Here is a 144179-nt window from a genome sequence, read left to right on the forward strand (position 1 = left end):
CCGGGAGAGAGCGCAGGACAGGAAGGCCTGGCGTGCTATGGTCCATGGGGTCATGAAGAGTCGGGCACGACTGAACAACAAATATAAATTGCAGGCATTGGGGATGGGGGTCCAGATTAGGACAGCAATGGGGGGGAGGATTAAAGGCCCACTCCACACTAGGGTCCCAATCTGGATTGTGTCTCTGTGCTTACTCTAGAGTAAAACAGAAAAAAAAAGACTTGGCTGCTCGCTAAACCTTTAAAGTAATGTTGGCAGTGTGGGAGTACCATAGAATTATACAATGGGTGGCATTATGATATTTGCTATTTTATTTTTCACCCATTTAACTAAAAATGCTTAACACTGAATTTGTCTTTCTCACTGCTGTATCAAAACAAAGCACACATTTTTCATAAGTTTCCTACTGTGTTTTAAAAGATTTATTTCCTGAGAGGTTGAAGCCAGATTAGACCTCATTAGCATATATGTAAAGCTGCTGGGGGTTTTTTTGTTTGTTTTTTTATCCCAGGGTATATAATTTTGCTCTTGCTCATACTGAATCCCATTATACATTATTTTGCCCAGTCACCCTCTTTGGAAAGTTCTTTTAGGCTGCAATCAGCCTAAAATTGTGTAAAATTCTATTGTGAATTTTTACAAAACAAACTGAAAATATTACAAAACCAAAAAAAATAAAAATACAACAATATGTTCAAAATCCTCAGTTTCTAACATTACAATATTCGAGGGGAGGAAAAAGAAAAGAGGGGGGAAGGGTTACACATAAACTTCAGTGAAAGCAGACCAAATATCCGCATATAAGTCCATTTGCAAGTTACGCCTATATACCACTCTTTCAAATGTTGCTAGCATTGTTAAGTCTTCAGTCCATTGCATTATGGGCGGTGAGCTTTTATCCTTCCAGTATTGTAGTATCAGTCTTTTAGCAATCAAAAGGGTGTGAAAAATCCATTTACGCTGACCATGGGTTATGTTCCAAGAAGCAGGTAAGTAATTTAAAAGAACATTTACATCAGTAAATATTAAAGAGCTTTCCAATACAAAATTTATCTGTACAATAACTTTCTTCCAAAAGGAGGTGGACATTGGGCATTTCCAAAATATATGAATAAAAGAAGCATTGACTGCATTACACCTCCAACAATTAGCCGAATATGACAACCCGTTACTAAAAAGACATTGTGGCATCCAATAGACCTGACACAAGAGCTTTTGCTGAATAAGGCATAACCAAAGATCCATTAAAATGTCAAAATGGTAGTCCATTGATTAAGCAAAATAGGACGTTCCAATTCCCTGTTCCATCCCTGCTGTAAACCACTTGTGTCATATTTATTAATTGATAATAAATGTTTATAAACATGAATCGTAGGTCAATATATCTGATTAGCTTCAATAAGTATTTCCCATAGCAAAGGAAACTCTGAGGCAGTAAAAGCATCATGACTGAATCTTTGTTGTTCAGTCATTCAGTCGTGTCCGACTCTTCATGACCCCATGGACCACAGCACGCCAGGCCTTCCTGTCCTGCGCTCTCTCCCGGAGTATGCTCAAGTCCATATTCATTGCATCGGTGATGCTATCTAGCCATCTCATCCTCTGTGGTCCCCTTCTCCTTTTGCCTCCAATCTTTCCCAGCATCATTTAAGTACATGCAATCCTTACTAACCCTGCACAGCCTCCTAAATTCCCCTGAAGTACTACCTCTCTGAAAGGATCCACTTGGCTTAGGGAATTCTCTTTACAGTCTGCACCCTCCCCCCCACATTTCCAATCACCGTTCTTCTTCTTCCCTCCCCTATCCTGCTCTTTCTTTCTCTTCTTTATTCCACCCAGAGCATATCTTGGGGGATTCTTAAAGGGAATTCTCTTCGGTGGGCAAGAGAAGTTCTGAACTGTATTTGACTTTATACAAACAGACAAGACGGTTGGTTTTTCTCCTTCTCCTCTCTCAGGTCTTTGAGAAGAGTGGGTTCACATGGTTGCAGAGAAACAAATCTGGGGCTGTTTTGTCAGTTGCCATTATCCAGCAACAGGAAGGGCTGCAGCTCAGTGGCAGAGCACAGGCTTGGCAGGCAGAAGGTCCCAGGTTCAATCCCCAGCATCTCCAGGCAGGGCTAGGAAAGAATCCTGCCTGAAACCATGGAGAGCTACTGCTGCCGGTCAATGTCGACAGTACTGGGCTAGATGGACCCAGGGTCTGACTCAGTATTAGGCAGCTTCCTGTGTTCCTCTGAACAGAAAGCTTTAATAAAAATAGGAGTTTTTGGTTTGTTTTTTAAGCTGAGGGGAGATAAATACTGCTCATTTATACAGTCTTATGTATGCCTACTCAGAAGCCCCATTATGTTTAACGAGACTTCCCCTCAGGAAAGTGTGCATAGGATTCCAGCACAAGTTACTTTTGCAGGGAGGTTTGCACCTTAATGTTCTGCATGTTTACTCAGAAATAAGTCCTGAGTTGTGAGCATGGTACTGCAGGCTTAAGAACATAGGAAGAGCCATGCTGGATCAGACCAAGGGTCCATCTAGTCCAGCATTCTGGCTTAATACAGTGCCTATCTGATTCCAGTCTAATGAACTGACTACCCTTTCAGCTCAGTCCTATGCATGTTTTGTCATTTGTGTGTTTGTTTTTTCATTTTGCATGAACTCTGGCTTCAGTGGTGAGGGAAAGGCACTTAGTACATGCTCAGGTTTTCTCTATAACTTAGCCCTAGTTTTGAAATCCCCCTTCATGGATCACTGCCTTGTTGTGGCGAAGGGGCTTGCGTAACTCAGTGAAGCCATAAGCTATGCCGTGCAGGGCCACCCAAGACGGACAGGTCATGGCAGAGAGTTCTGACAAAATGTGGTCCACTGGAGAAGGAAATGGCAACCCACTCCAGTATTCTTGCCAAGAAAACCCCATGGAAAGTATCACAAGGCTAAAAGAGATGACGCCGGAAGATGAGCCCCTCAGGTCGGAAGGTGTCCAATATGCTACTGGGGAAGAGCGGAGGGTATCTCCAAGTAGCGCCAGAAAGAGTGAAGCGGCTGGGCCAAACCCGAAAGGACACTCAGCTGTGGATGTGTCTGGTGGTGAAAAGAAAATCCGATGCTGTATAGAACAATATTGTTTAGGAACCTGGAATGTCAGATCAATGAATCAAGGTAAGCTGGAGGTGGTCAAACATGAGATGGCAAGATTGAACATCGACATCTTGGGAATCAGCGAACTAAAATGGACAGGCATGGGCAAATTTAATTCAGGTGACCATCATATCTACTATTGTGGGCAAGAATCCCTTAGAAGAAATGGAGTAGCACTCATAGTCAACAAAAGGGTGGGAAAAGCAGTATTGGGGTACAATCTTAAAAACGATAGAATGATCTCAGTACGAATCCAAGGCAAACCATTCAACATCACAGTAATTCAAGTCTATGCCCCAACCACTGAGGCCGAAGAAGCTGAGGTTGATCGGTTCTATGAAGACCTACAACACCTACTAGAACTAACACCAAAAAAAGATGTCCTCTTCATCATAGGGGATTGGAATGCTAAAGTAGGAAGTCAAGAAATCACCGGGATAACAGGCAGGCATGGCCTTGGTGTACAAAATGAAGCGGGACAAAAGCTAATAGAGTTTTGCCAAGAGAACATGCTGATCATAGCAAACACTCTTTTCCAACAGCACAAGAGGCGACTCTACACATGGACGTCACCAGATGGTCAATATCAAAATCAGATTGATTATGTCCTTTGCAGCCAAAGATGGAGAAGCTCCATACAGTCAGTAAAAACAAGACCTGGAGCTGACTGTGGCTCAGATCATGAGCTGCTTCTTGCAAAATTTCGGCTTAAATTGAAGAACGTCGGGAAAACCACTAAACCGTTCAGGTATGACCTAAATCATATCCCTGATGAATATACAGTGGAGGTGAGGAATAGATTTCAGGGATTAGACCTGATAGACAGAGTGCCTGAGGAACTATGGACGGAGGTCCGTAACATTGTTCAGGAGGCAGCAACTCAAGCCATCCCAAAGAAAAAGAAATGCAAGAAAGCCAAGTGGCTGTCTGATGAGGCTTTACAAGTAGCTCACGAAAGAAGGGAAGCGAAAAGCAAGGGAGAAAGGGGAAGATATAGCCAACTGAATGCAGAGTTCCAGAGAATAGCAAGGAGAGACAAGAAGGCCTTCTTAAATGAACAATGCAAAGAAATCGAGGAAAACAACAGAATGGGAAAGACTAGAGATCTCTTCAAGAAAATTGGAGATCTCAAGGGAACATTTTGTGCAAAGACGGGCATGATCAAGGACAAAGAAGGCAGGGACCTAACAGAAGCAGATGAGATTAAGAAGAGGTGGCAAGAATACACAGAAGAACTAGACAGGAAAGATCTGAATGTCCCTGATAGCCATGATAGTGCGGTCACTGAACTTGAGCCGGACATCCTCGAGAGTGAAGTCAAGTGGGCCTTAGGAAGCATTAGTAACAACAAAGCTAGCGGAGATGACAGTATACCAGCCGAGCTATTTAAAATCCTAAAAGATGATGCTGTTAAAGTGCTGCATTCAATATGCCAACAAATCTGGAACACTCAACAGTGGCCACAAGACTGGAAAAGGTCAGTTTACATTCCAATTCCAAAGAAGGGCAACGCCAAAGAGTGTTCAAATTAACGCACAATTGCGCTCATTTCACATGCCAGCAAGGTGATGCTCAAAATCCTACAAGCTAGGCTTCAGCAGTATGTGAACCGAGAACTACCGGAAGTGCAAGCTGGGTTTAGAAGAGGCAGAGGAACTAGAGATCAAATCGCCAACATTCGCTGCATCATGGAGAAAGCAAGAGAATTCCAGAAAAACGTCTATTTCTGCTTCATTGACTACGCTAAAGCCTTTGATTGTGTGGATCACAACAAACTGTGTCAAATTCTGAAAGTGATGGGAGTACCAGACCACCTTACCTGTCTCCTGAGAAACCTGTACGAGGGTCAAGAAGCAACAGTCAGAACCGGACATGGAACAACCGATTGGTTCAAAATTGGGAAAGGAGTACGACAAGGCTGCATATTGTCACCCTGCTTATTTAACTTATATGCAGAGTACATCATGAGAAATGCCGGGTTGGATGAATCAGAGGTTGGAATTAAGATTGCTGGGAGAATTATCAACAACCTCCGATATGCAGACGATACCACCCTAATGGCAGAAAGCGAAGAGGATCTAAAGAGCCTCTTGTTGAGGGTGAAAGAGGAGAGTGCAAAAGCTGGTTTGAAACTCAACATTAAAAAAACTAAGATCATGGCATCTGGCCCCATCACTTCCTGGCATATAGAAGGGGAAGAAATGGAAGCAGTGACAGATTTTACTTTCTTGGGCTCCAAGATCACCGCAGACGGTGACTGTAGCCATGAAATTAAAAGACGCTTGCTCCTTGGGAGGAAAGCTATGGCAAACCTAGACAGCATAGTAAGAAGCAGAGACATCACCTTGCCGACAAAGGTCCGTCTAATCAAAGCTATGGTTTTCCCAGTAGTAATGTATGGCTGTGAGAGCTGGACTATAAGGAAGGCTGAGCGCCGAAGAATTGATGCTTTCGAACTGTGGTGCTGGAGAAGACTCTTACGAGTCCCCTGGACTGCAAGGAGGTCAAATCAGTCCATCCTAAAGGAAATCAACCCTGAGTGCTCATTGGAAGGACAGATAATGAAGCTGAAGCTCCAATATTTTGGCCACCTAATGCGAAGAGAAAACTCTCTGGAAAAGACCCTGATGCTGGGAAAGACTGAAGGCAAAAGGAGAAGGGGACGGCAGAGGATGAGATGGCTAGATAGCATCACGGATGCAATGAATATGAACTTGAGCACACTCCGGGAGAGAGCGCAGGACAGGAAGGCCTGGCGTGCTATGGTCCATGGTGTCACGAAGAGTCGGACACGACTGAACGACTGAACAACAACAAGTTTTGAAATCAGACTCATTGGCTGAATCCTGGTGAAGTCTTGGCAGAAATGAAGTTATGGGGAGGAAGATACAATGAGACCTTGTGTGTAACAAGGAGGAGGTAGAGAAGAGTAGCACAAAACAAGGGAGCTGTTTTTATGAAGAGTTCCTGGAGGATGGTAGGATGAGGAGGGATGGTTGCATGGAGGGGAATAGAATTCATAGGGGGAGACTGTAAGTGTTCAGTGGTGAAAGAAAAGCATTCTGCATATGCTGAGAGGCACTCTACATTTAAGAGCACAAGAAGAGCCATGCTGCATCAGACGAAGGTCCATCTAGTCCAGCATTCTGTTCACACAGTGGCCAACTAGATGCCCACGGGAAACCAGCAAGCAGGACATGAGTGCAAAAGCACCTTCACACCCATGTTCCCCTGTTGCTAACATTGGCAAAATGTAAATAAACTCTAGTCATTCTAACTTTGCATGCATGTATATCCTTCAGAAACTTTGCCAGTTTCTTGCCTGGGGGACACCTCTAATGACCTGTGCATTTTCATATAAATGTACCCAAAAACTATTGGGGAAGGGGTGAATGGAAGGGAAAGCAAATCACTCCCTCCCCCAAATTGGAGAACTCCCCTTCCACATGAACTGCTGCACCAATCCTTCTGAAACTTTGCTGGTTTCTTACTTAGGGACAACTGTAGGCTGTCTGTAATTTTCAGAACAATGGTCTGCAAGGAACATAGGGAGATAAGTATGCCCTTTTTTGGAGGCCTCAAAATGTCAAGGCAACTCTTGCACAAAAACCCCTGTGGCTACCATTCTGAAATTTGGCAGACATGATCTCCTCTGAAGGAGCAATGAATCCTGAAAGTTTTATCCAATTCTTCCAAGGAATAACAATGTTATTGGCAGTTCCCTTTAAAAGAAAATCAAAATATAAACCCTGCACCTATTTTTCTGACATTGGGCAGGTGTAATCCCCTTCTAGGGGGCTACTATGCCTGAAATTATCATCCAGTTCTGACCAAGAGAAAAGAGTCACAGTTTTTCTTCTAATTTCCCATGGTAGTCAACAGGAAGCATAAAGACTCATTTTTCCAAACCTTGACTCAAGTTTGGTGCTGAGCTGAAGTGGCCTGACTACAAATTGGCCTGAGCAGAGGCAGGATGTTTTCCAAAATGCTGAATCCCGATTGGAGTTAAAGTGGGGCTGGGAGTCAGTGCACACTTTGTATGTATGTATGTATGTATGTATATGTATGTATGTAATCAATACACATGCAAGCACACCACACACACACACCACATGCACAGCGCACACAGACACACACACATATTAGAGGTACACCTAGACTCAGACATATATATATGCACATGCAAACGTGTGTTATGAGCCTGTGCCCCAGATCTTTGCAGAACCTAGCAACCCCCCTGCCTGTAATCACCCCAATTTGTCTTTTTTCCTTCCTTTTCCCTATCCCTCTTTTCCTTTTCTGAGAATCCCACTAGCTATAAAGAAGAAGATTAATGGAACTAATGAGCCTAGGATGGAAATGGAGCTTATCAAGGCAAACATCAGGTATTGCTGCCGCCCCATCCACCATCCTCACTCTCTTCAGCTGTTGAGAGCTGCAGAGATTAGAGCTTTATTTTCATTCATTCATTCCCCCCCTTTTTGCAATGGAAGACAAAATTGTAAAAAAACCCTGCAAAATTAACAATTTTGAGCTCCACCAGTTAGCAAAAGAGGACAACATGGATCAGAGTGACAAAGCTGCATGTCTCTTCTGTTCATCTTGCTGAAACCAGTTCTTATGTGCTCTGATGTTCTGTTCCATTAGCAAAATAATGGGTGCAAAGATCTGTTTTATACTAATTCAGATCAGATCCAGCTAGAAGAGGGCAACACCACAGTGTACAAACTGGCAAAAGACTTCAGTGGCTGTACACACGTTTATTTAGTCCAGATACCCAACATACCTTGAACTAAAGGAAGTTCTTCAGCAGAAAAGCAATTTAGGGTGCTGAGTGGCCCATCCGCCTCCAAACTCAGAGGCTGACAGGCATCCTATGCAGAGAGGGGGAGCGTGGAGGCGATCTTCGCCGTTGCACTCCTCCTGCTCTGCATCTTTGCTACATGGGCTTTTTCACCCATATAGCTGGGGCTCTGTGGAGCCAGAGGGAAGGAGGCTGGGGAGAATTCTTCATAAGCCAGCCTCCCCAGTCCCCTCCCCTCTCCACTCACTGGCATGCCCCCTTTCCCTCTTCTCCAAGGTCACCTTGGTGACCTCAGAGAGGCAGCCAGAACAGTCTCTCCACACTGGCTGAGAGGGGTAGGGAGGTTGGATTCCTAAGTCCTCCAACCTCGGATCCAGGAATCCGAACAATCCTATGCCCCCCCTGGCATTGCTTAGGGGCCATAGGATTGGTCTCCCCACATGAAAAAGCTCTTTGAACATGTTCCTTTCTAAAAGTTCTGAAATATTTGACTAGTTTACAACGTTGGGTGGATTTGGAGAAGAAATGGGATGAGTGAACCCATCAGATCTTTGAACATTGGCCTTTGGAAATGAACCCAAAACCTTGTCCAGCCCTTGCCTTTGTGTCCCAGTCTTTATTCTAACATCCTCGACTTAAGAAACATAACTGAAAATCTCAGAAGCGAGACCTCCTGCAAGCAGCACTTAGACTGTACCCAACACACTTCGGAGTAGGTCCCTTCAAGTATAATGGGATTTATGTCTGAGTTAACATGTATAAGATTGCACGACATGGCTGTGTTATGTAACTGTAGGCCTGCTGCTCCCTCATAGAGGATTCTATGCTCTATGCACTTATGCACTCTCTAGGATGTCCGGCTCAAGTTCAGTGACCGCACTATGATGGCTATCAGGGACATTAAGATCTTGCCTGTATAGTTCTTCTGTGTATTCTTTCCACCTCTTCTTAATCTCATCTGCTTCTGTTAGGTCCCTGCTTTCTTTGTCTGTTATCATGCCCGTCTTTGCACAAAACGTTCCCTTGAGATCTCCGATTTTCTGACACACATCCGCATGTGTGGTCAACTCTGAGACCTTTGCCAATGGAAGGCTTTCCTACATTTCTCATATGGTTGGATGGCTGTCTGTAGTCGCAATCCATGGCTGATGATGATGAGAGGAGAATAGGGTGGCTGCTTACGCATTGCTGAAAAAAGAGGACAAAAGAGGACACCAATTTGCATAAAAGTAATGCCAATTAATATGTATTGATAAAAATTTAGCAATAATTGCTATAATCAAAATAGAAATGCAGCACATCTCACCACAGTCAAGAAGTCTGTGACCAGGTGACGTGTGGGCCTGCTCAGTCGCCTGTCCAGGTGCTAACAACTGTGGCTGGGCAACTTCAAGGCCTCTGCTCTCCCTTTACACTTCTTTGTGTTCAAACTGGACTTGGACTGGCTAGTCCTTCAAAGAGAGGACACCTTCCAACAGAGGACTGTCCTCTGACAACATGTCAAATAGAGGACTATCCTCTGCAAAATAAGGCACTGTAAAGTTGGATGGCTTTAAAAGGGGGTTAGAAAGATTCCTGGAGAAAGCTATCAATGGCTACTGGTCCTGATGGCTGTACGCAACCTCCAGTATCAGAGGCAGTATGCCTATGTACACCAGTTGCTGGGGAGCATGGGGGGGTGCTCTTTCACTCATGTCCTGCTTGTGGGTTTCCTGTGGGCAGCTGGCTGGCCACTGGGTGAACAGAATGCCGGACTAGATGGACCCTTGGTCTGATCCAGCAGGGCTCTTATGTTTTTATGTTCCCATGACACATGGCCACCCTAGAAGGTATTTCACCAGACTACAGAATTTCATAGCTAGAGCCTTGTCTTAAGAAAAGGGTTGTTTTCTGTGCTTTTCCTCCATGGATTTCAGATGTCACAAGTCCAGTAATTGTTTAGATACTTAGAAAGATTTGCAGTTTCTATGAGTATTGTTTTAAAAAAAACATTCATTTGTCTTATATTTGTGATTTGAAAACACTTGTACTGTGATATGTCTGAAGTCGTGCTTGTTGTGATGAAGGGGTGCATGTGTATATGATTCATTTTTATTTTGATGTGTAAAACTTGTGTGTGGGGTGGTGGTGGTGGAGTGCACACAGGGAAACAACATAACACTGTATTTTTTTAAAAAAAAAAAAACCCCACAGGAAAATGCATTTACTTCCACATTTGGAAAATGATGCAAATACCATTATAAGTAAACAGTGGAAACAGAATCAACTATTTACTTCTGCAAACAAAGAACCAGGAAGTAGAGATAAATGCTGCAGCAATGGATGGGGGCATAAGTAAAATTAACATCTTCATCCCATAGCAACAGACCAAGTTGGTAACTAGGAGTGAAGCAAGAGCAACCATGGAAAACTGCAGAACCAGCCACAATTATACATGGTGCTTCAATTTAGCACACGTTTAAGAAGTGGGCACGCTGATTGTCCACACAGTTAACTGGTTGTCTATATTCATGAAATGTTGGTTTGAAATTGGTTCCACATGCTATCCAGACAGCTTTTGTTCAAATTTGCACTGATTAAAATGGTTACTATGCAAATGAGGAGAGACTACTGCTTTTTCCTCCTCTGTGAAAGGTGGTGACTCTAACAACATGAGATGCTTTGAGTTCAAAATGTTGAACAACCTAAACCTCGTCTGCCGCCCCCAGAATATGAAAATGAATGGAAACCAAACAATGTGAAATAGCAAGAGATGGAATATGATCATGTTTATTGTCCCGGTGCACTAATCACTGAGCTTTCAGAGTGCAGGTCTTACATTTTTATGGATTCCTTAATGCTTGCAAAACAGGAATAAGCCAGGGTAGATATAGAAGGTTGGGGATGTGGGCAAAAAAGACACATGAGTGCAGTTTTATATGCAAGCAGGGGAAGGGAAACACAGAAGCAGGGGAAATTGGCTAAAAGAATGAACATGCTTGAAGACAGTGCACCTGTGACTGATACTGAATGCATTTCTTTTGTGTGGTGTGTATGCATGAATAAGAACTGTGTTCCTTTGGAGAAGATGAAATATATTAATAAAATAGCCCCACTCAGGCAGCATTGCTTGCAAGGGCTGCCGCCTTCGTCAGCTTCACAAGGCTCTTTAACAAAGCCACATAAAGTAACTTTACATGTTCCCATCAAGGCCATTTAACTGCAATAATTCACATTTGCACATCTAACCATGAAAGGATGGAGCTGGGGTTTTTACAGCAGCTGTATGCTTAAGTAAGAACAAGAGCTACAACAATTTCCAGGTTTTATAGAGAGAGGGGAGGTTTTGGATTTCTGACCTTTGGGAACCATAGGGAAATATTTAAAGAGACAGCAAAGTATCAGGGGAGATTAGATAATTTTGGTTTTGGAAAACAGAACTCAAGCATTTGCTCTTTTGCTCTATCATTCCAAAACCTGATAGCGGCATCAAAGCTCTTTAAACTTAGAACCCCAAGCCAAGTGGAGAGGTACTACCCCTGTTCAGGCATTCTGCTTTAGGATAGAATGAATGCAGGAGGTGGGAGAAGGAGGATGCCAGCACCGCCCGCCTCTGCTGCTGTCCTCTGCTGTTGAGGGTGAACTTCTGCAGCCTTTTTATCCCTGTGGACTCCCCATGCGATTTAGAAGCCTGGGGCAGTATCCAACTGTGTCATTCCATTAGCACAAATGATGTGGTGCGAGCAGAAACTAGGTTCTGAACTATTTTGTTCTGAACATTTGTGCAAATATGGTTGCACATTATGCTTCTGCAACCCATTGTACAACCAGTTGCGCATCATTCTCGTCCAGCCCTTTGCACAACCTGTTGTGCAACCCATTGCACATTCCGTTTGTGCAACCTGTTGTGTAGCCAGTTGCACGATGACTCACACAAGCAGTTGCGCAAGCATGATGGGCAACTGCTTGCGTGATGGTAAGATTCCTCCACTAGTTTTATTTGAGTTTGCAGAATGACACCATGGATACTGCCCCTGGCTCCCCACTGTAGAAGTTCGCCCTCAATATCTGGAGGGCAATGGAGGGGGGCAGAGCTGGCAGGCTGCTCCTTGCTTCCCTCCACCTTGTATATTCACACTAACTTGAAGTATAATGCCAAACTCCTGAATAGTATGGTGACAAACACGCATGGCATTAATCCTTGTCCATGCCTGTGTCAACTGCTGACAGAATTTCCTCAGAGACTATTTATCTGGCAGAGCGGCCTCTGTGTTTAGACTTAACGAAGCTACATGGATCCCATTTTTTTTCTAGACCGCTTTGAAAACTTCATGTGCAGAAGAAAGGGCTGTAATTACAGCAGGAAATTAAGGCCCCTGCTATGCTATGTTCTAAATAGTGAAGGATGAACTCCCACAGGCTTGATTCGAAGTGGGATCAGCAATTACAAGTGAAAGCAGAGGATGTTCAGGAAAAAGATCTCTCTCTCCCCAACCCCCAGAGTTCAAAATTGACTCAAAATTTCCAGCCCAAATCCTTAACCCCCTCAACTCCCTTCCTCATGAGCCCTTAGTTGCCTCAACTGGTGTTTGTGGCCTCCCTTGTTTTTGTTGGTGGCTCTCTCTCCCCGTACCCCCTTCTCACTGAAATCAGGAACCCTGGGAAAATCATATATCACAGGGCTCCTATGCCTGTGATGTCTCATTTAGCAGTGTTAAAGATTTCAGCAAGGCAGGCAAAGAGAAGGACCTCAGCCTTTGTCCTTCGATCTTGAATGTGACAGGGAGGGACAGGTGATCCAAGGGACTGAGCTTTATGAGTTCCATAGCATGTAAAGTACAAAAAGGTATAACTATGTCTCTCTGTGTTCTGATCTATATGGCTAGATGAGAGGATTCTGCTCTTTAGTTTTATTTCCCCTGCCCAGCCTTCCAATTTCTTTCTTTCTTTTTTGAAAATACTTTTTATTTTATTTTTGTCTTTATAAATGAAATCAACAGTACCAACAACCTAATTGGCAACTACAGTTTCCCAACAATACAATATTCTTAGGAGGACACAGCAATAACAAAAAGCAGAAGAAAAGAAAAGGTTTTTTTTAAAGGATTAAATTTAAACTCCAATACACACGGGCTTCAGATCCCATTCTACTTAAAAATTATACCTAAAAATTATACATAAAAATTATACCTAAAATTATACCTGCCTTTCAATTTCTGATTTCTAAGTTAATTCCAGAATTGGAGCATGCATTGGAGTTTGTGGTAGCATCCAGATCCTGCTGTTCATTTGGGGATTAGACAAATGCATGGAAGATTAGGCTATCAGTGTCTACCAGTCATGATGGCTATATGTAGTACTTCCAGTATTAGAGGCAATATGCCTCTGTATAGCAATTGCTGGGGAACTCGACTGGGAGGGTGCTGTTGTGCTCACATCCTACTTGTGGGCTTCCCATAGGCATCCAGTGACCACTGTGAGAAACAGGGTGCTGGACTAGAAAGGCCTTTGGTCTCATGTAGCAGGGATCTTCTTATGATCATAAAGATCTGGGGATAAATTTGGATGAGAAGTTTGGGTCTGTGGGCTGGTTCCCCAAGAGAGCACGAAGGCTACACCATTCATCTTTCTCCTGTAGCTGTGTGGTTAGGAAGTTGCTCTGTGAAATGGGAAGTATGGGTTCTAGTCCTGCTTCCCCTGTCTTTTTTGCATCTGATATCATAGTTTCTGGCCAGGCAGCAAAAATATGTGTTTTTAATCAGTTAATTGTTTCTCCGTGGTGAGGCTCGCTCCATTTCCCATAGTAGTTTTCTTTCCCACTGAGCTGGAGGGCAGCTTCTGATCCTGGTCACTGTGACCTGGTTTGCACATAATGCTAATCCATGGTTTGGGTTGTTGAATTCTGGGTTGTCATGATTTATGAATGCAGCTGTGGTAACAAGCCATGGTTTGTTAACTGCGAACAACCAAGAAAGAGAACCTATGGTTTGTTGTTGGGTTGTGAACTCTGTGTCAGGAGCACCCTGGCAGCCTCTTTCAGTAGTCTCCAATAGCCAACTCAAGACAAGGATGAAAGGATTCTTTTCAAAGCTTTAATCCTTTTACAACTTAATGACTCTTTCGGATGCTAATCACCAGCGACTAAAACAAGGAACAGCAGAGTGGCCTATGAGCCAAGTAGGCAGTTGATCCCCGTTTGAAGGAGAGTCACTTGAAGACCCTGAACTTATGGGCTAGGGAGAGATCCTCCCTCTCTCCCTTGGGTCCATAGGAGGCGGCCGTTGCTTGCGCGCCAAATGGGCTCTACGCCTCCTTTCTGCGCCCTCCATTGCTTGTCGCTCTCTGCGTCGAGCATCTAGCAAGCCTCGTTCCTGCACTTTCTCACTGCTAGGATCACTATCTCAGGAATGCCGGCAGGAGGAATCTCTGCCAGCTGCTGTGCCTGTGAGGGATAAGCTGCCTCCTCTCCCACGGATTGCTGTTCCTCCTCAGAATCAGAACTGCTCTGGGGCTCTATGGGCTCAGTTTCTACCCTGACACTCTGGATTCTTTAAACCATGGGTTGTTGTTATGTGTGAAACTAGAACCATGGATTGTTCATAGGTTGCTTTGCTAGGCTACAGTGGTAGTAGGCAAGAGTGGTCAGAAAACCAGCCACTCTACATGCCAGTACTGCAGTGCCATTTGGAATATAGGGAGGGATCAATAAAGTAGGAGGGAAACAAAGAACCCAGGGATTGAGAAAACAAACCATGGTTTGTTTGATTGTCTGCAAGACAAACCCTGGGGAGAGCAACAAATCATGGATTAAATAAACCATGGGTTAGTGTTATGTTTGAACCAGGCCTGTGAGTTGCCTGTTTTGGTTTCTTCTTTTCCTTGTGCATCCAACTCCCTCCTTTGCAAAAGCCTATTTCCTACACAGAGGCAACAATATGACAGCAGTGTGTGGAGCATTTGGGATGAATGTCTTTGGGACTTTTTCCTGGCATGTTTCATGGGTTCTCCATGGATTCATCTTTCCACCTGAGCTATGGAGTGAAGCAGGTGTTATGATAGGACTGGCGCTCTTTCCTCACCTGTGTGGCTCTATGTGTTTGCCTGACAAAAGTGGGTGTTTGTGCTACAATGAGATTTAAGATCTTGTCTGCAGGGAATCCATGGCTATGGATGGGCACAGCTCTCTGGACAACTGTGGTTGCTGTGCCACAATGCTCTGTACTGGGGTGTGTGCTCTGATGTCTTTGTGGCTGCCCTTCTGTATTTTGTATGTGTGTTAGACAAAGTGGCATCATGGGATCATTTAGCCATCACTGCAGTGCTCAATTCCTTCTGCACATGGCTAACGTGGGGGCGTTGTCAGTGCACAATTTTGATGCATAATGCCAAGATTGGTGGGCGGTAGAAGTGATGTAATGGAAACTGGGGGAGTGTCTGTCAGCGCTGCTGTTTTATCTCTTCTTTAAAGTAGTATCATGATGCGTCTACTTTGTTCTTCGAATGAACAGGTTCACAAGGTTATGCTGGTGTTAGTGGCCAGCATGGGGATTGCGCTGCCCAAATTTGAGCTGCTGGCTGACACTGGCTCTGGAAACGTTATTCACATGTCACATTTTGCAAATGTCAAGCAACCCATGTGACTGTGACTCCCATGGCATGGATTTCACAGTGCTGGCAAACTGGGCAGCTGTTCTAGCATCATCTCCACCAGTGTTCTTGAAGAAGTAATGCAGCTGATGAAGCCATGTAGCCACATCCAAATTACACAACTACATCATATTGCAGATTTAAACCAGTCAATGGCCCCAAAGTTCTCTGGCCTGGCTCCTAAACCTAGCAGGACGGGAGTGAGGAGGTTCTCCCTTGGGAGGAAGTCCCCCAGTGTTGTTGCTACCACAACGAAGGACTTGCCATGCCTTCTGGCATAGACTACATGGCAAGGACACACAGAGCAAGGCCTCCAAAGATTCACAGGGGCAAAGGTCACCCTTGAGATATAATGTCCTTAAGAATAACCTTGCTTTAGGTAAACAGCAGCGCCAGCTGAAGTAAGCTTTAAGTAGACGGACAATGGACCCTGTGAACAGATGGAAACCCCAGTTTAACCATGTGAGTGATTTTCAGGGAGGGAATAACTGAATTAGTTCAGGTCAGGGAGAGAAAGGTGTGTGTTGTATTTTAAAACTGATGTGGCTACATAAGGGATCTACAGAACCTTGGCATGGCAGGGATAGATCCAGCTGCATCAGGGGCCCTTGGCAACTGGCATTACCATCTCTAGAGAACTGTTGGTGTCCTAAATCAATAATCTCTGAATAAGCATTTCTGGTTTATCACATAGGCAGCTTGTTAGAGGCCAGAGCACTTGAGCTGATACGCTTAATGGGGAGTTCTGTGCTGAAAGTGTATGTGCGAGCTGCTTTTCCTCACCCCAAATAATTTCTCTTGACAGGCATAAAATGTGCCATTCATTCTATGTCGCACACACACCCCTTCTGAATTTTGTGATATATATGGCCACTGTTTTTTTAGATTAGTAGCCATTGTTGAAAAGCAGAAAATCTATCCACAAAATTCCTTTTATTATCTGCAACAATCAGCAGACTGATTTCATGCTTTCTTTTGTCATGTATGCTCAACTTAATACACACCTTAAAACTTTTTTTTGCGGGGGGTGGGGGTGGTTAAGGTCAGCCCTATGAAAGACCTTTTTAAACTTCTGCTATTTTAAATTTCTGCTATTGCATTCAAATAATTTGACCGGAAGCTGGAACATGAATTTATTATTGAACCCTATTAATGAAACCAATGGCCATGCTTGCTGGGGATGATGGGAGCTGTATTCCAACACATCTGGAGGGAACTTGGTTGGAGAAAGTGGCTCTAGAGAGGATTATATTGTCTTGTTGTTCAGTCATATTGTCTCCATAAAACAGATACTAAGGGCCAAGCTAGATATGATGTGAGAGTGAGAGAGATCCATTAAACAAGATCTCCTGGTGTTTTGTTTTTCTAAATTTAAAATTAGCCACAGGTGTGTGCACACAATTTGAATCAGGACTGCAGCACCAGGGAAAGTGGGGTTACCCTTTCCTGTGTGCCACGTGGCTAATTTAAACCCCACCCATCTATCCTGGAAGCTGCTGTTTACCTTGTAATAGAAAACATATTTACTTGTCGAGTAGCAGATTCAAAGATGGTAATTGATACTCGGGAAGTGATTCACCCATCCCACTGCCCAGCACCATAGTCCCAATTCAAATCACCCTCTGCAGCCACTTTTAATTTAAAAAAGAGGAAACCCTGTTTACTAGGGTGGCCATGTGTCTCTTTTACAGAGAAACATCCTCTACTGGAAGGCGTCCTCTGCTTGAAGGGCTGTCCACTCCAGTTCCAGTTTAAAGATAATGAATGAACCATAGGAACTGTTGCCCATCATCAGATAGCCCTCGGACAGCAGACTGAACAGGCAGGCACACAGGCCACCTGGTCACAGTCTTCTGCACTACGGTAAGCTTGACTCTGTTTCTATTTAAATTATAACACTTCTTTCTAAATTTGTATCGATACCTCTAAAGTAGCATATACACATTTTATGCAAATCACTATCCTCTTTTGTCCTCTCTTTTGGTGATGCATTTCCTCCTTACTGGCGATTCATAAGTGGCCACTCTACCATTCGCAGATGTTTTGTGTCATGCCTAGTTTGTTTGTAGCGGATAATGGTCAGGTGCCAGTGTAGCCAATGAAGATGTTTGTTTACAACACTAATTCATAACTGACTTGCGTCATATGCCAGCAAGCCACAGTGGAGAGCCTCCACTGGAGAAATATGCATAAACACCATGACCGTACTGAAGCTCGCCTGGTTTATATCCACAAAGGCTCTAGGCCTGCTGACTGTACACAATGAGGGTATGCAGCGGACTGCTCCGCTTAAATCATATTTGTTTTTCATCCTACACTTGGCATCGCTGGGAAAGCAGCAGGGAGTGGGAATGCATAGCAGAAGAACGCTGGCTGGCAGTGTATCCATAGGTTCGCCTTTGTACACTTTTCTGGATCTACACAGGAAATGGCACACTGTAAGACCTGATGTTCCTCTACAGATATTGGACACTGTCATATAGCGGATTCAGTTTTATTTTGGTGGAGCCACTGGCCCATTGCTCCATGAGATTTTGTCACCCTCTCCCCTTCAGAAAGGAAGGCTAAGAAGCTAGAAAAAGAAACTCTGCAATCTCTTCTTACATCATCATCCAATAAATAAATAAATACATGTCACAACTATAGAGCAGCACAGGTGGAAGCCCAACGTGTCTCTGTTTCACAGCAAATATATCCTGCAGAGTCCTGAATCCCTTCCTCTCCTGCCCTCCCCGCTCCACTGCCACCAGTATGATACTTTAGGATCCAGGAGCTCAAAGCGGTCTGATGGGCAGAGGCTCATGCTTGCACACAGTCCGTGAGAGCGATACAATCATTTGTCATCTGAAATGGCAAGGCCACCAGCTTCTCTGCTGACGGATAGCTTTCTGGCTGTTTGCAGCACAGGGTTTGCCTTCTCTTTAGCCATACACAGTGAAGGATGAAAGGTCTTTTAAGTCTAGGCAATACTGAACTCCAGACAGAAGGGAAAAGATGCTACATACATAGACAGAAGCCTTCATAATTCATGGGAGAGTTCCAGGCGTCCGTTAAGTCACATGGGACAAAACCTTTAACATAATACTAAAAACGAAGAGCCTTTTCTTCTCCATTTTAAAGCTGATACCTTTCAGGCTGAATAAGGTTACACTTGAAAGGATTTTTTGTATACCTCAGAACTCTTTAATGCACAAGGAATGGAACTTTGTTCTAAAAACCACAACGCTGAACCTTCACCCCCATCCTGAAGTTGCCCTGTCACCCATTTTCCACTCCAACTCCTCATGTAAGCTTCTCCCCAGCACTCAGCTGTCCCTCCCAGGCACTCAGTATGGGCTCTTTCCCCTTCCTACAAAGATTTGGAATGGCCAAATTCTCTTCTAACAAATGAACAAAGGGTATATTATTCAACAGCAGCACTTGGAGCAAGTTCAGTAGACGTGTCCAGACCTCTTAATGTTCCAAAGGAAGAATTCAGGCACCCTACAATAGCTGTAGGCTCATGCAAGAACATATACTTCAGGAAATGTACACGAGGGGTGTTTGGTTGCTTAAAAGTTTAAAGAAAGAAAGAGAGAGAAGCTGCCTTCCAATCCTGACCTTTTGCAGTCCTCACTTAAATGAAATTACACAGCAGTCAGTATCCGTGAGAATTGTCTCTAAAAAGTTGAGTTGATAAAAGTTGAGTAAACATTGATAAAAAAAAAAAAAAAAACAGTTGTAAAAGTTAAGCAGTGCTTTTCAATCTTATCTCAGGGCGATGGTTCACTTCCGTCTGTTTGGTACCACGTCACTCTGGGGGTCTTTGCTTTGAAGAAGTTGGCTGAAGATGTGCAGGAACAGAAACCAGTTTCAAAAAGGCATTGTAAACTAATTTAGTTTTGATAATGCTTCTCTGTTGATTACTTCCAGAGTTCTTTTCATATTCACATAGGCTGCACTGAGATCCCGTCCCAATCTTAGCAATCTGTTGGCTTCACCAGGAAACCTGCTGTTTGGTGTCTCTTCCACATGTGGGGTCAGAATAAGATGTGGAAATGTATTCCCAAAGCTTTTCAGGTCCTTGAGGATATGTAACTCTTCCCCTGCCTCTGGAAACTCATGATGTTTGGCTCCAAGAAAGCATTTCATTATTGCACTGCGTAGGCTCCACCAACTCAGTCTCAAATAAGAGCTTCACAGAATGGATGTGGTTTCTCACAGCTGGGTCCCCCAAATGGGTCATTCAATGCAGATTTCTGCCATTTCAGTCTGGAGTCTTGGCTTACTAGCTGCCCTTTCCTTTATCCCTCTACGAAGGAATGTGTAGTTCTCTCATTCTGACGGAAGCATGGCTGAACTTGGATTTGTCTCTTCACAAGCTTCTGTGAGCTGCAAATGGCGATGAAGAAGCCCATTCAACTTTCAACCATTCCAGGACACCCAGGGATATCTGTGAGGCAGAGAAATACAGTTTGGTCAGCTTGGTGTATGGTAACTCCCAAAGATGATGTGTAACAGTTATATTTGTGCTGTCACCCAAAAATGCAACTCTGATTTTGCTGGGATCAAGCAAGAATTTCTAGTCTTTCCAACACAAAAGTGGGCAGGGCTGGCCCAAGACATTTCGCTGCCTGATGCAAAGGACAAGATAGCGCCCCTGCCCCCTTTCCATGTACAGAAGCTCACCAAGCAGCAACTGAATCTTACTTCAACAGTGGTGATGGGACAGTGATGTCCTCCACAGCGAGCAGCAGGCTAGCTTAGTGGCTTGGGGCAAGACACATGACACATTCTGCCTCCTATCAGCTCACCACCACTCCCTGTCCCCAACATTTGCAGCTATTCCACTCTGCTTCATGGTTTCAGGGCTGGCCCTGAAAGGGGGCCTGCAATATAGGCGAAGCCAAAATTCAATGCAACGAGAAACCAAACTCAGTTAAAATCAAAACCTCACATGCAGGAATTGTTCAGTCAGTCAAATTCTACCTCATTGCCTTTGCTCAGTCAGAGTGTGTGGGCTGTACTTGCCAAAAAGCCAATGAATGAGGCTATAAAGCAGGGGTGCTTCAGGGGGAGGGAAGTGAGGGGGAACAACTGCATGGACTGTGATGGAGAACTGATGCAAGGCTTTGGGGAGTAATGGCATTGGTAGGTGAATAGTAGCACAGGAGTCTTGGGGTTTTTCTACACCAGGCTGTTAATCTGCTGTATCTGCTTTCAGTTTCATCACAGAATTGAGATCCGAGCACTACACAGTGTTTCCTTTCCTGGTTTCCCACTACATAACCTGTAGATGGCACTGTGGTATAGCAGAATAGCACAAATAAACAAGTGAAAGGAACTTTTACTTTTACCATTAAGTACCACATTTTCCCTGCTCTAAAAACACCATGTCCAAAGTGCTCTTTAGAAACAGAACTGAAACTGGAGGGTCACAACATTGTCTAAAGAACCCATGAACAACCGTAAGTAGGGAATGATGAGTGCACAGTACATGCCTTGTGTAGAAAAGCCCTTGGTGGCAGGTTAGATTAAAAAACAACAACTGGAACTATGAACACTCCTCATTGCTTTCATAATGATTATCAATGTCCTGGGATTAAAAACAGTCATATGTCATCACTGAAAGGCCAGCAAAGACATAATGGATTATTTTGCATTATACATATTTAGCCTTGCATTTCCTGCTTCATAGGGGTCTGGTAAAATTTTACTGGAAAAGAACATAAGAAGAGCCCTGCTGGGTCACAACAAGGGTCCATCTAGTCCAGCATTCTGTTCACACAGTGGCCAACCAGCTGTTGACCAGGAAACCACAAGCAGGACACAAGTGCAACAGCACCCCACTGCCCATGTTCCCCAGCAACTGGTGTACATAGGCTTACTGTCTCTTATACTGGAGGTAGCACATAGTCCTCAAGCCTAATAGCCATTGATAGACTTTTCCTCCAGGAATTTGTCTAACCCCCTTTTAAAGCCATCCAAGTTGGTGGCCATCACTACATCTTGTGGTAGTGAATTCCATGGTTTAACTATGCGCTGTGTGAAGAAGTACGTCCTTTTATCTGCCCTGAATCTCCCACCAATGAGCTTCATAGGATGACCCCGGGTTCTAGCTTTATGGGAGAAGGAGAAAAAAGTCTCCCTATCCACATTCTCCACACCATGCATAATTTTGTACACCTCTATCATGTCTCCTCTTACCCTCCTTCTTTCCAAGCTAATCAATCCCAGCTGTTGTAACCATCCCTCATAGGGGAGATGCTCCAGCCCCTTGATCATTTTAGTTGTCCTTTTCTGCACTTTTTCCAGCTCTACAATATCCTTTTTGAGTTGTGGTGACCAGAACTGTACATAGTATTCCAAGTGTGGTCGCACCATAGATTTGTATAGGGGCAGTATGATATTGGCAGTTTTATTCTCAGTTCTTTTCTAATTATGCCTAACATGGAGTTTGCCTTTTTTACAGACAGCTTCGGCTATTGGGCAGTATAAATGAAATCAATCAATTGATCAATACATTGGGTTGACATTTTCATTGAGCTGTCCACCGCAACCCCAAGATCTCTTTTTTTTTTTTTTTGGTGGTCATTGCTAGCTCAGATCTGATCAAGTTATACTTGAAGTTGGGATTTTTTGCCCCAACGTGCATCATTTTACACTTGCTTACATTGAACTGCATTTGCCATTTCGATGCCCATTCTTCCAGTTTGGAGAGATCCCTTTGGATCTCTTCACAATCCCTTTTTTGTTTTTAATTACCCTAAATAATTTGGTGTCATCCGCAAACTTGGCCACATCACTGCTCACTCCTAATTCCAGATCATTTATGAACAAGGTGAAAAGCATGATATTAAGAAAGCCTAACCACCTGACTGGTCAAGACTGTGCAGGCATGAACAAGAAAGGATGGGGCTCCTCAGGTAAAAATTTATCTCTTGCATTTGGGGTTAACAGGTCAAGCAAGATGGTGGCCCCACTACCATGTTAATTCTGCTACAAGATTTATGCAAATTACGAGATGCATTTGTTAACTATACAGAGATAATTAAGGTATTAAATTCCCCTGCAGCTGTACATTGACTTCAGAGTTTAAGTTTTATCTCTTTGTACATTTTAATCAAACACATTTCTACTTTAATATATTCAAGCAATAGCATGTTACAATCTTGAGTCACATAATGCAACTGCTATCTATAATTCTTCAGTATATTGTTTTCTTTTCTTGCCTTTTAATAATTGGATCCAGTCTCATTTTCAGTCTAATAAATTCTTGTCTCAGCATGCTCCCTTCTTTTATTAGCATTTATAAAGCCATTTTAAGTTATTATGGTAACTATGGTCCAAATCTATGAAAGCATTTCATGTCTCTCAGGGGGGAAAACATATGATCACTTTTCTCTTCTAGTCCTCAGGTGTTGATATCTTAGAAGACCAACATGGTCTCTCTTCAGAAGGTCTCACAAGCTTTCTCTCACTGCGAGAAGATCATATGCAACCCTTCACATCCATGCACTGCAAAGTCTCTTGAGCTTGTGATTTGGCCATTAATTTTCTCACTGGTTTGACTGTGGCAAAGACTGCTTTATCATGGGCTGATGACCCCAAATTATTCAGGGTGGTAAAAATAAAAAAGGGATTGTGAAGTGCTCTATGACGATCTCTCCAGATGGAGTGAATGGGCAATAAAAGGGCAAGTGTGGTTCAATGTAAGCAAGTGTAAAGTGATGCCCTTTGGGACAAAAAGTCCTAATGTCATGTATACATTGAAGGGGTCTGAACTGGTAGTGACTGATCAGGAAAGGGATCCTGAAGTTGAGGTGGACAATTTGATGAAAACCTTGGCCCTGTGTGCAGCAACTGCTTACAAATATCTTAATGTCAATACCAATCTCAGATGCAACCGCACTTGGAATGTTGTGTACAGTTCTGGTTACCACATCTCAAAACAGATATTGTAGAGAAGGAAAAGGTGTAGAAAAGGGCAACCAAAATTATCAGGTGGATGGAGCAACTCCCTTATGAGGAAAGTTGGCAATGTCTGGGGCTTCCTAGTTTACAAAAATGGTGAGTAAGGGAGTCTTATTAGAGGCTTATAAAATTATGCATGGTGTAGGAAAATGGATAAAGAGAATCCCCCCGCTGCCGCCGCCACCCCCCACGTCAGAATACTAGAACCCAGGGTCATCCAATGAAGCTGACTAGTGGTAGATCCAGGACAGACAAAGGGAATTCTTTCTTCACACAGTGAAACTTAAACTATGGAATTTGTTACCACAAGATGTGGTAATGGCCACCAAATTAGATGGCATTAAAAAGGGATTGAACAAATTCATGGAGGATAAGGCTATCAAGAACAGACCATGGAACAAAGGACTGGTTTAAGATTGGGAAAGGAGTACGGCAGGGTTGTATACTCTCACCCTACCTATTCAACCTGTACGCAGAATACATCATGCGATGTGCTGGGCTTGATGAATCCAAGGCTGGAGTTAAAAGTGCTGGAAGAAACATTAACAATCTCAGATATGCAGATGATACCACTTTGATGGCTGAAAGTGAGAAGGAGCTGAGGAACCTTATGACGAAGGTGAAAGAAAAAAGTCCAAAAGCTGGGTTGCAGTTAAACCTCCAAAAAACCAAGGTTATGGCAACCAGCTTGATTGATAACTGGCAAATAGAGGGAGAAAATGTGGAGGCAGTGTCAGACTTTGTCTTTCTAGGCGCAAAGATTACTGCAGACGCTGACTGCAGCCAAGAAATCAGAAGACGTTTACTTCTTGGGAGGACAGCAATGACAAATATTGATAAAATAGTTAAGAGCAGAGACATCACACTGACAACAAAGGTCCGCATAGTTAAAGCAATGGTATTCCCCTTCATGGATCACTGCCCCTTCATGGATCACTGCCTTGTTGTGACAAAGGGGCTTGCGTAACTCAGTGAAGCCATGAGCTATGCCGTGCAGGGCCACCCAAGACGGACAGGTCATGGCAGAGAGTTCTGACAAAATGTGGTCCACTGGACAAGAAAATGGCAACCCACTCCAGTATTCTTGCCAAGAAAACCCCATGGAACGTATCACAAGGCTAAAAGAAATGACACTGGAAGATGAGCCCCTCAGGTAGGAAGGTGTCCAATATACTACTGGGGAAGAGCAGAGGGAATTTCCAAGTAGTGCCAGAAAGAGTGAAGTGGCTGGGCCAAAGCCGAAAGGATACTCAGCTGTGGATGTGTCTGGTGGTGAAAAGAAAGTCTGATGCTGTAAAGAACAATATTGTTGAGGAACCTGGAATGTAAGATCAATGAATCAAGGTAAGCTGGAGGTGGTCAAACATGAGATGGCAAGATTGAACATCAACATCTTGGGAATCAGTAAACTAAAATGGACAGGCATGGGTGAATTTAATTCAGGTGACCATTATATCTACAACTGTGGGCAAGAATCCCTTAGAAGAAATGGAGTAGCACTCATAGTCAACAAAAGGGTGGGAAAAGCAATACTGGGGTACAATCTCAAAAACGATAGAATGATCTCAGTACGAATCCAAGGCAAACCATGCAACATCACAGTAATTCAAGTCTATGCCCCAACCACTGAGGCCGAAGAAGCTGAGGTTGATCGGTTCTATGAAGACCTACAACACCTTCTAGAACTAACACCAAACAAAGATGTCCTCTTCGTCATAGGGGATTGGAATGCTAAAGTAGGAAGTCAAGAAATCATCGGGATAACAGGCAAGCATGGCCTTGGGGTACAAAATGAAGCAGGACAAAGGCTAATAGAGTTTTGCCAAGAGAACATGCTGATCATAGCAAACACTCTTTTCCAACAGCACAAGAGGCGACTCTACACATGGACATCACCAGATGGTCAATATCGAAATCAGATTGATTATGTCCTTTGCAGCCAAAGATGGAGAAGCTCTATACAGTCAGTCAAAACAAGACCTGGAGCTGACTGTGGCTCAGAACATGAGCTGCTTCTTGCAAAATTTCGGCTTAAATTGAAGAACGTAGAGAAAACCACTAAACCATTCAGGTATGACCTCAGTCATATCCCTTATGAATATACAGTGGAGGTGAGGAATAGATTTAAGGGATTAGACCTGGTAGACTCAGTGCCTGAGGAACTATGGACGGAGGTCCGTAACACTGTTCAGGAGGCAGCAACGAAATCCATCCCAAAGAAAAAGAAATGCAAGAAAGCAAAGTGGCTGTCTGATGAGGCTTTACAAGTAGCTGAGGAAAGAAGGGAAGAGAAAAGCAAGGGAGAAAGGGGAAGATATATCCAACTGAATGCAGAGTTCCAGAGAATAGCAAGGAGAGACAAGAAGGCCTTCTTAAATGAACAATGCAAAGAAATCGAGGAAAACAATAGAATGGGAAAGACTAGAGATCTCTTCCAGAAAATCGGAGATATCAAGGGAATGTTTTGTGCAAAAACGGGCATGATAAAGGACAAAGATGGCAGGGAACTAACAGGAGCAGATGAGATTAAGAAGAGGTGGAAGGAATACACAGAAGAACTGTACAGGAAAGATCTGAATGTCCCTGATAGCCATGATAGTGCGGTCACTGAACTTGAACTGGAGAATGAAGTCAAGTGGGCCTTAGGAAGCGTTAATAACAACAAAGCTAGCAGAGATGATAGTATTCCAGCTGAGCTATTTAAGATCCTAAAAGATGATGCTGTTGAAGTGCTGCACTCAATATGCCAACACATTTGGAACACTCAACAATGGCCACAAGACTGGAAAAGGTCAGTTTACATTCCAATTCCAAAGAAGGGCAATGCCAAAGAGTGTTCGAACTAATGTACAATTGCGCTCATTTCACATGCCAGCAAGGTTATGCTCAAAATCCTACAAGCTAGGCTTCAGCAATATGTGAACCGAGAACTACCAGAAGTACAAGCTGGGTTCCGAAGAGGCAGAGGAACTAGAGATCAAATCGCCAACATTCGCTGGATCATGGAGAAAGCAAGAGAATTCCAGAAAAATGTCTATTTCTGCTTCATTGACTACGCTAAAGCCTTTGATTGTGTGGATCACAACAAACTGTGGCAAATTCCTAAAGAGATGGGAGTACCAGACCACCTTACCTGTCTCCTGAGAAACCTGTACGAGGGACAAGAAGCAACAGTAAGAACCAGACATGGAACAACCGATTGGTTCAAAATTGGGAAAGGAGTACGACAAGGCTGTATATTGTCGCCCTGCTTATTTGATTTATATGCAGAGTACATCATGAGTAATGCCGGGTTGGATGAATCACAGGTCAGAATTAAGATTGCTGGGAGAATTATCAACAACCTCAGATACGCAGACGATACTACCCTAATGGCAGAAAGCGAAGAGGATCTAAAGAGCCTCTTGTTGAGGGTGAAAGAGGAGAGTGCAAAAGCTGGTTTGAAACTCAACATTAAAAAAACGAAGATCATGGCATCTGGCCCCATCACTTCCTGGCATATAGAAGGGGAAGAAATGGAAGCAGTGACAGATTTTATTTTCTTGGGCTCCAAGATCACCGCAGACGGTGACTGTAGCCATGAAATTAAAAGATGCTTGCTCCTTGGCAGGAAAGCTATGGCCAACCTAGACAGCATAGTAAGAAGCAGAGACATCACCTTGCCGACAAAGGTTTGTATAATCAAAGCTATGGTTTTCCCAGTAGTAATGTATGGCTGTGAGAGCTGGACTATAAGGAAGGCTGAGCACCGAAGAATTGATGCTTTCGAACTGTGGTGCTGGAGAAGACTCTTACGAGTCCCCTGGACTGCAAGGAGGTCAAATCAGTCAATCCTAAAGGAAATCAACCCTGACTGCTCATTGGAAGGACAGATACTGAAACTGAAGCTCAAATATTTTGGCCACCTAATGCGAAGAGAAAACTCCCTGGAAAAGACCCTGATGCTGGGAAAGATTGAAGGCAAAAGGAGAAGGGGACGGCAGAGGATGAGATGGCTAGATAGCATCACCGATGCAATGAATATTGACTTGACCACACTCTGGGAGACAGCACAGGACAGGAAGGCCTGGCGTGCTATGGTCCATGGGGTCACGAATAGTCGGACACGACTTAACGACTGAACAACAAATTCCTGTAGTAACCTATGGCTGCAATAGCTGGACCATAAGGAAGGCTGAGTGAAGGAAGATAGAGGCTTTTGAACTGTGGTGCTGGAGGAAAATTCTGAGAGTGCCTTGGATTGCAAGAAGATCAAACCACTCCATGCTCCAGGAAATAAAGCCAGACTGTTCACTTGAGGGAATGATATTAAAGGCAAAACTGAAGTACTTTGGCCACATAATGAGAAGACAGGACACCCCAGAGAAGATGTTGATGCTAGGGAAAGTGGAAGGCAAAAGGAAGAGGGGCCAACCAAGGGCAAGATGGATGGATGATATTCTGGAGGTGACGGACTCGACCTTGGGGGAGCTGGGGGTGGCGACGGCCAACAGGAAGCTCTGGCATGGGCTGGTCCATGAAGTCACGAAGAGTCGGAAGCAACTGAGCGAATGAACAGCAACAAGGCTATCAATGGCTACTAGTCCTGATGGCTGTATGCTGCCTCCAGCTGAGATATTAAGCTGAAATACGATTGTCTGAACTGGGCCACTGTATTTCTTTCTGGATAACCCAGAAATTGTTTGGGACAACCAGTGACCCAAAGCTATGCAACACTTCTGGAACACTGCATGAAGCTACTTCCTTTAGCTCTCAGCATATTCAGCTGCAGCCCAAAGGAGCTTTCTCTGAGTGGCCTACTGCCATGCATAAAGCACTCTTAAGCTTGATGATTTCTGTGCAAATTCCCCCACCCCCTCAATACCTTTCATTAGTGATTTTCAAGTCACCCTCTTCATATGTTCTTCTCCATTAACAAACTCTTGTGTTAGAATGTTCACAGAAAATGAGGCCATTACATAAAAAAGAGGTCAGGATGCCATGTGGCAGTGGTCCGGCACTGATAGTTTCTTCTTTAAACACTCAACTTTTAGCATTTTCTTTCATATCCCACTCAGAAACAGTTTATTTTTCTGAGACTGCTGAAGCTGAAGAATTTATGAACAATTTGTCTAGGGGGTGGAGAGAGGCTGTGTAAATGAGATAAGTGCCTCATTATGTACACTGACCCAAATGCCGTTTATTGTCCCATTCAGATTGCTCACCTAGTCCCAAAAGGATTGCAGGGGCAAGAAGCACATAATGGCCATGTTCGGACAGCATGCTAAACCATTTTTAGCATGATGAGAACAAGTCACTGCAAGTGTTGGGCTCACACACTACCTATTCCCTCCCACCCCCGGGGAGAGGACTTCAGAGGTTTTTACTTCCAATTTTAATTGACCACAGTTTAGTGTGCTGTCCAAACCCTACAACTGTGGTTTATGTTAATTATGGTTTATTGATACAAGCCTGATTCATAATACTTGCTTTGAAGTTTACTTGTTTCAAACAAAGCATAGTGTACATTAAACAGAGATTGACAGGTTTGAACGACATGACTGTTGGTTTGGCCCTGCTAGGCCCAAGGGACCACTGGATTCTGCAGGTTCTAGAGCAGCCATGATGGATTAAGATGGAGGCCCACGATGGAAAAATCCAGCTCTGCATATGCTGCTTGGAGTTTTGCTAAATCTTACATGTCAGCTGAAGTTGATAGTACAGTCCTGATAATTCACTTAAATAAATAATAGTCTTAACAGGCACCACAATGGTTTCACAGAGAATGTAGAATCATCTATGAATTACTGGAATGTTTAGAAGAATGTGCATACGTGCTGGTGTCAAACTGACCCATGCAAAACTCTACAGAAAAACAAGGTTCTACTTACACTTCCCCCATGTCTTGTGTAAGTTCATGCAAATGAGGAAATAGACATAAAACATGGGGCCGGGGATCTGCTCCTCTCTCTAGTCAATATAAAAAGATGTTCTAGGCACATACAATGGCTACTTCTGCTGCTTCTCCTGCCACAACTTCTCCCTTCTTTTCTGGGATACTTTTCGGATATTTTCCACTTCCTCTTCCCCTGATATGGCTCGACTGGAGATAATTGGAACCTTTGCTTTACTGCACTGACTGACTTTGGTGGAGACAGAAGGATCCATGATACACTGCCACTGGATTGGAAGATAAGAATTTTACTTTTCTTACTGGAATAGTTTAAAGCAGACAGGGAACTTATGAGCTAGAGGGAGTCTCAGGGGGGAGATGCAGGTCTAGGATTCCTATTCAAGTTGCTCTGATTGCTTTGTCAACAGATTTCTAATGCCATTCCTATGCCATTCTTAAACCAGATGAAGCTGTGGTTAAGCAAAACAGAAGTGAATGCTTCCGGACTCCTCTTGCAGCTGTGCTGGAGGAAGAAGGGGAGCGAGTGAATCCAAGGCTCACTGGGACTCATTCTAATCATGCTAAACGATGGCTTAGTGTGGCATCCGAACCAGGTCAACATCTTCAGTTTGCCACAATCACTGTATGACACAGGGAATGGGCCCTGCTGTTTTGTGAAGGGCTGTTCTATGAGAACGCCAAAGCCTAAAGGCCAGGTTGAAAACCGAACACTGGATTTTTGCAGGCGAATCCTTTATTGAGCAATAGCCCTGCATCTAGGGATGGCGGAGAATTTCTCCCCGAAAATTCGGGGGGCCGAGCGCCAACGTGTTCGGCCCCCCGAACAAGTTTCGGGGAGAAATTCTCCGCCCCCCGCCCCCCCCCCCCGGGACGGGACTTACCTTTGGCGAATGTCCCTCCCAGCGGCGGGTCCGGTCGGCGGTTCGGCGGGTGTTCGTCCGGGGCGGGAGCGGCAGCTATTTGCGTTGCCCTTATTTTCGCCGTAGTCTACATAAATCTTTATGTAGACTACAGCGACCAAATAAGGAACGCGAATGGCGGCTCCCTATGGGGGCCGCCATTTGCGTACGCGTTTTTTTTTTTTTAAGTCACCTGTGATAGGCTACGTGACGATTAACGTAGCCTATCATGGCTGACTTTGCAGATCTAGCCGTGATAGGCTACGTTAATCGTCACGTAGCCTATCACGGGGGCGTTTTATTTTTTTTAAAAAAACTTTTGAGTTCGCGGCCGGGCGAGGTGAGGCGCCTCCTCCCCGGCCTGAATTTCAGCTGGGCGAGGCGGGAAGCCTCCCCCCCCGGCCTGAATTTCGGCCGGGCGAGGCGGGAAGCCTCCCCCCCCGGCCTGAATTTCGGCCGGGTGAGGCAGGAAGCCTCCCCCCCCGGCCTGAACTTCGTGGGGGGGGGCAGCGAAGCGCCTCCCCCCCACCGCGAAAAGCTTCGAGGTCAGGTAAGTGACTTTCGTCCACCCCTACCTGCATCACTCATGGATTTACATTGTGGGTCCAGACGTCATTTGCAGTTGGCAACCTCCCATGTTTTCCCACTGCTTCTTCTGTCTTTTTTCTTTCCAGAAAAAAATCAGTTAAGGAGGAACAGACTGAAGAGCCACATGGTGCCTTTTGATCGGTAGCGCTAGGAGCCCTCCATCTGGAAGCACTCATTTAGGGCATATCTCCACCCAGACAAACTGGTTCAATTGCCATTCCTTCCCTCAAGGGAAACGTAATTCTAACAGGAGGATTGTTGGTGTTGTTGTTTATTCGGTCAGTCACTTCTGACTCTTCGTGACTTCATGGACCAGCCCACGCCAGAGCTCCCTGTCGGCCGTTGCCACCCCCAGCTCCCCCAAGGTCAAGTCTGTCACAGAATATCATCCATCCATCTTGCCCTTGGTTGGCCCCTCTTCCTTTTGCCTTCCACTTTCCCTAGCATCAGCATCTTCTCCAGGGTTCTCCAACGGGAGGATTAGGATTCTCTAAAGAATAATTATTGGCACCCTCAACAAAATATAATTCCTAAGATTATGGATGAGGGGGGGATAAGGCTTAAACTGATATAAAAGCCAATATAAGTTTGTAGTGGAGATCTGCACTTACGAATCTCTACTACAAACTTACAGAAGCCTAGTTCTCTCTGTAATGCAGACATTCACGACCACACACTATTTTATAGTAATAGGTCAGGAGCAGTCTTTCCCTAGTGTTACACCATTTGCACCTTATCTTCACCTTATAAAGGATGAATAAAGAATAATCCCCCCCTTTCCCCCCCTCAGTGAACTTAAAAAGGTAAAAGGTGTCCCCAACCAGTCGTGTCCGACTCTAGGGTGCGGTGCTCATCCCCGTTTCTAAGCCGAAGAGCCAGCGCTGTCCGAAGACGCTTCCGTGGTCATGTGGCCGGCATGACTGAGCACTGAGGTGCATGGAATGCTGTTACCTTTCCTGCCGAGGCGGTACCTATTTATCTACTTGCAATTTCTTGCTTTCGAACTGCTAGGTTGGCAGAGGCTGGGACTGAAGACGGGAGCTCACTCCGTCACGCGGCACTCGGGTCTCGAACCGCTGACCTGCCGACCTTCCAGTCTGCAGTTCAGCGTCTTAACCACTAAGCCACCGCGGTCCCCATCACTGATGAACTTATTTGCTGCAGCATAAGTTCATCAGTGAACTTATGCTGCAGCAAAACCACAACAAATTATGTAAGAATTCCATTCATCATGTTGTTCAGATTGCAATGGAAATCTGAATGGAATGGAAACGGAGCTATTAAGTGTTTTACAACCTACTGCTATCCACAAAAGACGAATGAGGAGAAGAGATGCATTAAAAAAAAAAAAACATTTTTAAGAGCAGCAGACTTTTTCCTAAACATCTGTCCATGAAGTCAAAAATCAGATGTCGGGCTGGAATTCCAGCTATCTGCTGCTTTGGGTAACCCAGTGAGAGATTTAGCTTTCATCACCTCTCACGGCCATCCTTCTGACCCATGAATAAAACATGGCCAAATTCATTAACTGAGTCAGACACTCCAAAACAAAAGCCAGCAGAAAGAAACTCTCACACGCGGTCTGCCTCTAGTTCACCACTGGCTGCCCTAATGCAAGCCTGCACTTGTCCTAGTGTCATACGATTGATTGCCCTTCATTCCAGAAAGCAATGGGCATGACTTGTACAACTGAGCATAAGCACGCCACTCATTGTCTCCTCTTTGCTCTTCCTGACTCTTGGTCCCTGCCTTTGCCTGTGTACACATATGGCTGCTGATAGCACACAGTCACTTCTGTCTTTAAGATTAGTGCTTTCCACAGGGGTGGGATTGTTGTTGTTGTTTTGCCCCTCCTTTTTTCAGCTCTCTGCCTTCTCTGCTCTTTTCTCCCTCAGGTTTCTCTTTTTCACCCCACTGCCTAATTTATCCCACTGTCTTCAGCCTCAGCCTCTGCCGCCTTCTGAAGTGCAGTGCCCAAACTTGGGGCCTGTTTCCACGAATGATTTACTCTGAACTGGCTGCATATGGAGGTCGTTAGGGATACATGATGTCGTGGCCATCCAGTAGCCACCCCGGTGCTTATCAGGGAAAAACCGGATTTCCTGAGACTGCTTCAAGTCCGATTCTTTTCCTCAAGTCAGGCTCTCCCCAGTATAGTTGCTGTGTGCCCCAAGCCCCACATTGACCTTGAGTATGCTAGCTCTGCCCAGGGGTGTGCCTTTCACCCTGACCCCGGTCAAGGGGTGTTTCCTGTGTGTTTCCCATCCCCACACAAACCAATTAGTGTCTCCTCAGAAGTAACTCCCATTATGCTGAATGAGGCTTGCCCTCCGAATGCCCATATCAGAACTTACAGAGATCCCCCTCAATTGACATGACACAGTTTAAAGCCCAGTTCCCTAAGTGCAGTAAAGCACAATCTCGAGGCTCCGATTCTCCTTTGTTTTGGTTTATTGCCTTAGGAAGAAACTACTTCAACCCTTCATTATAGAGATTCTGTGGGTTAAAATGGGGGCTGGGTTCCCATCTTTGTGTTCTCCCCCCCCCTTCCCCAGAACAAGCATAGGTGTGTCTACTTGGAAGTAACTCCCATTGTGCTCAATGAGGCTTGCTCCTGAAATGCAGGTGCATCTGGAGTTTCAGGAGAAAGGAGAAAGGGGGGGAAGCCTCTCTTATTGGTTGAGCAGCCCCTGCCAGCCAGATGACGTTCACTCCACTCCCACCCCCCACCAGAAAGTAAGTTCCGTGAAGCAATTATTACTGGTGGGGAGAACCTGCTCATGAAGCCCTGCATGGACCAAAGTGCAGCAAAGCCAATTCCTTAAAAAAAATAATACTCCGGTACTCGTCCATTAGCTTTTCCTTCCGTTGTCATGGAAACATGGCCCTGGTCAGATGAGTCTGACCAGTGCAGAATAATGTGAAACCATAGTGCAGATATGATGAAAAAAGAACATTTTTAATGCACCAGTAAACCAGCACCCGCCATTCATACCCTGTCTATTGCCAAAGTAGTTTCTACATGTGTCCATAAAAGAAGAATGCAAAAATGAAATTATAAATAAATAATCGATTAACTGCTTTTTTTCATAATGGATGAGTCGAATTATTGTTGTCATATTGTGAAGTGAGGATGAGCAGCAATTCTATAAAACAGCTACAGAACGAAGTTCGTAGTACATCCTCTCCCTTTGGCCACAATGGAAAGGGAGTGGTGCCCTTCTGAGGTGCCCCTGCTGTGTGTACACCGAGCAGGGACATTGCTTCAGTGTGGTGCAATCCAGTGCTGCAGGGCTGCATCTGGGAATAACCACATAAGCTAATTTCATGGGAAAGACATGCTGAAGTGCCTCCCATACTGCTGATCCTTATGTAGCCAAAATGGCACCCCCTACATACAAGAGTGAGGTCTCCGCAGGCTCAGTGGAACACCGAGGTTTGCATAAGTACACAAATCTTTAGGGAAAAAAGGACTCGAAAACAGCCCAGGGAGGACTGAGCATGCTCAGTGGGCACAGAATGCTGCCTATCTATTGAAGGGGGGGGGGTAGAAAACTGGGGGTGGGGAGAATGGAATGGAAAACCCTGGAAGAGGGTATGGCTGGCAGGCTGGAACCTTGAACAGGAGTTCTCCAAACACTGCAACATTTTGTTGCAGGTCTCACTTTTCTTCTCTAATAAGTAATCAAAGCTACTCAGTCTAGAATGAAACTTTAAAGGCGCAATCCTAAGCATGTTTAGCTAGGGAATACCGGGAGTTGTAGGACTTTTTTCTGTCTAAACATGCATAGACTTGCGCTCCAGGGCTATAATTCTAAGCTCAATGACCTGACAGTAAGTCTCTTTGAACTCACTGGGCCTTGCACTGTAAGAGAGTCATTATGTCAGGATGATTATGGTGGCTTGCTAGACAGTACAGCAATGGCAATAGTGAGAATCGGTTCTTGAATCCACCCGTTTCAAATAAAAAGGGTCTCGGCAGGATGGAACACTAACTTTCGTCTTCTGTTCAGTGCTCCAAATGGATACTGCCCTATTGAAGACACAGGGGACACCCTGATCGGTACTATTTTGGACTCTAGCTCCAGTGGTTCTCAAGTCAATGAAGCTCAACAAGTAGGAGAAAAGTTCAAGCCTCTACAGTTATAACAGGAGTTCAGTTTGCAGTCTGTTTCCTCTACTTGCCAGGAGCCATGGCCTGTCCTCTTAAGCCACAAGCAAATCTACAAATTGCCCAGGGAATCATTTGTGTGAACCTCATGGTTCACAGATGGTATTTGTTTTCTACAGTACATAAACACCTACTAAGGAAGGTATGGACGAGTCTCTGTATCTCAGCTTGAGGGAGCAGACATTGGCTTGCTCTATAAAATTCTTGTTTATTGACTCTGTTTTACATGTGGAGTCACTTCAATAGCTCTAGCAGAGAAAAAGGAAGATCTTATGCACCCTCTGCTCTGCTCCCTTTGTTAAGCTGGCCTCATATTATGAGAGCTGTGCATTAAGGAGTCATTTCTTTACATTTTTCTATTCACTTGGAGCGAATTACACAGCAGATTAGACATCACCACTTGGTGGTGCCAATATGCCAGGAAAAACCAACACAACCTTCTACACGGTTCCAAGGTGGGTGGAAGAGCTTGCTTCTTTATTGTTTCAGGACATAATATCTCCCTTGAACTTTTAGAGGTAAGGATTTTTCTCTCCCCCCAACCCCAACAATGCACAATTCTTCACCTTTTCCGGAATGTGGAACAGATGCAGGACAGCAGGAACTGACAAAAGTTAACATATTTCTCCTCCTTTGTCCTGGCAAAAATACAAATGACTCTTGTAACACCGTAAAGATGAACAGATTTATTGTGGCATACACTGATGAAGTGGGTTCTAGTCCACAACAGCTTATGCTACAATAAAACTGTTAGTCTTTAAGGTATCACAACACTCGTTTCTTCTTCTTCTTGCTATAACAGAATAATATGGCTGTCTCTCTGGAATTTGTCCCTGCAGGAATTTGTACCTATAAATAAATATGAGTGCAACAGTTATGAAAAACTAGGACTCTCTACATGTGTGAAATTGTAGTGAGTGTCCCAGCTATCAGAGACTGCATGCCCCCAGTCATATGTTAGCCTTTGCATAATAGCTTACCTGCAAGTCTTCTTTCAAAGGCAATGTGTTGGATCCAGACTTATTCAGAGTAGACCCATTGAATCAATGGGACTTAAGTTGCTGTGGCTAATTTTAACTTACATCCTATTGATTTTGATGGGCTACTGTAAGTATAACTAAATCTGGATCCTACCTGGATCCTAATAGCATGATACACACAGTCTTCATGAAATGCAGGGATGGACTACTTGTGGCCTTCCACATGTTTAGGCCTACAACTCTCATCCGCCCTAGCCAGTACAGCCAAGGTGAAAGGGCTGGATGTGCCCGACCTTGTCTGATGTCGGAAGCTAAGCAGGGTTAGCCCTGGTTAGTACTTGGATGGGAGACTGCCTGGGAATCAGGCTTCCCGCACTGAGCAGAGGGTTGGAATCAATGGTCTTGTAGGCCCCTTCCAACCCTATGATTCTATGATTCTATGATGGGAGTTGTAGGCCAAAACATCTGGAGAGCCACAAGTTGCCCACCTCTGATGTAATGGAGCCAGGCAGTCTTTGCTGTGAGGAGGGAGCTATATTGCTCAGTGCTTCAAGCAAAAATTCACAGGAGCTCATCTTTTTCAATGGCCCACAAAAATGGAAAATGGAGGGAGAATGGCAGTTCCACTGGAATTTGCCACCTATGGCGATTGTTCCAAGTTGCTTTGTAGCAAGGCCAAGTCTAGTACTACTATTTGCCCCCTTTTTCTTAAAGAGGAAAACAAAGCAGGGTAGATGTGCACACCAGAGCTACAGTGGGGGCACTGCCTAACGTGACTACATAACATAAAAGCCAATGAATCATAAGATGATCATAGTGTTGTTGTTGTTGTTGTTGTTGTTGTTCAGTCGTTCAGTCGTGTCCGACTCTATGGTGGTGTTGGCAGTGGTGATAATATTGCCATTGTTCTCCACACTTTTTTAAAGAAAAGGTTACATGAGCGCTCTCTGACTCTGTCACTACCAGAATGGCACAGCGAGAAAGTGATCAGCATATGTTTTTAAAGTCACAAAATGGCCTGAGAAGTGGGTGGTAGAGTTGCATTACTTGTCCCCATTTACATTACAGGCAATAGCAGACGTTGGTACACTATGACAGCCATATTCTAAACAGCAAGTGCAATGAAATTGGTTCCCCACCACCACCTCACCTGTAGTTGCCTGAACAAAGTATTAGTGCTCGTACATAAATGTAGATTTAAAGGGTGGTTGTTAATCATCTTATTTCTATATGCTAAAAAGTTCCCACTGCATTGTTGTGCCTCTGTAGAAGTGAAGAACTGGGAGAAAAATAAAAACAATAATTTCTCCAAACTGCTCATTAAAATAATGGGTGGACTCTGCCTAGGAAAAGCTCAGGAAATAAAACGTTCCTTTCTTTGACATTTAATCAATCTGGATTCCTGCCTCTTTGAAAATGCTAGCTCACCTCCCACCTCCCATTCTGTCCACAATGCAATGAGATCTATACCTGAGGGGCTGGGTGGGGGGGATGCAAAGTAATTGACTAAAACAGTAATGTCAGGGGGGATTAAACACAGCCCTTTCTACAGCTGATAAGCACTGAGCTCTGAATATTGTACTTCACTGCTTGTGGCTCAAATACAGGAGGCTAATTGTTTTCATCTCCTCCTGCCAGCCATTAAGTGTCAATTGTCACATTTAATTTCCTTGCAAAATGCTTCCTCTTTCATTACTGCTACTAACCCTTTGCCATCTCATCTCCAGGCAGGCATCCACCTCCTAGCCCCATACTAATAAAACATCACAGCGCTCTTGAAGTTGGCTGGCAGTGATCACCACGGAACAGAAGCCACAGAGGTGCCTGAATGGAAATCTCAGCCAAGGACACCTGTGGTTATTAGTCAGCTCTATCGGCACAAACCTTTAGCTGGTGCCACTCTGAGTGGAGTGGGATCATACATGCAACACTTCATAGTTACCGTCCTCTTGTTTAAACTGCAAGTCTGCAATACTAATTTCCTTCGAAGATCATAGAATCATGGAGTTAGGCTTGGAGGTTATCCCCTCCAATCCTCCCCTCTGTGCAGATGCCGCTACAATATGCCTGGCAGGTGGTCATCCAGCCCCTGCTTGCATACCTACAGTGGAGAGCCCACCACCTCCCGAGGCCGTCAATTCCACGTCTAAACAGCTCTCACAGTTAGGAAATGTCTCCTATGGTGCTTCCAGACAAGGCTTTTATGGTGCCATCACCCTGCCTTATTGGTGGAATTTTAGGGGGGGGGGGTCCAGACATCGTCATCTTCAACTCATACCGTTTCTTGTTTTCTCACTACTTCTTCCATATTTTCTCTTACTTACCACAGAAAATCCCTTAAGAAAGAAAAGACAGCATAGCGGCACAATGCCTTTGGATTATTAGCGATAGGAGCCCTCTGTCTGGAAGGGCCAAAATCTAATATTTCGCCAAATTCTGTTTTCCTGAAATTTCTGCCAGTTGGTTCCAATCTTGCCCTCTGGACTAGATGCTTCTGAATGTCTAAATTTTCCTGTCTGAATTTTCTTTATTATTATGTGAATATATTTATGGCCACATATGCCCCAAAGCTAGTACGAACTTACTGCAGATGCATAGTTCTATATATCATTGCATACCAAATACATAAACCCATGGCTCTGATGTGGAAAACATTCATGTTCAATAAACAAGAATTTGGCTATGTGTGTGTTTGTGCTGTTCAAATCCCCAGGCCTTGTGTTTAAACTGTGACTAAGGGCCACTTCACACATTATAGGAGACAAATGTATGCTTTCAAAGACAAGTTCACAGAGGCCTTATCCACTTTTCACCTTTCTTAAATATCACAGGCTTTATAAGCATGGGGTAAGGACAATGCAACCACACCAGAAACTACTGATATAGCAGGGAGTGCTGACCAGAGTACACTTCTTCAAACAGAGGTTTGTCTTCTGTAATATCTGAACCAGGACTAATAAGCTATCTGAAATTATGCACTGATGGTATTTTAAAAATAAAATAAAACTACTTTAAAATTAGGCATGCACAAAGTTATGGTCCCAGGAAATAGTCAAGACAATCAGGCGTGGAGAGATAGTATGGTGACAGCAAGTTACCAAACCTCACAGGACTCTCTCACTACTAATGCAACTATGCCTACTAAACATGTGTTTATTACCCACTATGTGATCGCACTGTGAACAAAATAGAGATTATATACACCCTGCTGAAAATGTGTCATATTTGGGTTAGATGGCCCAAAGGAGGGTTCTGTGCTATTAAATCTCAAAAGTGCTCCTATTCTCATCAGCAGAAACTAGTCCAATTAAAAAAAACACCACTGTGTTTTAACATAAATCTATTTTGAATTAGCCTGGCTTCTGGAGGAGTTTGGGCCTGATCTAATGTGGATATATGAATGGCAGTGTGGGGAGCTGGGGGTTGGGAGACTACCAAATCTGGTTTCTAAAACCTCCATTTTCAGTTTATTCCATTTATTTCAATGCCATTTTCATACAAATCTATGCCATATAGAAGTATAGGACACCTTATCCTTGATGCTGAGGTTCAACATGTTACCAATCCAGTGATCCACACAACAAAACTTTTTTTCACAACAAAACCCAGACATGGAGTACTAATTGGTTCTATCTGAGATGCAGTTCATATTGCACCAGCAGTTCTGAGACACATCCCAGTGGAAAAGCTGAAGCAAAACCGTAACGCTCAGGACAGACCAGGCTTCCCCAACCTGATGCCCTTCAGATGTCTTAGACTACAGCTCCCAGCATCCCCAGTCATGGCTGGGGATGCTGGGAGTTGTAGTCCAAGACACCTGAAGGGCGCCAGGTTGGGGAAAGTGGGGGCTAGACAATTACAGGGGAACTGCCCCCCTACAAAATATGTTCTACGAAATATTGGGTGTCTCTTCAGTGGGTGGCAACTGGGGGGCACTTTGAAGGAAGATATTTTGAGTGGATAGCTATGAACAACTCTTTAATTTTTTGAATAAGGAATCCAACACAACTAAAATCAAGAATTCTTTTTGGACATTTAGAACAGTCCAATGGCTTACCTTATTTTGAACATGATGCAAAGAGTAAGGGCAATGAAAGTGGATGAGGTGAGAGATCAAAGGTTACAAAACAGGGTCACGCAAGGGCTTTCCTTGCTGGCATGTGAACGTTTTAATGTTTGCAATAAATTACTTTCAAATGTTTCAGATTAAAATGGATTCAGACTCTTAATGAGGAAACCTTTGTGGACACTTGGCTCCATGTGATGGAAATATTTCTCCAGATGTAAGGCAATTGTTTGTGGAATTTGAAAGAGCCGTGATTCCCAGCAGCTAGCTAGAGCTGCTCTAACTATTGCTGGGAAATGTTACTTCCTCGTGATCAAACTCCTGGGTTTCTTTAAGATGACATGTTTATGAGATGCTGACAACCACCAGGACGTCTATGTAAGGTCTTTACAACATAATACTGTTCTCTGACATCACTTGTTCTATGGTACGTCTCCTAGAGTCATGATAACTATCAGTGCATGTATGCCTGCATAGGCTTGCACCACAACTACCCTTCCCATTTGCACACACACACACACACACACACCCGCCGCCCTGGGCTACTCTAGAAATATTTAGGCCTGCCAAGGTATGTACCAATTTCTCAACTTTTCTCCAGAGGAATGCGGAATGCACTTCGGGTCATTACCCAAGGATTCATGTACAGCAGGGATAGGCAACATTTGGGGCCCTTGGCTACATCTGGAATTTTGGGAACAGGTGGGTACAACCATAAAGTGGCTGCCCTGGGTGGGCATGGCCTAGTTAGAAGGGATAAGTAACCTGCCCAAAGGCATTCATGGGAAATTAACATGGCAGCAGCTAGAAGCCCCCACTTCAGTTCAAAGCAAGTCCAGCTAAAAGTAAGAAAATATAAAAATATTTTAAAATAAGAATTGGGACGAGTAAGTGGGCACCAAGGAAGGGGACACATTGGCTGCATTCACACGTCACACTAGCCCATGGTGAGTGACTAGCCACACAGGGTGGGTTGTGTAGCAAACAACCTGCCCTGGGTAGTTCGTGCACCCACCACACAATCAGGCAAACTACGCAACATGGGTGGGTTGTTTGCCTGATCATCCCCCTCCCTCCCCCTCAGTCCTCCACTCCGCATCCCAGGGGGCCTGTGGAAGACCCATCTTGTCTGCCACTAAGTCCCCCTTCCTGACTTTGATTGTGATCAGAGTTCAGTCCCTTTTTAAAAAGTGTTCCTGGTCCTGTTTTTAAGCAAAAACAGGACCAGGAAACTGTTTCGCTTGGATTTGCCCCCTCCTCTCTGATTTTTGGCTTTTACAATTTTTTCTCAACCCCTTTTATTGCAAGTGGGCCAGGAAAATAAAAAAAAGATGAAGATCGCTGGGAAGGGGGGATCTGAAGCTGAGAAGGGGGATCGGAGGGGGCAAAAGGGTTGCCTGTGACAGCCCCATCATGTGCCATTTGGGTACCATTGGAAGGTCAGCTGCCACAGGCCAGGGGAAAGGGCACCGGCAGTGGCTTGGGCAAGAGCAGCAGGGATTTCTGCTGCTCTTGCTGAGTGGCTTGCTGCCTGGTGCTCTTTACCCATGATGGGTTGGCAGACGACATGCCAACCCATCATGAGTGAAACAGCCCATTCTGCAGACCATGGGTTCTCAGAGCGGGTTGTTTGGGAAAACAACCCACTCTGAGAAGCACAGACTGGGTCTGCATGACATGCTAACCAACAATGGTTTGTGCGGGAAAACAAACCATTGTTGGTTGGCGTGTCATGTGAACCCAGTCATTGTGTCTGGGGGAAAATTGGTGCTTGCAGGCTCCATGCTGCCTTCCCCTGATGTACAGGTATACACCATCAAGAGCACGGGGAAATAATATTTTAACAACAACTGCAAACAAATGGAAAGCATCAGTGGATTACCATGACATAATTTATCACAGCATTATCATAAACAAAACTTTGAGCACAACCTTGAAGAAACCCTTTGCTGTGCTGCTGCCCCACTATGTTATAATTAGCAAAGGGCCCCCTCATTAGGTCAGGCCATGTATGAGGTCTTGCAGTCCTTTTCTCCTTCTCTGCTTCAGGTCTCTCTGATTGTCCCAGATTCCTGGTGACCACTTATGGGTGCAGATCAGTTGGAAATGGAGAAGCAACACTTGGTGCTTATAAGGTAGGATGAAAATAGCAGGACAGAGCCAATGGTGAGCTTAATTTATGAAGGTTAAGCATTGCTGGCATCCAATTAATTAACAGAGCTGTTGACATGCAAGGTCAGTGCACAATCTATAGCATATTGTGCTAACTCTATTTCTACCACTTGGGAAATCGTTGCTCCTCTACATGATGACACACTATGGGAAGGAAATAAGCTGTGAAAATATCTGTGAAAGGGAGACAGTATGATCTAAGTGATTGGATACCAGGATTCTGTTGCTATAGAGATGACTTGGGACACATCATACCCTCCTGGGAGGACAAGGAGCACTAAAAGAGGACAAGGAGATTGTGGAGAAGCTGAATGAATTCTTTTCATCGGTCTTCACTGCAGAAGATATAGGACAGATACCTCTGCCTGAACTGATGTTTTCAGGAAGGGAGTCTGAGGAACTGAGGCAGATAGTGGTGACAAAAGATGAAGTTCTCAACCTTATTCATAAATGGAAAGCAAATAAATCACCAGGCCCAGATGGTATCCATCCTAGAGTTCTCAAAGAACTCAAATATGAATTTGCTGATTCTCTAACCAAAATATGCAACATGTCCCTAAGATCAGCCTCTGTACCACAGGACTGAAAGATGGCCAATGTAACACCAATTTTAAAAAAGAGGTCCAGGGGGGATCCAGGAAATTACAGGCCAATCAGCTTAACATCTGTTCTAGATAAATTGGTTGAAAGTATTATTAAAGATAAAATTAGTAAGCATATAGAAGGACATGCCCTGCTGAAAAGAATCAATATGGTTTCTGCAAAGGTAAGTCCTGTCTCACTAACCTTTTAGAGTTCTTTGAGAGTGTCAATAGACATGTAGATAGGAGTGATCTGGTAGTCATTGTTTACTTGGACTTCCAAAAGGCTTTTGACAAAGTCCCTCACCAAAGACTCCTGAGCAAACTTAGCAGTCATAGAATAAGAGGAGAGGTCCTCTTATGGATCAGTAACTGGTTAAAAAACAGAAAGCAGAGAGTAGGAAAAAATGATAAATTCTCCCAATGGAGGGAAGTAAATAGCGGGGTCCCGCAGGGATCTGTACTAGACCAATGCTTTTCAGCCTGTACATAAACGATCTGGAATTAGGAGTGAGCAGTGAAGTGGCCAAGTTTGCGGATGACACCAAATTATTTAGGGTGATTAAAACAAAAAGGGATTTTGAAGAGGTCCAAAAGAATCTCTCCAAACTGGGAGAATGGGCATCGAAATGGCAAATGAGGTTCAACGTAAGCAAGTGTAAAGTGATGCATGTTGGGGCAAAAAATCCCAACTTCAGGTATAACCCGATGGGATCTGAGCTGGCGGTGACCAACCAAGAAAGAGATCTTGGGGTTGTAGTGGACAGCTGATGATCACCCCAGTGTGCGGCTGCTGTAAAAAAGGCAAACTCCATGTTAGGCATAATTAGAAAAGGAATTTAGGGGAATTTAATACCTTAATTATCTCTGTATATTTGACAAGTGCATCTCATAATTTGCATAGATCTTGTAGCAGAATTAACATAGTAGTGGGGCCACCATCTTGCTTGATCTGTTAACCCCAAATGCAAGAGATAAATTATTGCCTGAAGAGCCCCATCCTTTCTTGTTCATGCCTGCACAGTCTTGACCAGTCAGGTGGTTAGGCTTTCTTAATATCATGCTTTTCACCTTGTTGGTAAATGATCTGGAATTAGGAGTGAACAGTGACGTGGCCAAGTTTGTAGATGACACCAAATTATTTAGGATAGTTAAAAACAAAAAAGGGATTGTGAAGAGATCCAAAAGGATCTCTCCAAACTGGGAGAATGGGCATCGAAATGGCAAATGCAGTTCAATGTAAGCAAGTGTAAAATTATGCACGTTGGGGCAAAAAATCCCAACTTCAAGTATAACCTGATCAGATCTGAACTAGCAATGACCATTAAAAAAAAAGAGAGAGATCTTGGGGTTGCGGTGGACAGCTCAATGAAAATGTCAACCCAATATATTGATTGATTGATTGATTGATTAATTTCATTTATACTGCCCAATAGCCAAAGCTGTCTGTAAAAAAGGCAAACTCCATGTTAGGCATAATTAGAAAAGGAACTGAGAATAAAACTGCCAATATCATACTGCCCCTATACAAATCTATGGTGCGACCACACTAGGAATACTGTGTACAGTTCTGGTCACCACACCTCAAAAAGGATATTGTAGAGCTGGAAAAAGTGCAGAAAAGGACAACTAAAATGATCAAGGGGCTGGAGCATCTCCCCTATGAGGGACGGTTAGAACAGCTGGGATTGTTTAGCTTGGAAAAAAGGAGGGTAAGAGGAGACTTGATAGAGGTGTACAAAATTATGCATGGTGTGGAGAATGTGGATAGGGAGACTTTTTTCTCCCTCTCCCATAATTTATTTATTTATTTATTTATTTATTTCATTTCTATACCGCCCAATAGCCGAAGCTCTCTTGCTTCATTGCCCTCAGCTCAGGTGTATACCAAGGAGCTGGCCGGGCTCTGGTCAGAGGGAGAGGGCGCTTGGGCGCGATCGTGTCAACCGCCTGAGTCATCTCTGCATTCCACAGAGCGACCTGGGCTTCGACAGGAGCACCAGCCATACCAGCAGGAAAATCCCCCAGAGCCCTCTGGAATCCATCGGAATCCATTAATCTCCGGGGGCAGACCATTTTAATAGGCCCCCCACCCTTGCAGAGGGGGAAGGCCGCCAGGAGTCTAAACCTCAGCAGGAAGTGATCTGACCATGACAAAGGGACAGATGTTAATTCCTCCACTTTCAGATCACCATCCTCCTGCCCAGTCAAGAAAACCAGATCAAGCGTGTGTCCTTTTATATGCGTTGGGCCGATGACATGTTTGGACAGCCCCATGGTTGTCATGTGGCCGTGAAGTCCTGAGCCGCCCCGGATACAGCGGCCTCGGCTTGGAAGTTGAGATCCCCCAGGACCATCATCCTAGGGGCCCTCAACACCAAGTCCGAGACCATAAAGCTAGAACCCGGGGTCATCCTATGAAGCTCATTGGTGGGAGATTCAGGGCAGATAAAAGGAAGTACTTCTTCACAAAGTGCATAGTTAAACCATGGAATTCACTACCACAAGATGTAGTGATGGCCACCAACTTGGATGGCTTTAAAAGGGGGTTAGACAAATTCCTGGAGGAAAAATCTATCTATGGCTACTAGGCTTGAGGGCTATGTGCTACTTCCAGTTCCAGAGGTGATATCCCTATGTACAGTACACCAGTTGCTGGGGTGCATGGGCGGGAGGGTTGCACTCATGTTACACTTTTGTCCTGCTTGGGGTTTCCTGATTGACAGCTGGTTGGCCGCTGTTTAATCAGAATGCTGGACTAGATGGACCCCAGATCCAGCAGGGCCCTTCTTATGTTCTCCTCTCTGTGCATTAATGCCTTTCAAAACTGTTTGAGGATGCACGGAGGTTGAAATATCTTTATAATATAAAATATAATATAGACTGGTGCTGTCTAAGGAGTTGAGCTTAATTTGAACAGTTAAAAACAAAATTAAATTGAACACATGTCCGAGCAAATATAATATCAAAGCAGCTCAGTATATTGTAGGCGAAGGCCACTTGTCCCAACTGGGCTGTTTTCTGAACAGATCATACCAAGAAAATTACAAGAATTCCATGACACACAAGGGCCACTACAATAGCAAAAATGCATTTAAATTAGAACAACATCTGTAAGCCCATCTGAAAATGTGTCCATTACCCTTCATTTCAGGGTTGCCCTGTATCTGTCCCTGAATAAATACATATAAACCTTCAGGAAAGGTAAGGCCTTAATACATATAAGGCCTTCAGTAAGCCTCAAAATTATAGTTTCCTACTGGTGGGAAACAAACACTGACCTTGTTTGCATGTCATGACAGCCCACCATGGCTTAATTTACCCAAGGGGGCTGTCACATTGTCCTGGATGCCCAGGGGCCATTTTTTTATAGCACCTTCTGATGCCCAGCTTGCTGTGGCTTATCATATCATGCAAACTCAGGTGGCAGGGTTTGTTTGAGGGTTAGACACCCCTCAAATAACCCTAAAACAAGTCATGGGTTATTTGAGGGTTACCTAACCCTCAAGCAACCGCTGCCACTTGGGTTCACACAACATGGCAAGCCACAGTAAACCAGCCGCCCATGAGTGCCATGCAGAAATGGTGCCTGTGGGTGCCTGACACAACGCAACAGCCCACATGAGTAAATTAAGCCACGGTGGGCTGTCGTGTTGTGTGAATCAAGTCACTGTCTGCAGAACACACTACTATGACAGGAATCCTGACTTGGATTCCTGCATTGAGCAGGGGGTTGGACTTGATGGCCTTGTAGGCCCCTTCCAACCCTACTATTCTATGATTCTATGATTCCATAACGGTGTAATCCTATGCAAGTTTAGACAGAAAAATGTCCTACAACTCCCAGCATGCCCCAACTAGCCATAGCTGGGTGGGACTAATGTATAGAAGTAGTTGCAAAGATTCAGATTTTGAATTGTAGGTACAGTAGAGCAGGTTGAGCGAATTATGTTTCTAACCCTTGTAGCTGTGCCTCAAGTATCAGAGGGAGAAGCTCCATATACTGTCCTAGAACCATGAACCCTAACCTCAAATTGTACTATATCGATGTGTAGAAGGGTGGAGCAGATACATACTCTCAAAAATCAGCCAATGAAACTATGCTGTTTCTACAACAGCCCTCACCCTTTTCTTCCAGCAAGTTGGAAGCTTAACTGCGTACCCGGCATTGACAATGTTTGAGCAGAAGATGTTAGCACAAATTCTGTATGGTGCAGAAATTTGGGGGCTGGGTTAAATAGACTATCTGGAGGTTATACAAAATAAATTTCTAAGAGGCATTCTAGCCCTTCCTCCAAGCACCCCAGGTGCTCTTCTTTGTGCTGAAGTGTGGCTACCACCAATGTCAGAGTGAATACGGCCATTTTCTTTTAGCTGAAAAGATTGATTAACATGTTTGGCCACCATTTGGCCAAACTTTGCTATCTAGATCAGAAGAACAGGTGTGGCTGGACTTCTTGTTTTGAAAAACTGGCCCATTTTTCTTTTTCATTGGCATCCTTTCATCTAAGTGAGTCGAAGGTTAAAATTATTCTCACGGGATGCTAACAAAGACGTTGGAACCATTCAGCAAACAGGATTTAGCAGGTGGTAAATCTTTACAAGGGTGAGTGATCTTTCTCTAATTATCTTAATTCCTTGACACTCAGAGCTAAGAAAGGCATTTATGGAATTACACTTCCAGACTATTCTTTCCGCATATCTGGATGGGAGGTACATAAATGTTCCTACCTTTGCTGGCAGGAATGTCTGATAGAACTTTGGCTGAGCAGATGTGTAAACTACTTGTAGATACAGATCCTTATGTCACTAATCAAGTAGCCTTATTTGCACTGGCTGCTAAAAAGATTAGAGCAAAGGTCCTAAAAAGGTTGCTGTAGATTGTGCACATGACGAAATGCTTTGAATGCTTCGTTCACCCTTTTTTTTCTGTGACTCTCTTTTTTTGTTCTGGCAAAATTGTAAGAACCTATGGTTATATGCAGTCAGATCAACTGACTGATGGAATGACTGACTGACTATATCAATGTATTACATATGGTACTTGGAGAGAACAATGCTATGGCGGCTAGACAGTGTCTAAACAGCCATGGGATTTTTCAGTTCCCAGAAACTGTGTTCCCCACCCCCGCCTCCTCATAGGCAGCTTGGTTCTTCCCCATCTCCACGTGCGTAACTACAGCATGGAGTGGGTGAAAAGGGGGCATTCCTGGGGGAGGAGAGGGGAGGGGAGGAGACTGTGGAAGCATCATTATGACACTTCCTCTGTGTCATTTGGCCTCCCCTCCTCTCTGATGCGACCTGGCTAGACAGCCAAAATCAGATGCCTAGCCGCAAATGCGGGGCAGCCGGAGTGCAGAGAGGAGGATCAATCCCCTCCATGCTCTGCCCATCCTGTATTGGATAGTTGTCCACCTCCAAGTTCAGAGGCAGCCGACTATCCCCTCAGGATTGCTCCCGACACTATAAACATGGGCAGGAGCATTATGTACACACATCCACTCACACTTTGTCAGGGATATACTTGGTTGGCTGAAGTTTTTGCCTTTGCTGTAAAGCTGGTGAAAATGTGTGTTGTTATGCTGGCTATTATTGGTAAAGAAGCTGCTGCTGCTGACATCTTTGCTGGTCATTTGACCTATATTAACTTCACTCTGAAGATAAAGGAGTTGTTTCTGCCTTTTGGTTGCATGACTCCTTGAGCTGAAAGGGCTGCTCTGATAGAGGGTCCTCTGCCTCATCACCTTTACTGAGATCAAATGCTGAACAGGGTGGCTAATCAACAGAGCAACAGGTCATGGCTGAGCAGCAAGCCATGTGTACCAATCCAGAGTCATCTTGCCAAGAGCAATGTTCTTAACTTGACGGTCACCCTAGAAGTGGAATGTGAGGGGCGATCGGTAGCAGCTGTAGGAGAACTGTGAGCAGAATTCACAAGATGTAGGTTTTCAGCTTGATATCTAGACTTTGGGCAAACCTTCCTTGGATTTGCGGTGTCGCATAAAATCATATAATGGCCCCTTTATTCGGTGAAATGGTTCCAGGGGTCTGAATAAAAGGAAGTTACCAGAAGAAATGTGCAGTAAAGGTAGAGGAATGAGGACAAATAAAGTGTGTGTACATGTAAAGCTGACTGGAAAACATAAACAATAGGGCGCATGCAAGTTTGGGGGAGAAAAAACACACGCTGAACTAAAAGACTTCCAAAATAAGCCCCAAACCCGAGGCAAAAGGCATATAATTCTGGAATGTTGCCAGCAGGTGAGGTGGTGGCCAAGGTTCCTAAAGAAAAGGTGATCCCCTTTAGCATCAGACAGCTGAGTTTCCAGATCTCTGTTTCCAGTCATGACCAGGACACATAGTCAACAGGAATGTTTTTCCACATCGTGCAATGACTTGGTAGAAAACATATTTAAGATACCCCCAAATCAGCAGAACTCTGAGAAAGATCAGCACACCAAAGAAGCAGTTGCTCGCAGCACACCTCCTGCTTCTATATGCTGGCGGGAGCTCTGTTGCTCCAACATGGGTGATGGAATGTAGAAAGTGTGAATACGTTGAATGGAATTGAACTGCATTCTAAATGAAAGTGTGCTAAAAATTGCATTTGGGTTTTAAGTCTCAGTATGTATCTCACCCTATAATCCCAGCTACATATTCCTAACAGTGGGATACTATTGCTTATGCTTTTTATGCCTCCCCCAACCCACCCCGAGAGGGATTCATATTTGGCTGCTCTGTCAGCCATTTCCAGGCTGGGATGATTTTGTCTGAGACTTGTTGTGGTTCAGGGATTGAGGGTTTGTGACAAACAATCCCCTATATTGATGTAGCTCAACAGCGCTCCTCAGAGCTTCCAGTAAATTGGCACTCTCCTGAGCAAGCTGAATATGTTATCTCATCTCTTTCTTTCCTGATCCACATTCAAAAGTTTAAGCTCTTTTTTAGAAGAGGCTAACTGAATGAAACTGGCTTGGTGTTTTAAGATGTAAGTTGAGAGTTGTTAGAAAGGTGAGTCCAGCCACTAAGTAATTTTCTGGTTTGCTGTGTAGACAATTGACATCAGAAGGAGGCTATTGAATAATTGGACAAAACAACATTCAGTCTCTGCTAAGTGGGTGGCTTTTACTGAACTCAGATTCCCATAAGAGTTTGCTCACTCCTCCTGAAGACTATACCATATAACTGGAGGTCAAGATACTCTCCCTCAGACTACCTTCTCTGCAATGAACTCTGCATATGCTCTGGGACCCAAGATTTACTCAAGTAGGTAACATGTAACTAGCTAAGTTAGATTGTCTTTTTAATTTTATTTAGATCTCTCTCTCTCTCTCTCTCTCTCTCTCTCTCTCTCTCTGTATGTGATTGTTGCCTTCCCTTGTCTCCCCCACATCCCTCCGCCTGAATAAGCTCTTTAAAATATATTTGTACATGTAGCTGCATTGTTCTGAAGGGGAATTCTCACCAAACTCTTCCCCATGTGAAGGAGCGCAGAGTTGCAGAACTGCCATTTGTGTTTTAGGATTCTCATGAGATTTCTCCGGGGGCCTGTGTTTCTGGGCTTGGGGCAAGGCAGCCCCAAGCACCATGCTGTGTATTTGTTCCTGGGGCTGGGCTGAGGGGAGGGGTCCTTGGCCACAGAGCTCAGAAACTCCCCAAGCAGGAGGTTCATCCTGACTGTTGGCAGCCTACCACGAATCCTTTTGGGGGGAACCTTTGTAAAGAAGGGGCCCACCAGGAGGAAAAGTCATTCCCTCCTTAGTCCATAACAGGTTCATACTAAAAGACATAGCTCAGGGGTCTCCAATATTGTGCCCGTGGGCATCTGAATTTTTTTATTGTTGAAAAATGTTTTAAAATCCATTTTTAAAAATATACATACATGGATTTGTGTGAAATGCATACAACTTCCTAGCAATTATACATAGGTTTCAATAAAAGTGGACCAAATAGCCAAATAAATATCCATTTGAAGGCGGCATCTATATGTCAGCCATTCAAATACTGAAAGCATTGTAAGGTCCTCAATCCATGGCATTTTGGAGGTGAGTGTTTATCCTTCCAATGTTGTAATATCAGTCTTTTAGCTGTCAAGAGGGCGCAGATAATCCATTTACGCTGACCATTTGTTAATTCCCATGAAGTAGGTAAATAATTTTTAAAAGCATGTACATCAGTGAATATTAAAGAGTATGAGTTGTTGGACTTTTTTCTGTCTAAACGTGCATAGGATTGCACCTTAAAGTGCTTTAGGGTGCAATCCTATCGGGATAGTCGGCTGCCCCCGAACTCAGAGGAGGCTGACTGTCTACTGCAGGCGGGCGGGCGGAACGTGGAGGGGATCCTCTCCTCTGCGCTCTGTCCACCCTGCACTTGTGGCTAGACAGCCAATTTTGTCTGTCTAACTGGGGACGTCGGAGCAGGAGGGGGGGAGGCCAGACGGTGCATAGGAAGTGTCATAATGGGCACTTCTGCAGTCTCCTCCCCTCCCCGCCCCCGGGAACGCCCCCTTTTCACCCACTCCACACTGCAGTTACGAGTGCGGAGATGGGGGAGAACCACACTGCCTATGAGGCGGCGGAGCAGGGGGCGGGGCCGGGGAGTGCGGTTTCTGGGAACCGAGCTTTGAATCCTGGCTCCCAGAAACCAGAAAATTCTATGGCCATCTAGACACTGTGTAGCAGCCATGGGATTGCTCTCCCCAAGAATTAAGCAGTTTACTGCCATCAGCATCCACACATACTATTTTTAAAACAACTCTGAGGCTATTTGAAGCACTCAAGACTACTTCCTGAACACATCTAGCTGGAGCTATCACTGCTTCAATGGGTACCTTTGAAATATTTTCTGGACTCCTGTAGAGAAAGCATTTCAGCCCTAAATCTAATTGTTTAAAACACTTTCAAAAACCCAGTGTGATGCTAATGGACTAGATATCTGGATGAAAGGAACCTTCATAGGTTTACAGTGACCTGGAAATGAATGGAGGATATTTTATATAGTGCCTTGAGATGAAAACACTCAACAAATGACGCTCCTGTTCCATTTTGAGGGAGCAATGAAAATAGACACTTTTACCCTCTCTTCTTCTAGTCAGCTTGCTCTTTGCAGAACCACAGATAATGATTTTGTATAATTTGAATCTGTAACTCACAAATCTCGTTGCCTTGCTGATGAAAAGATACAATTAAACTAAACACTGCTGAGCCAAACAACCATCGTGCCACAAAGGAGTTTCTCAGCTCTTGCTCTCTTGCTCTCGCTCGCTCTCATTCTAATCTTCAGTACATTCTCCTTCTTTTTACCTCCTTTCTGTTAAGGAGATCAGGATTGTGGGAAAATTATGACATCAGACTTTAATGCACCCTCCCCTAACTTGGCGTCCTCCAGTTGTGCTGGACTACAACTCCCATCATCCCCAGTCATCATGATGCTCTGAAGGGCAGCAGGTTGGGGAAGGGTGCTTTCTTGAGATGAGTTACTTATCATGTCCTTTGAATTTTATTTTGGGCCTCAAGAAAAGTCAATGTTTCTGGTCCCCCCTTACCCCCCTCCCACAGTTCCTGATTACTAGTTTGTACTAAACTCTTGATCCCTTCAGGGAAGCCCTCCTGCCCCATGCAGGCTCCCAAATGCAACCATGAAAGGGGAGAAGCCCTTGGAGGATCTTGTCTTCTTCAGGGGGAGGCTTCATCTACATCAGGGACATTGAAACTCTTTCAACCAGAGGGCTGAATTCCATTTCAGAGAAATAAATTTTCTTGGGGGCTGCATCCCAGTGAGGGGTGGGCTGAAGGCAAAAAAGGGGCAGGTCAAAACACCAAAAACAGCAGCATATTTTAGCTTAGAGCTCTGACTGCCAGTAACTAAGCCTTAGGAGAGGCATTGCAACCTTTTGGAATGGGGGAAAACTGCACAAAAGCTGGGAAGCCACCAAACAATTGGTGGTTGGGGGGAAAGGGGGTGGGTTCAGGGGAAGGGGCGTGGTCATCTGGGGAACCCTGGAAGTACAAACTGGGACTCCAGGAGAGCTAGATTTGGCCTTCGAGTCTGAGATTGTGCACCCCTGATCTACATGAAAAGGTTTCTGCAAAGACCAGCTTCAAGAATCCTTGCCATCTCTCACAATTTCTCACAGGCTCTGATGACATTACATTCAAAACTGTGGCTGTTCAGCCTGTAGATACACAGTGGCCCAGTGTGCATGACACAAGGGTGGTTAACAAGCCATGGTGGCTTGTTAACCATCCCTGGGTGTGCTGGTCACCTGCCGGTTCACTTCCCTAATTACCCTCACCAGATGCAGGTTGTTGTGATGTGTGAACCCTGCTAGGGTAGGAGGCTGGGGTGGTTAACAAACCATCCAGCAACCCTACAACAGAATGTGGGTTCTATGTGGTTTGTTAACCACCCCAGCCATCCACCCTTGCTGGGTTTGCACATAACAACAAGCTGTACCTCGTGAAGGTAATTAGGGAAATGGAGCAGCACGCGCCCGGCATGCGCAGGGGTAGTTAATAAGCCACTGTGGCTTATTATCCCCCTGTGTGCATCTGAACCCGGTCAGTGAAGTGGTCTTTCTCACACCACAGCACATCTACTGCTGCCATAATCACTGTGCTTGCAAATATTATGAACATCTGTTTGCAGATGTGAAAACCACACGTATACAAGATGTGTGTATACTATACACATGTAAATCCATTTTGCAATGTGTTTGGTGGTTATCAATAAGGATGTGTACAGCCCTGTAAAGGGGCATTTTAAGGACAACTGGGAAAAGGAAACAGTTCTAATTAATCAAGAGCTTGCATTCTCACAATAGATTCAAAAGAAGTAATTTCCTACGAGTGTGCTGGAAATGGAATCTCAAAAGGCTCCAAAGAGAACAAAAGATTTCCTATCTAGAATTAATGCTTCCAGGAGAACTGGCATTCTAGAAAGGACAAGCTAAAAGTTTACACAACAGTGTGGTAACACACACATTAGGTGGCTGCAGTCCTGCAGCCAGTTACACCGATTTAAGCTCCTGGACTTGAATGCAATGAAGTACACACAAGTGCATGCAGGATTATAGCCTATTGATGGAACAAGCAAGACCAAGAATGAGTGCATGTATAATATAGGAGTAGGCTAGAAATGGCAAAATATGTTTTCCATTCTCAAATGCTTCTGTTTATTGCACATTTTCTTTCATTTTCTATACTAACCATAAAGTCGAGTGCTGAGTTATGATGGTAATTTTTAGAATTTATTTATTACATTTCTATACCGCCCAATACCTGAAGGAATGAAGCCAAAACAAGGCTACTGAGAAGCAAGAGGGAGGCAAACATGCTCAGGGGAATCCCAAAGTTTGCAGAAATAGAAAAAAAAATCTTTAGGAAAATATCCGGGGTGGGGTGGGGTGGAACAGCCCAGGAAGGACAGTGGATGTGCACTGGTCACAGAATGCTGACCAACTGTTGGGGTGGGGTGGGGTATCATGGAGGAAGGCGTAGCTGACCGATTGGAATAGTGAAATGGAACACTGTACCATGCAACATACATGTTTCAGGTCTCGCTTTTTATAAACATAATACCGATTGGGGTTCCTTTCTATTTCATCCTTTCATCCTTTAATGCAGGCATGGAGAATCTGTGATGATGTTGGACTACAACTCCCACTGTCCATACTGGATAGGGCTGATGGAAACTGGAATCCAACAACATCTGGGGGGCCACCAGGTCCCTGCTGATGCTTTAATGTTTCCCACAAATTCATGGAGGCCACCTTAAATGGGGTTTACTCAAGGCGCAGAAAGGCTCTGTAAAGAAGCTTCTCCTGGGGAAGGGCTGATGGGGAACACCTTCGCAGCCTTGCTCATTTGCTGTCAGCAGATGCCTTTCCAAGCAAATTGTGGCTTTCTGGCTCACTGGCACTTGTGTCTTTCCAGTGGCCCTTAAAGACCCCCCCCCACACACACTTCTCCACCATCTCACCAGCGTCCCAGTCATTGCTCAGGACGTTGTCAACATGGCCTTGGTAATAAAGGACACTTTCATTTAATTTCATTTATTATATTTCTAGACCACCCCATAGCCAAAGCTCTCTGGGCGGTTCACAAAAATTAAAAACCATTAAATACATTATATAAAATATAAAAACCATACACATAATGAGATAAAACCAATAACACACACAACAACAACATATATCTAAAACAGTTTAAGACGATCAGCCAGAGACAATTAAGAGACTCATTATACGCTGCCAAATGCCTGAGAGAAGAACAAGGAAGGAACAAGAGCTCACACCTGGCTTGGGAAAGGGAGCAGTCTCTGTCACCTTCATCTGGATCCCTCATGTCATCGCCTTTGAACTGAAGGGCCTTGCTGTGTGGATAACGTGGCTTCTGAGCTATGACCAAGAATGGAAGCTGTTTATAAAAATCTTCCCCCTCCTCACGGACACACTTGCAGCCTTCTGCTTCACAGCCAGCCTATCTTGGGCGTTTACCTGCTCTCTCTGACCCCACCTCAACGCCAGCCCACCCAGCGTGGCACTGCTGCCCTGCAGTGCCCACCCTCTGCTTGTGCTGCCCGTCATGCATCCGACCTCCAGCTATTTCTCATCCAACCTCCAGCTCTGCCTCCACCACCAGCCACTGGAGGAAGGGAGCCAGATGGCACAGCAGCCTGCTGGGCTCTTATGGCAACCCGCTGCTCACAATGGGCAACAATGGAGGCAGGAGGCCCCATCTCACCAGGGGTGGAGCACAGCAGCCATCTGGATTTCTCCTGCTAGTGCTGCATGTGCTTGCATAGCATGAACTCCCTGCCTGCCTCCAGCATGTATGCATGCGCAGAATGTGTGTGTGTGGGGAATTAAACATTTAAGTTCAAATGTCCATAAACCTGGGGTGGGGCAGGGCTGGAAAAAGCTGCCTCCCTTGCCCAGCTTCAAGAGGGCTGGAGCCTGAAAAGTGAGCCAAGCTGGCAGAATTCTGGCTGGTTGGCAGCCCGATTATCAAGGGGCTGACCTGGCAAGAGAAACAAAAAACCCCAAATGAGTTGAAGGTGTGAAAATGTGTTTTGCTGACATGCTTGCCCCCACCGCTCTGTGGTCCCTTGGCATGCTGATACAACTATTAATGCAGTCATTCCTTGAGAAACTGTAGAAAAGGAGGCTATTGTCTAATCCATTAGTACGTGCGCAACAAACACGATGGTAAGTAGCTGCTCTAATATATTCAGCCTTCAGCACTGAGAGGGCAGTTATTTGTTAATCAAATAATCTGTACTAAAGATATTCTCTGTGGCCTCCATTGTCTGTTCAAGAAACCTAATAAGACAGCGGAAAATAAAAATTGTAATCAAAGGTGGGTGGGTGACTTGACAGCTAGGAAACAGATATGTGTTTCTCCAATCAAGACACCTCCCATGGCACCACAGACAATACAGGACTGGACTGCAATGCGGAATCATTTCCTCTCTTAGCAATGTTTGGGGATGAGTGCTGATGCTTACCAAAATGGCATCACCCATGTATGAGAGCAACATGTCAGCAGGCAGAAAACCAAAATGCAGAAAACCAGCATTTTCAGAAGTCCAGAACATCTTTAGGGGGGAAAAATAACCTAAGGAAGAAAACCAAAATAAACCTCCAAAACAGCCCAGTGAGGAGAGAGCATGCTCTGTGGGCTCAGAATGCTGACTGACTCTAGGGAAAGTAGGGACAGGGTTGGGGTGGGGGATGGAAGACCAAGTGGGAATGGAGTAACCTGGAGGAGGCATGACTGACTGATTAGAACACGGAATGGGGGCACTCCACACTGCAGTGTTTTGTTGCAGGTTGCACTTGTCATGCTTCTATGAACTTTTCTACACAAGGCTGTTAATTGGGTGTTAATCTGCTGTATCTGCTTTCTGTTTCATCGCAGAACTGAGATCCAAGCACTACGCAACGAGTATTTCCTTCCCTGCTTTTCCACTAGATAACCTCTAAGTGGCACTGTGGTATAGCGGAATAGTGCACATGCACAAGTGAAAAAAGCATTTTCTTTCACTTTTACAATTAAATGCTGCATTTCCCCTGCGCTAAAAAAAGCTTGCCAAAATTACTGGTTAGACACAGAAGCGGAACTCGATGGTCACTATGTTGTTTAAACAACCGTGAGTAGGGAATGATGGGCTCACTATAAACGCCTCATTTAGAAAAGCCCTATATTCTAACAGCAAGAAACATTAAGGCTTCTGCCACCTTTTACTAACAAACAGACAGTAAATATATTTGAATGGGAATAGGCTGAGAATCATTGCCTAACAGTCCAGTCCTCCTAACAGTTTATGCTCAGATAAAACCCCCATACTGATAACTTCTTAAAACATATCCTTACACGTGATGCTGTTAGTCCCATCAATTTCAGTATGCTCAGAATTGTATTCTTAAGCTTATTATAGCTTGGTGTCTATTGGGGGCATGTGAAAAACTGACAGGGAGGGGGAATGTAATGGAATATCCTGAAAGAAGGCATGTCTGTCCGGCTGGCTGCCTGGAACACTGAACAGGAGCACATCTCACTGCAACTTTTGTTGCAGGTCCCACTTATATAGTAAGAAACAGAACTGATTGCGAAGTGGAGTTTATTAAGTGTACTTTATCTTCAAAGAAGACTAATTATTTCTTATTCACTGTTGCACTCTGTGGGGCCAAACATAGCAACCTGGCTGAAGGGCTTTGAAGGTTAAGGGCAGGCTAAATGGCACTGGGCTTGCTAGCAACAAAACAAAAGAAGTCCTCGCTGAAAATCTGAGAGGGCAGTGACAGCCAGTATACTATGGCTTTTTATGCCATGTTGTGGGGAAATCACCACCTCTTTAATATTACTGGTAGGGTTGTGCTCATGAGCTCTCTCATGCATATTCCCTGGATCCTGGAACCTGGATCCATTATTTTTGCAATAGTCAAGTAAACGTGACCCAGACCAGTGCAGTCCTGTGAACAATGTGCTGGACTTGGCATAACTGAAAAGCTCTTCCATGCAGCCATGATTTTTGTAGAGTTACTTCTGCCTATAGAATCATAGAATCATAGAATAGTAGGGTTGGAAGGGCCTACAAGACCATTGAGTCCAACCCCCTGCTCAATGCAGGAAGCCTTATTCCCTGGCAGTCACCCATCCAAGTACTAACCAGGGCTGACCCTGCTTAGCTTCGGAAATCAGGCGCATCCAGCCCTTTGTGGCTGCACACAAGGAATGCACACATGCAAGAATATTAGGCACATTCACTTACTTAGGTTGCAATACCTTAAACACACTTACTGGGGAGTAAGCCCCATTGATCACAATGGGATTTATGTCTGAGTAAGCACACATAGGATTGCACTCTAAGGCCTCAATCCTATGCAACCTTATTCGGAAAGTTCCACTGAACAAAATGGAAATTACTTCGAAGCAAGATTGGGTTATAACAAGTGTCCAGAACTTTCCAGAAGGAAGGGAGGGTAGTTACTGGGCAAAAGAGTGTTTCTCCACGAGATGGAAAATGAATACCAATGTTGTTTGGTCTGTAGACTCATACATATTAATCATTTCAGTATTGAAAACATTGCAGAGCTTGTGCACTCGGGCATAAGAGATCACTCACATGAGCTCAGTGGATGATCCTGGCGAAATACAGAACGGCACTGCCTGGATGCTACCACTGTAATGACTTGCTAGACTCCAGTAGCAAGCCATACTATATGTGCATGAACAATTGTACTGTATGATGACTAACAAAGAGGTGTTTTTTCCCCGTAGTTCATTCTTTATATAGAAATCAGCCTTTTATAATGTCATAAGAGGGACATACATTTATTTTAAAGACAGAATGTTTGCATTGAGTTCAGATTTCATTTTAAACCTGGTGATGAGAAACTTGCTAAAGCTGAAACTTAAAAAACACACAACCTGATTACATTTTTTTTAAAAAAATCTGTTTTATTAGTTAAAAAAAATCAATAATTTGGATCCACCCTGTATAACAGTTATCCAAGTATGGGTAAATTTGGGGTGGTGGTCATTTTTTAGTTTAAAATTAGTAGGCATTCTACAACTTGAGAACTGAGGCTAGAGCTAGATATTATCTTGGCAAATGTGTGGTCGCAACAATCCTCTATTTGTCAAAATAATGGGAATGGGGGTGCTTCACCCTACTTCTGGCCACTAGAATCCTACCGCATGGAGCTGTTTTCAACACAAACAAGCATATAAAGCAATTTGTGTGCTAGGAGTGCTATATAATGATGAGTTAATTTTGGTAACGACATTAGACACCCACCCCCAAGAGCTTGATTACTATTTGTCACAGAAGCCAGAAGCTATTATTAAACGCATATTCACTTGGCTTTGTGGCAGAGTCTGTTCCACCTAAACATTCCTTCTTGTATCCATACATTGATTATGGGTGTGAAATAAGCAACAACCAACATCTTACTTCCAAAGAATCTAATACACCTCCTCGTTATGTTTTGTGTGGGATGTACAAGGCTAGCCTCTCATAGTCTTACTCTACACTGTAGTGTGGATAGCAGTATTTTATGTGGATTCGTGGCTCTTTGCTAAAATCATGGCCCCAAAACCAATAACCCATCTAGGAGAGCTACATTGTAGTCTGTTTGTGTTCTCATTTTAGTTTCATTCTGTTCAAGGCCTCAAGACTCTATGCCTTGTGTAACATTTTGGCCTCTGTCACTGTTATTGAGTTGCAAAACAATTCAGTTCACTACCCGGCCACAGGGTTTCCCTTTGGTGACTATATCTATCTTCTCCACACCCATGCTCTGTTACCACTGTAGCAACAAACTCAGAAAGTGAACTCCCTCAAACCATGGCCTATGGCCTCCTGTTTCTAAATATGTTCTCCTTATCTAAATTCAAAATGGCAACTGTTGATATGTGACTGAGTGCTGGAGTAGCTGCCCTTTGACGTTCTCTATTAATTTAATTTGCCTTTCCTACTTGCTGAAGAAAAGCCTCCCTCTCCCTGCTCTCCAATGCAGTCGAACCAAATCTCTCTCTCTCTCTCTCTCTCTCTCTCTCTCTCTCTCTCTCTTTCCATCACATATCTTACTGAGATGGGGGAAAGTCCTCTGCTGAGAAGGATCTTTTGTCTGCTTCTTGATATCATCTGGTGTGAGATCCCACTGGAAAAACACCATTTGTTAGGCAATGATATCTGAATGTGTCCAAACTCCAATGTAAGGCAAAGAAATATATTGCATCCACTGGGGGCAGACGTATGCCAATATTTCACATCAGAACATCTCCCGATGTTCACATTTCAGCTCCAGCTAAATTTGGTTCAGTGTTACTAGAGTGAGAGAGGGTGATCAAAACCAGGTATTATCATTGTTTTGGACACCAAACAAATGATTGGCTCCTACAAATTGATGATGGGTAAGATTATACTTGCCTTACCAATGACTACATTTTTACAAGCCTCACTTCCAAGATGGCATTATGAGGGATGCTTGAGGAATTTGTTTTTTGCGAATTCCGATATGAACTGACCAGATTTGTACCTCCTGCACTAATGAGCAAACTGAAACTTAATTCGCACTATCCGAATGTTCTGATACAGTTCTTGGCTCAAAAGATGTACCAAAATATGTTTAAAGATGTGTATTTGGAGGGAAAATACAATAGAAATACATATTTAAATGCAAATTTTCATGTGGATTTAAAAAAGATTTGCAGAGTAACACAGAAATGTGTTGAAAGGATTTATGGGTGGACACATGCAAAAGTAACACAGACCAGAAAAATGATTCACCCAAATCTAGCCATTACAAGGCAGAAAATACCCCTTTCTCCACTGAAGAATGTCTTGAGGTCCTGACTACATCATCTCTTCAGTACTAAAACTTATTTTATTTATTTAATTAATTTATATCCTGCCTTTCTGCCAAAAGAAAGACAATCAAGACAGCAAACAGTAACATCCAGGTTAAAAACAAAATCTTAATTCAATCATAACTTAAAAACAAATAAATTAAAAACACATTTAAAAACACAACAATAAAAGAAGATAAGCAGCTGCGACCAATTGAAAAAACACTTCAGCAGCAGACCAACTTATATGCTAAAGGCCAGCCTGAATAAAAATGTCTTTGCCTGCCACTGGAAGGATGTCAGAGAGGGGGCTAACCTAGCCTCCCTCAGTAGGGAGTTCCAGAGCCTACGAGCAGCCACCAAGAAGGCCTTCTTAAAACCATCTTAATATGGTTTAATTAAAAACCATCTCAGCACAGTTTAATTTAAAGCCATCTTAATATGGTTTACTTTAAAATCATCTTAATATGGTTTAATTAAAAAACACCTTAATATGTATTTAACTTAAAGCCATCTTAATATTTCACTTTAAACTATCTTAATATCCAGTAAATACCTCACAATTCTATTACTGCTCCTTCATGCAACCATCTTCTCAGATCCAAATACCTACCTAATCCTTCTCTGACTTGGATTCCTGCATTGAGCAGGGGGTTGGACTCGATGGCCTTGTAGGCCCCTTCCAACCCTACTATTCTATGATTCTATGATTCTATGAATCTCTTACATAGACCTTATTGGTTTCTGCATATTCTTAGTCCCTATATTTCTTGGCACCAGTTACCAAAAGTAGTGTGTAGCCACTTCCCAAATGCATCTCAAACATCATCATTTCCTCCTGTACTTTTGCAATTCAGGATTCTCATGCACCCATCTGTAGCCACCAGAGATGCTTCCTGGGGGCTTAATTCTATTATTGACGCTTGAGCGGCACACCGTCAGTGGCACCACTTAGGGAGGGAGGACTTTGCATGGAATCGAACGCTGGGCAGTGGCAATTATTCCTCGGGAGCAACTGTATTTCCGGCCAGCTCACTGGTTCAATTATAATTGATTATAGTAACACTGATTATAATAATAAAATGGGCCCAACTACTGGGTTTCCATGTCAGGAGAACAAATCCCTTTTCAGAAGACTGGTTGGACTAAGTTGGCCTATTGCAGTTATGAGGCATAAAAAAGTAACCTAAAGAAATACTTTTCCAAAGTACTGCTTTCTATTTTTGAGGGAGGGTTAGTTTTTTGTTGTTGAGGGGGTAGTGCTATTCCCCACTCAAAAAAGGTGCTTTTGAAAATATTTAGTTTCAGCTTCGTAACTGTCAATATTAGTCGTCATAATCAATGTAAAGATGGGGCAACAGTTTGCTATCATTTATTAGGGGTTTTCCAAGGCTGCATGAGAAGGCCATACTCATAAGGAACTTGGTTACAGTATGCTCAGCTTGACCTCATTACTGACATTACAGCAAGCCATGCTACTGACCTGACTATGCATCACCTGTTATATAACAAACTGAAAGCAGCATGACATAACACAACCTGCCGAGAGTCTGAATTCTAAAATATAAATACAAGTAATGACCTGGAATTCCTGGGTGGAGCCTGTGCAACACCGAGATTTAGGACTCCCTGGGGCTATAATTGCACCATGTTTTTCCTACAGCCTTTTTGCAAAACATGTAATAACAGGGTTGAGCCAAAAGCAGGGGCACTTCCACAAAAAATTCTGACAATTTCAAAAACCACCACATCCTTCTGGTGGTTTTTTTTTTTTTTTTTAGGGTTTGTTCTAAAAGGGGATAAATGTTGACCTGCACAGGAGACACTGCCCTGAATCGGCTTCACCTGCTCTCACAGTGATGTCATCATGTTAACTATGTGATCCCTGATTGGCTGGGATCACTGAAGGAAGATGACCATGACCATGAGTGGTAGAAAGGGGCACACTCTCATTTATTAAGGATTTTTTTAAAAAAGGAAATGCTTCAGCCTCCCAAAAACATTACTGTTTCCCCAACACTGTAAGGGGCAAACCTTCAGCACAGCACTATTAATCCAGGTCACTATCTATTTTGTGGCTATAAGCAAATGCCACTTCTGATGAGGCCTGGCTTGCTGATATAATGGTTTCAAGTGAGACAAAAAAAGGGCAAAGCCTTAGAATGGTATTGTGTTATGTAAAAACTGTAATAGAAGATACAAAATGACCAACGCATTTTGGTTTACAACTTCTTTAGCAACAAAAGAGTATAATTTGGAGTACTTCGGCAGGGCATCATGATGTAATGGTATTTGGTTGGAACACACCCATTCTGCATCTTTTTTTAAATTTCTCCCCTAGCTTTTTTACTCCAACATTAATGATCATGAAAGCAATATTTTCTTAAACTGCAGTTCTCCAGCTCACATCTTATACGGACAGAACACTTATAATTTCAGAATGCAGATTCCCTGCTTTTAAACACTTGGTTTATTTAAGCCAGAGCATTACCTAAATGCCATAGGTACATGTTTAGAAATTCAGAAGGAGGGGGAGTCATATATGTGTCATCTTCAGGCACAGAGTTAATGCATAGGCAATGCTCAACAGACAACGCAACATTGAAATTCTTCCAGCCACAGCTAGAAAAGACCATGCTGTTTTATAAAATATTGCTGCTCCCTGGGGCATGCCACAATGTCTCTGGAGTCCAACTTTAACTTCATGTTGTGATCTGAGGTCAGAATACAGCATAGCTGGCTGACTGAAGGTGTAGGTGATCCCAGAGGGTTTAGCATGACAGTGAGTCAGCATTTACGAATAAGCTTTTGCTAACATAATAGAATTACACAGCTTTAAAATACTGAAATCAAGTTACCAAAGCAAATATACAGCATAAAAGCATTTGGCATAAACAACTGCCCAGGAATGTGCAATAAAACCAAGGTACTCTTTTTCATTGGCATATCTTGCAATACATGTGCTGAAATATTTAAAAGATGGTGATAAGTGTAGATTTGATGATACTGGTGGTTTATTTATCACAGAAAATATCACAAGCAGTCACCATGCAAGCTTGCCATCCCAGCAAAAGTATAATAAGTCTAAGATTACAATTCTAAGCATACTTACTTAGAGGGAAGCCTGATTGAAATTGAAGGACTATGGTGTCATGTATAAAGATATGTCTTAAGAAGGTACCAAAAAGGGATTTTCATTCGAGGTTAAATGGTTAGGAGGATTGAACTGTTGGGCAACAATTCTAAACAAATTTCCATACAAATTTGTTTATGATCCAGTTGTTAGTTAGTAATACGTGGCAGGATCACAGCATCATAGAATCATAGAATAGTAGGGTTGGAAGGGGCCTACAAGACCATCGAGTCCAACCCTCTGCTCAATGCAGGAATCCAAGTCAGAGCATCCCTGACAGATGGCTGTCCAGCCTCATCTTGAATGCCTCCAGTGTGGGAGAGCCCAACACCTCCCTAGGTAATTGGTTCCATTGTCGTATTGCTCTAAAAAGTCAGGAGGTTTTTCCTGATGTTCAGCTGGAATCTGGTTTCCTGTAATTTGAGCCCATGATTCCATGTCCTTCACTCTGGGATGATCGAGAAGAGATGCTGGCCTTCCTCTCTGTGGCCTTTCAAATACTTGAAGAGTGCTATCATATGTCCCCTCAGTCTTCTCTTTTCAAGGCTAAACATGCCCATTTCTTTCAGTCACTCTTCATAGGGCTTTGTTTCCAGGCCCCTGATCATCTTCACTGCCCTCCTCTAAACCCTCTCCAGTTTGTCTGCATCCTTCTTAAAGTGTGGTGCCCAGAACTGGACACAGTACTCAAAATGAGGCCTAACCAGTGCTGAGTAGAAGGGAACTAGTACTTCACATGATTTGGAAGCTATACTTCTATTAATGCAGCCCCAAATAGCATTTGCCTTTTTTGCAGCCACATCACATGGTTGGCTCATATTCAGGTTGTGATCGACAACAATTCCAAGATCCTTCTCGCTTGTAGTATTGGTGAGGCAAGTGTTGCCCATCTTGTAACTGTGCATTTGGTTTCTTTTTCCTAGGTGCAGAACTTGGCATTTATCCCTATTAAATTTCATTCTGTTGTCTTCTGCCCTGCGCTCCAGCCTACCAAGATCACTTTGAATTTTGTTTCTGTTTTCAAGGGAATATTAGCTATCCAACCCAATTTTGTGCCATCTGCAAATCTGATCAGCATTCCCTGCACCTCCTCCTCCAAGTCATTAATAAAAATGTTGAAGAGCACTGGGCCCAGGACTGAGCCCTGCGGTACCCCACTCGTTACCTCTCCCCAGTTTGAGAAGGTCCCATTGATAAGCACTCTTTGAGTCCGATTCTGTAGCCAACTGTGGATCCACCTGAGAGTTGTTTCATCTAGCCCACTTTGAGCTAGTTTGCTCATCAGGATATCATGGGGCACTTTGTGGAAAGCTTTGCTGAAGTTGAGGTATATTATGTCCACAGCATTCCCACAGTCCAGAAGGGAGGTTACCTGATCAAAAAATGAGATCAGTTTCGTCTGGCAGGATTTTTTCTTAACTTCTTGACAAATCCATGTTGGCTTCAAGTAATCACTGCATTCTTGTCAAGGTGCTTACAGACTGATTGCTTTATAATCTGCTCCAGAATTTTCCCAGGGATCAATGTCAGACTGACTGGTCTGTAGTTCCCAGGTTCCTTCTTTTTGCAGAGAGGGACAACATTAGCCCTCCTCCAGTAATCTGGCACTTCACCCGTCCTCCATAATTTCTCAAAGAGAATAGACAGCGGTTCTGAGAGTTCTTCTGCCAGTTCCTTCATTACTCCAGAGTGCAGTTCATCTGGCCCTGGAGATTTGAACTCATTCAAAGTAAGTAGGTGTTCCTTGACAATATGCCTATCAATCTCAAGCTGCAAACCTGCCCCTTCAGCTTGTACTTTGCCTTTGCCAGGGTAGACCCTCTTTCAGGAGAAGACTGAGCCGAAGTAGGAATTGAGCACTTCTGCCTCTTCCTTGTCATCGGTTATCATTTTGCCATCCTTATTTAATAGCTGAACCACCATTTCTTTCCTCTGTCTTTTACTATGGACGTATCTGAAGAAAGCCTTTTTGTTGATTTTAACATCCCTCGCTAACCTCAGCTTGTTCTCAGCTTTAGCCTTCCTGACACCATATCTGCAATTCTGTGCTGCCTGCCTGTACTCTTCCTTTGTTGCTTGGCCTCTTTCCACTTCCTATATGTGTCCTTTTTTGTTTTCAGGTCATCCCTAAGCTTTTTGTGAAGCCACATTGGCTTCTTCTGTTGTCTTCCACCTTTTCATCTTGTTGGAATTGTTTGTGATTGTGTCTTTAGAATTTCCTTTTTTAAAAACTCCCACCCAACTTGGACTCCTTTTCTAGTTAGCGTCACTTGCCATGGGACCTTCTGATCATTGTTCTGAGTTTATTAAAATTGGCTTTCCTAAAGCCCAGGGTGCGCGTTTGGGTTTTCATTCTTCTGGAATATAAAAGCATGACAACTGGGACCTGCAACAAAATGTTGCAGTCTAGAATGCTCCTGCTCAATGTTCCAGTCAGCCAACCATGTCCTCCTTCATAACTCCCCATTCCCTTTCCCACCTAGTCTTCCATCCACTGCCCCCAAGAGTCAGGCAGCATTCTGTGCCCATCGAGCCTGCTCAGTCATCACTGAGCTGTTAGGGGTGGTGGTTCCACACTTTGGGGCCTCCCCCCACCGATCTGTTGTACTTCTGCAAATCTTGGTGTTCCACCAAGCCTGTTCATACCATCCTCGTGTGCATGGATGGTGCTGTTTTGCCTACAGAAGGACTGGCACTGGGAAAACTGAGTTTGTGATTGGTATATGCTAGTAAATGGGCCTGGCTTCACATGGGTGGGGAAGAGCACTTAGTTTGTTTGATACAACAAAGCCTTCTACACCTGTCAGAGTTGGATGCAGAAAAGCTTCCAGTCAAAGTTAGGCAGCTGCCAGAGTAGGACACATTATGCCACGGTGATCCCTACGGCCCTGTGAGGGAGGGGTCTGTTTTTTCTTCATCTCCTGAAGACCGTCTTGAACTTCCCTCTCTGTCAGTCATGATGCCCTTCTCTGCTCTTCCTTCTCTCTTCTCCCCACCACATTACTTGCCAACATCCTTCTTCTGTTACCAGGGCAACTTGTTTCCTTCTGCTGGCCCTGGCTGTATCTCTGTGATAATACAGGTTGAGTATATGATGGTCGACAAAATTTTCACTTTGCCTAAAGCCAACCCAGATAGCAGTACAATAAATTCTGGAAGTTTCATAACAATTGGATGTACGGTTTTTGAGTCCATCAAGGACATACAGACAAACACTTCCAAGAGATATGATATAACTGGAGGTACTGAGCTATACCCTAAAGACACTGCATAGTTCTCTTCCTTTCTTAGCATATGCATGCTTCCAAATGTGTACAGACAGAACTGTGGTTCTCAAGCCATGTCAGAGTGACTAAGGTTTCCTAAACCGAGACATAGTGTTCGAATTTCCTGAAGACAAGCAGTCTTTGACTGGGTTCACATGACTTGACAACCCCCCATGGGCAACCAGCCATAGTGGGTTGTTGTGTCATCCAGACCTGGCGTGCTCTCCACAGGGTGGCTTAATTTTCGTGAACAAGCCACACTGAGAACCCATGGCTTACTGTAGGCTTGTTCATACCCATGTCGTGTTGTCTGAACCTGGGAGAGGGATTTGATCAAGGATTGCTGGGATTGGCTGAAAAACGAGTTGGCAAGAGCAGCAAAAAAACCCATCTTCGCAATCTTTGCCAGTGCCACCTCCAGCCTCCCTCATCAGTGACTGCCCCTCCACCGATGTCCAAACAGCACTTGGAAGGACCATCACACATTCACTACCTTTTTTTTTTTAAGGTCCCTCACAGTTGTGCAGATGCGGTTGTAATTTGTTGTTGTTGTTGTTGTTGTTGTTTTCCCCATTCTTTTGCAAGTGCACAAGAGCATGCTCTTGCCTGGTCAATTTCCTTGTAGATTTCAGCTGTCAAAGGGATCCAAAGTGGAGAAGGTAACATATAAGGGAATTGACAAGACAAGGCTGAATATAGACTAATTTGCATGCAGTTGCGAAGGACCAGGGGAGAAATAATACTAAGAGAGAAGAAGGACTCGGCAGCACAGTTCAGAAGCATAGAAAATGGGGGTGGGGGAAGTGAATGGAGTAAGTGCACCAAAAGGGGGGGGGCAATATCTCCCCCTTTGCAATGTGATTCTCTCACTTTTAAATGTTGAACTGACACTTCTCAGCGTCCTCTTCCCATTTGACACTTCCCTAGTCTCCAGGTAGTCCAGAAAGGGGAGATATTGGTCCCCACCTACACCCCTTTCACAGCTTTTAGGTGCATTCAAGGGTTTTTGAATTGCCACAGCTTCCCATGGTGCTGCTGATATTTCATAGCTGGGGAGTTTCCTGTCCCTGCCCAAATGCTCAGGACAGAAGTATCACTTCTTGGGGCCACGTACAACCTTGTAACATGGGCCCACTCCCACACACATCCCATAATCCTGTACCATAAATGCAATCTCACAAATCCTAACAGAATTTTTTCTATTTTAATTCTGAAATTACATTTTCTTCATTTTAAAATTGTACTATGGCCCACACTGGAGGTTTTCCACCATGCACCCCTACCCTGGTTTATTTTTATTTTTTTAATTACCATTATATCAAATCTGAAGAAGAGTTCTACAAAGCTTGCTGACTATTTTGTGATTTTTGTTTCCTAATAAAAGTATTGTCCTATCTATGTTTCATTTTTTTTAACCAAATGGATGAACAGAGCTGCAAACATTTATTAACAGACCAGTTGTCTTTATTTATGTGGCCTTTATTTGTGTGGCCTTTATTTGTCTGGCCTTTTTCATTAAGAAATTATGAAAACTATCTTCCCAAAATAGCTAGATGACTTTTGCTTCTTTTAATTCCCTTTGTTTAATCTGCATAGGTTTCTATCTGCCTAATTTGGACTTGAAACCAGACATGGCAGCTTGGCTATACATGTACAGGTATGTGTCTGTGTGTACACCAGACAGATATATTTTGGTCTAGTAAATCAGCAGCACTGGCTCCCACTGTCCTTGGGATCAATGTCCCTGATTATTATGGTTCTTTGTCCCTCGCATGGTGTCCCTCCCTCCTTCCTGTGCACAAGGAATGCCAGAACTCCTGGGTAGTTCTTGAGTGAGCATGACACATATAGGAAAGCAAAAATCTCCCTGTCTGTCAAGCTAGAAAACTTTTGTGGGCTTATTTACAAGGCTGCCATAGTCAAATCAAGGATTTGGGGAAAGTGGATAAAATATCCTGGGTTGGATCCAGGATCTGCTTTTGGCAAGAGGAAGAGATCTTCTGCAAGAGGAAGGGCTTTGCTCACAGAAGGACCCTCTGTCTGATTTTGGTGGATTCCCCCTCATCCCTACGCCACAGCTCACCTGCTTCTTTGTGTAGCATCTTCAGGGGGGCTCAGGGACTACTGTGGGAAGGAGGGGGCAGGGAGGGAAGTCCACTTCTACCAGCACAGTTGATCTAGCTTAAATTTGGACCCAACCCCATGATTGGTCTTTTCCATTCCTCATTTTTATTGCACATCTTTTGTCCTGTAAACTACCTATCTGAAAATCACTATGTCTAGACAGCTGGCACAAGGTACAGTCCTTTGGATTCTTTACAGTGTGTTGTCTACTGTGTTTCTACTGGTTCAGCTAATGACTTTTCAGCCTTCCACTTCTGCTTATGCAACAACACTTTCCTTTGGGCTGGGCTTTCAAATAACAAACAACAAACTATTGCGTAACCGAAAGGGCCACCAGAAAGATGGGTGTGAAGGAAGAAGTTATGTATAAAGAGAAACCTCTTGGTAATCAACATATGGAAGGAAGTGGAGAAAAGACTAGTGAACAGTTTGTGTGAAAGAAAAGCCACAGCCTTTGGGATAGGTATTAATGTAGTCAAGTATGATTTAAGGAAGACAGAATGAGTTCAAATGGTGGAGTACAAGACCACATGCTAAATTAGCCATCCCCAACTTGGCACCCTCTAGATATGTTGGACTACCATTCCCATCATCCTCAACCGGCATGCTTGTACTAGGTGGGAATAATGGGAGATACTTCTGGATGACAGCAGTTTTGGGAAGGCTGGTTCATGTGAAAGCTGCAACCATTCTACTAGCAACTGCATGGTTGACGCTCCCTTAATCAATCATTGCATAATCAATTTTCCTCCAGTTACCTAACATTCAGTCTGGAGGTGGTAAATCTATCATGAACTGGCTTTCACAGAACTGAGAAAATGTGAATTCAGCCAGAAGTCTTTCCCTTTGAAGTAACATCTTTCTTCCCATGAAGCTGAAACCTGTTGAGCTGAAATCACTTGCGTCTGTCTTTTTAATTCCCTGCTTTGAGCATCATCATCATCATCATAGATTGTGAGGAAGAAGAAGATTGTTTGTAAATCTTAGCAGAGCCTGGAATCTCCTCTGAAGGCACTTTACCAGCCCTACCCCGCTGCCACCCCCGCCATGAGATTATTCATATTCATTCTCTATCAACAGGTGGTTGTCTCAGAAACAAGTTAGGTGTGTTTGCTATCTGTCAATGGTGCAATCATTATCACTTCTTTCATTATTAAAGTCCGAAGAATGTCTGACAAGTCTGAAGAGGAAAGGTATTTTCTTTTCACTACTGATCACTGACTTGTAGCACTGACAGACAGAAACATGTCTGCGCCACGCCCATGGTGAGCATGGACTAGCACACAACGAGGAGCAGCCTGGGTGAAAGAACTTGACGTTATTAATCTTAATGGGACACACCACACAAAACAGAAATAAAAGTCCGAGCACTCCTAGAGAACAGAGGCAAATGATGAAAAAGCTGAGCATTGCCACAAAAAACAAGCAGGGGCTGGCCTAAGAACATTTTGCAGAGACACAGAGCCTGCCTTTATGTTCACCGCTCCACCTCCAGCACCCCAACCAAACAAAAACAAAGAGGAAGAAAATGCCTAAGATAACTACCTGCTTTGTGGGTTAAAATTGCACAATTTGACAAGGATGTGAGGAATTAAAACTCTAAACACAAGGACCCCCCCCCCCAGCACTGCAGACATGGTCAAGTGGGCTACCAACGAGTGCATGGGAATAGGGTGCATGGGAATAGGGAACCAGGTTGTGCCTGTTGGTCCTGCCCTGACTTCCACATGTTCATTGCAACTTGTACATAGGAGGCCTATGCTTGTACATGGCAATGTGCATTGGCTCTAAAAGGGCAATCTAAACCATGCTTCAAGTGGCGTGTACAGGTTGCGTATGCCCATTGGAGTGTATGCACATAGACACAAATTCCAATAAGCAACAGTGAGGATAGCATGGAATGATTCCCCCTCCCCCAGCATTCATTTCTACCCTGTGTGAGTGTTTAGACAGTGCTGATGTATTCAAATATCATAAGTCAGAAATTCTGTCATACCTACAAATTGTTAAGTGGGAAAGTTTCACCCCACGCTACATAATGGCTATAGTGTCCTAGGTAGATATGTGTTGTTTTATTGGAAAATTATTATGTCTGGGATCCCCCATGTGACACCTCTTGGCACCTGCCAGGCTCCTTGCATCTCCTGAATTTTTATTTTATTTCTGAAGTTTTAAAATTAGCGTGTGTGGGTTTGTGTGTTTGTTTTTACAACCGGGAGGCTGACATACTGCAAAGTGAAGGGCTATCCTCCAGCGCCATCTTTATTTGGGTTCAAAAGAGTGGTTTTGTGTTTTGGAGTTCAGTCCCCACTTCTGTCTTGTACTTAGGTTCCTGGGCAAATTACTTATCTTTTAGTCTCACCAGTTTGCCTCCTGGAAAATGAATATTTTGTGACAGGCCATGCCTACCATGACGGCCATTATAGGAATGGGCAACCCCCCCACCCCATGGCAGTCATTTTGTGAGAGCACCCACAACACTCTCAAAAATTCCAAATGTGCCCAGTGACCCAAAATTGTTGGGGACCTCTGCCTCCGTTGTAGTCACATTTCTAGAAACTGTATTTATCACTTTAAGAGAATGACATTTTATGGAGGAAGTGAGGACTAGAAGAAGAAGAGAAAAGAAACAGGGGGTTGCATGCTTGGATAGATAACTGTGCAGTTTGGCTGAGGTAACGAAAGATGTCTGAGCCATTATTCATGAGCAACAGACAGTATATCTGTCAGTGAGGTGAAGAGACCCAGGGACAGACAAGCAAAGCAATTAAACATGCTTATGAAGAAATGCAAGCTGTCGGTACTGGCTTCTCCAATTTTAAAATGGCTGCTCAAAACCAGCCGGTGTTGCCATCAGTTGATGCGCATACAGATGGTGTCGTAGGCACATGGTAGGGGAGAAGGGCACAGACCGCAACACTTTTTTCTTGTTCTGGATGTTCCTAATACCAGGAAGACAGCGTGGTTCATGTGTTAAGGAGGAGCAGTGCTTGTAGTTAAGGCTGGCTTCGGGCCAACATCCAGGACCCTGCAGCCCAGCGCCCACCCAAATGACCACCCAGAGAGTGACAGGTGATGCGGGAATCAGGGCAACAGAAGGAAAACCCGTTTCATTTCTGTGGTCGTGATGGTGCTATGATTGAAGTGAGTTTAAAATGCAAAACTGCACGTGCTGAATGTTTGTTTGTTTTTTTAAAAATATCAGGGCTGGCAAACAGGTTTGTTGTTGTCATTTTCACATATCAGGAATATAGAACCCGTTGTAAAGCATGGAATGGTGGGGGAACAGAAGGTAAATATTAGTTGTGAGCTTCACAGCTGAAGTAATAATACACATGGTCATCTAAAGCCCCCTTCCCCCATAAGATCATTAAGTCCAATCTAAAATTATCAGGCTGCACCACTGAGCAAGGGAAGAAATTTATGATATATTAGATCTATTCCCAGATACATGCCAAGACAACAATGATTTCAAACAGCCCTAAAATGCCTCACAGATTATTTTATCCTTAAAGAAACACTGACTTTGAAATATGTAAGGGAAAAATACAGAATGCCATATGAATGTTTCGTGTATGTGTGTGTGAATTTAAAAACAACACCAAAGCAGCTGCAGAAAGTTGCAATCTAGAATGGAAGCTCAGACAGGGAAAGGGTGCTTAACTCTTTCCTGGCCATATCCTGTCAGGCAACTACTCCAGACTGCAGCTTCTTACAGGTCACTGTGTTTTGTTTTTGAAAGCAGAGGAAACATTCATTCTATTGAGCATCACACATAGTTTGACCTTCAGTTTGCACAAGCAAATCAGCAAGCTAGAGAGACAGCAGAGGAATAATGCAGAGGGCTACCACAATTAACTATTAACTGGGCATTTAAAAACATTGATAAACAGGTTAAGTCCAGATCATGCAGCATTGCAGTTCAAACTGACTGAGAAAGCGAAGGCTCAGTGATTGTGGTATTACACTAACAGAACTGCTAGTTCTTGCATGCTTCATGGAAATATTCGAGGTGCAGCAAACAGGAAAAAAGTGGAAGAAAGAAAAATTAAATCAACACCCAGGAGAAAAGATCACTGAATTGCAGACGGAAAAGAGGAATTAAAAAAATCTAGAACTGCAGATAAGACTAAAGCTGAATCACTTAGCAAAGAGAGTTCCTGCTTCTTCCACGGTGGCAGGTATCCCCATAAAAATGCATGCCTTGCAGAAGGAAATGGTAAACCCTGGATTTTTTTGGGTGAGGAAAGGGATGCTTTTGCTAAAGCCGCAGACTGAAGCAAAAGCTGCAAAAAGGGTTAGGCAAACCAAAGATCTAGGTAAATCTAAGAACTGAACTATGAAGATTATGTTGTTGGAATACAGGCATATACTGAAGCATAGCCAACAACCTAAATCAACTGTATTCTTGGGAAATTCAAGTCCTTATGGGTAAAGGGGCAACAGTCAACATTTAAATGAAGCAACGTACAGGGGACTAGGACCTGTCAAGCATTTGAGCCCACTGTAGTATGGGTGACCTCTCTCTTTATGAGACATATCTGAGTTTGAGTAGCAGCTCCTCTTCCTCCCTGAGTGGGTGTGGTCTTCTCTGTGATCCAGTTGGAACTGGTTAGTGTGTGCTAGTCTGTCTGCAGAGCAAGTTGTATCTGTTGTCTACGGATAAAGACGGTTCTCAAAGTTACCCTGCCTCCTGATGCTTCTTGGCCTTAGGTCAGGCATGTTGGAAAGCCATGTCACATCGCGGGTACTCTCCATCAAACTCGCACACCTAAACTAAGGAAATACCACATGGTGTCAGACCTGGGCCTGCACCTTCGCCAGCCCCTGAAACCATTTTGACAGAAGGCCTGCAAGTTTTTGCTAGAACCTATATGATGCCAGCAGTAGTGCATTGGCAAATCCAGAAGTGCAGGGTCCCTTCGTGACAGTCACAGCCAGGCCCCCTCACAGCCACGCCCCTTCTAAGGATGTACAACCTTGTAAGATACGCAGCCTTCTACTGGGATCCAAAAACAGTACAGCTGAGAGCAAGGCAGGGGTATTTCAATTGGGCATCTGAGAAAAAATGCAGGGGTGTTAAAATCATTTTCACCCACTCATTCACTCACACACAAACATTTTGGGTTTTCAAAATATGATACTCCATGGAAGCTTCACCCTCTCAACTCAGCCCTCATGGACAGATCCCTTCTAATTTAAACAGCCCCCTTGCACACCCCCTTAAGTGCCCCAACATTACCCATTAGCCTTCCCTAAGTTCCTTCATTGTATCTCCCCCCTCCCCCTCCAACAAAAACGTCCACCCACCCAGCTGGATTGAAACACACACACACACACACACAGTGGTGTAGCGGTAAATTTGGAAGTGCAGGAGCTCATTGTGACAGTCCTCAAGGGCAGTCCAAAAATTTCAGGCAGCTGTGTAGATCCACATCAACAAACCAGTTCTAGCAGTTTTCATCTCCACCAGGAGCACGTCTTTGGTAAAGCGAATAGGTCTTAATTGCTCATTCCAGACCAAGTCACCCCAAATACTTTGCATTCCAACATGGAACAATTTATTGTTGCTGGGAAAATTCATCCCCCCCCCCCCACAGCTACAGTGAGGAGCGCAGCTAAGCTCAGAGGGAAGAGGGAATTCTGAGGGGGGTGGCAGATGACATCAGAGTCCCTGCTAATGAAAAAGTGCTGGGGCTGCATCCCTGCGAGCCCTGCCTCCACTACACCACTGGCTGCAAGCTTTCAAACCTCCCCCTGAGCTGTGGTTGAATGGCACTTGGGGGCAAGTTGGAGGTGCTGGGAGCAAAAACTTATCTTACCTTACTGTAATCAATGCAAACAACAAACCAGAAGCTTCTAAGATTGTGGTTCTGCTGCACTGCATTAGTGATACAGCATTAGAAATATACAACAACATACAGAATGGATACAGATCCAACAAGGACAACCGTGGCAGAAGTCCTGGAAGCTTTCAAAGATTACTGTGAACCCAGGAAAAATCTGGTGTTTGAACATTATCTGTTTTGGCTGCTTAAATTGAGTGAAGCAGATGGAATTGATAGCTTTATCACACAGCTGAGATGCAAGCCTTAGGACTGGTGAGTTTTGGAGCTTCAGGGGACTTTATGATGAGGGATGAAATTGTCTTTGGTATCCCTGATTGCAAGCTAAAGGAAAGGCTTTTAGAGCACCCTGATTTCACATTCGCTCAGCCAATAGGTAGTTCTGGAGCTCAAGCACTGGCAATTGGCAGCTGAGGTTGCAGTGCTGGTGCATGCTGTCAGCCAGAAGAAAACAAAAAAGGCTGTGGTGCACAAGGCAGCCTGTGGCTCCTAAGGACAGCTCCTCTGTGCAGGACAAATCCTGCAGGAGATGGGGTTGCACTCGTGAGGCCAAGGCTCACCCTGCCTTTCAAGCTCCTTGCCGCAAATGTAGCAGGCAAAATCATTTTGCAAAGAAGTGCAGAAGCAAGCGTGCTGCATCCCAAAAGGAAAAGAGTCTAAACTCCCTATTTGGGGGCATGGTTACAACACATCAAGATACACAGCATGCTGTGAACTCCCAACCATGGTTCAAAGATATTAATATAGCTGGTGTCCTGCAGGTTAGACAATGGGGAGGAAACAAATACTTTACCTGAAGGAGTAATCTCATCCTTGCCAGCAAGTGTGCAGAAAGCACCAGCAGATGTAATTTTAATGGCTTTTGGAGGGCCCAGGATCTAACACAAAGGTGCAATCACAGCACATTGCGAGGCTCTCTCTCGCAGTGAAGCCACCTTGATGTTTTCCGTCACAGGAAGCCCAAACTAAGGAACGCAAATAGCGTCAGCTGACGCTATTTGCGTTCCCCTTATTTTCGCTGTCTTAGTCTACGTAAATATTTACGTAGACTAAGACGGCCCAAACTAAGGAACGCAAATGGCGGCCATAGCCGCCGCCATTTCCATACGTGGTTCCTCCCCCAGAGCCCTCCGCGGCCGGAAATCCAGCTGCGGATGGCTCTGGCCTGGCTGGGCCTGGCCGGCTGCTCCGCAGAGCTGCTACGGAGCACAGCCGGTCGCAGAGGATTCCGGGGGGGGGGGGACGGAGCGCCTTCCCCCCCGTCGAGGATTCCGGGGGAGGGAAGGAATGCCTCCCCCCCCATAAACATAATCCACGAAAGGTAAGTGACTTTCGTACATCCCTACCACAGTGCCACTCCTTACAGCCTAGCGATCAGAGAGAGCCCATGTTACTGCATGACATTCCTGATCTACTCTGGCTGAAGGTTGCCGCTGACCCCTTTGAGCTCAAGGGGTGCTTATATCTCCTGATAACAGACTGTTGGCTCACACAGCTGTGGCCCAGATGGAAGCAGTTTTCGCCTAGCATGGCATTCCCAAGGAGATTGTTTCTGATCACATTCCATTTGCAAGTCATGCACCAATTTTCCAAAGAATGGGGTATCATCATAACACACTCAAGTCCTGACTACCCCCCCTCCAGTGGACCCTGAACACAGGGTCCAGACAATCAAGTATATGCTGGAAAAGACATTATAAGATGACACTGATCCCCACCTGGCCCTGCTAAATCTCAAGGTTACCCCAGTCACAGTCTTGCATTTGCTCCAGCCCAATTGTTAATGGGATGACCTTTGCGCAGCATGCTGCCAGCTGCCACAAAAGCACTGTCCCACTACGTACAGGGGTACATGCATGACTGCGTCACCTCCAACAGTGACAGAAGTCCCATTATGGTGGAGGAACCACCATCACCACCATGTAGATGACAAGGTCCGCATGCAAACGAGCAGTGGATGGGTCCCGGCCTTTGTCACTGGGGATAGGAGAAGCCACAAGCATATGTAGCAAAAACACCTGATGGAGCAACATTCAGACGAAACAGGAGACATTTGCAAAAGGAACATTCATCTCTGACCCTCACATCCTCAGAGGCCCCACAAGACATCCCCAAAGGACCAGTCCCTGTAGTGGACAGATTCATTACCTCAGAACTGTATGCATACACCTGACAGCCCCTCTATATGGGGCTTTTACCCTGGTTCTACTCTGCCCCCAAGATGATCTTGTCAGATGATGCACACCACTCCCCATAGCTAGCATGGTGTTGCTTCCCCTAAATCTAGTTTTTTTCTCAAACTTATTTAGTGATGGTTCTTCCTGTCACAGCAGCTTCAGTGCGGTTTGGGAGTCTGTGTGACCTCAGCTGGCTTCGGGGCGGGCTGGTGGAAGCGGCACTGATTGGTGGAAGGGGAAGTTGGGTGGGGCGGAGGCCTGGGGTGAGCAGAGGGCTGAATATGTCTACCTGGAAGTAATTCATTGCCTTAAATTGCACTTTGGCAAATACAGGAGCAGAGGGGTTGGGAGAATTCCATTGCCTGTTGTTTGTGCACCAGAGTAAGGAGAGGAGCCATCCCTGATGCTTGGAAACTGCAGTTGTGGACCAGAGGAAGTGCAAAGGTACGGAGAACCAAACTGATTTTAAAAGCTTCACGAAGCATGGGGTGGGGGCGAGAGCAAGCCTCCGCTCATTTGCTCCACCCACCCAAACCCCGAACTAATGTGGTTTCAGATGCCATTTGCCCCATGAGAGTGTTTTGTTTTTTTAATGAATGCAGTGCATTACTGGCTACCGTTTGCCTCAGGAGGAGTTAACCTGATTTCATGAAAATCCAGATTTAAACAGAATCACTTCAAAAACGATCTCCATGTAAATTCAGGATGAGTCTCCGAAGGTGACTAGAAATACTCAACACAGAGTGTCTCAGACAAGAAGCGGTCAAGTTGTACATCTCCTGCTAAGTTTGATGACTTTGTTATGGGGAAGTGGTAAGTACTTGCCCCCCAGTGGAGAGTCATGTGTTTGAACCTCTGGCCCCAATCCTCAGATGTTTATTTTAAATTAGAAGTAAGACAGTTGTGCACGTCCATGCAGAGAGGGGGGAAGGTAGTATGGATGACCTGTCTCTTTAAGGGGCATGCCTGGCTTTGAGTAGCAGCTCCTCTTTCTCCTTGAGTGGGCGTGGTCCTCTCAGTAATCCAGTTGGAAGTGGTTGGTGTATGTTAGTGTGTCTGCCAAGCAAGTTGTATCTGTTGTCCAAGAATAATGAAGGTTCTCATAGTTACCCTGATCCTTGCTGCTTCTTGGCCTTAGGTCAGGTGTGATGGAAAGCCATCTCACGCGCAGTGAGTTCTCTCCATTAAACCCAAAGAACTAAACTAAGGAAGTACCACACCCACCTTTTCAAGAGGTAGAATTTGCGCACAGTTTGCAATTCATGCGAGATCTGCTCATGGGAAAGCCCAAAGCAAATGGTGAAGAAAAAATATTAATGAGAGCCGTAAGAAAAGTAAGAGCCTCAACAGCTGAAGGGGAAAAAATGGAAACAGGATATGTGTTTCTATGTAATGAGAAAACCACACCACACAGTGCTTCAGCAGCTGTAATTTTGTATGGAAATATTCACACTCAGTTACCAGGATACTCCCCTCCAGCACTAATAAAACATCTTCTCACCTGCTCTTGCTGCTCCAAAACTAAATTGGGCTGAACCAATTGTCCCAATCACACACTTCGAAGACTTGGAGGGGGACTTCAAACATTCAGTTAACACTGGGATCAGCCCAAACACAGCGCCTGTTATTTGCAGCTCTTCTCAGTCAAAGAGGCATATAGATATGCCTTGATGTGTCTGTCTCTTTAAGAGTATGAACTAGGGATGTATGAGAAATTTGTTTTGTTTCATTTTTGATCAAGTTTATCCAGTTTGCACCTTCTGGACTAAACACAGGCTCAGGCACAATCTGTGGTCGAAGTCTGTGAGCTTGCAGTATGATTTGCAGACCAAAAACATAGGGGTTGAGTCATGCATACATTTAAAAAATGTGTATGAAAAGATGTGTACTTTTGAAAAATTCGTACAAACATGCTTTAATCAACAGGAGAAGATGTGTACATTTCAAAGATGCATACAATTGATGCGTACATTTGGAAACATCCACATGAAAGGATGCATGAATTTTCATGTGGAAAGAAAAAAACAAAGACCACAAACTGATACAGACACGAGATGGAATGAGTTTTAAGGTGGAATTTGGAGAACTTTGGCAAACTCAAGTTTTGCTTGTACACACATTCCTGCTATGAACAGAGGCTGGGCCCAAGATCAGCCACTTTACCTAGGGATCCCTGGGCAAACTGGGCAATCTTGGGCCAGTCACTTTTCCTCAGCCTCACCCTATCTCACAGGCTCACCGTGAGGAGAAAAGAGTGGAGGAACCATGTATGCCACCTCGATCTCTTTACTGATGGGATATACATGTAATAATTAAAGTACTGGTTTAAATTAGGCTAAAATATTTATTTATATATTATTACATTTATATATCCCACTTGCAAGGAACCCCAGGCAGCTTATATGATCCTCCTCCTCTCTATTTTATCCTTATAATGACCCTGTGAGGTAGGTTAGGCCAGTATTTCTCAAACTGTGGGGCAGGACCCACCAGTGGGTCTCAATTAACCTTCAGGGGGGTCTCAGTGGTGAAGACTGCCCAGTGCCTCTTTGCTTGACTGCCCTGTTCCATGGCCACACCATGCACACTGCATAGGCAGGTGCGGCTCTGGGAGTTGGTTAGAGAACAAGGCTAATATTTTAATAATAATGTTTAAAAACTGGGAACAAAGAGGAAGGGGATAAGAGAGGGAAGCTGTTAAAGAAGGAAGTGAATGTAAAAGCAGGAGGGGGGTGAAAGAAACTGACAGTTGGGGATAGGGTACATGTTGTGTGAAAGAAGAAGGGGAGAAGAAATAACAGGAGATGAATAAGAATACTTTGAGAGGCATGTAGAGGAGCGGATAAAAACAATATAAAATAAACAGTTTTCCCTACTTAGAGAGGGGTCCCTAACCTTTTTGGATTATTGGGCACACTTCAAATTTTGAGAGGGTCATGGGCACTCTCACAAAATGGCTGCCATAGAGGGGGCTTGCTCATTCATAAAATGGCTGCCTTGGTGGGCATGGTCAGTTGTAAAGTACTCATTTCTCAGAAGGAAAACTGGTGAGACTAACAGAAAAGACCCAAGTACAAGGCAGATGTGAGGGGTCTGAGCTCCAAAACACAAAACCACTCTTTTTAACACAAATAACAGACAGCGCTTTGCTTTGCATATGGCAATCTCCCAGTTAAAAATAATAATTTAAAATAATCTTAAGAAATGAAATTAACATCAGAACAGGCAGTGAGCTTGGTGGGCGGCAAGAGAGGTGTCCGTGGGCCCACTGGTGCCCTTGCGCATCATGCTGGAAACCAAGACTTATAGCCTCTGGATCAGCAAATTCTTCCCGAAATGTGAAGGCTGAGTCACGACACCTCCAGTGCCAATGTCTATACGTAATGTGAGGAAAGCTGAATTATGGAGCTCCCCACTACAAGGAAATAGCTAGTATTTGGCAAGAAATTAGCAATTTTCAAAGCTTGAGAACCTCTGGATCAGGTTGACAGTCAGTAACTGGCCCAAAGTCACCCAAGAGAGCTTCATGGCCAAGTGGGGAATAGAACCTGGACATCCCAAGTCTCAGTCCAGCACTCTAACCATTACACCACACTGGGTCTCATTAAATTAATGTACAAAATATAATGTTTTCCAACACTTAAATACGTGAAAATATTGTGCATTGGCTAGCACTAAGTCTGAGATAAAGAAGAAACTAGGGACAGTATCCAATAGGTCACTAGTGCTAAAGTAAATTATGTTGCATTAGCGTAGTGTAGAATTAGTCCAGTGCAACACCAATAGTATTAGCTGGCCCCGGAAAACCCATCGTGCCAGCTAATGCTATTGGCATTGTGCTAGAGGTTCCTTATGCTCACAAAATTTAATTTATGTTAGCACTAGTGTCTGATTGGATACTACCCTTTGTGGCAAGAAAATAACCATCCTTTCCCTGAGGCCAGAGGACTACATTTATTTAAGGTAAACCATTTGCTTTTCTGATTCAAAATCTACCCATTTCTTTCTGCCTTTCTTTCTCCTGTCCACACCCACAAGCTGCATTTGCTAGTCACAGGAAATGGGTCTCCCTTCTGATCTTCCAACTTTGTGGTCTGGCAAAACTAGGCAGAGGAGCAAGGACAACGCAGGATCTTTATTTTCATGGTTTGCCACTGTTGACAACAGTGGAAACATCCCCAGAAAAGCAGCAAAGGGCTGGCTGTTCTAAGAAAAAGAAATGGCTAGGAGACCTCAGGGGAAAATGAACATTAATTTACCATAATTAATAATGGTCTGGGCTTCCTTTCAATTTGGGTGGAGCAAAACAGAGTTAGGTCAAATTGGGTCGCGCTAATGAAGTAATGCGGATAATGCTTACTTGTCACATAGGTGCCCACGAACACAAAACACTGGCAAAACAAGGTACACAGTTGCCAAGTTTGTCTCTGTGAGGTCACTGTTTTGACCAGAAATGGCCAAGCAAAAAATGTTCCGTAAAATTCTGCAAGTTCAATGCAAACTTCAGTGTTTATCACATGAGCGAGTGTGAAATGAAGCCTGAGGCTGAAAAGCTCAAAAAGGTCTATCTGGAGGAGAGTCAATTATGAACAAGGCTGCTGTTTATGAACATTCCCGGAATGGATTCAAGAGAAGGTCCAGCTTGACTCTGCTCCCAGCCGGTGGTGACTCTCAGAAGATTAACTTATCATTGAGGCATGTCACAGTCTTGGAGTGCAAGGAAAGGAGGCATTGAAAAGATTCTGTGGCAGAAATAGAGAAGACTAAACCATCTGGAATCTTACGATGATTCTGAGTATGCACCAGATAGCTGGAAAGATACACACATGAGTGAAGTGTCAAATAATAATGGAGAGTAACAATAAAGCTTCAAACATGAGTGCATCATGCAAGTTGTATTCAGATGAAAGCTGAGAGATTATATATCTATATCCATATATGGCAGATCACTCTATCAGTGACTATTAATCAATGTTGGCTGAAGAATGCTAGCATATAATCAGTATCTCAAAATCTTTTCCAGAAATGAAAACAGAATTTATCTATCCATAACTATGAAAAAGCTTACACTTTCTTCTGTAGTATTTAGTACTGATTGCTAGCAGAGGAAAGGCAATAATGGGCCACAGTTTGACCTACAATGGCATTACTTACTATACTGTTAGTAAGCCCGAATTTAGGTGAATGTAGAACATATATAATCATTAGCAACAACTGTGGGCTCCTTCACACGAAGCTTTTATCCTGCTATTGAGATTGCTCGGTCATGGAAGTTTGCGGGCCCTTTAGATGACGTCGTGAACCTCCAGGGCGTCTCCTGTATTAAATGACCTGTATTTCATTTTTAAATAGATTGCAGATAACGAGCTATGAAATTACCGCGGTTGTGTTCTGCTTGAGTTCCCTCTGTGAAAAGAGGGAAAGTGGCAAGAGGAGCAAGACTAATGAAAGATATGGAAGACTCAGATAAGGGGGAGAAGGTGGGGAAAAGAGGAGGGAGGGGAAGGAAGCACATGTAAACAGAGTCCAGTGTGATCCTGCATTTAAAATGGAAGCAGAAAGTCCCAATTTAAATGCAGGATTTTCGGCTGATGTAGAGATGCTCTGTCACTGTTCACAGATTTCATGCTTGAGAGACAGTCCCATTGTGACTGATTTAAGTGCACCACCCCTCTCAGATTTGATGATTAGCTAATACTTTGGTTTAAAGAATTGAATAATAGTAAGATCCCACATGAGGATGCAGTACGTGGACTCCTCTCCCATGACCCCTAATACTAGGGATCAGGGTGTCTCTACATGAGCAATTTATTGCATGCTAGTGATTGGTCACTCATGGAATTTTGCGGGTCCTTTACATAACGTCATCGACCTTCAGGACGCCTTGCGCACATTTCCCCCTTTATCGTGCTTTCAAAAAGATCGAAGATAAACTAGTAATAAAAGTTAATGGCGCCATATCAGCAGTGTGTAATGCCAGCTTAGCACCATGAACTTACCAAGGAAGGACTTTCCTTGATTCAAACCATGTGTTTTTTCATCGCCGATCAGAGGGAGAAGAGAGTAAAATACCTCCCTGCAATGAACAGAGACAGATCTGATACCACACCCCACCACGCTCAGAATCAACGTCCTCTGTTGATTCAGAGCACCCCATTGACTTCAGTGGGTTTTACTCCCAAGTAAGCGTGCCGAGGGCTGCAAGGAAACAATACAGCACAAGTTAAGCAATGACAGCAAGACTCCCATGCACACACCCCACTGCCGCTCCTTTGCACATGTGCCAGAGAGGGAGGGAGGCGCTTCCTCTATTCAAATCATGTGTCTGCTGTGTAAAGAAGCCAATCCTAATCCCACAAAGAAAGCGAAAGCAGAAAGCCCTGGAAAGGATGCGGGTTTTTTTTGCTTATTGTAGAGACACCCTCAGTGAAAGACGCTTTTTCCCCATCTCATACATCATCTACGTCATGCGTTTCTGAAGGTTTTCTGGATTAATTATAAAGCCACCCTTTATTTGCACCATAAAGCCAACAACTATCAACTATTGACAGTGTCAATTGGTTGATGTTATTGACAATAGCATTCTGCAAAAGCTGTGGATTCCAGATCTTTTTCATAGGAACTCCATACTACAGTGGAGCTATCCATGAGATTACCAGTACATGCATAATTATGGCACGATCCCTATTTTCCTTTTTTTAAACAACTTTTTTATTGTAAGTTCCAACAAAACAAACAAAAAACAAGAACAAAACATAATAACTAATCACAAGTATAACTACAAGCTTTAAAGTTTCAAATATTACAACATTCTAAAAAGGAAAAAAAGAACAGATTATACATAAATGTCAGAAAGCACAGACCAAATATCCAAATATAGGTCCATTCACAAGTGGTGCCTACATACCACTCTTTCGAATGTTGCTAGTGCTGTGAGGTCTTCAATCCATTGTATTATAGGCAGTGAGCATTAGGAAAGTCAGAGAATTCCGCCACGGACTCCGGGGGGCCCGGATTCTTAGAATCCGCCCCCCCAGAGTCCATGGTGGAACGGACCATCCCACCCCACCACCCTGCGAAGTCCGACCTGGCTGGATCCTACCTGGCACCGCCAGGTCCGGGTCCGGCTGGGTCCATCTGTGGCGGTCTTTGGACGCAGATGGCGTCCAGCGTAGCGGACGCCATTTGCGTCCCTTTGCCTTACCATAATAGGCTATGTAAATCTTTACGTAGCCTATCATGGTAAGGCAAAGGGACGCAAATGGCATAGTGGACGCCATTTGCATCCCTGCTTTTTACCGTGATAGGCTACATAAAGATTTACGTAGCCTATCATGGTAAGGCAGAGGGACGCAAATGGCGTCTGCTATGCCGGACACCATTTGTGTCCAAAGACTGGCCGCGGCCGGAAGTCCAGCAGCGGCCGGCCCTGGCTGGTGGCTCTGCGGACTCGCCGTGGAGCGGAGCCGGCCGGGGAGGATTCCGGGGGGAGGACCGGATTGCCTCCCCCCCCACAGACCCCCAGCGGAGCCAGGTAGGTGGGGTTCGTACACCCCTAGTGAGCATTTATCGTTCCAGTATTATAGTATCAGTCTTTTAGCAGCCAGGAGGGCACAAAAGATGTAACTGACCATGTGTTACATTCCAAAAAGCAGGTAAATAGTTTAAGAGAACATGTACATTAATAAATATGAAAGAGCTTTCCAATACAAAGTTTATCCTTATGATAACTTCCTCCGGAAAAGAAACAACTGTTGGGTATTTCCAGAATGTATGATTAAAAGAAGCATTAACTGTATTACACGTCCAACAATTAGCCGAGTTAGACAGACCTTTATTAAAGAGATGTTGCCACGTCCCTATTTTCTACAAAGGGGTGGTGTTACTGAATCAGATGCAATGGGTAGAAAGTGCTTCTGTCTAGAGTTGCCACCCATGCCTCCAGGAGCACAGCTAAGTCAAGGAGAACACCAAGTCTGAGTGCTGCTTCACACTTTAGGCAGCATTATGTCAGCACCAGCACTTCATCTGGTAAGCATGCACAGTGTGAAGGAGGGTCAGATGCATGTCCCACATCACTTGGTGACATGAAATTGACACACGCCAGGGAGCCACATTGTTCTGCAGGTCTCTTGGAGTCTGTCTGCTGTGTGTATGGAGGCACTGATCCCTTCACTGCACTTGATGTGCCTGTCACAGCAAACCAGTGTACAGGTGGTGCTGCATAAAGTATGTAGCACTTTGTGTGGCCCTCTTCTATGACATCGACAAAGCTACAATGCTAACTGAAATAAGGGGCGTTCCTACATGAGGCTTTTATCCTGCACCTTTACTGCGGCTTCTGTTCCCAGATTTTTTGCAGGATTAAGTCCAGCTTCTTTGCACATGTCCCCCCCCCCAGGTTTTCTTTTTCTGCCTTTCTATATGTTCCATTACACAACCATCAGGTGGTGCTGTGGTATAGTGGAATTGTGCAAATACAGGAGGATTCTATAATGCCATTCAGAAAAAAATGCCACATTTTCCTCATTAGGAAAAAACCCTGTAACAATGGTTGCAAAGCATGGAAGAGGCCTTGGAGGATGTTAAGGACCTGTAAACTACCATGAGTGAGCAACCACGAGTGCACAATAAAAGCCTCATGTAGAAACACTCATGGTGAACTAAATAATCAAGCAGTAGCTCCCTGTAAAGTGTTTATTTTTCCTCTCTTTTCTTAGAGCCAAGCTACTTGCGACTTGGGGGATCTGTGACTGAATCTCCCAATGTCTTTTTCTTTTCCTAAAAACAGTCAGGCCTCCAGATTTGGTGGGGCTTCTTTACTGTCCCCCTCATGCCAATTTCAAAATGTAAATAGCATGTTTACCTGGAGCTGCTATTTGCTACAGAGGGAAGATCATACAGGCACTTGTATCATTCCTATGATTTTACCTGTGCCAGTAACAAGAGCTCCCAGGGTGTGTATGTCAAACTGTATTTGGAAACTGGTATGAGGGGAAGGGATTAACCTCTCCCGCAGAAGCCTAGCCCCAATCTCAATAATCTTTCCTCTCCCCCGCACTCCACCCTGCTTCTTCATATTGGGAGACTCTCCCACTTCACATGTCATTTGGGCCTTAGCTACATAGCAAATGGGAGTTCATTCTCTCTTGGGAGTTAGGAAAAATGTCTCCTTGGATTTTTAATGGGGTTACAGCCCCACCCAGATCACGATCGCTTGGCACTGACCAGCAAAACTCGACCACTTGGCAGTTGGCACTGTGTTCTCATAAGACCTAGTCACTTTGGAGATTCTGGAAAACTGTGCTCACTGTTCATCTGCTTAACAAGGACAAGGAACTTTTTGCTTGTAAATTTAGATATTGTGAAATCCTGTTTCCCAGTACTGTGTAAAATCAGGCTGCTTCTGCAGAACAGTATGAAGGACAGGATAAATAAAAGATAGATATTTCAGCACAGAACAATGCTGTCCCTGGGGATTTACAGATGTTGTTAAAGCCATCCCATCTGTGTTTTGCAGATGGTTTGTCAGGCATCTTTCATTCCATGATGGAACTGGATTATTATTTTTTTAGGGATGTACAAGAGTTTAATTCCACTTGTGCCAATGCACATTAGTGCAAGTGCACGTTTGCACAAATCCCCCACCCCAAGTAAAAACACAGCGGGTTCCGCGGGTCAGATTAATAGAAATCTGAACTTATTTGAATCCATTGCGGATTTTGCCAACATCCCTAGCTGGCCTTGCTTATTGGTGAGGAGGTAATGATTATTTCAGGCAAAGAGGAGCAGTTGTGATAAGGAAAAGGAATAGCGAAGAAAGACCTCAAAAGCTACAACCATCCAGGACCAGCCCTAACATTAGGCATAGTGATGTGGCCAGTTCAGGCAGCAGATGCTGGGCAGCAGGGAACAGCAGCAAGGTGGGGGGAAGAAAGAGCTGTGTGAGCCGTGTGGCCTGCTCTGTGCCCCCTAAGCTAGCCTGCTGCCCTCAGGTGCAGTGGATGATGCTGTCCTAGTGTCGATGTTGAAGTAAGATTCAGCTGTCAGTCTGGCTGGCTTCTGCAAATGGAATGAGGCAGTGCAGGCTGGTGGCTCCAATGTCAGTGGGGCTTTGAACCCGCTCTGGATTTCAGTCAGAACTCTAAAGGAGCTATCCAAGCTACTGAACCTATTTGGGGGATGGGGCAGTGCCAGGTTCAGCACCTTGGACAGCTCCTTTAGAATTCTGGCTGAAACCCAGAATGGATTTACAGCCCCGCCGAGCCACCAGCCTCCACTGCAATGAGTGGCGCGATCTTGCCCTTTGCCTCAGGCAGCAAAGTATCTCGGTCCATCCCTGCAACCAACCAACACTTCCCCATTTCCGTTGTCGAAAAGTACTTTGTGTTTCTAGCTTTAACAGACATTCGTGGAATACAGGTTCAACAGGGTCACCTAGCCTGGGGAATTTGACTAAAACGGCACTATACTCTCATGCAATCGCGCTGGGTGAGCCATAAACACTGGAAACAAACTGTACCCACATAAGACCACTGTGAAGCATTAATCCTCAGCAAGGGATGACAGGAGCCAATAATAAAAGAAGCTTTAAAATTGTGTTGAGAAAGTGCAGGGTATCTGCAATGAACATGGTGGGAGTGGGACACAGTAAAGAGAGATGGCTCTGCGCGATTTCATCCACCCCCGGTGGTAAACACGCACTATAAAAACAATGTTGACAATCTTTGACATTTATTGCTACACATATATTCTAAGCAGGAATTTATAGAAATGCACAAATAGATGTACTAATGTCCTGTTCCCTTGAGAAAGAGCCTAGGAAATAATCACTTTCATAGCCTCTCCCGCTCATCTTCCAAACAGCAATCTGCACCTTTTTAGCTCTTGGTTTCCGGTAGCTCTCCTTCCTCCACTTCCATGAGAGAGATGTAAAGATATCCGCACAGATTTTGCTCCCTGCCCGATCCTCTCCTTCCTTCCACAGGCTGTAATGTTGCTAGTGTCATTACTGGAGCAGCCTGTGTAGGGTGTGAGTTCAACATAGTATACTGCAGTGCTATGGTACGATCCAGTGCATGTCTACTCAAAAGTAAGTCCCACTGAATTCAGGGGGGCTTACTCCTGGGTAAGTGTGCATAGGAGAGCAGCATTAGAGAATTTTGCAGGGTGTTTGATTTTGTGGTGTTGCCTGGAATGTGAATGTGAACATGATGCCATCTACCTGATCCACACACCACACCACACTTTACCAGATAAGCAGGGGTTCAGGAGAGGCTTCAAGCTTGCAGGAGCTACTTCATTTGCTTGTTGTTCTTTTTTACCAGAAATTGCGGATCCACCAAGCAGAGTTTGGTGGGATTCTGAGCCCAGGAATTAAAGCTCAATGGAGGCCATAGTCCTTCCACATGATCCGCCCCCCCCCCCCCCGAAGGTTCTTCATTTCTGCAGCATAATTTAGGACAGGGGAGAGTCATTTTATTGTTGCTGTTGTAAAAATAAAATGGGAGTCAGAAATCCGTACTGATCTACTGCAAATCACCCAGAGATCTACTGATCTACCTTCTACATTCCTGAAATATAAAGTAATGAGTAGCAGGCATGGCTGGACTGCATTCTCATTCCTCAGCAGGCTATAAGGTGGAGCTGAGAACACCAGCTGGTTGCAGCTTGCTCCTGTAGGTCTACAAACCTCTGCATTGCATTTGGACAGTTCTGCATCCCTACAGCAGCTATATGTGCATATGATAGATGATCAATGACTACTAGTCACAACTATTGGCTCTCTCTGCATGAAGCTAAAATCCCACAATTTTACCAGAGCATCTGTTTCCAAATTCCTTGCAGGATTATGCTCAGTTCCTTTCCACGTGGTGTTCTCCTTTTTCTTTCTTTCTGGGCAAGTTCTATATATTTCATTATAAAGCCACCAGGTGGCGCTGTGCTATTGCTGCAATCAAGCACCATTTCATCAGTACACCACAGATTTACCATGGTGCATAGCAGGAAGAAGGAAAATGCTGGGCTTTTGTCGTCATGAAAAAAACTGCACTAACGCTTGCAAAGAGCGGGAGGTACCCTGGAGGAGGATGACGCTGTGTACAGGACCTGTGATCTCCCAAGAGTGACCAATCACATATGCATGATAAATGCCTCATGTAGAAATGGCCATTAAACCCAGGATCAGAGGCAGTATGTCTCTCAGTACCAGTTGCTTGGAAACACAAGAAACATGAGCAGGAAGATGCTATTGTGCTCATGTCTTTGTTGTAGGCTTCCCATGGGCATCTGGTTGGCCACTGTGTGAACAGAATGGTTGACTTGATAGAACTTAGCTGAGCTCTGATCCAGTATGGCTCTTCTTATGTTCTTTTGACCTGCAAGCTGAAAACTGCATGCATACATAGGACATCCCCTTATTTCGATCAGGGCACATTCCCTGCATATTTGAGAGGCAACTCCAGCATGTGATAAAGAGACACCAGTAACAAGGCTGGATGTTTATAAAGTTGGCAGTTGTAAAAGCCAGTGTTTTCTCTTGGCTGATGACGTATGTTGCCTTTTTTCATTTTTGCTTCTCCGAGCCAAAGCAAATTTAGCTGTGCTGAGAAACTGTGTCACTTCCTGCGATACCCGCTCCTGCTCTCAAGTCTAAGTCCGGTAAGCGTCAACCCATGTGCTAAGTTCCTGGCCTTAATTATGCAGCTCTTGTGCTGTAAAGTACAGTGGAGTCACATACCCTCATCCTGTCCCTCAGCACTCCAGCATGGTGCTGTACAGGTTGTCATCGCTTAGTGTTGCAACTTGAGATCTGACCACAGCTGTCACTTAGCATCTGTTAACACGTCAGCTGCAGACTCGAAAGGAAGGAGGCGCCGCAAAGGAACAGCTTGTACGAAGGACTCTGAGGATGGTGGGAATCTAAAAGAAAGTCATTGTTCAAGGTGCGACAGAGACACCTTTATATGAGGTTTCCACACTGGAAGTGCAACCCTTTTGCAAATATAAATGCCGATATATGCAAGCCTGACTTGACCATCTCTGCATCTCAAGGCAGAACCTTGTGGCTTTTGCTCTGATCAACTTGGGATGCATACTAGCATGTGCATATTATGGGACGGAAAATGGATATGGGCATTGTGAGGCAGCTTGTCTGGAGGCCTGCAAGGTGGCTAGTGGCGCAGCTAGGTAATTTCAAACCCTGGACCGAATGGTCTTGTGGGAGCCTCCTTTAGACAGCCATGGGTATTACTTCTCTTGTGAAGCACATGGCTAACATCTTGCGCAGGTTGTGTGTGTGTGTGGTGGGTGGGTGGAATCACCATTCCATGTTTTACAATGGTTTCTACATTCCTGATATGTACAACAACAGCAACACCGTTTGCTTATATTCTGAGCAGTTTTGCATTTTAAACTCACTTTAATCATAGTACCATCACAACTACAGGAATCAAATGGATTTGCTTCTGCTGCCCTCATCAACTGCTGCTCTCTAGCTGATGGGGGGAGGGCTGTAGGGCCCTGGACCTTGACCCCAAGTTCCAGCCCTAGCTGCGTCACTGAAGGTGATGACAGCAATTCTCTATACCGGGAAGGGAAATGGGGAGCTCCTGCGCCCCCCCAAACAGTCATCTAATAATCCATTTTGAGAAATGACTATATAGACATGGGACTTGAAGTGGGGCTGCTCCAAATAAATGGTTTCCACATTCAGCCATAGGCTCTGTTAAGGATCTTATAAGCGCTAGAAAAAGAAATGACTGAGAAGTATTATTTGCTCATCCAGCTCAGTTATATAAAAACCCTCCTGATCCATTAAATAAAATGGTTATAAACACCTATTGATCATGCGATCACTTGTACTTCCTGAGGTTTACAATCAAATGAGCCTCATTTGTTGCATTGTCTTCTGTGAACTAATTCTTGATTTATGATAGCACAGCAAGCAGCCAAACCTGACTCTGGAAATGAAAGCCATCCTGGGGAAAGTGAGGATAATTTCAAAATCTATGGTCCTGAAATGTTATTATGAAGACATATTTCAATATCGGTGAGACAGATCTGAAGCCATTTTGCTCTATAAAGGTGCATTATGTTGGAATTGGTCTTTTGAAAAGTGAGAGTCTTCACCAGTTCTCGAGACTGTTTCCAAATGAAGAGCTGCATTTCTGTGTGTCTTTTCAGTTGCGGGTAATGACTGGGAACAGTCCAAGCCTTCCCCTTTAGGATGGACAGTAGCAGGCACAGATCAAAATCAGGCTGCTCCCACTTTCCGAAGAACCCATTTATGGACATAGGAAAGACCTCCAGGAGCATCAAGAAGTAGTAGACCATGCAGAGGATTGCCAGACTGCAACCCGGAGATTCATGTTGTACCCTTAAAAATACCACTTAAGCAGCCACAGCTTCCCCCCATCCCACCCCATCCCTTTCCCATCCCTTTGGTCTGCCATACTACACTGCCTGCTGAGGCAAGCAGGACTCGCCAAGTGCACCGCACAGCAAGCAAGCAGCTGTGGTGGGAGAGCGGAGACAACTGTGTTGAGCAGACAGATTTCTGCAGCATCTCCTACTTAACTGTTCATTTTAAAAGAACAAAATGAATTGCCAGGTTGTAACCTGGCAACCCTAACCACACACCTTGACAGAATTCATTAATCCTAAACTTGACTGAAGTGTAGGTAGAATGAATCCTGTAGCTACACATTGCACTGCCATATTGTATAGCACAAAGGCCTTGCTAATAAAGCTTCAGTGCACCTTAAACCCATGTGTTCTTTTTCTGGCATTATTGACAACGAAACTGTTTCCTTCACAACAGTCTTTTTAATTGTTTAAAAACTTACCACACTTACCAGGAATTCATGTACGTGATGAAATTAAGGCATATGTAAGACAGAAAGAGCCACTAGGAAGGAAGTCCTTTAAAACCTAGTTCCTTGTTTCTTTTCACTTCATGTTTTTGGTTGAATTTTCATTTTCACAGGATGCTATTGCAGTTCACCACTTGGACACAACAAAATATGCCAAATGCAGCATGCAACATCTCATTAAACATCTATCATCCTTTCCATAAGAGGGGGTCTATTTCTATTTAACAGGCCGTATTCCCCTCACACTTGAGACCATTTATACCCGAGAACTAAACTTCTGCATTATCCCTGGTGACATCACACCATTGTTCTCGCTTTGAGGACCATGGTGCAGAATCAAACAGCAGAGTAAAATGAGTTGGGAAAGGAAAAGGTGCTGGTTCAAAAGAGGAATACAGACACAGATTTGAGAGTTGCTACCTTTTGCACACCAAAAATAGTAGAGAAATAAAACCCGAATCAAACTATATTGCTAGCTTTTAAAGAATTTGTTCAGAAATATACTTGGAATATAGGGACATTTTTATCATGCTTTTAGTACTTTACACTCTATATTATGGCAAGCTGGCAGGAGCTCAATTCTTCAGGGAAAGTGGGTGCCAGGATAACTCTCCCTGCATGCCCTCTTTCCCCACAGAATCAGGCTGTGGTGGCTAGAGTGACTGTGTGTGTGTGTGTGAGGGGGGGGGGTACCCATGGCAGGACACATAGGCAGCATCTAAGGGCTGTATGTCACCTGTGGGCTGCATGTTCCCCACCCTTGGTTTATGCTTTATTAATCTCTTTAATCCTCAAAATAGCACTCTGAGGTTGGTTATTTAGAAAAAAAAAAATCCTTTGGGCATCTGAGACTGGCCTGGCCAAACACCTGCAGAAAATCCATGGCAGGGGGTGAAACTCAGATCTTCCATATCAAGCTCCAAAACTCTATCCTCTAGAATGATCACACTGGCATTCAAGATCCATGTTGAAAGATCCAAGTCTGGATTCATATTTATGGACGGATCTTGGGAGTTGCTATGTGCTCTCTTTCCCATGCTCAGTTGGCCTCTGATCCTAGAACACTCTCTTGAAAACCAGCAGTCAAAAAAGGAGATATAATTAGAATGTTGCCAATTGTGTGGGTTTGACACCACCTAATTAAAAACCTTGTGGTTTTGTGTGTGCATGTGTTTGAAGAAGTGGGAGAGTTGAAAAGTGCAAGGAGTGCCTCTAGGACGTAAGCACAGCTTTCACTGTTGCAGACCTCAAGCTGCTTTCAAGTGGCATGAGGAATGTGAAATGGCTCCATTGTGACACTCCGGATTGGCTTTCTGGTGAGTAATTAACCCTTAGAGCAAACAGATGCCTGCACACCTCCATCTAAGCCACTTTATTTTGTATGAGCACATCTCTTGGTGCTTTCTGGAGAGGCTACATAAAGCTTCTGCACTACCGCAACAGAAGATTTCTAAAATCCCCCCATAACAAATGAGCAACTATTACAGTACCTATTTACGGTGCATTGTGGACTATAAATTTAATTTCAAGAAGGGCCTGAAGTTTGCTTAGTGTGGAATGTCTTCTGTAGACCCGGGAACATTTTGGCGTAGCTATTCATCACCAAAGAACCTTTGAGAGTAACGCAATGAGCCTTTATAGTTGGAAGAACTAAGGCTGGGGGGGGGGGGAGTATGGGAAGGCAGCCTGATAGCAAAGGTACCATAAAGACTTTTTATTTTAATACGTCAAGGAAATTGGGCCTTTTGTAAATAATTATCTGGCTGCGTCCACTCGTAATATGTAATTAGCTGCAAGGATAAAAATATCTTAACATTTTGTTCCTCATATGTACAGCTGTGCAAAAGTAACCTTAATAAAAACACTAAATATGAAAATAGTTTTGACTGTGTACTATTGCTGATTTCCAGCAATATTGTGCAACTATTCAAATATAATTCTCTTCTACTGACAGAGTATCATTTGAGTAAAGTATCTTGTTCTGGGATAAGAAGGCTTTTAATTGAGCTAATTTATGATTTTTAAAAATAGGCCTCATAAAGTCAATTCACGGCTCTGCTCTGCTCTGCTCCCTCTTGAGACTTTAATCAATTACTTCCCAATTCTGACCATGACAATTGATGTTTATTATCTCATAGAAGGGGGAAATGGCATTTTAAAACAATATATTCCAATCCCACTGTTTGCAAACCTCTGAAAGTGTCCTGTTGACCAACGTCTTGTTCTATTGCCATCATGCAACCATCTACTCCAGCAGGGGTGCTGAGCCTCTTGAAGAAAGTGCCACAGGTAATGTTCAGACAGGAGGTCCCAAATGCCAGCTTGGCAACCTCGCAAAGGCACAGTATGCATTTTTGGTGGGAGGGGGGAATGGGTTGAGTCTGATTTGGAAGAATGAGAGAGCATGGGGGAATGAGAGCTGGATAAATCACACACAGCAGATGACGAAGGAAAACAGATATGAAGGGAATGTGAGATAGAAGAATGAAATTTGAAAAGGGAAGGGCAAACAATGGAATGGAGAGGTAAAGAGAGATTTTCCTAGACGCCAGATTGTTCATCACATCATAAAAGCTAAGCTGCTGTAACATACGAAGGCATGGACTAGATGTCAGCATTCTGTTTTTTCGCATGCAATGGCAAAAACATTCCCATTATAGGAGGCAATTAAATAAATGCATAGATCCAGTGTTGGATAAGAGAAGGATTTTTAAAATTACTTTGTAGGAGGAGGAGGAGGCAGAGGAGGAGGCAGTGGCCCAGGTAAGGAGCTAGGGGTTTGCATGGGGGCATCAGGGGGCGAAGCAGGATTTGGATGACTGAATCCTGCTTCGGGTTCAGGGCCAACGTGTGTCATCCCCCCCCCCCCGCCGAATCAGCCAGAGCCAAATCGGGTCCACCTGCAAAGCCACAAAGCGGCTTCTGAGTCAGATCGAGGGGTCCCTGCACAGCCCTACTTTTATGTGCAGCATGGGGTTGGTTGCGTATCTATCCACATATGGATTTCTCCCTTTCTTCTGTCAGCAATTCCTTGCTCAGCATGGGGCTGCTTCTAAAACTCTCTCAAACTTTAGGCAAGGCATATCTAGCAGTATGGATGCTGCTTCCAGAGAGGATTTATGCACATACAGAGTCAACGGAACTCTTTGAACTGAGGCCTCTATATTGTTATGTTACTCTAACTTCTGCCAGCAGCTTCCTAGAGCGTTCAATTGTTTGCACACTTCAGTGAGTGCAATTTATGTTCTGTATAATTGATATCATCATCATCCTGCTTTTCTGGAAATCATTCCAAGTGGCTTGCAAAAATAGAAATAATAAAAATACATTAAAAAGCAATGCATAAAACAGTGCAAGAGAGAGAGAGAGACACAGAGAGAGAAGCAGGTCATTAAACCAACGTAAAAGCTGTGGTCACAGAAATTCCTTAAAACAGCAGAACAATTAAACATTAAGAGACTTTTGAAATTTTTTTAAAAATGTATTCAGTAGACATCCCAAAAATGTGCCCAAGGAGAGCTTGGCAGAGACTTACTGGGGTGGCATTCCAGTTCTGGTGCCACCACATGGATAGTCTTGCCTCTTGCACCCACCCAATCCCACATGGGACAGAAAGCAGGGCCAGGGAGGCTCCTGACCTTCACTGTAAAGTTTGGGCAGGTTCATATGGGAGCAGGTGGTTCTTATGTGCCTGACCTAAGGCTCATGAAGCCAGGAAAGTCGTTCTTTATGTTCTACAGTCAAAGTAATTGAAATTACACAAGGTAAATCTGGAATTCAAGCAGCAGAAGTTGTGGAGCGTCATCTTTTCAGGATTAGAGTACCTGAATTAGGGATGATATTATTATTATGTTGTTGTTGTTGTTGATGATGAGATGCTTTTTTCAGAAAATGACCCAAGACATTTTATAACAGGGATTAAAATATGCCAAAACAGTAAAACAATTTAAAAGAGCTAAAAACGCGTAACAATAAAATAACAGAAGAAAAAGGCTCCACTTGGATGTTCATCTAAAGCAATAATTGGAGATCAGCATGTCATATGCTGATAGTACCAACTTGTTTGCTGCTGAAGTGTCAGCTGATAGATTTCTAAACTTCCTCATATCTCCTGGAATATCTTCAGGCACTATCATGGGGGCACTAACTCACCCAGCACAACAAGTCAGTATCCTACGTCAGCTTTGAAAGAACAAGAGAAGAACAGGGTGCTCCTGAAGTGGTAATTTAGTAAACTTCGGCACAACGTGGCTCAGGACAGGAGGTATTTAACTATGTGCACTACTTTGTGAAACTTGATTTATCAACCTTAAGAAGGCCTAATTCATGTGAAATCCTCCACCCAAAAGAACTGAGCCATCACCCATGGTGTACCACACCGAACCACGGCTCTGTGTGGAAATGGTTAGTCAGGGTAGATGTATACATAAGAATATAAGAGCCCTGCTGGATGAGACCAAGACCTATCTAGTCCAGCACTGTGTTCCCACAGTGGCCAACCAGATGCTTATGGGAAGCCCACAAGCAGGACATGAATGTTACAGTACCCCTTCTCCTCGTGTTCTGCAGCAACTGGTATTTAGAGGCATAACCAGGGTGGGACAGGAGTCAGGACTGTAATTTCTGCACAGAGGCCTGTGTGTGTATACCTGTGGGATAGGCACTGAACACATGATGTGTAGCTTCACTTTTTGCAGTGTTCAGATTGTGTGTTAAGAGACTACACACTGGGGAGTATGTGCCTGTCCAGCAGTTATGACCAAGTAGGGTGGCCATGTGTCCTCTCATCAGCAACAACATCAGCTCCACTTAGGTTTTCAAGTTATAGATCAGGCTCTACTAAACCTTGAGCTACATATGCTAATGTATAGGGCTCTCTGGGTAATTTTGGTCTCATCAGCAATGCAATTAATCACAATGCCTAAACGCTGTGGAAAGTGTCTCCCTTGCTCCCTGCAATGTACTCCTTCAGGTTTCTCTGCAGCTCGGAACATGATGACTGTTCATCTAGCATCACATGACAAAGGAGATATGATCATGATTCTCGCTATGAGGCATTTAAAAATATCAATAGCCTATCCGGCATGCTGAGTATGTCCATGTGCTTTCTGCTGTGGTGGGTTTCAGGTTTAGGAGAGTCACTGTGTGTTTTAATAAGATGTGCAGCGCAATCCTATGCATGTTCACCCAGGAAAAATAAACACATTCAGTGGGATTTACTTTCAAGTAGGTGTACATAAGACTATAGTCCGTGTGGACACTGGTACACATTAGAAAATGCTATTTGGAGCTTGCTGATGTTCAGGGCCCTAGAACGTCACTAAAGGGCTTACATAGCATTTCATCCACCCTTGACCACAAGGATCCATGGATCCAATAAACCAGCATTTTATAGATATAAATGAGCTAGTGCGGTACTGTGGTTGGAGTGTCAGACTAACACTGGGAAGACTCAGGTTCAAGTTCCCATTTACCATGAAGCTCACTGGGTGACTTGGGGCCAGCCACTTCCTTTCAGCCTAACCTACCTCACAAGGTTGTTGTGAAAATGGGGTGGGGGAGAGGAACTACATATGCCATCTTGAAATCTTTGAAGTTAAGATGTAATATACGTGTAATAAATACTATAAAGACTGCAACACATACATGAATTGCCGTTCTTTGCTGAGGTAACGCAACTGTGTTTGCATTATGTCCTACCGTATGCCAGTCTCCTGTATCTAAATCCTTCTGCCGTGTAGAACAGGCTTCATTAACAAACAGCACCTGATTTTCCCAAGTCTGCAAGTTGCACCCTGTGTCAGGTTTCACTGTGGTAGGACAGCCTGTTAACGTTTATCTGAAGAGAAAATGTTTTTGTAGACTTGGCGCTTTTTCTCAATTGTGTACTCTTCCAGCGTCATTATTCCACGTGTTGCCCTGAGATGGGGACAAGCATTGTACTGAGATGAAACTGTACACTGGACGTGCTTATAACCCATAATGGACAAGAAGAGGAAAGGGACTAATAAAAATTACTAAAAAAAAAAGTGCTCTACTTGCTGACTGGGCATGACGACTGTGACTAGAAAACAGCAACAAGGCCCCCTAGAACATGTCACTTAGATGGCTACGAGGAGAAGTGCCCTCAGTCTATCTTTACTTTTTCTAAGCACAGAAATATCTACTGGGTTTGTGCTCACTCCAAAACCTAATCCCAGAGCCCAGCTCCACTTCGTTCCAAGAAGGCTGTAAGAGTGGTGGTTTCTTTGCTCCCCCACCCCCTTCCACAACTCTTCTTCTATTTGGACAGTTCTAATTACCTAACCCTCTGCAATTAGATTACTGAAATTAGCTGGGCTCCTCCTGATTCATGATAGATTCCTGTCCTTCCTGTGGCCCTGTGTGTGTGTTTTAAAAAAAGGCCTGCAACAAAAACACGTGCTTGCAAAAGAGTTTTTGGAGAACACAAAATATGATGTTTTACAGTGTCCCTGAGAAGAATTGTATTTGAAATGCATTGGGCCCAATAAATAATATTTCATCTACTTAGAGCAGGGGCGGGCAACCTCAGGCCTGGGGGCCAAATCTGGCCCTCCTGGGCTTCCCAAGATGCCTCCTTCCCCTAACCCCAGTGATTTGGTGGTTTCTTGGCTTTTGTGCAGTTTTCTCTCATTCTAAAAGGTTGAAATTAGAGCTATGCACAAAATGGCCTCTCAGAATTATCCATTCCATTTGTGGGCAGAGAAATTGGGGAAACAATTTCACTTAATTTCTCCAAGGGAAGGAGAAATTCAACAATTTATCACAGGTAGGGCTCACCATTGACAGCGGTCATGGCTCAGCGTTTCTTTTTTCTTTAGGGTTTTTTTACAAGTTTTTTTGTGCTGCCACTGCAAGAGGCAACAGCATCAACTGTGTTGGCAGCCTGGCCCCCATTTTGCACCCCCTACTATGCAGTTGTGAGACAAGTCTAATGTCTAATTGGATTTAGTGAGACTTACCTTGGAGTAAACATGTGTAGAATCAGGCTACATGTCTCATATTTACAGTACAAGCCAATACATGTTTATTCAGAAGGAAGTCACAGGGTGCTTGTCCCCTAGTTAAGTGTGTTCCTTTTTGGTAAGAGAAATACGCTGAATCTCTGGGTTAAAGTATACTTGACAACTGCTTTGAAATGGAAGGAAGAGTTTGTCAGTTTCACTCTCCCCCACCCCAAGTAGTTTCCCCTCAAAAGTTTGCAGCAACATGTCCTTCCTCTTTCATCCAACTTCAGGAAGGGCAGGGCTTTTTTGACTGCTTAATGACTTGGCCTGAGTGAAAACAACCTCAAGCCTGACAGGGCACAAGTTGAAAGTTTATGAAGGTGCATTCTGGGACATGGAATACGACTGTGAGAAACAGCTCATGCATGGCAGAGTTAGGTGTTTGGTGGTGCCCGTAGAGTGGGTAGAAGCGTTTTGAGAAAGAACAAAATGTTGTATATTTTGGAAACAGCATCTTCTATGGACTCGGCAAATCTCTGAGCAGTTTCACCAAAGGAGGCAGTCAGACAGGAGTCTTGTTCGGTATTTTCACATAAAGAAATATTCCCATCAAGCACATGTCTCATCAAGACACACCAGTCAGGGGATGCCCTTAGAGAGAATAAGTTATATCCATCACGGGGTTTGCTAAGCAAAACTGGAGGGTAAAACCACAGAAAGTACAATCAGTGCTTTAATATGTACAAAACAAAAGGAGATGGTCCCAAATGCATTTTGAGCACAAACAGCTCTTCATCAGAGGATACATTTCGGTCGACACTATACGTTCATACACTTGCTATTCCTTTAATAGTCCTTTGTAGACCTGAGGTCCTGTTTTCAGAACTGGCTCTGCCCTCTTTATTTGTTTGTGTCTGTTTTTATTGAGACGCCTGGCCTGCAGACGTCATGAACAATCCAACCCAAAAGATAGCAAATACCAATTACAATGCTTCAGACAATAAACAATAAAATAGTCAATATATTGATATAAAATAGTCAGTATATATAAAGTGCTTTGTCCTCTTTTTAGCGAGGCTAGGTTACAAGAGCTTGCAAGCAGCTCTTTTCTTTTTTTGAAAATCAAACATTATTTTCTTCCCCGATGTTTTCCCCATCAAGGCACTATTCAAGGAAACTTCTCAGAAGAATCCTCGAGGACCAATCCAAAGATTATTAACTGGCTGCCTGCAGCATGAGATACACCATTACTGGCCAGTAGCTATTTCAAGCAAAGAAATCTGGACAAATACATTCAAAGCATAAGATGGATACAAAAACAACCATTATGTGTTAGCAGGATGTTTCGGATAACGAAAGAGCCAAGTAAAAAGGTGTCATCTTATCTAGGACAGGGTAGCCCAAGAAGCTGACCTACTACTTAAGGAGTCATTTGAATAGAGGGATGACTCTTCCCTTCAAAAGTCACGTGACTTGACTCAGACCCAGGAAGTAATCTTTGCCCCTGAGATGCATATGTTGGGGGAGGGAGGGGAAGGCCTAAAGGGTTATGGTCAAAGCCTGACACCAAGCAAGGTTATTATTACCAATGTTGTAGGGGGTCAGCAACAAATTAGAAAAAGTGAAGACATTCTCTAGTGTCCAGGATTTCTAAACCATTGCTGCTTTGCTGTATCTCCTTCTTCTATACCCTCTGGACAACTCCCTATTCCACACACTCATTCTACTCCTCTTTCTCCTTCATCTTTCAGCTGCTATTAAAGTTCACTCTCAAATGACATATTGAGCTAGTTTAGATGTCACACTAACCATGGTTTATCATGATGTGAACAAGCTGCAGAGAATTTTGGGCTTATGCGCTCCCACCTCCCCTCTCCTCCTCAGGCACAGGAGATCAGAAGCTTTTGCTTCCATTTTTCATTAACCATAGCTTGTTTCATCCATACACAAACAAATTGCAGTTAATCTTAACTATGGTTAGTTGAAACAAGCCAACTTCAAACTATGGGTTATGAAGCTGGCTTGTCCCAGCAAACCAAAGTTAATACCAACCACAGTCAACTCTGGATATAACACTAAATGGCACTTAAATCAAAACAGACATGAAAACTTCTAGTCTCTTCCTCACTGCTGTGCCAGAAGAGGAGAGAGAAGTGTGTGAGTCCAAGGCTGGTTCCACTCATGGTAAGTCATGGTTTATTGTGATGTCTGAACTGGCCCTTTGTGAACTAGCACCACTAAAATGTTGCGGGGGGATCAATACTGCAGACTTAAGAGGTTTTCACTATGTACAAAATAACAGAAACATATTATATTTTACTCTTTTCCATTTCGCTGATGTTTACAGCAGTGGGAAAACAGTCACTGAATTCTCTGGGGAGCTTAGAATAGCTCTTAGCCCCAGAAAGGTTGGGAAGGCCTTCAGTTCAGCAATCCAGATATTTTGTGGAGGAATAATAATAATAATAATAATCAGATAGGCAGACAAACAGGAATGGAAAATGTGTCACTGCCTTGTAGAGGATGCAGACTGTGTTATATTCCCTGTTTTGTTTGACTTTGGCACTTTCATATCCCCTTGTCAATTTATGCTCTGAAAATAAATAAATGGGAGATGAACTATATTTAAAACAGTGAATACTCGGGACATCTGCAAGTTTTTTTGCTTCATGCTGTGAGCAAAGATCCTAATGTTAAAGCTTAGCTTTTCTCGCTGCAGCCATGCAAAGGAGCCAGCCCTTGCCTTCCACCCACCTCACACCCTCGACTCCCCTCTTTCCTGCACCTGTTGACTCATGTCTGAATATCAGCTTCCCATTTGACAGCCCTTGAGAACTGGCAGTGGACATGAAGGAAACCCACAAGAAAATAAAAGCAACGTGTCAGGGAAAAAAATCTATTAAGCAAACCAATCAACTAGATAGCAAGCAAGTCATGACTGGGCTGGGCTGACACTAGCACTGCAGTTTTGTCAGCTCTGCGAAAGGGATCGCAACATCTTTCCCTCCAGGGTAATAAGCAAATAGAATGTGAAAGCTTGGGGTAACGCCCCATACTAAGCTTGGACAGAGGCAATTCCTGAGATACTTCTGTAAAATTCCGTTCTATCTGGCCAGCTAAGATACACAACTTTGAGCTGGGGCGGGCAACTTGGTGCCCCCCAGGTGTTTGGGACTACAACTCCTATAATTCCTGACTATGGATCATGTTGGTTGCGGCTTATCAAAGCTATAGTCCAAAACATCTGGAGGGCACCAGGTTGCCTGCCCCAGAATTAGAGGTTTAGCTACCCAGCACTCAGCATTTCATAGAGATCTATATACTGTCTAGGGAATTTCTGTGCCTCAAAATGTTGATTCATTTGAAATGCAAGCGTAATGAATCATCAACTTTGTTGAAACAAGCCTTCCTAATTCGAGAAAACAGGCCTCTTTCCTTCTGGCTTCTCCGCTCCGTCCCTGCACCTCCAAGTGCAATTTGAAATTAAAAATGGGAGCTAGACTTTGATTGCCAGATGAGGGAGCTCTGTGCCAAGCGAGGAATCGCCAACTTTTTTCATTGGAAGTCTGGGCTTGTGCATGACAGATAGCTGCATCCTATTCTGCAGCCGGGGAGGGGGCACATATAGCCACTCACATGGCAGGCTGGCAACATTTGCTGGGCCAGTCAAAACACATGTGTGCACATGACACACATGCACCCCACCCCCGCAAAACCACGTTGGGTGGTTTCAGAGAGAATATCCGGCATCCCCAGCAACAGCCTAAGCCTACTCAGTAAGGCTCAGTTCCAAATGGGAAAGCAAACGCGTTTTAGAATAACATTTCAAGAATTATTACATTTCTGTAGAATCCTAATGGTTTGGCAAAATTCTGTTTGAGGTTTTGGTTTTGGCTTGTTAAATAAACGTGGCAAACCATACTCAGATCAGACAACACGGAGAATAGCAACAAGCTTGTTGCATATGGCCCACTGCTTTCAGCTAGGGCAAATTTGTTGAAAGGCATCAACGCTGATATATTGCGCAAAGTCACACAATATATCACCAAATGATCTGTGGACCCCGTGGCCCTCCCCAAATGCAGTACAAGACAAAGGGTGTCTTTACACAGACAAAAAGGATATCTTCTGGTGGGATAAGAGGACATGGCTACACAGCTCAGTGAACCTAAAATGCCAATGATTACAACAAGGCCTTTCCTTGGCCTAAACACCTCCAGGCAGGGATGAGGTAGAGCACTGAGCACACTGGGTACTGATTTAACAACCAAAAATAATATTATGACCCAGGATCAATCCCATTTCTGTTCCATAATTCATTGCCTGCAGGTTCTTGGGGGGGGCTACATTTTAGCCAAATAGAAAGAGTGGCATTTATGGAGAGGGGGGACATTTACTGTCTTGATTATAGTTTTAATTGTTTAATGCCTTTAAAATCAGTTCATGAACTTAAGCAGCTAGCAAGGGGACCTTAAATGGGAACTGCTTGCGAGCTACTTGCTGATCCAAAACCAGCAGAGCTCTGCTCTGAGCAATAAATACCTTTACCTTCCCGTCACTGCTGGACTAGAAGTCAGAGAAGGACAAATGAAACCACTGGCACACAGGTGATTTAGCCCCTCTGCTATTAGAAATAAATCGTTATTTTACACTGCAGCACAAATTAGGCAATAAACATTTCACTCCACCCAGATCTCTCGCTGTCATCATCTGGCTTGTGTCAACAGGAGCAAAAAGTCTGTTGGTTAATGATTTTACAATAACGAGGCTGAATCCACACTAGTTCTCTGCCATTTGAGACCATGCTTTTCCATCTGCCAAGATGCTAAATATGGAACAATGAACCAAAGTGCAGGGTACCCACAAACCATTTGCATGGGGACAATCTAGTACATGGGCAGGGAGGGTGGGTTGGTTTCGCTACAAAGTGACACAACACACAGTCTCAGTTTCATAAGTAAATAAGCATCTGGGATTTGAATAGTGCTGGCTAATCAAAACAAGTTAACATTGGGGTTGTGTGGGTAGAAACCAATCTATCTATAAATATATCTATATATCTAAAATGAAGGGAAGTTGAAAAATATGTTTACTGTGGTAATCTCAATGAAGATCTGGTATTAATGAAAATTTCAGAAGTTATACTTGCACTGCTTCCTACACGGTGGATGTCCTATATGTGAAGGACTTAAGACAGCTGCAGTGAAGAGCATGTTCAAGCAAGTCAGTCAGTATGGTCAATATTAAAAAGTAAACACTTGACTTTACAGCATACTTAAAAACTGCACAACCAACCCTAACTTCTTGCCTTAAACTTTAAGGCAATCCTTAAAGCTGTCATCCTCCGATGAGCGACAGAGCCATCAGTAGCACCAGATTCCTTCTTGAGTTATGGGATTTCACTAGTAGGAACAGCAGCTCAGTTCAATATTCCTACAACTGTGAGGTAGATGAGGATGATAACACTCCGTCATACTAATAAACTCCTTTGTGGACTGGCCCCTACAGTGTCTTAGCTCTTGGGGAAGAAGAGGACATAGACAAATCCAAAGAGCCCCTTCCTTAAATACTTTCCATAGCCTGGTAACAAGTCAGCACTCAGTGCCTCCCACATTTTGCGTAAACCTTTCCTTAACTGTAGTTGCCGTACAGCCACTACATGCTATTCCCTGTTTAAGTGTCACATGGCGACAATGAAGGCCATGCTAAAGACCATCTGTGCTAGGCTCAGCCCCCTGGAACCGAATGCTACCATGCAACACAGTACCTTTGCAATGCAAAAACGCTTCCCCAGTTGGGGGGCATCCTTCTTCACACAGCAATTCGCTGGCCGTCTCATGTCCCATATGATAGCCATTGTGATCCTCATTGAAGTCACCTTTCCCATTGCTATTAGAATATCCATTGACGTACAATTTCGGGACAGACCTCCGGAAGCAGAGAATCTCCTGAAAAGCATACCTGAAGTCTGGGCTTCGGCAGTAAATTAAGGGGTTGAAGCCAGAATTGACATATCCCAGCCAGTTCAAAATGAGGTACAAGGAATTGGGGATCAAGGGCTCATGGATAGCATGCACAACGTGGACAATGAAGAAAGGGAGCCAGCACAAGGTGAAGGTGCCCATGATAATGCCCAGGGTTTTGAGAGCTTTGTGTTCCTTCAAGCAGAACTTGGACACTCTCCTGTGCCCTGACTTGCCAGCATTCTGCTCCTGCTGTGAACTTTGCTGATGGAACCGCCCTTCACATTTGTCTATCTTCTTGAGGTGCTTCTGGGCAACCTGGAAGACCCTGGCATAGACAAAAACCATGACCACCAATGGCAAATAGAAGGAGATGATGGAGGAAGCAATGGCATACTCTCGGTTGATGAAGAAGTCACAGCAGGTCTCGTCCTTATAGCAGTTCGTGGCCTCCAGCTTGTCAGATTTGTACCAGTCCACCCAGATAGGCAAGAAGGACGTCAGGCTAGAAATGAGCCAAACTAACAGGATAACCATCCTGGCTTTATTCTTGGTCAAGAGGCTTTGATACTTGAAAGGGGACGTGATGGCGAAGTACCTGTCCACGGCAATGACGCAGAGGGTCTCAATGCTGGCCGTCACGCACAGCACGTCGATGGAGGTCCAGAACTTGCACCAGAAGCTCCCGAATTTCCAGGTGCGCTGGATGATGTGGCTGGCTCCGAAAGGGACCACCCCCAGGCCCATCAGCAGGTCCGCGCAAGCCAGGGAGATGATGAAGTAGTTGGTGACCGTCTGCAGCCTTTGGAACCGGGCGATGGCCGTGATCACCAGCACGTTGCCGAAGACGATGGCCAGCACGATCAGGGACATGAGGATGCCCATGCCCACCACCCAGCTCTCGTCGGACGCGGTGGAATTGCCCCGGCTCTGCCCGTCGCCGCTGCCATTCGAGCCCAGCGTGGGCTGCACCGAGCTGGCGGCGCTCACCGTCTCCATAGCGCTGGCTGGACAGGCAGGCGGCTCGAGAAGTTCCGATCGCCTCGTCCGCCGCTCTCCCGGCCAGCAAGTCCCAGCAACTCCGCTCGCGCCGCGCGGAGGCTCCGCCGTCAAGCCGCCCCCGCCCCTCCTTCCGCGGGACGGATCCGAAGTCCCCGGCCGCTTAACCTTTGCAGGCGCGCTGCTCCCAGGCGCTGCAGCAGGCAGGAGCGGGCACGCTGGAGGCGATCCAGGCTTGGCAAGCGCGCGCGGGGCTCGGCGGGACTGGGAGCCTCATCCAGCCGGCACAGCAGCCTTGAAAGCGGCGCGGGCTGGCCGCTGCCGCTGCCGCCGCTCTCGGATCCTCCCCGTGGCCACCTCTCGCGCACGCTTGCCAAGTAGCCCTACTTGATTCGAACTTCTTCGGCAGAGCCCGTTATCTTTAAGGGAGTTTAGAGGAACTCTAATTGTGACGTCGGGCAGCCCCCAGCCAATAGGCTGCCGGGAGGGAGGGGCATGCACACCCTCACAAGGCGCCGCGGGGAGCGCTCGGCGGCGGCGGCTGCTGTCGCCCCACTTCCGTCCGACTGATGTCGCTTCCAGAGGTCCGCTCGCGGCGGTTGCCGCTTGCAAACTCGTAGCCTGCAGCGTGTGGCCCGGCATGGCAGGGGGCCGCCCGCCCCGTCGGGAGCCCGCCCTTCGGCACCTGCCTAAGGAGGCGGCGGCGGCGGCGGCGGCGGCTCCCGAAGAGGAGCAGCCTATAAGGGCAGGAAGAGGGCTAGGAATGGGCTCGCTGCCCCCTCGCTGTAGCCGTGCGAAGGGCGGCTTCTAGCGGGAAGGGCGGGCAAATGTGTGCCCTCGACGGCGCACCTACTCTTCGGGTGCTGCGAGCGGCCAGGCACTCGCCAGATGCCCCAGTTCTCTCTTGGCAATGCACCGCCACTCCACTTGGCCAGATTCCCTTCGCCCATGACCTCGGCACGCTTGACCTGCGCGCCCTGTGCGATCGGGGGCGGGGCGGGGCGGGGCGGGGCGGGGCCTGCACCACTATTCCATCCATCACAATTCCTTTCCAAACCCTGTGTTCCTAATTCAGCCTTACCCAACCTGGTGCTCTGCAGATGTATTGGTTTACAACTCCCACCATTTCCCAGCTAGCAGGCCCCTGGTGAAATATTGTCTCTGTTTCGACTTTTAGGGAGATTTGAGGAATGCCCGTTTCTTTGTCAGTGTACATTCAGGTGCAGGAGAATTTCCGTTTTTGAGTTTTCCATCTCTCCCCTTGATTGGGGTGGAGGGGCTTCCAGATAGTAAGTACTGTATGATGAAGTAGTATAGCCATTTGGAGATTAGGAGCACAATCCCGTGCACGTTTAGGCAGAAAAACAGTCCTCCAACTCCCAGCATTCCCCGGCCAGCATGGCTGGCCGGGGTGTGCTGGGAGTTGTGGACCTTTTTTTCTGTCTAAACATGCACAGGATTATGCTCTAGACTTTTTTTTTTTTTAAGAGAAAACTGTTATGGTCCATTAACAGAGCAGGAGCGATGATGGCTATGTGCTACCTCCAGGATCAGAGACAGCATACCACTAAATACCAGTTGCTGAGGAACAACACGGAGAGGGTGTTATTACCCTGATAGCTTGCTTGTGGGCTCCCTGGAGGTAGCTGGTTGGCCACTGTGGGAAACAGGATGCTGGACTTTGGTCTGATCCAGGAGGGCTCATCTTCTGTTAGGAACTAGCATAGCCAGATAAAAGTGTAACGGGGAGTGGGGGGTGCTCAGGTGGCAATCTTTCATGTCAAAATAAAAGTACACCTGTTTTCATCTATAAAGTATTGGAGGGCATGTGACTTGTCAGAGCTCAGGAAAGGGGGAGAGAGAGAAAAACATTCCAACCCCACTCATTGTCCCTGTGACTCATTCATCACAATGCTATGGATTCTCTCCATGACATCCTTCAAACCCATGCATTCCAACTTCCCAGTTCTAACACAAGCGCCCAGTAGCCAGTCGTCGTGAGAACTTTTGACTCAGATTTTAATATAATTCCTTCCCTGACCCACCTCACATCCCCCCACACCTTACCATTTTAGCTCAACCTCTTGACAATAACCTGCTGCTACAGAATGTGAAATTAAAAAGGGAACAGACTAGCCTTTAAGGGCGTGATCCTATGCATGTTTAGACAGAAAAAAAGGCCTACAACTCACAGCATTCCCCACCCAGTCATGCTGGGAGTTGTAGGCCTTTTTTCTCTCTAAACATGCATAGGATTGTGCCTTAAATGTCATTAAAGGATATCAGTTTGTTTTGCAACTACATTAAAGTTGTAGCTCTATCCCTCTTCTGTTGGGATCTGTAGAGACAGGAAAGAGTAGCTGAGCAATGCTGAGTGCTGACAGAATTTCACACTAGCTGTGTGTGCATATAGTTTACTCTTTAGTCAGACTTGAACTCTCCATGTTTCATTTGGAATGATCATTTGAGGCTGCATATATATTTTTGCAATTTCCACCAGTTCAACTGAAATGTGGGTAGTTACTAAAAAGCCCATTTCATGGGTAGGGTAGATATGAAATGTGGACAAGGTATTTGGTAAATTATATCACTGCAACTGACTCTTACACAATGTACTAAGGATCAGCTTAACTTGAAAGCTGGAGAAAGATATGCACCTTTTTATCTTATTTAATTAGGCTTGGGTTCAAAACGTGCTTCATTACAAGTAATTGCAAAATTTATCTTGCAACACCCTCTCTTGATTTCCTATCTGAATTTAGCGCACTTGCCCTGGAGCCAGGTAGTTTAATTATGGTAAGGAAAACTTCTTTCCTGTTCAGGGAAGTGTAGAATAAATTATATGTCACTCTATTACAAGAAGAGGAATGGAGGCACTGCAAATAGTTGGACATCTGGAAGACAATGTTACGTGAATTAAGCAAGAATATGGAGATACTGAATCGAATTCTGAAACAGCTGTTGAAGTGTAAGCACCCACATTTGCAAAATCCATCTATGTAAATGATATACAATGCGTTAAATATTTGGAAAGAAAATCCTGAAACAAACAATAATCATTATTTTAACTACCCAGACATACTAGACAATATGTAAGTGTAAGGCAGCTTCATTTATTTGTATGTCAGCCAACAGCTTTGAGGAAATTTGCCTCCTTTAATAGTGCAATCCTATGTATCTTACTTACTCAGAAGTAAGTTCCACTGTGTTCAGTGTCCAAAAAGGTAAGTTTGCAAAATATCACAGCCTAAGCCATTAGTGTAGTGTGAGATAATTGTCAAACTATACCAGCGTCTATTTCTGCCTAAAACAGAACAGATGCTATTGGGCCTACGTGAGATGATTGTACGTTACAGTTCAGATCCTTCAGGTTGAATTACTGTGCACAGACTTGATGAAAGATCGTATCTGACTTGCAGATACCTGTAATTCACAAGAGTTGTTAGAGGGTAGTCTACAGGTCTCCCATAGTTCCCAGAGATTATGCCTATCTTATAAAGCTTTAGTAGTTTGATTGGAACACTCAAGAGTCCTACGGATTCAGCATGTGCTGCCCAGAGTTTCAGATACCTTGCAGCATGTTCAAGTGGATGACATTGTAGAGGCTACATCAACTATACTAACAATAGGCTATTTTGTCTAGTTCTGAATGAGCATTTCTTTAGCAGCAGTTCTCCAAGGTCTCTCAGGCAGAGAAGGTCCTTCACATTTGTACTGAGATCCTTTCACTGGAGATGACAGGGATTGAAGGAACCGTCATGTGCTCTACCATTCTGTTGTGTGCGTCTACCCCGCCCCCGCCGCCAATATCTATGTTTTCATTTGTTCAGTTTCCAGAATGTGCAAATGAAAACCAGCAGTGTTCAATTGGATGCACGCACACACACACACACACAGAGAAAGAAAGAAAATGCTAGAGGGACTGGAAGACAAGACAATAACTATAGACAAACATGGGATAGCTCTCATCCCAACTCCCTGCTTGTGTGGCTTCCAGAAGCAGTTGGCTGGCTGCCATTGGAAACAATGCTGACATAGATGGACCTTGGTCTGATTTAGCAGAACATGTCTTACATTAATGGTGTGAAACGAAAGTCATCTGCTCTGTGCCAGACCCCTGTGGCTCAGGGTTGCATAAAAATCTGCCATGTCTAACATTGCCCCAGGTGGAAGAATGTTTTAGCTATAATGTAGAAGACAGGAAGTTAGGGAAGCTTTCGTAACATGTCAAGGGACTAACCATGGCCGCTGCAAACAGATGTAGCACTGCTAGGATCCCCCATCCAGTTTCAAGCAACGTACTAAGATGTCCTTCCGCTACATTTGTGATGATTCATTAAATAATCTGTTTGGAAAGATTAGATGATATTGCTGCTTGGACTGAGGTTAAAACATGCAAAGGAAGTGGTGGTATTAAGAACCATGAAGGAGGAAACGTCATAATTTCAAGTTACTCAAACATCTGCTTGTTCTTTAGTGGATCTTTGAGGCAGTCAAGGATCTACAGAACCTTTCTACTGTATTTTAGGGGGACAGCTCAGTTCATCCCAGTGCCATTAACAGTAATAGAAAAACCTTATCCAAACTTGGGTTTGCTGTAATCTTCTTAGGGAGTAAAGGGACTTTTTTATTTACTTGTGGGAATAACATCAAAGGAAAGGAACAAAGTTTTGTATAATAGGCTTTACATTTTCAAGATGCAGTCATTGTTGTTTGTCTGTGTTCTAGGGCTAATTTAGTGAAGCAGCACCTGCTTGTCTGCTTGTGCTTGCACATTTAGGGGGCAAATTATCATGTCAAAAGAGGAATTCATTTAACAGAACAATTAGCAGTAAATATATAAAGTGAATGCCATTTCTCCAGCTAGCAGCAGAGGTAGCTGTGTTGCTGGCTATTACAGGTCTGATCCAATTATTTGAACTACTCTCTCCTAAGCATACTTACTCCAGAGTAGACACTGTGTTGGATTGCATCTTTGCATTTATTTGCCACAGGTGCAAATAAAGGTCCATAACAAACATCAGTACTGTATAGAATATACCTGTCATCCAAGGAGTTAATGAGACGTGCAAGCATGTATGAGACAGTCCCAACACTTCTTTTTATTATTATTGATGAGAAGCCACTTTGGAAATTTAGAATCGAGAAGCAGTGGGGAAGAGTGCTTAACCCGTTCCCCATCCTCCAGTTATTTGCTCCAAATCTTAATCTTTCTCTCTCACACACATATGGTTTTCTCCACATGGTGCTACAATAGCATATTTGTAAGGATGAACACACAACTGTGATGTTATAGGGAAAAACTGCTGTGGGTGTATTTGGAATGGAGAACTGGCAGGTGGGGAAAGGGTACAGCACCTTTCCCCCCACCTCTGCTCAAAATTCTCTATAAATGGCTCCTTGTTTTATAATACAATGTTGAGCTTCTCTTATATGCATCTGCATGTAACATGTAGTCAACCCCTATGTTCAGCATGGGTAACCATGTTAATCAAGCAAGACATGATTTGCCTTCTAGTATACATGCAGTGATGTGGGACAGAAATATTTTCAGTGCTTTATTTTAACATGGAACATTTTCCGTTTCATAAACATATTAGTAAAAATGAATGTATGCCAGTTGCAAATAGAATATTAGGCAAACTTGGCAGTTTCAAAGTTGTAATTAATGTCTTTCAGATGATTATCCCTAGTATACATATATGTCATTGAAATGCATGTATGTCTGAGAGTGAAATAGAACTACTAAATGAAAATGAAACAGTGAAAATGAAGGTGCCCCAGCAACCTTAGTGGATGAGAGTGAACTCTGTTGAAATATATGAGTGGTTGTGAGCATATCATGCATAGTTCTTTGGGTTGCTAAAATTAATTAGGGTGCAATCCTATCCAGATAGGCGGCCGCCTCCAAACTCCAATGCAGGGCAGGAGAAGCATGGAGGGGATCGTTCCCTCCTCGCTTCTCTTGCCCTGCATTTTCAGCCAGACAGCTGATTGCAGCTATCTAGCTGCAGGAGGACAGAGTGGGGGAGGAGGCTGCTGTATGACACACTGGATGTGTCATACAGGCATTTCCGCCTTCCCCACCCTGGAACACCCCTTGGAACACCCTGTTTTGGCCGCTCCGCACTCCTCTTGTAAGCACAGAGGACGGGGCTGTTCCACACTGCCTCCGAGGCAGCACAGAAGTGGGGGGATGTTGGTTCCCAGAAAACAAGATATCCTATGGCCGTCTAGCCACTGTCTAGCAGCCATAGGATTGCTCCCTCTGTGTGTCAACAGTTTTAGTACCTGTTTCTTTGCCCTTATATTTAAACAGTGTAAGGGAAAAACTTGTGATTGTCTTGAAATGTTCACAAGTATTCTAATAAAAATGTCTATATAATATAACATTTAAATCACATGGTGTGCTTTAATTTTCCTCTTCAAAAAATTCAGGTCAAATACTTGTGGTGTACTGAGACAAAAAAATAACATGGGGTACTTGGTGTTTTTTTAGCTTTATTGTTTACTAAATACAAGTAAAATAAATGTGCTAAGTTAGATCTCTCTAGGTCACAGGTGGGCAACTGGTGGCCCTCCATATGTTTTGACCTATAGCTCCCATCAGCCCTAACCAGCATAGCTAACAGTGAGGGATGATGGGAGTTGTAGGCCAAAACATCTAGAGGGCCGCACCTTGCTCTGTAAAACTTAGGAGAAGAAGCCGTTGACCTAACCCTGGAAAATATAGGGCTTCTTGTTAATGAGTACAGAATAACAACAACAACAAAATAGCAACAACAGCTACACGTCTTAGAGTCCACATCTGTAGGAACTATGTAGAATATAGAAAACATAGAAGCCGCCTTTGGCTTTCAGCTTTACTGTTTTCCCTCCCCCTTGGGTCCTACTGCTCCTGCAACAGCCATTGCTGCAGCTGCATCAAGAGGATGCTCCAGAAGCACACTGTGGCAGGCATTAAGTCCCTAACGCCTGACCTTGAGGATTTCTGCTTTGATAGACATCTGCTTTGATATCATAGTGGATAGGCATGGAAATGTGATCTATGTACCAAGTGCAGAGACGAGAAGTGTTCTGGCTTCAAGCAAAGATGGGGTAGCAAGATATAGCTGAAACAGGAAATTTGAGCATGACCACAGTTTCCCTAGTTCGCTTTTCTTGCATCATGAGGGAATCACAAATATTGGCAACCTACTTGTTTTAAATATGAAAAATGCACCCCCATGGTTAACTAAACAAGCCTTTTTAAAAGCCACAGGTCATATAAAGCAGCGATTTCACAAAGTTTTGCAAGTCCAAAGGTGCAGCTCCAGGCATGACTTTGTTTACACTTAGACACACGAGTGAGCAAAAAGGAGTGATACAATTCGTCCCATAAAATGGATGTCAGGAATCCAGAGCTGTCACTTGGAGATGTCATATGGAGAGGTAAAGGAGAGAATAAAGCTGTATGATGTACTCTTAACTTCAGACTTGAGTGATTCTCTGTGCTGATTTGCAGGGAATTTGCATTTTTTTAGTGAGTTATCTTGTGGTTTTTAGAGACTGTGCTGAGATGGCACATTTTGTCCCTTTGCCTGCAGTTTGTTGGGCCTCATTGCCTTGGCCACCCATCTGAACATGCAAATTTACTCCCATCAGGAACCAGGCTGATTTGACAGTTAATGCACAGGATTGTGGTGCCTGGTTGAGCCCGATCCCACAGGGAATGGTCTCTGCGGGGACTGTTCTGCTCTGATGGTGGCTAGATCAACCACATCCTTTGCATGCAAGAAGTCTAACAGTGACATTGCCAACACTGGGAGCTGCACGTCGGCACTGTTTATTGTTACTTGCACATCTCTTAATGTTCACTGCATTATTCTTTTTAAGCGTGTTATTCATTTGGCGAGTGTGGGATAGAAGTATTTTGGACTATTATCAAACTAAAGCTTCCAGCTAGGGATGTCGTGAGAGCCTGGTTGGGTCTCGAGCCTTGGTGATTTCTCACCAGCTCAACCCCCAGGCCGCAGATCCCCACGCTTGCCCAACTTGGCATGCGTCAAGTTGTGCAACCGCAGGGATCCTCGCTTGTCCACAAGCCAGCTTTTTGTGTAAAAATGGCAATTCTGCTATTTACGTAAGTCGCCATTTGTGTAAAATGGTGGCCGTGAATAGCCCTATTTTTGCAGAATTACAGGCATAAATGGTCTAATTATACCTATAATTTTGCATAAATGGAGCTATTTGCAGCTGCCATTTTACACAAATGGCGACTTATGTAAACAGCAGAACTGCCATTTTTATGCAAAATGGTGGCTCACAGGATGCAAGGACTCTGCTTGCCAGGCACCTACAGACCGTCCAGCAGCTCGTGTGGTGTGCTGAACAGGGGGGTCAGCCGGTGGGGGTCCAGCACACGGCGCAGGCTTTGGTGAGTTTACTCACCCCTCCTTCCAGCAGTGCCAGCCCAAGTTTTTGAGGGCCCTTGGGCAAGACACCTTCAATAGCCCCCTCCCTCAGCGAGTCTAACTTCTTGCCACCATTGTCACCAGCTTTTATTGCTTCTTATCTCCTCTTTCTCATTATTGCTACCACTTGCTTGCCTGACAGGAAGATAGCCAATGAACAAGTGGGCAGTGATATCTACTGCTTCGCCTTACCACCACCTCTGTTGTCTGGGCAAGAGCAAAAAGCAGCTGAACACGTAGGTTGTAATGGTGAATGGGAGGAACAACTCCAGGGGTTCCTGTCAATGGGCCCCTGCTGGGGTGTGGGCCCTTGGCAGGTGCCCAGCCATGCCTACACTTGACATTGGTCCTGGCTTCCAAGACTGGATAGGGTTGAATATTGCAACCCACCCCCACCCCCCAGCTACTTTAGATATTCCCAAACTCATTGCGTGCTGAGCACAGCTAAGTGAAGATCCAGTCCTCAGTTCTTCAATGAGCATTTTCATTAGCTTCAGTAAGTGTGTTGTTAAATGCTATTTTACGTAGTGATGTGTGACACACACAACTGCACACATTGGCCTTGCCTCGAAAACTAGTTGGGCTTTTTGAGAGGTCCCAAGGAGTGGTGGAAATACCTCAAGGGGGGTTGGGAGGGGGTATTAAGCATTTGAAAAGAAGTCATTTTTTGGAAACCCTGCTTTTTACATAGCCCCCCCCCCCTTTGAAAAGGGCAAGGGCATGTAAGGCTTGCACACAGCTGACTCTCTGCCCCAAAGCTGAAAATTATGCTCCTGAGCATGCTAAGGAGTATCGGTTCCTGCTGGAATTATGATCCCAGCATGACATGACACTCATTTCCAGGATCAATTATTTTCAGCTATGAGTAAGAAAGGTCTGAGAGGCCTGCAGCTGGTTACTCTCTCTGCCTTCTCAAAGCTAAGGGTGCTATTTTTTGCTGGTGAGGAGAGGGAAACTGGTATGGGCAGCTACCAGCAGGGGCAGTAGGTGAACCCATGTCGAGTCTGGTTCAGCATCAGCCTTGAAGCCACCTTGTAGTTGGCTTGTGATGGGGCATGTCTTTTCAAGTGAGGGGGGTTTACTTTTCAAGGCTCCCCACCACTCGCATTTCCTCAGCATCACTAATTTTAAGATGTGTCTCTAGAGAAATGGTCTCAAAGCTTAATAGGAAGTGTCCTGGCCACATGTCCCATTATGCGGCATATGTGGGTCATCTGGAGAATATTCAAAAGGGGGGGGAAGTATATAATAAAAGGTTTAGCGTACAAGATGTTTGACAAGAAGGCTTGGTATGTTTGTATTAGTAAAAAGATCATTAGGTCCTGTTCAATCTTGACATATTTATACGTCTACAAAAAGGAAGGCAGGTGCCCATTGCAAAAAGCTCAATAAGAATTATATATTCTAAGGCAGATTTAGCTTAGATATTAGGGAGTGGGAAAACACCTTCCATACTAAAAAAAAAAAAGAGTTACATAATGGAACAAGTTGCTCAAGAAAGCTACAGAATCTTCTTCAAGGTGTTTTCAAAGAAAGTCAACTTTAGCATCTGTCTGTCACAGACGTTGTAGGTATAGCAGTCCTTTGGTTCACTGCATTAGAGGAGGTATTTGAAATCTTCCTTTCTTTGCATGAACACCTCTCTGAGATTCTATACTCCATTCTCAATGGGTTGTTGGTGGTAAATACAGTAGCCAACAGATGCGCAGGGTGTGGCTAAGGATGATCTTTTGAGGCTCGGCACTGGAAAGGAAGTTTGGATGTGTCCATCTTTACACCCAGGAAACAGCAAGAGGGGAAAGCACTTATATGTCCTAAACCGGAAGAGAAAATATTCTCGGGTGCCTGAAAAAACTTTTATTATGCCCAACATGTTTTGGAAAGGACTTGCCTTCCTCAGAGGCTGCAATTGAAATACCATTGCAAAACATTATTAACTGTTTAAAACACTCCTAAAATCCATAAACATGTCTAAAAGTTTACAACAAATAATGCACTAAAATGCATCCACTTATAAGGCATAACCATTAAAAATTGTTTTGCTTTCGGTTATATTGGATAAAAGTTCTAATTTATCGCCTTTTCCTACTGACATGTTAAATGCATCCACATGTTGAAATAAAAAAGCTTATGTGTATCCATCTTTACAATCAGCCACACTTTTGCTTCCTCAGTAAGGTTAGTGTTTATGTTACCTTTCCTTTACCTTGGAGGGGAGGGAATGCTTGGAAAGAGTCAAATGACACATCATTGGTATGACAGTGTTCTTTTCTGGTCAACATTTTCAATGCAAAACCACCCAACTGCCATAACACCCTCCCCACAACAAATGTTTCATGCTTCATCACAATATATTAATTCTATTATTCATTTTAAAATATTTTTACCCTACCTTTCCATTAAAAATGCTGAAGTTGGCATTCACTGTAATGAGAATGTAAGATAACAAATGCAATAAAATACAAATTAGTAACAAATGCAAAGATAAAACAGTGGGTAAACATTGTTCAGAAATAATATTCCAGGGAGATGAAAACTTAGCAGATCAGATGCGTGTTGAATAAGAAAGATCTTTGTATGGTGTTATTGCATTTTTACAGTGCAAATCTATATATGTTTACTCAGAAGTAAGTCCCATTGAATTCAAAATGGCTTACTCCCAGCCAGGTTAGTTGGTTTAGGATTGCAGCATAAGGCTTATCTGGGAGTAAGCCTCACTAAACTCAAGGGGACTTACTTCTGAGTTGATAGGTGGCTTGTATGTTCAATCTTGTTCTTAGTTCTCTTGTTTGATCATTTGTTCTTTTGCGCTTATTTCAGATCTTAACAGAGTTGTTTTAATAGTGCATCATACCTATCATATTATGTATTTTATTGCTGTTGTTTTTATTTTGTGAGCTATTTGAGAACTCTTTGTTATAGGGTGGCATATAGATGCAAACAAGCAAGCAACAAACACATACATATATACATACATACATACGCAGTGCTTTGAAATAGGCCTGGAAACAAACTGAAGCCAGTGGAGGGAGTCACAACGTTCCCAATAACTGGCTCTGACCAATAATCTGGCCTCAGCATTCTGGACCAGCTAAAGTTTCCAGACACTTTATGAACAACCTCACGTAGAGTGCATTGCAGTAGTCCAATTGTGATGTAATTAAGGCATATCAGATATAATGTGCAGTGAGAGATGTACATTTTTACCATGGATTAAGATACAGGTTGATGCGGAAAAAATCCACAAGCCTTGATCAATGAACTTTCTGATCTTTCCCCATGCTAGAACCTCCAGGGTATCCTTTGGGAAATGCTGGTGACAGACAAGGGTTGAGCCCAGCTGCAACTTGACAAGGGAGGCTGTGAGCAGGAGGAATGGAAGGGCTGAACACTTCCATTCATTCACCCTGCTTCCCCACTGAGGGTTGGCGAGCCCTACAGCAGGCTCCCTCAGCTTAGTTCCCTCCAAAAGTTTTGGATTGCACTTCATATCATCCCTGCCCATCGGCCATGCTGGCTGAGGCTGATGGGAGTTGGTCCAAAATATCTGGAAAACACCAGATTGGGGAAGGCTGCTGTACTGGGAGAGCTCTCCCACCACCGCGGCCCCTCCTTGCGTGATTGAGGAACCTTGAGCAAACATTCAATCTGTAAGTGAAGAGGATCTAAAGAGCATCTTGTTGAGGGTGAAAGAGGAGAGTGCAAAAGCTGGTTTGAAACTCAACATTAAGAAAACGAAGATCATGGCATCTGGCCCCATTACTTCTTGGCATATAGAGGGGGAAGAAATGGAAGCAGTGACAGATTTTACTTTCTTGGGCTCCAAGATCACCGCAGACGGTGACTGTAGCCATGAAATTAAAAGACGCTTGCTCCTTGGGAGGAAAGCTATGGCAAACCTAGACAGCATAGTAAGAAGCAGAGACATCACCTTGCCGACAAAGGTCCGTCTAATCAAAGCTATGGTTTTCCCAGTAGTAATGTATGGCTGTGAGAGCTGGACTATAAGGAAGGCTGAGCACCGAAGAATTGATGCTTTCGAACTGTGGTGCTGGAGAAGACTCTTACGAGTCCCCTGGACTGCAAGGAGGTCAAATCAGTCCATCCTAAAGGAAATCAACCCTGAGTGCTCATTGGAAGGACAGATACTGAAGCTGAAGCTCAACTATTTTGGCCACCTAATGCAAAGAGAAAACTCTCTGGAAAAGACCCTGATGCTGGGAAAGACTGAAGGCCAAAGGAGAAGGGGACGGCAGAGGATGAGATGGCTAGATAGCATCACGGATGCAATGAATATGAACTTGAGCATGCTCCGGGAGAGAGCGCAGGACAGGAAGGCCTGGCGTGCTATGGTCCATGGGGTCACGAAGAGTCGGACACGACTGAACGACTGAACAACAACAAAATACCACCCAATAGCTGAAGCTTTCTGGGCGGTTCACAAAAATTAAAACCACAAAGCGCGGCATAAAACAATATAAAATATGAAAGCTTAAAACCACAAAATAACAGTACAAGAAGAACAAAATGTAGCAGAAATGCAGAGATTTAAAATACAGATTTAAAACACCAGAGCTACAAGATTAGGAAGCTAAAATGCTAAAATACTGGGGGAATAAAAAGGTCTTCACCTGGCACCAGAAGGAATACAATGTAGGCACCAGGCAAACCTGTCTAAGGAACTCATTCCACAGCTGGGGTGCCACAGCAGAAAAGGCCCTCTTCCTGGTAGCCACCCACCTGACTTCCTTTGGCAGGGGCTCACGGAGAAGAATCCCTGAAGATGATCTTAGTGGCCAGGCAGGCAAACATGGGAGGAGGTGATTGTTCAGATAACCTGGCCCCAAGCCAGGTTTGCAACTTCTATAAATAGATTGGTTTTGTGTCCCCATATAAAGAAATATTCTTCAGATGAGCTAATACAGGATTATGATTTTGTCAGAGTAGAGTAACCAAGAGTGAAATTAGAGTCTCTTGTTCCAGAGGGGACATTTCCTGCATTTTCTGGTTATCTAGTACTTGAGATTAACTCATGCACGCTTGAAAATTGATGTGCACTTAGATCTCTGTTATGTGCTGGCTGCTATGGAATCCGTGCGTCCCATTGGCAGAGCATATCTGTTGGTACACCAGAATCTGAAACAGTATTGTAGTCATAAAGGAGACATCTACAGGCCCTGCCTTGTATAAATACATTATGTTGTCTAAATGGATGGGTCGCTTGACAGCAGATTGTGGGTTTGTCTCACCTTCAGACAAAAGAGCTTGGCAAGCAACCAACGTGTCCCGTTTGATGGCTGGTTGTTGTGGTAACATAACAATCTCACCTAGTACCTCCTTAGTCACCTCCTTTTCTCCCTTTCTTAAATCTTAGGTGGGGCCTTTTGAGATCACCTGAAGCTGTGAATCACTAAAGAAGGTGGTTTATTTCTGTTTGTTTTCAACCGTTTCCTAGAGTCTAATTCAAAATTAACATGGGGGGCATAACTTCTGGGTGGAGGAAGGAGGATGACAAGGGGCTTTTAACCCTATTCTTCCCAGCCATTTGCCTACTCTGAAGGTTTTTCTACATGAGGCTTTTAACCTATCGCTTTACTGAGGCTTCTGCTTCTGTATTCTTTGTGGGATTAAGATCAGCTCCCTTACACGTGGTTTGTTTGTTCGTTCTGGGTTTTCTATGGCTTTTTATATGTTCCATTACGCAACCACTACTCAGTGGGTTTCATGCTGCCATTCACAGAAATACCAGACTTTCCTTGTTAGGAACCACCACTACCCCACCCCGCTATAATGGTTGCAAAGCACAGGAGAGGCCCTGGAGGATGGCGAGGTCATGTAAAGCACCTGCAAACTGCCGTGAGTGAGGAAGGATGAGTAGGGGTAGATGGACTCATCTGTACCCAGCTTTGTCGGGAGCTCCCCAAGCTGCTGCCACCACCCACCCCTGCTTGCAGCACTGCGCAAACTTCGTCGCAGCCCGACAGAGCTGTGGCGCCGCCCGTCCTCGGTGGGAAGGCACCGTTTTGTGCAACAATGATGGCTCGGATGCTTCCAGGTAGGTAATGTTGTGTCCTTGGCAGCTGTAAAGCTCCATTCACGCCTGTAGCGTTGCATAAATGGGCTCTTAACGGCTGCCAAGTATGGGACATTAGCTACCCAGAAGCACCCGAGCTGCCACTGTTGCACACAGTGGTGGCTCACTGGGGAGGACAGGCAGCTGCCGGGCGCTACCCGAGCTGCAGGGTGGTTCAGGAGCACCCCGCGGTTCAGCGAGCGGGGTCCAGGAGGGTGAGCAAGAGGGACTCCGCCGGACTCCACCCCCACCCCCCACAGACTCTCGCCACATCCCTAATCATGAGAGCACAAAAAATGCCTTGCACAGAGAGGTTCTGAGTCCTTTCCCCTCCAGCAGGCAGGCAGGCACTGTACCAGTAAGGGAGTTAGACCGTTCCAGCAAGGGCCTTTGGGTATTCTGAAGTGAAAGAAAGACATGGTTACTTACTCAGCCTCTTTTACATTTCAGAACACCCCAAGGCCCTTGCGGCACTGCCTGGCACCAGTGCCCAAGGAACGGAATCCAAAAGAGGCACATCAAGATAGAAGTCGTGGCTCCAGGAACCCATGCAACATAGTTATTGGATAAGTCATCAGCTACCACTGCAGGTAGTCAGATGCAGATGTCGTCATCTGGACCCTCCTGTAAAATTCTGTGAATGAGGCAGGGTGATGGCAAGGAAAAGCCTCATCTGGAAGCACCCTTCTTGTTTTCTTCTGTATCGGAAATGGCGTAACTAGTTGGGAGGACTTGAACAGGAGGTATGACATGGACTATTTCTCAAAAAAATACCCTATCACAGAAGTGGAAGATGAGTGCTCTGGATGCATGGAAAGGAAACTAGACCAAATTATTGACATGGTGAACTAGATGTGACATTAATTGTGTGAAAGCAATTAAAATGCACAGTTAATATATATAAAATCTTCTGCGGGGGGTGGTGGTAGTGGAGCACATGGGGACTGCAGTATGCTGAGAAAAAACTAAAAAGTGCCCAAGGGAGGAAGAGTCCTGTGAGGCATAGGGGCTGTTCACACACCACACTAACCCATACTCAATTGAGTGTGGGTTATTGTTGAACCATGGGTTGTTTCTTGAACTATGGGTTAGCGTGTTTTTTGAACCCAGGACATTTTCTGCAGGGTGGCTTGCTAACCATGCAGTGTGGCTTGCTAATCACCCTGAACAATCCAAGAAACAAACCAGGAGTTCCCCAAGATGGCTTGTTTGAGAAAAATAAGCCATACAGCATGGTCAACAAGCCACCCTATGGCAAATGTCCTGGGTTCACACAGCACGCTAACCCACGGTTCAACAAGCAACCCTCATTCAACCACTGAGTGTGGGTTAGTGTGTTGTCCAAACCTAGTCTTAAACAATTCAGGGACTAGCGGCTTCATTGGGTTGGTTCACACTGTCATGGAGGGAAAAGAAGCCATGGTGCTTATTTTCCCTACCAGCGCTTGTGGGTTGCAAACCATCTAATTAGCCTAATTACACTCACCAAGCCCAGCTTGTCGTGACCCACACCTGGCGGGTCACAACAACCCACGTCTCATCCCCATGCAACGTGTCACAGTTGAAGAGATTGCAATAGCAGAGATGAGGGTTGCTAAATCCTTACTCTCCATGAATGGTCCCCGTGTACATATAGAATGGAGATAACAGAAAATATTATTGGACAACAGTTGCCAGATGAGAATCCAGCAGCAGAGTTGGAACCTCAGATGCCTCCAGCACTAACTGGTCTTCTGGCAAGATCAGTTCATTGATTAACAATAGACCAAATCCATCAATTATAGATTAAATCAGAATGATCACCCATGAAAAGGCGTGGGATGCTTAGCAAATTGTTGTGCATTATCTGTATTCATCATTTATTTTTAGAGCCAAGTTGAAATACCCACCCCCCAATTCCCCACCCCATGTCAGAGTAGCTAAATGAGGGGCCATTTTGGCACCTGGGGGGGAATGAAATGGGGGGCTTACCTGTGGCAAGTGGCTGCTGATTACAGCCACCATCTCCCCTGCCCCATTATCTGAGAATGCAACTTCACAATCATGTGGTCCCAGGCAATTTTAGGGCAAGGAGAAGGTGGCTGTTCTCCTTGCTGCTGTTGCATATGTCATGTGGCAGTGGCACCACAAAAAACAGAGAGGCACGCGATTTCTCCATCCCCCTTTTGCCTCCTTGTATAGTTCTCATCTGAGTACTTTCAGCACAGCCCTAGTTTTAGACAGTAGTTGCAGCTTGCAGTTTCCTCTTCTCAGCAGTTTCTCCTGCCAGATCCCGAAGCTACTTTTTTCAAACTCCCTGTTGGAATTGTAGTTGGAGAAAGTGTGTGGAGATTGGCGCTCTTAATACCCAAGTCTCCTAGGATTTAACCTTCATGGAAACAGACATAGGTCTGGTTTGCACATAACACTAAGCCATGGTTTTTTGCCCTACCCAGTCTGGCAGGAGATGAACCAAATAGCAGTTGGGTGTTTTTTTTAAAAAAATGCCTGGGTTGTTTCCTTCTTTCTTCCTTTGCCTGCTTCCTCCATGTATCCCAAATGCCTCTGTGATGCTGTAGTACTGGCACGGTTCTGGGTTCACATGTAATGATAACCCATGGTTTAAAGAATCTACAATTCCAACCCAACAACAAACCATGGGTTCCCTTTCTGGGTTGTTTATGGTTAACAAACCATGGTTAGTTAACGCAGCCACATTCACACATCACAATAACCCAGAATTTAATAACCCAAATTGTGGGTTAGCATTATATATGAACCAGAAGAGACACAGGGCTGGTTCACATGACACGGCTGGCTAATTGTGGGACATTTAGCCCATACTATAAATCGTAGGATAAGCAGGGGTTGTTTAAACCTTGAATAACCCACAATGACTGGGTTCAGATGACTTGGCACAACCCCTGTCAGCCCAATCAGGGGTTGCACAATCAAAATGGCCGCAGCACATACCTGGTAGGTGCCGCAGCTCATCATGGGTTAAATAACCTAATAAGCCAGCCGTGTTGTGCAAACTGTGTTACAGAGAAGCCATGACAAGAAGCCAGTAAGTGCAGATATGTGCTTCATAAAGACCAGAGAGTTTATTATAAGCCTATGAGAAGAGCCCTGCTCAGTCAGGCCAAAGACCTGTTAGTCCAGCATCCTGTTTTCCTACAATGGCAACCACATGGGAAGCCCAGAAGCAGGACATGAGGGCAATAGCCTTCTCCCGCTGTTGTTCCCCAGCAACTGGTATTCAGAGACATGCTGCCTCTGATTTGGAGGTCTTAAGAACATACTGCATGGTAGAAAGTGTGGCGACATTCTCGGCAAACTGAGATGTAAAGATACAGTTCCAAACTGTCTTGGCCACTCATGCAGCACATGTGAAAGCCTGTGTCTCTCATACCACGTGTCTCAAGGATGTCTGCGCAGAAATAATGGTGCTTCCTCCTAGAAGCAATGTGTGTGATAGAGCGAACCGTTCTGCCAGCAGGACCCTGTTACAAAGAATTGCTTGCACAAATCATGATTAATGAAAGTTTTTGCATATTCCTCTCACACAGGATTAGCTGAAAAATCACTGAAAATGCAGACACTCTGAAAGATTTTCTTCCTGCAGCAATTTCTGCTGAATCATTCATTAGGGCCCTCAGTTTGCCATAGCCCTTAGTTGTCAGTTATGTTCCACTCTTTCAGTTAATCCAATTTTGGTACTGGTCACAACGGGCATCCCCTCCATCAAGGGGAACATGTTATTTCCCCCTGCTTTCATCCAAAAAGAACAAATTGAGACCTTTATTGATCTTTGTTAACTCACAGGATTATTCAAGTCTGTTACTGCAGGATCAGGACCACTTCTTAGGTTACTATGTATGTAAGTATTGCAGATGTTTTTCCATCTCTCCCCCACCACACCCTGTCCAAACCTGCTTCTGTGACACCTTGCCTGATGAAGAGATCTGGAGAATTCAAAAGCTTGCACATTTTTTTGTGATTTTTGTTTGGGCTAATATTGTTTGGGCTAATAATACCATATTAGTATTACAACAATATGGAAAAAGGTACAGAATCATAAGCACAAGCTGGTGAGGAAATTAATTTATTTAAAAGCAACAGCATGGATTTTCTTTTGTTTCCTCTTTAGCTCACTTATTCCAGACATGAGGCATGTGGTATATGCCTCAGGATGAGTAGCACTTTTGTCATATTAATTACATACTGCAAGGAGCCATCGGGGGGCACTGTGTAGGCCCCCAGGCTTGCCTGGTTGTCCAGTGACGAGCCTGCAACAGCTAGGGTTAGGTTTTGGAATTGTTCTTAATGTCAACATGGATACCCATGCCTTTTTCTGTACATTCAGGTTGCAATCCCATACTCACTTACCTGGGAGTAAGTCCCATTGAATTCAGTGGGGCTTACTTCTGAGTTGACATGCATAAGATTGCACTATTAAACTTTCATTTAGCCGATAGGAACAGAGATATCGATTCAATATCACCTACAATTAGTATTATACTTATTTTTATACTTATTTTACTTATTTTTATCACTTGATTTGTTAGCAGCAAAGCTATGAGACTGTATAAGTGTATAATTTTTCTTGTGATTGTCTACAAAAAAACATATGAGGAGATGGCCCAGTGTGCACACGACATGCACCAAGTTAGTTTGCTTATCTGCTGATTTCTGTTAGCAGATGCTAAACATGACTACTTCATGATCTTGGGGCCCACTAATATTGCAATCCTATTTAGGTTATTCCCCTCCCCTGTTTTTTGTTTTTGTTTTTAATTTAGCACATTGTAACAAATTTACATGGATTTTTAAAATAAAAAATGGTATATTGCAGTGAATTTATTGGGAGCAGCTAGGTGTGTATCTGCCGATATGTAAACATACCATTTTAAAAGGATCTAGAAGAAGAAGAAAAATCTGTATGGGGAATGCAAAGATTAATTCTGTGATAATGAACTGCAAAGCTTTAATCAGTTGTAGGAAACAGGCTATGTTAATCTCAGATGTCCTCAGAAAATGCTGCCTAACCGCACAAACTTTAACAATTGTATGTGCTGATAATTGCTAGAGAGAGACTGTGTGTACTGATGCCTTGACAGGGCACAGGAAGAGGGATAATAGTTCTCTAACCCAGTAAACAAGGGTGAGGAATTTCCAGGTGTTGGCTTCCCTTTTTGTTGTAGCCAGAAAACCCAGAAGCAAAACAGAAGGTAATTCAGAAGGTTGGCTCTACCATACCTGCTTGTGCATGACTGGTATGTTTGGACATTCAGTGATCATGGGTTTCGTACAGTTGATGACTGGGTTGTGGGTGTCCAGTGTGCTGGCATGTCAGCATGATGGCTAGCCTCAAAAGTACAACCATTGCTGGTAAAAAGCCAAGATCCGGAAGTTTCCAAACATGCCAGTATATTTATGGAGTTGTGATATTGTATATTTATTTTAGCTGAACACCTGAAGTGCTAGAATTTCTGCTGTTGGCAGTGGAGGCTGGTGGCTCTGATGTCAGTGGGGCAGTGAATCGGCACTGGGTATCAGTCAAAACTCTAAAGGAGCTATCCAAGGGGCCGAACCTATTTGGGGGCTTGTGTTCAGCACCTGAGATAGCTCCTTTAGAGTTCTGAATGGTTCTGATCAAAACCCAGAACAGATGTGCAGCCCCACTACAATAGGAGCCACCAGCCTCCACTGGTTGTTAGGCTAAGCCTGACCCAAATCAGGAAGAAACCAGGACGAACCTATGACATTCTCCACATTCAAATTCATTAGGAATTCTCTATCGTCACTTCTTTATTTCTGAATTTTGTACAAATCACTGTGAATTGAATAGTTTACTGCAGCTTTTAGTTCTTCAGCTTATCTGTGTCTCTTCCCTTATTTAAATTACTTGTGTGTGTGCGCACACATGGGCATTGATTGGGAGGGGGGTGAACTGCAAAACAATGTTAATGTGATCATACACATGATTGTATCGAGGTGTTCATCATGAAACATCACACAAAAATAATCTTGATGCGACCGTCTGTATATTCACGGCAAGATCACTTTTTTGCAGCGTTTGAGCTATGCAGAAGACAATGTAAAGAAGCAGATGGAATAGAATGCTGCAACAAACTGCACATGCTCCAAATGTATAAATTCTCTTAGTTAAATTGAAATTCAAAGGAGTGGGACTTAGGGCTAGGGATGTGTGGATTGTGTAAAATCCATTCTGTCTGCATTTCAGGGATTGTCAAGCGCCTTTCATTCTGTCATCTGCTCATTGATAGAACTGGGTGTTTTTTTCAAGTTCCTGAATTTGCGAAAATTCACATTTGCGAAAATTCACACTTGTGAGAACATGCAAAAAACCCCGAAATGCTCAAATCCCTCTAAAGTGCTCATTTCCATGCTTTAGGCTATGGGGTAATGTGCATTTTTGGCAAGTGTTCTTGTATTTTATGTATTTTTGTATTACTAACTTTGTGCAAAACTCTGACAATTTTTAAAAAGTTGCAAAAGTCCACGGAATCCCCGTGACTCAGGAAAAGCCATTCTGCTGTGGAATCCACAGGTCAGATTCATAGAAATCTGAACCCATTTGATTCCACTGTGCATTTCTCCAACCTCCCTACTTAGGGCAGAGCAAATAAGAGGAACAATGGAAGAGGTCTACATCATTCCAGTTAATGGATCAGACTGGAGACACAACTGTGACGTGAGAAAGTAGAGCTGAATAATATCTCTTGCATTTCCAAATAGTTTTCAGTTTGTCTCTAACTAAATCTAGCGCTATAGTAGCAAACCTTGAACCAAAAGTGCCAACTGCAGCATGCATTTTTTAAAAGAAGGAGGCTGGGTATTTTGCACTGGGAGTATTTTGCACTGGGAACCTTTCTTGACTCACTCGTGAACGGTGCTCTTCTGTTGTTTCACATCAGGAAATGGGAGGGGATTCCATGGGCCTAGCAGTCTTCATCTATGTTCTCTTCCAGAAAGTAGCCTCTGGTGCAGGTCTGGGCAACCTTTTCACATCTGAGGCCTATTCGGCAGTGGGTGGTGAGTCGGGCAGCAACCCCCCTCCCACATGTACATGCATGCAGATGCATACATACACACTCATGTGTGCACACACACATGAACACACACAGATTCCCTCCCTGCCCCCATCTTCAGCATCAGGGAAACATCAGTCTTGATGAGGATTGCCGGTTAGAGCAATCTCACAATTCTCATCAGGATCATGTTTTTCTGCTTCTATAGCACTGGGGGAACAGCAAGATATTCCCACCTGATGGCTGATCACCTGCGGGAGGAAAAATGGGTAGAGCACTCCAGAGGTGCCACGAGCCGCATAGAGAGCATCCAATGTGCTACATGAAGACGGCGGGTTGCCCACATGTGCTCTAGTGCCACAATGCAAACTGTTTTGTAGTCTCCTCCGAGTTCATCAAGCATGTCACGTGGCACTTACAACACCATCCTATACATGTCTACTCTGAAATAAGTCACATTGGATTCAGTGGGGCTTACTCCCAGAGAAGTGGAGATAGGATTTCAATCTTAGGCTGCAATCCTATACAAACTTTCCTGGGAGTAAGCCCATTGTCCTCAGTGGGGTTCATGTCTGAGTAGACTTACATATAGGGATGTCGGAGAAATATGAAATGGTTTCAAATGAGTTTATGAATCTGTGGTTTCCACAGCAGACCAGCTTTTTCTGAGCCACGTGGTGGATTCCCTGGACTTGCACACCAGGTGTTTTTTTTTAACTGTTGTGGGGGATTTGCAGTAGTATTTATTTCTTTATTTTATTTATACCCCACCTTTCTACCAAAAAGTAGTGCTAAAGGCAGCTAAAGATTACCGCTAATTCACATTAATTAATGCACATTTGCACTAATGCGAATTAATGCAAATAGAACAAAATTCTGGTTTAAAAAATCTGATTCGGTCAATGGGTGGATGATGGAATGAAAGATGCCTGATAATCCGCAGCACACAGATGTAATGGATTTAACAAAATCCATACATCCCTACATACGTAGGATTGCATTGTTAGTGCACCTATCTATTTCATACTTCCTACCATACATTCTCTGGATGTGGCCTCCGTGGTTAGGAAATACTGTAAGCAGTATTTTACCTCTTGACTGCCTTCGCAAAGGTTTTAATGTGTATGTGCTATGGCATCCAGTGGAACTTATGATTAACTGCCTCATATTCTTTATCTTCCAGACTGTCTGATAGTCTTTATCTTCCAGACTGGAGGAGATGGGAAGATGGAGAAGGAACATAATCAAGTACCAAAATAATAATAATTAAAAAACCCAACAGTAGCTGATTCTTCTCCTATAAAATCCAGTACTGAAAGTAACAGCTACATATTAGGAATTTATAATCTTTGAGCCAAATGTTACATTTTTCCTGCATAAATCTAAAGGACTGATGAACGGAGGTTAGAAAATGATGGGAGTAACGGGAGGCCAACAGAGGAAATAAAGGCAGCTTAAAAACTAATGTTTAAAAAACTTACTGATAATAGTTGGGTGGATGTTGTTTTGTTTAAAAATAACTTTATAATATTTTGTGGTTTCTCAGTGAGACTCATTTAGCAGGAGAAAAATTTACAACCCTACAATTTCCCATGGACAATGAAGGGTTCAGACATGCTTGGAAGAGAGTCAGAAACTTTGAGAGAACCTTTGGATTTGCAGACCCTCTTGGCTGTGTGCCCCTCCCCTCCACACGCACACGCACACATCTTGTAAGTTTGGGAAAGTTCTTTGTAAGCAAACATCTGGTGATGGTGGAGGAGCTCTACCAGGCTAGATCTTTTTGAGGTTTGGAGAATTGTCAGATAATTCTCAATAAACGCTTAATTCATTCCAAACTGAGATGGTGTCAACATTGGTCTGCAACTGGGGGGTGGAGTCTAGACATGGCACAGGCTAATGAGAATCTGAGGGCCAGGTACCGATGGTCAGGTTTCAGGGAGGAGAGGCTGCATAGCAATTAGGTGAATAACTCAAAAACTGGGCAGTTGACTTGGATGTGAAGGCTTTATATAGCCTGTTGTGTCCCCATGGTGTGGTCAGCTGACAGTATTCAGACCTTGGGATCAGCTGACTGTATTCAGGCTAGAATTGCAGCTGAGAGGATGCCCTTAACTCACAGACCCTAATCTTTCTGGGTTGCTGAGTGAGGGACCAGATCCTTGGTGGTGCTGGAGTTCAGGAATGAAAGGCTGCTGGAGGCTTTGGGTTGAGTCACTTCCCTTGGCGCCTCACAGATGAGCGAGTTTCATTCCTCTCCCACCTGAATACATTTCCATCTATTTTTCATCCACCCACTTATATTCTGGAACCGCTGCCCTGACAAGCAACATGTTACAAATGCTCTTTCACAGGTTTCCTCCATGTGCAGGGCTATAGCTAGGAGGAACCTGGCCCCCTAAATTTTCTCTGCCCCTAAGCTTTTTTTTACGAAAAAATACTTAAAAAACAGTTTACAGTTTTGTCTTTAAAAGACCTGCAAACCAGATGAACTCCCCCCCCACTGACTTTTTTGGTGCCCCCCCCCCAAACATTTAGGCTGGCTGTGGGCCTACCCATGTGATCTGGTAATGCACCTCAAATTTGGCCTGCTGTGACTGATCCAATTACAAGTAGAAAAAGAAAAAAGACCGGTGTGGGGAACTGGGTGGTTCCTCCATGAATGATTTACTCTGAGTTGGCTGTATCTGGAAGTTGTTAGGGACACATGATATCATTGCCATCCAGCAGCCACCCCGGAGCTTATCACAGAAAACCAGATTTTCTGAGACTGCTTCAAGTCCGATTCTTTTCCTTAAGTCAGGCTCTCCTTGGTATGGTTGCTGTGTGCCCCAACCCCTGCATTGACCTTGGGTATGCTAGCCCTGCCCAGGGCTTTCACCATGACCCAGGTCAAGGGGTGTTTCCTGTCCCTGTGTTTCCAAGCACAAACAAATTAGTGTCTACTCAGAAGTAACTCTCATTGTGCTCAGTGAGGCTTGTCCTCTGAATGTGCGCATCAGAATTTATAGAGATCCCTTTCAAATGAAATGGCACAGTTTAAAGCACAAATTCTCTAAAGGCTATAAAGTGCGATCTTGGGGCTCTGATTCTCCATTGTTTGGTTTATTGCCTTAGGAAGTTGTTGTTGTTATTTATTACATTTCTATACCGCCCAATAGCCAAAGCTCTCTGGGCGGTTTACAAAGATTAAAAACATTGAAAATACAGTATACAAAGATTAAAAACCATTTATATAAAAAACACATGAACAGACAATATACACAAAAGAAAAATATCTAAAACCACTTCAAACAAACAATCTCAAAAACAAACAACTATAACCCTAAGACATTTCAGGATCAATTAAAACTTAGCATATGCTGCCAAAAGCCTGGGAGAAGAGAAAGATCTTAACCTGGTGCTGATAAGATCACAATCATGTTGGCACCAGGTAGGCCTTGTCAGGGAGATTGTTCCATAATTTGGGGGCCACCAATGAGAAGGTCCTCTCCCTTGTTGCTGTCTCCCGAGCTCCCCTCGGTGTAGGTTGCTGGAGGAGGGCCTTGGATGCTGAGTGTAGTGTACGCTCAGTTACTTCATACCTTCATTGCAAGTATCCTGTGCAGCATTGGGTTAGAAAGTGGGCTGGTTTCCCATCCCTACGTCCCTCTCCCATCTTTCACAGTACAAGCAGATGTGTGTCTACTCAGAAGTAACTCCCATTGTGTTCAATGAGGCTTGACCCCAAAATGCACACTACAGGGAGTCACTGAGATTCCCATGAATCGAAATAACGCATTCAGGAGCCTTAATGTCAACGCTTTGATTGATCCAGCACGGTAGCTAGAACACTGTGTTCCTCCTCTACTGATTGGTTATTTAACAAAGCAAGTAATGCGGGGCGGGGGAGAGAAGGAGATTGTTCAGCAGGGAAAACACTCTGTTCTTTTAAGGATTGTTGCTTTAAGAAAGTACTTAATGCAGGTGCAGGGAGGGGAGAGAGGGAGGAGTGTTTTTTTATCTAGACAAGAGGTGTTTTCCATTTCCCTGCACAAACATATGTGTGTCTACTCAGAAGTAACTCCCACTGTGGTCAATGAGGCTTGTTCCGGAAATGCAGGGCATCTGGAGCTTCAGGGGAAAGGAGATGAGGGGACAACACGGGCGGGGGGAAGCCTCTCTTTTTGGATGAGCAGCCCCTGCCAGTCAGATGACGTTCACTCCAACCCCAACCCCCACCCAGAAGCATGTTCTGTGAAGCGATTTTTACTGGTGTGGAGCACTCCCTCCTGGAGCCCTGCATGGACCAAAGCACAGCAAAGCCGGTTCCTTTTTAAAAATCCAGTACTCTTCCATTTGCTTCTCCTTCCGTTGTCATAGAAACACCCCCCAGATGATTATTTTGTGATAAAGGACCATATGACTGAAGGAACATTTCTCTGTAACTGATGTTATTACTGAAGATTCTAGGCTAATGTCATTTGTCCCTTTGACTATGATGATGTTTTCTCAAAGTTACAAGTACATTTGATACAGATCTAATCACAGATCTATTGATAATTGCAAGATAGACAGAGGCTTTCTAAACCACCAACAGTGGAGGGTTTGCTGATTCTGGTTGAAGAACTGTGTAATTAATCAAATTAGCATACTATTAAAGGGAAAGGAGACAAATGCCAACCCTGCTGCAGACTTCTAGAAAGCAGTGCAAGCAATATTAAGATGTTTTATGGATATATGAACTGATGTTTTTATTGGCTCCCTTAACCTAATTGCATTTTGTATTTTCATTGTGTTTTATACTTTTAATTTTGTATTGGATAATTTTACGATTGTAAACTACCTTGAATATTTTATAAGAAGACAACATTTAAAAAGAACGTAATCATTTCAACAAAAGGCAAATGAAGACATTTTAATACTGTAATTGTCCAAATATAGTAAATTTCATAGAATGTATCCTATCTTTCACTGTAGAAATATTAAAACTTCTCATAAAATCTATTCCTTCCTCTTTTTGTTGTTGTTGTTGTTTTCTTTGTTTGTTTTTTTAAAAACAAGCTCACTGGGTGACTTTGGGCCAGTCACAGACCCTCAGCCCAGGCCACCTCACAGGGTTGTTGTTGTGAGGATAAAATGGAGAGGAGGATGATTATGTATGCCACCTTGGGTTCCTTAAGGAGGAAAAAAGGTGGGATATAACTGTAATAAATAAATAAATAAAATAAAAACCAGACCGTAGTTTATTCATATTGTTACATGCTTTCTGGTTCCTTGAGTGGTGAGAAGTTCTAGGGGCAGTGCTAAAGGATTTCTATTTATTTTGGAGGAGTGAACACTAAAGAGCTGTGGTGTATCTGTATGTATGTATGTATGTATTTTTACAAATATGCAAACAGAACATAGGTGGGGACAAACAGACATTCCTGATAAGCAACAATGCTGCTACTGCTGTTACTTTGCATAAGATCGTGTTTATGTGTGTGTGTGTGTGTGTGTGTGTGTATATGTGTGTGTGTGTGTGTGAGAGAGAGAGAGAGAGAGAGAGAGACCCAGCATCTCAAGGAAATTTACCTTCAGCAAATTCACTCCCCCCGCCCTTTCATACTCAGTCACTTTCCTGGCAGTGGCTTTTGCAGTGCAGCTACTGAGAAGTCAAAGTGGTGGTAGGTCCTGGAGGAGGCCTACTGAGGGCAGCCTGCCCAGGGCCTCCCAAACTCTGAAGAGAGGCTTCTTGTCATCATTCTGTTGCTGCAAAGCATGCTCAGTGTTCGCTGCTCTGTATGGTGGGAGAAATGACTCTCGTTGCTGTTTTGTTTTGTTTTTTTTTAAAAAAAATGCTTCTGCAAACCATAGGGCTCCTCCAACCATGCTGATACCTCTCTCTTGTTTCTCAGTGGATCCATTTTAGTTTCATTTCTGTCAGCACTCACCAGCTGAATTCACCAGTAGTGTAGTGTAGAGATGTTGGAGAAATCCTCCACGGACCCCAATGAGGCTGGATTCTATTGAATCCGCCCCCCCAAAGTCCGTGGAGGATCGGATCTCCTACCTCCTCCCCTATTGCAAAGTCCTCGCCAGCAGATCCTGCCGGCCGCCAGCTCCGAAGCCCCAGTGATACGGCCGCCATGGCCATATCGCTGGCTGGACTGACGAACTGCGGACGCAAATGGCGACCGGCGTAGCGGCCGCCATTTGCGTCCCTGCTCTTTGATGTGATAGGCTATGTAAATCTTTACATAAATCTTTACGTAGCCTATCATGTCAAAGAGCAGGGATGCAAATGGCGTCCGCTATGCCAGTTGCCATTTGCATCCGCAGTTCGTCAGTCCAGCCAGCGATATGGCCATGGCGCCCATATCGCTGGGGCTTCGGAGCCGGCCGCCGGCTCTGTGGAATCACTGCAGAGCAGAGCTGGATAGCGAGGATTCTGGTGGGAGGAACAGATCGCCTCCCCCCCGGCGGACCCCCTGCGGACGGCAAGGTAAGGGATTTGTACATCCCTAGTGCAGTGGCAAATCCAGAAGTGCAGGGTCCCTTCATGACAGTCACAGCCAGGCCCCCTCACAGCCACGCCCCTTCTAAGAGTGTACAACCTTGTACGATATGCAGCCTTCAACTGGGATCCGAAAACAGTGCAGCTGAGAGTAAGACAGTGGTATTTCAACTGGACTTCTGAGAAAAAATGCAGGGGTGTTAAAATCTTTTTCACACACACACTCACTCACTCACTCACACACAAACATTTTAGGTTTTCAAAATATGATACTCCATGGAAGCTTCACCCTCTCAGCTCAGCCCTCATGGACAGATCCCTTCTCATTTAAACAGCCCCCTTGCACACTTCCTTAGCGCCCCAACATTACCCATTAGCCTTCCCTAAGCTCCTTCATTATATCTCCCCCCTCCCCCTCCAACAGAAACGTCCACACACCCAGCTGGATTAGACCACAGAGAGAGAGAGAGAGAGAGAGTGGTGTAGTGGTAAATTTGGAAGTGCAGGAGCTCATTGTGACAGTCCTCAAGGGCAGTCTGAAAATTTCAGGCAGATGTGTCGATCCACATCAACAAACCAGTTCTAGGAGTTTTCATCTCCACCAGGAGCACGTCTTTGGTAAAGCAAATAGGTCTTAATTGCCCGTTCCAGACCAAGTCATCCCGAATACTTTGCATTCCAACATGGAATAATATATTGTTGCTTGGAAAATTCATTCCCCCCACAGCTACGGTGAGGATCGCAGCTAAGCTCAGAGGGAACAGGGAATTCTGAGAGGGGTGGCAGATGATATCAGAGGCCCTGCTAATGAAAAAGTGCTGGGTCTGTGTCCCTGCAAGCCCTGCCTCCACTACATCACTGGAGTTCACTATAGAGGGAGTGATAGTACAATGATCCGTTTGATCCATTTCATAATTAATTTCTGTTGCTTACATATTTCTAGATGGAAGATACTTAAAACTTTTAAAATATGTATCAAATAATAAGAACCAGCATAACATGATATGGCAAGAATTCCCTGCCCTATCAAATAGCATGGGCATTTGTCCTAATTCGTCTAATGGGTGACTAACGTCCTACAGTATGTGGGCCTCCCTTTTTCTTCACTTCTTAGTCGGTAGCCATTTGCACAAGAGTCTGAGGGTACTTCCAGACTGGGGGCTCCTAGCACTACCACTCAGAAGGCATTGTGCAGCCGTTCTGGGATTTTCCCCTCATTAATGGATTTTCTGCAATAAGAAAAAAAGATGGAAGAAGCGGTAGGAAAACACAGGAGGGATGCAAATTGAAGACAACAACATTTGGAGCCCCCATAAAATTCTGTGAATGAGGCAGGTTGAGGGCATGACAAAAGCCTCCTCTAGAAGCACCCTAAGTGGCTAGAAGTGTGTGCGTGGACTTAAGAACCTTTCTGAGGGGGTGTCTTTACGGAATGTGCCTATGTTCATGCAAAGGAGTCATGAAGGGGAAATTTATTCATAAGAACATACAAAGAGTCATGCTGGATCAGACCAGGGGAATATCTCGTCCAGCATTCTGTTCACACAGTGGCCAACCTGCTGCCTGTTGGAAGCCCACGAGTAGGACATGACTGCAATAGCACCCTCCTGCCCATGTTCCCCAGCAACTGGTGTACATAGGCATACTGCTTCTAGTACTGGAGGTAGCATATAGACTAGAAGCAATTGATAGCCTTATCCTCCATGAATTTGCCTAATCCTGTTTTAAAGCCATCCATATTGATGGCCATCACTACATCTTGTGGTAGCAAATTCCATAGTTTAGAGAGGAGGCCTCTACTTTGCTGAAGACATCAGACTGGTCCTACCATTAGACAGTGAGGCAGCCCCCTGAGGCAGCCAATGCTGGGGAATGGTGTGTCCCATCACTAGTATCAAAGCAAGATTCAACTGCCAGTCCGGTTGGCTTCTGCATGTGTAAGGGAGGGGAGTGTCATCTTGTCCTTCACCTCAGGCAGCAAAATGTTTGAGCTAGCCCTCTTGAAGAGGAGGCTCTGAGGTCCTCACAATTTGGAAAAAAATATAGTGTTCTGGTCTTGTGCTTCCACAGGAGAATTTATCTTGCCCATGATAACAAAATGGCTGGAGCTTGGCCTTGAGAATGTGCTAACACAAATCATTGATATCATAGTACAGCCGTGAGGAAAGAACCCTTCCCAATATTAGAAAAGCAACTTACTTAATCGAGTTATAGGAAAGGAACGTTACATGCTGTATTCCTCTTTGTCTGAAAGGAAATTAATTCTGAGAGCTTTCTTATTAAATCTTCTATTAAACCCAAAATAGCTCATGGGTGGTTGCCACTAGTCAGATAGACTTTTCTTTTTGTTCTGTGAAGTTGTTCCAAAGTCTGAGGGAAGATGAAATGAAGCCAGGGAAAGTAGTGACATGGAGACTGAGGAGTGGAGGCTGGAAGGGAATATAGAAAGGGGAATATGATATATTGTCTCTCTGATTGTGAAATCAAGCTAATCTGTATGATTTCATCTCAATCTTGCTTCTTTCCACTGCCAATGGGAACTGGAGAGTCTTCTTGAATTAAGAACTGCTCCTTCCTCCACATTTTCCTACTTAAGGACAATTTGCTTAACTATTTTTGTGGTGAAAACTTTCTCCCCAAATCTTTTTCTCTTCATATTCACATGGCACGGCTGGCTTCCAAGAACATTCCCTGATGATAAAATCACAAGTTTACTTTGTGCTGGCATTAAGTCACTGGATAACTACTACTTTCGGTAACTTGCAATTTTACCAAATGCGAATCTTTTCACAAAAATTACTTTATTATGTGAAAATTGAAGGGGAAATCACCTCATGTTGATATTTTTCTAACTCAGACATTGTCATGCAGCAGCTCTATCTTTTATGAATATCAGTTTTTAGTCTGAAAGTGCAATTTGACCTTTAGATTCAATTCCTGAAAATTGAATTTGAGGGTCAAATTGCACTTTTGTAGGAAAAGATCAGCAGTACTGTAAGACTAATTTTGTTTTGTTTGTTTTTAATGTGGCAGCTCTGTTTACAAAATGGGAGAGAATGCCATTTTGGAAAAGGCAGGGCAAAACAGAAGGACCGTCAGAGCCATTATGGTGTGGTGGTTAGAGTGGTGGACTGGGGACCCTTTGATTCAACCTCTGCCCAGGAAATTATTTGGCGACTTGGACAGTCCAACCTACCCCACAGAGTTGTTGTGAGGATAAATTGGGGAGTGGGAAAACCTTGTATGCCACCCTGAGCTCCTTGCAGGAAGAGTGGAATTAAAATGTGCTAAATAAACATATACAGCCAAATCAGCTGTGCCATCCACAATTAGATACGCCTCATTTCTCAGTCCTCTGTACCATACATCCCAGCTGTCAATTATCTAGTCATGATTTTCTGCTAAACTGGGAGTCACCTTGTGTACTGGGAGGCCTGTTGATTCTATCAGACACACACGTGCAAGCGATAACTTCAGAGATGAATAAGCTGCTATGACAGCATATCTTTAAATGTTCAAAAATTAATGTAATGTTGTAAAAAAAAAAAAGTCTCCCTGCCCCCCGGGCCAAAAAAGCACCTGGGATGATTTCAGTTTATGTTTTCCTAGTGGCAAGATGTCCTGTGGCATTACAAGTGATATCCATTTATTCACAGCAGCTGTTGGGTCGGTTTATGATCTGGTGACAATATTATGGAGGGTGATTATTTTTGTTTTCATTATCCATCTAATCCTTCCTTCAAGGAGCTCAAGGTGGACTAATGGTAAGTTGCTACTAAAGATGCTTCCGCTTGTGCAGGAATGCTCAGCAGTATCCCCCCAGTGCATCAATTCTTCCACAGAGAAGGCAACAAAATGGAACACACATTTTTGCCAGCCTCTCCATTTCTTCAAATTTGCTTGGAGAATGGGAAAGAGTACATAAGACAGCAATCCTGCAAACATTCATGCCATAGCAGAAGGGACAGGCATAGCCCAAATTCCCAGGCATATTTCAGAATACCTGCTGCTACCATATGAAATAGTGGTGCCTATGAAGAGTGCCATCATTTGCCCTGTGGATGTTGCCACCACTACCATGTAAGCATGATGCCAAGAAGCACCCTACTGTATTGCAGTACACTTCAACCTTTTCAGACCTCATAAGAACTGATAACCACCTTTAGCCCCAACAGGACACAATTTTAATTTCACCATGTATGTCTACCTTCCTTCTCTTCCTCAATAGGTGGCCACTTTTGAATTGCTAAAGAACAGGATATGCATCACCAAAATAGAGGACAGTTATACACATTTGCATAAAATTTGCATATGCTAATTTATATGATTGATGCAAATTTAGAAATAATTATTATAATTTAAATAGAAAAACTGTACATCTCACCATGGTGTGGAAGATGGTGACCTGTTGTGCCTTGCTCAGTCTGCTGTCCAGGTGTAGCTGATGGGCAATTTCAAGGCCCAGCTCTTTCTTTTCGTGGTTCTTTATCTTTAAATTGGACCTGGACTAGACAGCCCTTCCAATAGAGGACACCTTCAAAATAGAGGACAGTCCTCTGGCAGTCCTTCAAATAGAGGACTGTTCTCTGTAAAAGCAGACACATGGCCACCCTATGTCCTACTCCACCCCTCCTACTCCTCCTTCTCTAAAAAATACTGTAAGTAACAGCAACAGTAAGGGAGCAATACTATGGCCACTAGTCAGCAGCTAGATGGCCATCGGATAGGTCAGTTCCCTGAGAACTGACCTTCCCCTCCTCCCAGCGTTGCCTCACAGGCAGCTTGGAATGGCCCCGTGCTCAGCGCTTGGAAGAGGAGTGTGGAGCAGCAATAAAGGGGCGTTCCGCGGGGCACTGTGGGGCAGGGAAGGCAGAAATGCTGATAGACACATCCACCAGCCGCTTCCTCCTCTCCGCCTTCCCGCGGCTAGACAGCTGAAATTGGCTGTCTAGCCGCAAATGCAGGGTGGCTGAAGCGTGGAGGGGATGATCCCCTCCACGCTTCTCCTGCTCTGCATTTGATAGGCAGTCGCCTCCAAGTTCGGAGGCCACCGCCTATCCCGGTAGGATTGCACCCTAATAGTGCTTGAGGTGCAAGCCACATACAGTGAGTTTATAACCTACCCACTGTAAACCAATACTCTATTTCACCCCAGTCAATATAACTCCAGTGTGGCCTGGACCAGTCTCTAGCAGAAGTTCAAGGAATGCTTGGCAGTTAGAACACTGCTTGCTTATGGATAAAGAGCCAGAGAAGAATCTAATCAGACATTTCCTTCTCATTAGCCATCTGATTAAAATAAAAGCTGATTGCCCAGAAGTGAAAGGCACTGTATCACCAGGCCCAGTACTCTTATCTGTCCGGCCCCTATTGTATCATAACAAAACAGACTGTTTTGCATAACTCTTTAAACAATGATAATTGGCTTGGGGTTTCCTGTTCAATGTGGCACCCGTCGGCATGATAATATCTCTGAAGTATTATTTTGTGCTATAATTCTGGAGCAATAGGCCAGGTCAGATTATATCACTGACTGGTGGTTGCTGTTTCACATTCCTCTTGTAGGCAGGATAATGTTATTTTTATGAAATTGTTGCCTTCCAAAATACTAGTTCAAAATTCAGGTAATTCTGTTTATTATACATGGAGGTTCTTATTTTCCTTCATTTTGACCCTGCTTTGTAACATTTAGCAGTCACTGTGCTAAGTCTCCATTGAGTTCTTTCACTACCTGAGATCCAGTTTTGTAATCTATGTGTGCATCACTTTTCACTTCTAATCACAAAATGTACAAAAAGAACATTTCTGTCATTTAAAATTCAAGTCATGAAAAATTGTATTATGTTAGCTTAGGTACAAAGTGACTGACAGAATGTCTGAAGTGAGTTGTCCAGGTTCTCTAGAATCCTAAACCCCGATCAAGCATACCCATCTCTCCTCTGTCTACAAAAGGCACTCCCCACAGACTCCACTGCTGCAACTCTCCGCAGTGTACACCAGTGTTTCCAAGATGAAGGGAAGCATTCTAGAATACAGGAACTCTTTTCACATGGCAAGTCATGTGAAGTTGTCAATGTTATGATAAGGGCGGTGATTCCAGAAAATATCCCATATGACATTCTTAAGAGGGACTGCCGTACTGTGCTTGTGTGTCTGTATTTTTTTTCCTCTTCTTTTTTTCTCCCTGTAGAATTCTTTGGGCCCCACCAAGAGAAATTTTCTGGATACACCTTGCAACAGGCCCATCAGGTAGGTGAGGCTGGGTGACAGTGACTTGGCCAAGGACAACAACTAAATTCAGGGCAGGACAGGTAATTGAACCCCGATATTCCTGGTCCCCATCCAACACTCAACTACACCACCCTGTAGTTATGTCACTGGGATGTTCTTATTAAATTTGGGGTTTCTGTTGGAATGCCTCAATGCACAGTTCACCTCATAGTACCACCTTCCCCAACTTGGTGCCCTCCAGATATTTCGGACTACAACTTCCAGCATTCCTGACCATTGGCCACGCTGGGTGGGACTGATGGGAACTGAAGTCCAAAACACCTGGAGGACACCAGATTGGGGAAGGCTGACACAGTAGGTCTCCCTCCACATGGTTTACATTTTTCATTTTTAAGTACTTCCAGGCAAGCTGTTCCTTATATCGCTTCACTGAAACTTCCAAGCCAGAAAGGGCCGTACTGGAGGCAGACAGACATATGGTAGATGAAAGGGCAGACCATGTCAGGTTTCCCTGTAAAATGCATGTGCAATGTGTGCCGACTTGCTGACTTACACCTGCTATTAAAATAAGTAAGCGCACTAGACATTATGTGCTCATAAATATTACATCAGTGCATATTGCCCTTCCCAGTCCTTGGCTTCCTACTTCATTGGTCAAAACAATCTGATTTCATAAATACTCTATGGCTGCATTAAACTCAGCAGAGCTTACTTCTGAGTAAACATGGATGGTGCCATCCGTCTTCCTTCAAAGCCCTCTCCAAAGCCCATCTCTTTTTGTTGTTCTTGCAAGATGTTGAGCTTAATATCTTAATCTGCATCCTCAAGCAACTATGTGTAAGTATGTGCAACTGCATTTGCTCATCCTCATCCCCTGCCACTCTTGTCTTGCCCTCTCCTACTTGTCATATTCATCACTTGTCTCTTCTATCGTTTAAGCTCCTTTGTGGCAGGGGCCGGTCTCTTTCTTATCCACAGAACTCTGTAAAGTGTCATGGAGTTATGCTGGTTGGGATGATGATGCAAAGGAATTTTAGCAAATGTGCTGATTGTTACTCAAATCGCTGTAGTTTCTTCAGAGGCAAATTTAACATCACTTGTCAGATATCCTTCACATTAAACTGCTAAACAGAGGGATAAAATTCATAGAGAGAAGGGTGTCTTTAGAGCCATTATAAAGTATTTTGAAAATCCAATATGAATTTTCTAGAATAAATGTGTGAAAATGGAAAGAAAGTCACATTTGAATTTTGACGTTTTTAATGTTGACTTTTGAATCTTGGGGTTTACCATGCCTTCTTTGTTCTGAATTTTGACTCAGGCTATCACACTTGGGCTTCTAATCTCTCTAAAGATTTAGATTCTGGGCTGGAATCTGTAGGTAGTCGTGCTTGGCCTTATTTTGTGTTGGGCTTTATTCCAAACGGGACTACATCAAATTATACCATGGCTGTGTTAGAAATTAATATGCCAGTGATACTCAACACCAGCCTTTGTGGAATAAACATTTTGGGAGAGGGTGGTGCAGTTTCTCGGTTTGAGAATGAGTTCCACTTATATGACTGATACTTCAGAGTTACTCATCCCATATGATTTCATCTGTTTTGCAATAACCTGAGTATGACTTGGACACATGGAATAACATTCACCTACTTTACATATATTCATTGTAACTGACAAGCTTAACCCAAGAGAGACAAAAGAGACTGGCACTTGCAAGAAATGCTGATGGCTAAAAGGGGTGAGTGTTGCCGTTCTTTGTATAAGTGTTTGTGTGTACATGCACAGAAGGGTGGGGTTCCCAAGTGTGGAATGCCAGAGGTTGTTGCTTGTAAGGATGAAGAATGCTGCCAGTTCTATGCCAAGGCCCTAAACTGGAAAAACCAGGAAGACTGTGGGTATGGATTAAACTATAAAAAATGTATGATGAAAATATTGTGCAGCTCCTACCCACCCAGTGTATGGCTCTGTGCTCCCAGATCTCTGGGTGTACTGAATGCAGAGAAAATTGCATCCAGGTGTCTTAGTGATATGAGCTGAGACAGTTGAAACTTTTAAAAATCCAGTGCCCTATGCAAATGAATTATTAAAGAGTTTGAGAAAGCATACCTCTGGTAATTAAATGTCATACCCTAGCTCTGTCTATAAATTTATCTGATGCCCAGAGATCCACAGCAAAATAAGTTGTACATAAGTTGGGATTTATCATAGCCAATATGTACCTCTTCTGTGAGCGTATCCTGGCACTTTGGACTTGATTATCTTTGATGTACATTTCAGTTCCTAAGATGGTTACTTGGCTGCTTAGATGCATTTCTAGCTCTGCTGCTCAAATCAAAATAGCCAAAATGACAGACAATCCCAGATATCAAATCTCCTCCATGATGCCAGTGGTTTTTCTGATGTAACAGACACTGTCTAATAGCTTTGTGCAAGACACACAGAAGTTGTTTCTTTTTGACACATCAGATAGAACATTATCCCACCTCTATAAAGGTTAGCAGAAGATAAGCAAGTTGCGAGAAGGGATTTATTAACTTTTCTTGTAAATCTTTCGATCATCTCTGTTCTGCCCCAAATGTTGCATGAAACTTGGGTGTGAATTTTTAAAATGAAATCTGAAGATCAGAAATAAACACAGCAAAACAGAATGTTATTTAAATAGCTTCTAGTCAAGGTGTTAAAATCATAAGACTTCCCATCGTTCAGATTTCAAGATGAATGTTCAAAAGAATCGTGTTTAACCATGTTGCTATATAGATCGGGGTGGGCAGCCTGCGGTCCTGGAGTCACATGTGGCCCCCAGCCTTATTTTATGCGGCCCTTGGCCTAATTTCAAAAGCTTTCTGCATGTGATCAGTTCAAACCTTTGGCGAGAGCAATGTGTGCATTCCTTAGCAGCCCACACTGTGCTGGAAGGAAGAAGGAAGGGGAGAAAGGGGGCTGACGGAAATGGAGAGAAAAGAAAGTGGCAGAAAGAGAACAGTAGTGACCCATCCATTTTTTGGCTCTGGCCCTGCCCGCTGCTGGCTCTGGCCTTGCCTACCACCAACATGCTCCCCATGACTGATTACCCATGAGCGAATGTGGCCCTCAATAGAAAAGAAAGGTTACCCACCCTTGATATAGATGGAGCAAATGCAAGGAAGGGCATGCCCCACAAGCAACGTATTTGGCGCAGGTTCCGTTTTTTCATAAAGGAATAGGCTTCTGCAATACTCTGAAGATAGTGCTTCTTTTCTTTTGTCTCACTGCTCACACAGTAAGAGGTTAAAATGTTATTAAAAACAATACCAGGCACAGTAAGTAACATGTCCTAAATCCTGGCTAATTGCGCAGTTTACTACTATTGGTCGTCCCCTATAGGGAAGGATTTTTAGAGTTCGTTTCCCCACCACTACCACCACCACCACCATAAATATTCATTAATATTCACAAATGAATGTATGCCACCACAACTTCATTTTTGCTTAGAGCATTCCAGAGGAAATTCTGTTGACTAGAAGCTGATCTATAAACAATTGTTTCCAGTGGCTGCTACCCATGGGTATTATCCAATGGTGGTTCAGTGCTAGTGCTGATGATGTTGTGCTAGCATGAAGCAATGCTAGCGGCAACGTCATTAGAGCTTGCTAGCACAAAAGAAAAAAGCAGTGATTTGCATTGCATCTGAAATTTGGCAATATGTAACCTCCATATTCAGAGGTGGTATGCCACTGAATGAAAGGTTCTGCAGGGCAACAACAGAGGATGGCTATTGCCTTCACACCCTGCTTTCAGGCTTCTTGGACACACCTGGTTGGCCATGGTGGAAAACTCAATGCTGGATTAGATG

The 144179-nt window shown here is 44.1% G+C and overlaps 1 protein-coding gene across 1 annotated transcript; it reads right to left on the bottom strand.

Annotated features, from left to right (window-relative positions):
* Window positions 1-18044: 18044 nt before the first annotated feature.
* On the bottom strand, window positions 18045-106469 carry ADRB2 (adrenoceptor beta 2). Its single transcript, XM_084838679.1, has 2 exons — window positions 104881-106469; window positions 18045-19997 (listed from the first exon to the last, which is right to left on the bottom strand). Exons 1-2 carry the CDS (start codon window positions 106073-106075, stop codon window positions 19963-19965), a joined length of 1230 nt encoding a protein of 409 aa, XP_084694805.1. The 5' UTR covers window positions 106076-106469; the 3' UTR covers window positions 18045-19962.
* Between the last annotated feature and the right edge of the window lie 37710 nt (window positions 106470-144179).

Source organism: Heloderma suspectum, chromosome 2, assembly GCF_057233095.1.
Source record: "Heloderma suspectum isolate Gila_16-S chromosome 2, 16-S_ref, whole genome shotgun sequence".
NCBI classification, from domain to species: domain Eukaryota; kingdom Metazoa; phylum Chordata; class Lepidosauria; order Squamata; family Helodermatidae; genus Heloderma; species Heloderma suspectum.

Excerpts from the sequence above, each read along its gene's own strand:
- ADRB2 (XM_084838679.1), bottom strand. The coding sequence starts at position 106,075 with ATGGAGACGGTGAGCGCCGCCAGCTCGGTGCAGCCCACGCTGGGCTCG. Across the intron at positions 19,998-104,880 it reads AGCGTTTTTGCATTGCAAAG|ATATCCCTGGGTGTCCTGGA; the intron begins GTACTGTGTTGC and ends TCTGCCTCACAG.